The 144,179-nt window shown below is 45.5% G+C and overlaps 2 protein-coding genes and 1 pseudogene across 5 annotated transcripts; 2 read left to right on the forward strand and 1 right to left on the reverse strand.

The window, feature by feature from the left end:
• Positions 1–41,061: 41,061 nt before the first annotated feature.
• On the reverse strand, positions 41,062–88,271 carry LOC110532081 (annotated as a pseudogene).
• A 307-nt stretch (positions 88,272–88,578) lies between these two features.
• LOC110508215 (follistatin-related protein 3) lies at positions 88,579–102,174 on the forward strand. Of its 3 annotated transcripts, none has more exons than XM_036969584.1 (5): positions 88,579–89,500; positions 96,162–96,347; positions 99,918–100,133; positions 100,300–100,527; positions 100,674–100,951. In XM_036969584.1, exons 2-5 carry the CDS (start codon positions 96,167–96,169, stop codon positions 100,724–100,726), a joined length of 678 nt encoding a protein of 225 aa, XP_036825479.1. In that variant the 5' UTR covers positions 88,579–89,500; positions 96,162–96,166; the 3' UTR covers positions 100,727–100,951. The 3 variants fall into 3 exon arrangements, with proteins under 3 accessions (XP_036825479.1, XP_021444414.2, XP_036825421.1); XM_021588739.2 differs by lacking the exon at positions 88,579–89,500 and adding an exon at positions 94,975–95,386 and having other exon boundaries at positions 100,300–100,570; positions 100,674–102,174; XM_036969526.1 differs by lacking the exon at positions 88,579–89,500 and adding an exon at positions 94,983–95,386 and having other exon boundaries at positions 100,674–102,174.
• Positions 102,175–134,725: 32,551 nt separating this feature from the next.
• On the forward strand, positions 134,726–140,229 carry LOC110508358 (E3 ubiquitin-protein ligase RNF126). 2 transcript variants are annotated; one of them, XM_021588935.2, is made up of 10 exons: positions 134,726–134,848; positions 135,042–135,128; positions 136,894–136,952; positions 137,162–137,222; positions 137,441–137,754; positions 137,938–138,006; positions 138,134–138,203; positions 138,365–138,458; positions 138,639–138,754; positions 139,000–140,229. In XM_021588935.2, the coding sequence occupies exons 2-10, from the start codon at positions 135,054–135,056 to the stop codon at positions 139,147–139,149; spliced, it is 1,008 nt and encodes a 335-aa protein (XP_021444610.1). In that variant the 5' UTR covers positions 134,726–134,848; positions 135,042–135,053; the 3' UTR covers positions 139,150–140,229. The 2 variants fall into 2 exon arrangements, with proteins under 2 accessions (XP_021444610.1, XP_021444687.1); XM_021589012.2 differs by lacking the exon at positions 134,726–134,848 and having other exon boundaries at positions 134,898–135,128; positions 137,489–137,754.
• The last annotated feature ends 3,950 nt before the right edge of the window (positions 140,230–144,179 follow it).

Raw genomic sequence — 144,179 nt, forward strand, 5'->3', positions numbered from 1 at the left:
GCTGTTACAGCTGGACTTTCTGTCAGACAGCAGGCTGTTAGAGCTGGAATCTGCTGGACAATATGTCAGACAGCAGGCTGTTACTGCTGGAATCTGCTGGACATTCTGTCAGGCAGCAGGCTGTTACTGCTGGAATCTGCTGGACTTTCTGTCAGGCAGCAGGCTGTTACAGCTGGACTTTCTGTCAGGCAGCAGGCTGTTACAGCTGGAATCTGCTGGACATTCTGTCAGGGAGCAGGCTGTTACAGCTGGACATTCTGTCAGACAGCAGGCTGTTAGAGCTGGAATCTGCTGGACAATATGTCAGACAGCAGGCTGTTACAGCTGGAATCTGCTGGACATTCTATCAGGCAGCAGGCTGTTACTGCTGGAATCTGCTGGACTTTCTGTCAGGCAGCAGGCTGTTACAGCTGGACTTTCTGTCAGACAGCAGGCTGTTACAGCTGGGATCTGCTGGACATGTTTTCAGACAGCAGGCTGTTACAGCTGGAATCTGCTGGACATTCTGTCAGACAGCAGGCTGTTACTGCTGGACTTTCTGTCAGACAGCAGGCTGTTACAGCTGGAATCTGCTAGACATTCTGTCAGACAGCAGGCTGTTACAGCTGGAATCTGCTGGACATTCTGTCAGACAGCAGGCTGTTACAGCTGGATTTCTGTCAGACAGCAGGCTGTTACAGCTGGATTTCTGTCAGACAGCAGGCTGTTACAGCTGGAATCTGCTGGACATTCTGTCAGACAGCAGGCTGTTACAGCTGGAATCTGCTGGACTGTCAGGCAGCAGGCTGTTAAAGCTGGACATTCTGTCAGGCAGCAGGCAGTTACTGTTGGAATCTGCTGGACTTCCTGTCAGACAGCAGGCTGTTACAGCTGGACTTTCTGTCAGGCAGCAGGCAGTTACTGCTGGAATCTGCTGGACTTTCTGTCAGACAGCAGGCTGTTACTGCTGGACATTCTGTCAGACAGCAGGCTGTTACAGCTGGAATCTGCTGGACATTCTGTCAGACAGCAGGATGTTACTGCTGGACATTCTGTCAGAGAGCAGGCTGTTACAGCTGGAATCTGCTGGACATTCTGTCAGAAAGCAGGCTGTTACAGCTGGAATCTGCTGGACATTCTGTCAGACAGCAGGCTATTACAGCTGGAATCTGCTGGACATTCTGTCAGACAGCAGGCTGTTACAGCTGGTATTTCTGTCAGACAGCAGGCTGTTAGAGCTGGAATCTACTGGACATTCTGTCAGGCAGCAGGCTGTTACAGCTGAACTTTCTGTCAGACAACAGGCTTTTACAGCTGGAATCTACTGGACATTCTGTCAGGCAGCAGGCTGTTACAGCTGGACTTTCTGTCAGACAGCAGGCTGTTACAGCTGGGATCTGCTGGACATGTTTTCAGACAGCAGGCTGTTACAGCTGGAATCTGCTGGACATTCTGTCAGACAGCAGGCTGTTACTGCTGGACTTTCTGTCAGACAGCAGGCTGTTACAGCTGGAATCTGCTAGACATTCTGTCAGACAGCAGGCTGTTACAGCTGGAATCTGCTGGACATTCTGTCAGACAGCAGGCTGTTACAGCTGGATTTCTGTCAGACAGCAGGCTGTTACAGCTGGATTTCTGTCAGACAGCAGGCTGTTACAGCTGGAATCTGCTGGACATTCTGTCAGACAGCAGGCTGTTACAGCTGGAATCTGCTGGACTGTCAGGCAGCAGGCTGTTAAAGCTGGACATTCTGTCAGGCAGCAGGCAGTTACTGTTGGAATCTGCTGGACTTCCTGTCAGACAGCAGGCTGTTACAGCTGGACTTTCTGTCAGGCAGCAGGCAGTTACTGCTGGAATCTGCTGGACTTTCTGTCAGACAGCAGGCTGTTACTGCTGGACATTCTGTCAGACAGCAGGCTGTTACAGCTGGAATCTGCTGGACATTCTGTCAGACAGCAGGATGTTACTGCTGGACATTCTGTCAGAGAGCAGGCTGTTACAGCTGGAATCTGCTGGACATTCTGTCAGAAAGCAGGCTGTTACAGCTGGAATCTGCTGGACATTCTGTCAGACAGCAGGCTATTACAGCTGGAATCTGCTGGACATTCTGTCAGACAGCAGGCTGTTACAGCTGGTATTTCTGTCAGACAGCAGGCTGTTAGAGCTGGAATCTACTGGACATTCTGTCAGGCAGCAGGCTGTTACAGCTGAACTTTCTGTCAGACAACAGGCTTTTACAGCTGGAATCTGCTGGACATTCTGTCAGACAGCAGGCAGTTACTGCTGGAATCTGCTGGACTTTCTGTCAGGCAGCAGGCTGTTACAGCTGGTATTTCTGTCAGACAGCAGGCTGTTACAGCTGGAATCTACTGGACATTCTGTCAGGCAGCAGGCTGTTACAGCTGAACTTTCTGTCAGACAACAGGCTTTTACAGCTGGAATCTGCTGGACATTATGTCAGACAGCAGGCAGTTACTGCTGGAATCTGCTGGACTTTCTGTCAGGCAGCAGGAGGTTACTGCTGGAATCTCCTGGACTTTCTGTCAGGCAGCAGGCTGTTACAGCTGGACATTCTGTCAGAGAGCAGGCTGTTACTGCTGGACTTTGTCAGGCAGCAGGCTGTTACTGCTGGAATCTGCTGGACTTTCTGTCAGGCAATAGGCTGTTACAGCTGGACATTCTGTCAGACAGCAGGCTGTTACTGCTGGACTTTGTCAGACAGCAGGCTGTTACTGCTGGACTTTGTCAGGCAGCAGGCTGTTACTGCTGGAATCTGATGGACTTTCTATCAGGCAGCAGGCTGTTACAGCTGGAATCTGCTGGACATTCTGTCAGACAGCAGGCTGTTACAGCTGGACTTTCTGTCAGACAGCAGGCTGTTACAGCTGGGATCTGCTGGACATGTTTTCAGACAGCAGGCTGTTACAGCTGGAATCTGCTGGACATTCTGTCAGACAGCAGGCAGTTACTGCTGGAATCTGCTGGACTTTCTGTCAGGCAGCAGGAGGTTACTGCTGGAATCTCCTGGACTTTCTGTCAGGCAGCAGGCTGTTACAGCTGGACATTCTGTCAGAGAGCAGGCTGTTACTGCTGGACTTTGTCAGGCAGCAGGCTGTTACTGCTGGAATCTGCTGGACTTTCTGTCAGGCAATAGGCTGTTACAGCTGGACATTCTGTCAGACAGCAGGCTGTTACTGCTGGACTTTGTCAGACAGCAGGCTGTTACTGCTGGACTTTGTCAGGCAGCAGGCTGTTACAGCTGGTATTTCTGTCAGACAGCAGGCTGTTACAGCTGGAATCTACTGGACATTCTGTCAGGCAGCAGGCTGTTACAGCTGAACTTTCTGTCAGACAACAGGCTTTTACAGCTGGAATCTGCTGGACATTATGTCAGACAGCAGGCAGTTACTGCTGGAATCTGCTGGACTTTCTGTCAGGCAGCAGGAGGTTACTGCTGGAATCTCCTGGACTTTCTGTCAGGCAGCAGGCTGTTACAGCTGGACATTCTGTCAGAGAGCAGGCTGTTACTGCTGGACTTTGTCAGGCAGCAGGCTGTTACTGCTGGAATCTGCTGGACTTTCTGTCAGGCAATAGGCTGTTACAGCTGGACATTCTGTCAGACAGCAGGCTGTTACTGCTGGACTTTGTCAGACAGCAGGCTGTTACTGCTGGACTTTGTCAGGCAGCAGGCTGTTACTGCTGGAATCTGATGGACTTTCTATCAGGCAGCAGGCTGTTACAGCTGGAATCTGCTGGACATTCTGTCAGACAGCAGGCTGTTACAGCTGGACTTTCTGTCAGACAGCAGGCTGTTACAGCTGGGATCTGCTGGACATGTTTTCAGACAGCAGGCTGTTACAGCTGGAATCTGCTGGACATTCTGTCAGACAGCAGGCAGTTACTGCTGGAATCTGCTGGACTTTCTGTCAGGCAGCAGGAGGTTACTGCTGGAATCTCCTGGACTTTCTGTCAGGCAGCAGGCTGTTACAGCTGGACATTCTGTCAGAGAGCAGGCTGTTACTGCTGGACTTTGTCAGGCAGCAGGCTGTTACTGCTGGAATCTGCTGGACTTTCTGTCAGGCAATAGGCTGTTACAGCTGGACATTCTGTCAGACAGCAGGCTGTTACTGCTGGACTTTGTCAGACAGCAGGCTGTTACTGCTGGACTTTGTCAGGCAGCAGGCTGTTACTGCTGGAATCTGCTGGACTTTCTATCAGGCAGCAGGCTGTTATAGCTGGAATCTGCTGGACATTCTGTCAGACAGCAGGCTGTTACAGCTGGACTTTCTGTCAGACAGCAGGCTGTTACAGCTGGGATCTGCTGGACATGTTTTCAGACAGCAGGCTGTTACAGCTGGAATCTGCTGGACATTCTGTCAGACAGCAGGCTGTTACAGCTGGAATCTGCTGGACATTCTGTCAGACAGCAGGCAGTTACTGCTGAAATCTGCTGGACTTTCTGTCAGGCAGCAGGCTGTTGAAGCTGGACATTCTGTCAGGCAGCAGGCAGTTACTGCTGGAATCTGCTGGACTTTCTGTCATGCAGCAGGCTGTTACTGCTGGAATCTGCTGGACTTTCTGTCAGGCAGCAGGCTGTTACAGCTGGAATCTGCTGGACATTCTGTCAGGGAGCAGGCTGTTACTACTGGAATATGCTGGACTTTCTGTCAGGCAGCAGGCTGTTACAGCTGGATACTGCTGGACTTTCTGTCAGGCAGCAGGCTGTTACAGCTGGAATTTCTGTCAGACAGCAGGCTGTTACAGCTGGAATCTGCTGGACATTATGTCAGACAGCAGGCTGTTACAGCTGGAATCTGCTGGACATTCTATCAGGCAGCAGGCTGTTACTGCTGGAATCTGCTGGACTTTCTGTCAGGCAGCAGGCTGTTACAGCTGGACTTTCTGTCAGACAGCAGGCTGTTACAGCTGGGATCTGCTGGACATGTTTTCAGACAGCAGCCTGTTACAGCTGGAATCTGCTGGACTTTCTGTCAGACAGCAGGCTGTTACAGCTTGACTTTCTGTCAGACAGCAGGCTGTTACAGCTGGAATCTGCTGGACATTATGTCAGACAGCAGGCTGTTAAAGCTGGACATTCTGTCAGACAGCAGGCAGTTACTGCTGGAATCTGCTGGACTTTCTGTCAGGCAGCAGGCTGTTAAAGCTGGACATTCTGTCAGGCAGCAGGCAGTTACTGCTGGAATCTGCTGGACTTTCTGTCAGGCAGCAGGCTGTTACAGCTGGACATTCTGTCAGGCAGCAGGCTGTTACTGCTGGAATCTGCTGGACTTTCTGTCAGACAGCAGGCTGTTACTGCTGGACATTCTGTCAGACAGCAGGCTGTTACAGCTGGAATCTGCTGGACATTCTGTCAGACAGCAGGATGTTACTGCTGGACATTCTGTCAGACAGCAGGCTGTTACAGCTGGAATCTGCTGGACATTCTGTCAGAAAGCAGGCTATTACTGCTGGAATCTGCTGGACATTCTGTCAGACAGCAGGCTGTTACAGCTGGAATCTGCTGGACATTCTGTCAGACAGCAGGCTGTTACAGCTGGTATTTCTGTCAGACAGCAGGCTGTTAGAGCTGGAATCTACTGGACATTCTGTCAGGCAGCAGGCTGTTACAGCTGAACTTTCTGTCAGACAACAGGCTTTTACAGCTGGAATCTGCTGGACATTCTGTCAGACAGCAGGCAGTTACTGCTGGAATCTGCTGGACTTTCTGTCAGGCAGCAGGCTGTTACAGCTGGTATTTCTGTCAGACAGCAGGCTGTTACAGCTGGAATCTACTGGACATTCTGTCAGGCAGCAGGCTGTTACAGCTGAACTTTCTGTCAGACAACAGGCTTTTACAGCTGGAATCTGCTGGACATTCTGTCAGACAGCAGGCAGTTACTGCTGGAATCTGCTGGACTTTCTGTCAGGCAGCAGGAGGTTACTGCTGGAATCTCCTGGACTTTCTGTCAGGCAGCAGGCTGTTACAGCTGGACATTCTGTCAGAGAGCAGGCTGTTACTGCTGGACTTTGTCAGGCTGCAGGCTGTTACTGCTGGAATCTGCTGGACTTTCTGTCAGGCAATAGGCTGTTACAGCTGGACATTCTGTCAGACAGCAGGCTGTTACTGCTGGACTTTGTCAGACAGCAGGCTGTTACTGCTGGAATCTGCTGGACTTTCTGTCAGGCAGCAGGCTGTTACAGCTGGAATCTGCTGGACATTCTGTCAGACAGCAGGCTGTTACAGCTGGACTTTCTGTCAGACAGCAGGCTGTTACAGCTGGAATCTGCTGGACATTCTGTCAGACAGCAGGCTGTTACAGCTGGAATCTGCTGGACATTCTGTCAGACAGCAGGCAGTTACAGCTGAAATCTACTGGACTTTCTGTCAGGCAGCAGGCTGTTAAAGCTGGACATTCTGTCAGGCAGCAGGCAGTTACTGCTGGAATCTGCTGGACTTTCTGTCAGGCAGCAGGCTGTTACAGCTGGACATTCTGTCAGAGAGCAGGCTGTTACTGCTGGACTTTGTCAGGCAGCAGGCTGTTACTGCTGGAATCTGCTGGACTTTCTGTCAGGCAATAGGCTGTTACAGCTGGACATTCTGTCAGACAGCAGGCTGTTACTGCTGGACTTTGTCAGACAGCAGGCTGTTACTGCTGGACTTTGTCAGGCAGCAGGCTGTTACTGCTGGAATCTGCTGGACTTTCTATCAGGCAGCAGGCTGTTACAGCTGGAATCTGCTGGACATTCTGTCAGACAGCAGGCTGTTACAGCTGGACTTTCTGTCAGACAGCAGGCTGTTACAGCTGGGATCTGCTGGACATGTTTTCAGACAGCAGGCTGTTACAGCTGGAATCGGCTGGACATTCTGTCAGACAGCAGGCTGTTACAGCTGGAATCTGCTGGACATTCTGTCAGACAGCAGGCAGTTACTGCTGAAATCTGCTGGACTTTCTGTCAGGCAGCAGGCTGTTGAAGCTGGACATTCTGTCAGGCAGCAGGCAGTTACTGCTGGAATCTGCTGGACTTTCTGTCAGGCAGCAGGCTGTTACTGCTGGAATCTGCTGGACTTTCTGTCAGGCAGCAGGCTGTTACAGCTGGAATCTGCTGGACATTCTGTCAGGGAGCAGGCTGTTACTACTGGAATATGCTGGACTTTCTGTCAGGCAGCAGGCTGTTACAGCTGGATACTGCTGGACTTTCTGTCAGGCAGCAGCCTGTTACTGCTGGAATTTCTGTCAGACAGCAGGCTGTTACAGCTGGAATCTGCTGGACATTATGTCAGACAGCAGGCTGTTACAGCTGGAATCTGCTGGACATTCTATCAGGCAGCAGGCTGTTACTGCTGGAATCTGCTGGACTTTCTGTCAGGCAGCAGGCTGTTACAGCTGGACTTTCTGTCAGACAGCAGGCTGTTACAGCTGGGATCTGCTGGACATGTTTTCAGACAGCAGCCTGTTAGAGCTGGAATCTGCTGGACTTTCTGTCAGACAGCAGGCTGTTACAGCTGGACTTTCTGTCAGACAGCAGGCTGTTACAGCTGGAATCTGCTGGACATTACTTAAAGCTGGACATTCTGTCAGACAGCAGGCAGTTACTGCTGGAATCTGCTGGACTTTCTGTCAGGCAGCAGGCTGTTAAAGCTGGACATTCTGTCAGGCAGCAGGCAGTTACTGCTGGAATCTGCTGGACTTTCTGTCAGGCAGCAGGCTGTTACAGCTGGACATTCTGTCAGGCAGCAGGCTGTTACTGCTGGAATCTGCTGGACTTTCTGTCAGACAGCAGGCTGTTACTGATGGACATTCTGTCAGACAGCAGGCTGTTACAGCTGGAATCTGCTGGACATTCTGTCAGACAGCAGGATGTTACTGCTGGACATTCTGTCAGACAGCAGGCTGTTACAGCTGGAATCTGCTGGACATTCTGTCAGAAAGCAGGCTGTTACTGCTGGAATCTGCTGGACATTCTGTCAGACAGCAGGCTGTTACAGCTGGAATCTGCTGGACATTCTGTCAGACAGCAGGCTGTTACAGCTGGTATTTCTGTCAGACAGCAGGCTGTTAGAGCTGGAATCTACTGGACATTCTGTCAGGCAGCAGGCTGTTACAGCTGAACTTTCTGTCAGACAACAGGCTTTTACAGCTGGAATCTGCTGGACATTCTGTCAGACAGCAGGCAGTTACTGCTGGAATCTGCTGGACTTTCTGTCAGGCAGCAGGCTGTTACAGCTGGTATTTCTGTCAGACAGCAGGCTGTTACAGCTGGAATCTACTGGACATTCTGTCAGGCAGCAGGCTGTTACAGCTGAACTTTCTGTCAGACAACAGGCTTTTAAAGCTGGAATCTGCTGGACATTCTGTCAGACAGCAGGCAGTTACTGCTGGAATCTGCTGGACTTTCTGTCAGGCAGCAGGAGGTTACTGCTGGAATCTCCTGGACTTTCTGTCAGGCAGCAGGCTGTTACAGCTGGACATTCTGTCAGAAAGCAGGCTGTTACTGCTGGACTTTGTCAGGCAGCAGGCTGTTACTGCTGGAATCTGCTGGACAATATGTCAGGCAATAGGCTGTTACAGCTGGACATTCTGTCAGACAGCAGGCTGTTACTGCTGGACTTTGTCAGACAGCAGGCTGTTACTGCTGGAATCTGCTGGACTTTCTGTCAGGCAGCAGGCTGTTACAGCTGGAATCTGCTGGACATTCTGTCAGACAGCAGGCTGTTACAGCTGGACTTTCTGTCAGACAGCAGGCTGTTACAGCTGGAATCTGCTGGACATTCTGTCAGACAGCAGGCTGTTACAGCTGGAATCTGCTGGACATTCTGTCAGACAGCAGGCAGTTACTGCTGAAATCTGCTGGACTTTCTGTCAGGCAGCAGGTTGTTAAAGCTGGACATTCTGTCAGGCAGCAGGCAGTTACTGCTGGAATCTGCTGGACTTTCTGTCAGGCAGCAGGCTGTTACTGCTGGAATCTGCTGGACATTCTGTCAGACAGCAGGCAGTTACTGCTGGAATCTGCTGGACTTTCTGTCAGGCAGCAGGCTGTTAAAGCTGGACATTCTGTTAGGCAGCAGGCAGTTACTGTTGGAATCTGCTGGACTTTCTGTCAGGCAGCAGGCTGTTACAGCTGGACATTCTGTCAGGCAGCAGGCAGTTACTGTTGGAATCTGCTGGACTTTCTGTCAGGCAGCAGGCTGTTACAGCTGGAATCTGCTGGACTTTCTGTCAGGGAGCAGGCTGTTACAGCTGGACTTTCTGTCAGACAGCAGGCTGTTAGAGCTGGAATCTGCTGGACAATATGTCAGACAGCAGGCTGTTACTGCTGGAATCTGCTGGACTTTCTGTCAGGCAGCAGGCTGTTACAGCTGGACTTTCTGTCAGACAGCAGGCTGTTACAGCTGGGATCTGCTGGACATGTTTTCAGACAGCAGGCTGTTACAGCTGGAATCTGCTGGACATTCTGTCAGACAGCAGGCTGTTACTGCTGGACTTTCTGTCAGACAGCAGGCTGTTACAGCTGGAATCTGCTAGACATTCTGTCAGACAGCAGGCTGTTACAGCTGGAATCTGCTGGACATTCTGTCAGACAGCAGGCTGTTACAGCTGGATTTCTGTCAGACAGCAGGTTGTTACAGCTGGAATCTGCTGGACATTCTGTCAGACAGCAGGCTGTTACAGCTGGAATCTGCTGGACTGTCAGACAGCAGGCAGTTACTGCTGGAATCTGCTGGAATTTCTGTCAGGCAGCAGGCTGTTAAAGCTGGACATTCTGTCAGGCAGCAGGCAGTTACTGTTGGAATCTGCTGGACTTTCTGTCAGACAGCAGGCTGTTACAGCTGGACTTTCTGTCAGGCAGCAGGCAGTTACTGCTGGAATCTGCTGGACTTTCTGTCAGGCAGCAGGCTGTTACAGCTGGACATTCTGTCAGGCAGCAGGCTGTTACTGCTGGAATCTGCTGGACTTTCTGTCAGACAGCAGGCTGTTACTGCTGGACATTCTGTCAGACAGCAGGCTGTTACAGCTGGAATCTGCTGGACATTCTGTCAGACAGCAGGATGTTACTGCTGGACATTCTGTCAGAGAGCAGGCTGTTACAGCTGGAATCTGCTGGACATTCTGTCAGAAAGCAGGCTGTTACAGCTGGAATCTGCTGGACATTCTGTCAGATAGCAGGCTGTTACAGCTGGTATTTCTGTCAGAAAGCAGGCTGTTACAGCTGGAATCTGCTGGACATTCTGTCAGATAGCAGGCTGTTACAGCTGGTATTTCTGTCAGACAGCAGGCTGTTAGAGCTGGAATCTACTGGACATTCTGTCAGGCAGCAGGCTGTTACAGCTGAACTTTCTGTCAGACAACAGGCTTTTACAGCTGGAATCTGCTGGACATTCTGTCAGACAGCAGGCAGTTACTGCTGGAATCTGCTGGACTTTCTGTCAGGCAGCAGGCTGTTACAGCTGGTATTTATGTCAGACAGCAGGCTGTTACAGCTGGAATCTACTGGACATTCTGTCAGGCAGCAGGCTGTTACAGCTGAACTTTCTGTCAGACAACAGGCTTTTACAGCTGGAATCTGCTGGACATTCTGTCAGACAGCAGGCAGTTACTGCTGGAATCTGCTGGACTTTCTGTCAGGCAGCAGGAGGTTACTGCTGGAATCTCCTGGACTTTCTGTCAGGCAGCAGGCTGTTACAGCTGGACATTCTGTCAGAGAGCAGGCTGTTACTGCTGGACTTTGTCAGGCAGCAGGCTGTTACTGCTGGAATCTGCTGGACTTTCTGTCAGGCAATAGGCTGTTACAGCTGGACATTCTGTCAGACAGCAGGCTGTTACTGCTGGACTTTGTCAGACAGCAGGCTGTTACTGCTGGAATCTGCTGGACTTTCTATCAGGCAGCAGGCTGTTACAGCTGGAATCTGCTGGACATTCTGTCAGACAGCAGGCTGTTACAGCTGGACTTTCTGTCAGACAGCAGGCTGTTACAGCTGGAATCTGCTGGACATTCTGTCAGACAGCAGGCAGTTACTGCTGAAATCTGCTGGACTTTCTGTCAGGCAGCAGGCTGTTAAAGCTGGACATTCTGTCAGGCAGCAGGCAGTTACTGCTGGAATCTGCTGGACTTTCTGTCAGGCAGCAGGCTGTTACAGCTGGAATCTGCTAGACATTCTGTCAGACAGCAGGCTGTTACAGCTGGAATCTGCTGGACATTCTGTCAGGCAGCAGGCTGTTACAGCTGGATTTCTGTCAGACAGCAGGTTGTTACAGCTGGAATCTGCTGGACATTCTGTCAGACAGCAGGCTGTTACAGCTGGAATCTGCTGGACTGTCAGACAGCAGGCAGTTACTGCTGGAATCTGCTGGACTTTCTGTCAGGCAGCAGGCTGTTAAAGCTGGACATTCTGTCAGGCAGCAGGCAGTTACTGTTGGAATCTGCTGGACTTTCTGTCAGACAGCAGGCTGTTACAGCTGGACTTTCTGTCAGGCAGCAGGCAGTTACTGCTGGAATCTGCTGGACTTTCTGTCAGGCAGCAGGCTGTTACAGCTGGACATTCTGTCAGGCAGCAGGCTGTTACTGCTGGAATCTGCTGGACTTTCTCTCAGACAGCAGGCTGTTACTGCTGGACATTCTGTCAGACAGCAGGCTGTTACAGCTGGAATCTGCTGGACATTCTGTCAGACAGCAGGATGTTACTGCTGGACATTCTGTCAGAGAGCAGGCTGTTACAGCTGGAATCTGCTGGACATTCTGTCAGAAAGCAGGCTGTTACAGCTGGAATCTGCTGGACATTCTGTCAGACAGCAGGCTGTTACAGCTGGAATCTGCTGGACATTCTGTCAGATAGCAGGCTGTTACAGCTGGTATTTCTGTCAGACAGCAGGCTGTTAGAGCTGGAATCTACTGGACATTCTGTCAGGCAGCAGGCTGTTACAGCTGAACTTTCTGTCAGACAACAGGCTTTTACAGCTGGAATCTGCTGGACATTCTGTCAGACAGCAGGCAGTTACTGCTGGAATCTGCTGGACTTTCTGTCAGGCAGCAGGCTGTTACAGCTGGTATTTATGTCAGACAGCAGGCTGTTACAGCTGGAATCTACTGGACATTCTGTCAGGCAGCAGGCTGTTACAGCTGAACTTTCTGTCAGACAACAGGCTTTTACAGCTGGAATCTGCTGGACATTCTGTCAGACAGCAGGCAGTTACTGCTGGAATCTGCTGGACTTTCTGTCAGGCAGCAGGAGGTTACTGCTGGAATCTCCTGGACTTTCTGTCAGGCAGCAGGCTGTTACAGCTGGACATTCTGTCAGAGAGCAGGCTGTTACTGCTGGACTTTGTCAGGCAGCAGGCTGTTACTGCTGGAATCTGCTGGACTTTCTGTCAGGCAATAGGCTGTTACAGCTGGACATTCTGTCAGACAGCAGGCTGTTACTGCTGGACTTTGTCAGACAGCAGGCTGTTACTGCTGGAATCTGCTGGACTTTCTATCAGGCAGCAGGCTGTTACAGCTGGAATCTGCTGGACATTCTGTCAGACAGCAGGCTGTTACAGCTGGACTTTCTGTCAGACAGCAGGCTGTTACAGCTGGAATCTGCTGGACATTCTGTCAGACAGCAGGCAGTTACTGCTGAAATCTGCTGGACTTTCTGTCAGGCAGCAGGCTGTTAAAGCTGGACATTCTGTCAGGCAGCAGGCAGTTACTGCTGGAATCTGCTGGACTTTCTGTCAGGCAGCAGGCTGTTACAGCTGGAATATGCTGGACTTTCTGTCAGGCAGCAGGCTGTTACAGCTGGAATCTGCTGGACATTCTGTCAGATAGCAGGCTGTTACAGCTGGAATCTGCTGGACATTCTATCAGGCAGCAGGCTGTTACTGCTGGAATCTGCTGGACTTTCTGTCAGACAGCAGGCTGTTACAGCTGGAATCTGCTGGACATTCTGTCAGACAGCAGGCTGTTAAAGCTGGACATTCTGTCAGACAGCAGGCAGTTACTGCTGGAATCTGCTGGACTTTCTGTCAGGCAGCAGGCTGTTAAAGCTGGACATTCTGTCTGGCAGCAGGCAGTTACTGTTGGAATCTGCTGGACTTTCTGTCAAGCAGCAGGCTGTTACAGCTGGACATTCTGTCAGGCAACAGGCAGTTACTGTTGGAATCTGCTGGACTTTCTGTCAGGCAGCAGGCTGTTACAGCTGGAATCTGCTGGACATTCTGTCAGGGAGCAGGCTGTTACAGCTGGACTTTATGTCAGAAAGCAGGCTGTTAGAGCTGGAATCTGCTGGACAATATGTCAGACAGCAGGCTGTTACTGCTGGAATCTGCTGGACTTTCTGTCAGACAGCAGGCTGTTACAGCTGGAATCTGCTGGACATTCTATCAGGCAGCAGGCTGTTACTGCTGGAATCTGCTGGACTTTCTGTCAGGCAGCAGGCTGTTACAGCTGGACTTTCTGTCAGACAGCAGGCTGTTACAGCTGGGATCTGCTGGACATGTTTTCAGACAGCAGGCTGTTACAGCTGGAATCTGCTGGACATTCTGTCAGACAGCAGGCTGTTACTGCTGGACTTTCTGTCAGACAGCAGGCTGTTACAGCTGGAATCTGCTAGACATTCTGTCAGACAGCAGACTGTTACAGCTGGAATCTGCTGAACTTTCTGTCAGGCAGCAGGCTGTTACTGCTGGACGTTGTCAGGCAGCAGGCTGTTACTGCTGGAATCTGCTGGACTTTCTGTCAGGCAGCAGGCTGTTACTGCTGGAATCTGCTGGACTTTCTGTCAGGCAGCAGGCTGTTACAGCTGGAATCTGCTGGACTGTCAGGCAGCAGGCTGTTAAAGCTGGACATTCTGTCAGGCAGCAGGCAGTTACTGTTGGAATCTGCTGGACATTCTGTCAGACAGCAGGCTGTTACAGCTGGACTTTCTGTCAGGCAGCAGGCAGTTACTGCTGGAATCTGCTGGACATTCTGTCAGACAGCAGGCTGTTACTGCTGGAATCTGCTGGACATTCTGTCAGACAGCAGGCTGTTACTGCTGGAATCTGCTGGACTTTCTGTCAGGCAGCAGGCTGTTACAGCTGGAATCTGCTGGACATTCTGTCAGACAGCAGGCAGTTACTGCTGAAATCTGCTGGACTTTCTGTCAGGCAGCAGGCTGTTAAAGCTGGACTTTCTGTCAGGCAGCAGGCTGTTACTGCTGGAATCTGCTGGACTTTCTGTCAGGCAGCAGGCTGTTACAGCTGGAATCTGCTGGACATTCTGTCACGGAGCAGGCTGTTACAGCTGGAATATGCTGGACTTTCTGTCAGGCAGCAGGCTGTTACAGCTGGATACTGCTGAACTTTCTGTCAGGCAGCAGGCTGTTAAAGCTGGACATACTGTCAGACAGCAGGCTGTTACAGCTGGAATCTGCTGGACATTATGTCAGACAGCAGGCTGTTACAGCTGGAATCTTCTGGACATTCTGTCAGACAGCAGGCTGTTACTGCTGGAATCTGCCGGACTTTCTGTCAGGCAGCAGGCTGTTACAGCTGGACTTTCTGTCAGACAGCAGGCTGTTACAGCTGGAATCTTCTGGACATTCTGTCAGACAGCAGGCTGTTACTGCTGGAATCTGCCGGACATTCTGTCAGACAGCAGGCTGTTAAAGCTGGACATTCTGTCAGACAGCAGGCAGTTACTGCTGGAATCTGCTGGACTTTCTGTCAGGCAGCAGGCTGTTACAGCTGGACATTCTGTCAGGCAGCAGGCAGTTACAGCTGGAATCTGCTGGACTTTCTGTCAGGCAGCAGGCTGTTACAGCTGGAATCTGCTGGACATTCTGTCAGGGAGCAGGCTGTTACAGCTGGACTTTCTGTCAGACAGCAGGCTGTTAGAGCTGGAATCTGCTGGACAATATGTCAGACGGCAGGCTGTTACTGCTGGAATCTGCTGGACATTCTGTCAGGCAGCAGGCTGTTACTGCTGGAATCTGCTGGACTTTCTGTCAGGCAGCAGGCTGTTACAGCTGGACTTTCTGTCAGGCAGCAGGCTGTTACAGCTGGAATCTGCTGGACATTCTGTCAGGGAGCAGGCTGTTACAGCTGGACTTTCTGTCAGACAGCAGGCTGTTAGAGCTGGAATCTGCTGGACAATATGTCAGACAGCAGGCTGTTACAGCTGGAATCTGCTGGACATTCTATCAGGCAGCAGGCTGTTACTGCTGGAATCTGCTGGACTTTCTGTCAGGCAGCAGGCTGTTACAGCTGGACTTTCTGTCAGACAGCAGGCTGTTACAGCTGGGATCTGCTGGACATGTTTTCAGACAGCAGGCTGTTACAGCTGGTATCTGCTGGACATTCTGTCAGACAGCAGGCTGTTACTGCTGGACTTTCTGTCAGACAGCAGGCTGTTACAGCTGGAATCTGCTAGACATTCTGTCAGACAGCAGGCTGTTACAGCTGGAATCTGCTGGACATTCTGTCAGACAGCAGGCTGTTACAGCTGGATTTCTGTCAGACAGCAGGCTGTTACAGCTGGATTTCTGTCAGACAGCAGGCTGTTACAGCTGGAATCTGCTGGACATTCTGTCAGACAGCAGGCTGTTACAGCTGGAATCTGCTGGACTGTCAGGCAGCAGGCTGTTAAAGCTGGACATTCTGTCAGGCAGCAGGCAGTTACTGTTGGAATCTGCTGGACTTCCTGTCAGACAGCAGGCTGTTACAGCTGGACTTTCTGTCAGGCAGCAGGCAGTTACTGCTGGAATCTGCTGGACTTTCTGTCAGACAGCAGGCTGTTACTGCTGGACATTCTGTCAGACAGCAGGCTGTTACAGCTGGAATCTGCTGGACATTCTGTCAGACAGCAGGATGTTACTGCTGGACATTCTGTCAGAGAGCAGGCTGTTACAGCTGGAATCTGCTGGACATTCTGTCAGAAAGCAGGCTGTTACAGCTGGAATCTGCTGGACATTCTGTCAGACAGCAGGCTATTACAGCTGGAATCTGCTGGACATTCTGTCAGACAGCAGGCTGTTACAGCTGGAATCTGCTGGACTGTCAGGCAGCAGGCTGTTAAAGCTGGACATTCTGTCAGGCAGCAGGCAGTTACTGTTGGAATCTGCTGGACTTCCTGTCAGACAGCAGGCTGTTACAGCTGGACTTTCTGTCAGGCAGCAGGCAGTTACTGCTGGAATCTGCTGGACTTTCTGTCAGACAGCAGGCTGTTACTGCTGGACATTCTGTCAGACAGCAGGCTGTTACAGCTGGAATCTGCTGGACATTCTGTCAGACAGCAGGATGTTACTGCTGGACATTCTGTCAGAGAGCAGGCTGTTACAGCTGGAATCTGCTGGACATTCTGTCAGAAAGCAGGCTGTTACAGCTGGAATCTGCTGGACATTCTGTCAGACAGCAGGCTATTACAGCTGGAATCTGCTGGACATTCTGTCAGACAGCAGGCTGTTACAGCTGGTATTTCTGTCAGACAGCAGGCTGTTAGAGCTGGAATCTACTGGACATTCTGTCAGGCAGCAGGCTGTTACAGCTGAACTTTCTGTCAGACAACAGGCTTTTACAGCTGGAATCTGCTGGACATTCTGTCAGACAGCAGGCAGTTACTGCTGGAATCTGCTGGACTTTCTGTCAGGCAGCAGGCTGTTACAGCTGGTATTTCTGTCAGACAGCAGGCTGTTACAGCTGGAATCTACTGGACATTCTGTCAGGCAGCAGGCTGTTACAGCTGAACTTTCTGTCAGACAACAGGCTTTTACAGCTGGAATCTGCTGGACATTATGTCAGACAGCAGGCAGTTACTGCTGGAATCTGCTGGACTTTCTGTCAGGCAGCAGGAGGTTACTGCTGGAATCTCCTGGACTTTCTGTCAGGCAGCAGGCTGTTACAGCTGGACATTCTGTCAGAGAGCAGGCTGTTACTGCTGGACTTTGTCAGGCAGCAGGCTGTTACTGCTGGAATCTGCTGGACTTTCTGTCAGGCAATAGGCTGTTACAGCTGGACATTCTGTCAGACAGCAGGCTGTTACTGCTGGACTTTGTCAGACAGCAGGCTGTTACTGCTGGACTTTGTCAGGCAGCAGGCTGTTACTGCTGGAATCTGATGGACTTTCTATCAGGCAGCAGGCTGTTACAGCTGGAATCTGCTGGACTTTCTGTCAGACAGCAGGCTGTTACAGCTGGACTTTCTGTCAGACAGCAGGCTGTTACAGCTGGGATCTGCTGGACATGTTTTCAGACAGCAGGCTGTTACAGCTGGAATCTGCTGGACATTCTGTCAGGCAGCAGGAGGTTACTGCTGGAATCTCCTGGACTTTCTGTCAGGCAGCAGGCTGTTACAGCTGGACATTCTGTCAGAGAGCAGGCTGTTACTGCTGGACTTTGTCAGGCAGCAGGCTGTTACTGCTGGAATCTGCTGGACTTTCTGTCAGGCAATAGGCTGTTACAGCTGGACATTCTGTCAGACAGCAGGCTGTTACTGCTGGACTTTGTCAGACAGCAGGCTGTTACTGCTGGACTTTGTCAGGCAGCAGGCTGTTACTGCTGGAATCTGCTGGACTTTCTATCAGGCAGCAGGCTGTTACAGCTGGAATCTGCTGGACATTCTGTCAGACAGCAGGCTGTTACAGCTGGACTTTCTGTCAGACAGCAGGCTGTTACAGCTGGGATCTGCTGGACATGTTTTCAGACAGCAGGCTGTTACAGCTGGAATCTGCTGGACATTCTGTCAGACAGCAGGCTGTTACAGCTGGAATCTGCTGGACATTCTGTCAGACAGCAGGCAGTTACTGCTGAAATCTGCTGGACTTTCTGTCAGGCAGCAGGCTGTTGAAGCTGGACATTCTGTCAGGCAGCAGGCAGTTACTGCTGGAATCTGCTGGACTTTCTGTCATGCAGCAGGCTGTTACTGCTGGAATCTGCTGGACTTTCTGTCAGGCAGCAGGCTGTTACAGCTGGAATCTGCTGGACATTCTGTCAGGGAGCAGGCTGTTACTACTGGAATATGCTGGACTTTCTGTCAGGCAGCAGGCTGTTACAGCTGGATACTGCTGGACTTTCTGTCAGGCAGCAGGCTGTTACAGCTGGAATTTCTGTCAGACAGCAGGCTGTTACAGCTGGAATCTGCTGGACATTATGTCAGACAGCAGGCTGTTACAGCTGGATTCTGCTGGACATTCTATCAGGCAGCAGGCTGTTACTGCTGGAATCTGCTGGACTTTCTGTCAGGCAGCAGGCTGTTACAGCTGGACTTTCTGTCAGACAGCAGGCTGTTACAGCTGGGATCTGCTGGACATGTTTTCAGACAGCAGCCTGTTACAGCTGGAATCTGCTGGACTTTCTGTCAGACAGCAGGCTGTTACAGCTTGACTTTCTGTCAGACAGCAGGCTGTTACAGCTGGAATCTGCTGGACATTATGTCAGACAGCAGGCTGTTAAAGCTGGACATTCTGTCAGACAGCAGGCAGTTACTGCTGGAATCTGCTGGACTTTCTGTCAGGCAGCAGGCTGTTAAAGCTGGACATTCTGTCAGGCAGCAGGCAGTTACTGCTGGAATCTGCTGGACTTTCTGTCAGGCAGCAGGCTGTTACAGCTGGACATTCTGTCAGGCAGCAGGCTGTTACTGCAGGGAATCTGCTGGACTTTCTGTCAGACAGCAGGCTGTTACTGCTGGACATTCTGTCAGACAGCAGGCTGTTACAGCTGGAATCTGCTGGACATTCTGTCAGACAGCAGGATGTTACTGCTGGACATTCTGTCAGACAGCAGGCTGTTACAGCTGGAATCTGCTGGACATTCTGTCAGAAAGCAGGCTGTTACTGCTGGAATCTGCTGGACATTCTGTCAGACAGCAGGCTGTTACAGCTGGAATCTGCTGGACATTCTGTCAGACAGCAGGCTGTTACAGCTGGTATTTCTGTCAGACAGCAGGCTGTTAGAGCTGGAATCTACTGGACATTCTGTCAGGCAGCAGGCTGTTACAGCTGAACTTTCTGTCAGACAACAGGCTTTTACAGCTGGAATCTGCTGGACATTCTGTCAGACAGCAGGCAGTTACTGCTGGAATCTGCTGGACTTTCTGTCAGGCAGCAGGCTGTTACAGCTGGTATTTCTGTCAGACAGCAGGCTGTTACAGCTGGAATCTACTGGACATTCTGTCAGGCAGCAGGCTGTTACAGCTGAACTTTCTGTCAGACAACAGGCTTTTACAGCTGGAATCTGCTGGACATTCTGTCAGACAGCAGGCAGTTACTGCTGGAATCTGCTGGACTTTCTGTCAGGCAGCAGGAGGTTACAGCTGGACATTCTGTCAGAGAGCAGGCTGTTACTGCTGGACTTTGTCAGGCTGCAGGCTGTTAAAGCTGGACATTCTGTCAGGCAGCAGGCAGTTACTGTTGGAATCTGCTGGACTTCCTGTCAGACAGCAGGCTGTTACAGCTGGACTTTCTGTCAGGCAGCAGGCAGTTACTGCTGGAATCTGCTGGACTTTCTGTCAGACAGCAGGCTGTTACTGCTGGACATTCTGTCAGACAGCAGGCTGTTACAGCTGGAATCTGCTGGACATTCTGTCAGACAGCAGGATGTTACTGCTGGACATTCTGTCAGAGAGCAGGCTGTTACAGCTGGAATCTGCTGGACATTCTGTCAGAAAGCAGGCTGTTACAGCTGGAATCTGCTGGACATTCTGTCAGACAGCAGGCTATTACAGCTGGAATCTGCTGGACATTCTGTCAGACAGCAGGCTGTTACAGCTGGTATTTCTGTCAGACAGCAGGCTGTTAGAGCTGGAATCTACTGGACATTCTGTCAGGCAGCAGGCTGTTACAGCTGAACTTTCTGTCAGACAACAGGCTTTTACAGCTGGAATCTGCTGGACATTCTGTCAGACAGCAGGCAGTTACTGCTGGAATCTGCTGGACTTTCTGTCAGGCAGCAGGCTGTTACAGCTGGTATTTCTGTCAGACAGCAGGCTGTTACAGCTGGAATCTACTGGACATTCTGTCAGGCAGCAGGCTGTTACAGCTGAACTTTCTGTCAGACAACAGGCTTTTACAGCTGGAATCTGCTGGACATTATGTCAGACAGCAGGCAGTTACTGCTGGAATCTGCTGGACTTTCTGTCAGGCAGCAGGAGGTTACTGCTGGAATCTCCTGGACTTTCTGTCAGGCAGCAGGCTGTTACAGCTGGACATTCTGTCAGAGAGCAGGCTGTTACTGCTGGACTTTGTCAGGCAGCAGGCTGTTACTGCTGGAATCTGCTGGACTTTCTGTCAGGCAATAGGCTGTTACAGCTGGACATTCTGTCAGACAGCAGGCTGTTACTGCTGGACTTTGTCAGACAGCAGGCTGTTACTGCTGGACTTTGTCAGGCAGCAGGCTGTTACTGCTGGAATCTGATGGACTTTCTATCAGGCAGCAGGCTGTTACAGCTGGAATCTGCTGGACTTTCTGTCAGACAGCAGGCTGTTACAGCTGGACTTTCTGTCAGACAGCAGGCTGTTACAGCTGGGATCTGCTGGACATGTTTTCAGACAGCAGGCTGTTACAGCTGGAATCTGCTGGACATTCTGTCAGGCAGCAGGAGGTTACTGCTGGAATCTCCTGGACTTTCTGTCAGGCAGCAGGCTGTTACAGCTGGACATTCTGTCAGAGAGCAGGCTGTTACTGCTGGACTTTGTCAGGCAGCAGGCTGTTACTGCTGGAATCTGCTGGACTTTCTGTCAGGCAATAGGCTGTTACAGCTGGACATTCTGTCAGACAGCAGGCTGTTACTGCTGGACTTTGTCAGACAGCAGGCTGTTACTGCTGGACTTTGTCAGGCAGCAGGCTGTTACTGCTGGAATCTGCTGGACTTTCTATCAGGCAGCAGGCTGTTACAGCTGGAATCTGCTGGACATTCTGTCAGACAGCAGGCTGTTACAGCTGGACTTTCTGTCAGACAGCAGGCTGTTACAGCTGGGATCTGCTGGACATGTTTTCAGACAGCAGGCTGTTACAGCTGGAATCTGCTGGACATTCTGTCAGACAGCAGGCTGTTACAGCTGGAATCTGCTGGACATTCTGTCAGACAGCAGGCAGTTACTGCTGAAATCTGCTGGACTTTCTGTCAGGCAGCAGGCTGTTGAAGCTGGACATTCTGTCAGGCAGCAGGCAGTTACTGCTGGAATCTGCTGGACTTTCTGTCATGCAGCAGGCTGTTACTGCTGGAATCTGCTGGACTTTCTGTCAGGCAGCAGGCTGTTACAGCTGGAATCTGCTGGACATTCTGTCAGGGAGCAGGCTGTTACTACTGGAATATGCTGGACTTTCTGTCAGGCAGCAGGCTGTTACAGCTGGATACTGCTGGACTTTCTGTCAGGCAGCAGGCTGTTACAGCTGGAATTTCTGTCAGACAGCAGGCTGTTACAGCTGGAATCTGCTGGACATTATGTCAGACAGCAGGCTGTTACAGCTGGATTCTGCTGGACATTCTATCAGGCAGCAGGCTGTTACTGCTGGAATCTGCTGGACTTTCTGTCAGGCAGCAGGCTGTTACAGCTGGACTTTCTGTCAGACAGCAGGCTGTTACAGCTGGGATCTGCTGGACATGTTTTCAGACAGCAGCCTGTTACAGCTGGAATCTGCTGGACTTTCTGTCAGACAGCAGGCTGTTACAGCTTGACTTTCTGTCAGACAGCAGGCTGTTACAGCTGGAATCTGCTGGACATTATGTCAGACAGCAGGCTGTTAAAGCTGGACATTCTGTCAGACAGCAGGCAGTTACTGCTGGAATCTGCTGGACTTTCTGTCAGGCAGCAGGCTGTTAAAGCTGGACATTCTGTCAGGCAGCAGGCAGTTACTGCTGGAATCTGCTGGACTTTCTGTCAGGCAGCAGGCTGTTACAGCTGGACATTCTGTCAGGCAGCAGGCTGTTACTGCAGGGAATCTGCTGGACTTTCTGTCAGACAGCAGGCTGTTACTGCTGGACATTCTGTCAGACAGCAGGCTGTTACAGCTGGAATCTGCTGGACATTCTGTCAGACAGCAGGATGTTACTGCTGGACATTCTGTCAGACAGCAGGCTGTTACAGCTGGAATCTGCTGGACATTCTGTCAGAAAGCAGGCTGTTACTGCTGGAATCTGCTGGACATTCTGTCAGACAGCAGGCTGTTACAGCTGGAATCTGCTGGACATTCTGTCAGACAGCAGGCTGTTACAGCTGGTATTTCTGTCAGACAGCAGGCTGTTAGAGCTGGAATCTACTGGACATTCTGTCAGGCAGCAGGCTGTTACAGCTGAACTTTCTGTCAGACAACAGGCTTTTACAGCTGGAATCTGCTGGACATTCTGTCAGACAGCAGGCAGTTACTGCTGGAATCTGCTGGACTTTCTGTCAGGCAGCAGGCTGTTACAGCTGGTATTTCTGTCAGACAGCAGGCTGTTACAGCTGGAATCTACTGGACATTCTGTCAGGCAGCAGGCTGTTACAGCTGAACTTTCTGTCAGACAACAGGCTTTTACAGCTGGAATCTGCTGGACATTCTGTCAGACAGCAGGCAGTTACTGCTGGAATCTGCTGGACTTTCTGTCAGGCAGCAGGAGGTTACAGCTGGACATTCTGTCAGAGAGCAGGCTGTTACTGCTGGACTTTGTCAGGCTGCAGGCTGTTACTGCTGGAATCTGCTGGACTTTCTGTCAGGCAATAGGCTGTTACAGCTGGACATTCTGTCAGACAGCAGGCTGTTACTGCTGGACTTTGTCAGACAGCAGGCTGTTACTGCTGGAATCTGCTGGACTTTCTGTCAGGCAGCAGGCTGTTACAGCTGGAATCTGCTGGACATTCTGTCAGACAGCAGGCTGTTACAGCTGGACTTTCTGTCAGACAGCAGGCTGGTTACAGCTGGAATCTGCTGGACATTCTGTCAGACAGCAGGCTGTTACAGCTGGAATCTGCTGGACATTCTGTCAGACAGCAGGCAGTTACTGCTGAAATCTGCTGGACTTTCTGTCAGGCAGCAGGCTGTTAAAGCTGGACATTCTGTCAGGCAGCAGGCAGTTACTGCTGGAATCTGCTGGACTTTCTGTCAGGCAGCAGGCTGTTACAGCTGGACATTCTGTCAGAGAGCAGGCTGTTACTGCTGGACTTTGTCAGGCAGCAGGCTGTTACTGCTAGAATCTGCTGGACTTTCTGTCAGGCAATAGGCTGTTACAGCTGGACATTCTGTCAGACAGCAGGCTGTTACTGCTGGACTTTGTCAGACAGCAGGCTGTTACTGCTGGACTTTGTCAGGCAGCAGGCTGTTACAGCTGAACTTTCTGTCAGACAACAGGCTTTTACAGCTGGAATCTGCTGGACATTCTGTCAGACAGCAGGCAGTTACTGCTGGAATCTGCTGGACTTTCTGTCAGGCAGCAGGCTGTTACAGCTGGTATTTCTGTCAGACAGCAGGCTGTTACAGCTGGAATCTACTGGACATTCTGTCAGGCAGCAGGCTGTTACAGCTGAACTTTCTGTCAGACAACAGGCTTTTACAGCTGGAATCTGCTGGACATTCTGTCAGACAGCAGGCAGTTACTGCTGGAATCTGCTGGACTTTCTGTCAGGCAGCAGGAGGTTACTGCTGGAATCTCCTGGACTTTCTGTCAGGCAGCAGGCTGTTACAGCTGGACATTCTGTCAGAGAGCAGGCTGTTACTGCTGGACTTTGTCAGGCTGCAGGCTGTTACTGCTGGAATCTGCTGGACTTTCTGTCAGGCAATAGGCTGTTACAGCTGGACATTCTGTCAGACAGCAGGCTGTTACTGCTGGACTTTGTCAGACAGCAGGCTGTTACTGCTGGAATCTGCTGGACTTTCTGTCAGGCAGCAGGCTGTTACAGCTGGAATCTGCTGGACATTCTGTCAGACAGCAGGCTGTTACAGCTGGACTTTCTGTCAGACAGCAGGCTGTTACAGCTGGAATCTGCTGGACATTCTGTCAGACAGCAGGCTGTTACAGCTGGAATCTGCTGGACATTCTGTCAGACAGCAGGCAGTTACTGCTGAAATCTGCTGGACTTTCTGTCAGGCAGCAGGCTGTTAAAGCTGGACATTCTGTCAGGCAGCAGGCAGTTACTGCTGGAATCTGCTGGACTTTCTGTCAGGCAGCAGGCTGTTACAGCTGGACTTTGTCAGGCAGCAGGCTGTTACTGCTGGAATCTGCTGGACTTTCTGTCAGGCAATAGGCTGTTACAGCTGGACATTCTGTCAGACAGCAGGCTGTTACTGCTGGACTTTGTCAGACAGCAGGCTGTTACTGCTGGACTTTGTCAGGCAGCAGGCTGTTACAGCTGGAATCTGCTGGACATTCTGTCAGACAGCAGGCTGTTACAGCTGGACTTTCTGTCAGACAGCAGGCTGTTACAGCTGGGATCTGCTGGACATGTTTTCAGACAGCAGGCTGTTACAGCTGGAATCTGCTGGACATTCTGTCAGACAGCAGGCTGTTACAGCTGGAATCTGCTGGACATTCTGTCAGACAGCAGGCAGTTACTGCTGAAATCTGCTGGACTTTCTGTCAGGCAGCAGGCTGTTGAAGCTGGACATTCTGTCAGGCAGCAGGCAGTTACTGCTGGAATCTGCTGGACTTTCTGTCAGGCAGCAGGCTGTTACTGCTGGAATCTGCTGGACTTTCTGTCAGGCAGCAGGCTGTTACAGCTGGAATCTGCTGGACATTCTGTCAGGGAGCAGGCTGTTACTACTGGAATATGCTGGACTTTCTGTCAGGCAGCAGGCTGTTACAGCTGGATACTGCTGGACTTTCTGTCAGGCAGCAGGCTGTTACTGCTGGAATTTCTGTCAGACAGCAGGCTGTTACAGCTGGAATCTGCTGGACATTATGTCAGACAGCAGGCTGTTACAGCTGGAATCTGCTGGACATTCTATCAGGCAGCAGGCTGTTACTGCTGGAATCTGCTGGACTTTCTGTCAGGCAGCAGGCTGTTACAGCTGGACTTTCTGTCAGACAGCACGCTGTTACAGCTGGGATCTGCTGGACATGTTTTCAGACAGCAGCCTGTTAAAGCTGGAATCTGCTGGACTTTCTGTCAGACAGCAGGCTGTTACAGCTGGACTTTCTGTCAGACAGCAGGCTGTTACAGCTGGAATCTGCTGGACATTATGTCAGACAGCAGGCTGTTAAAGCTGGACATTCTGTCAGACAGCAGGCAGTTACTGCTGGAATCTGCTGGACTTTCTGTCAGGCAGCAGGCTGTTAAAGCTGGACATTCTGTCAGGCAGCAGGCAGTTACTGCTGGAATCTGCTGGACTTTCTGTCAGGCAGCAGGCTGTTACAGCTGGACATTCTGTCAGGCAGCAGGCTGTTACTGCTGGAATCTGCTGGACTTTCTGTCAGACAGCAGGCTGTTACTGATGGACATTCTGTCAGACAGCAGGCTGTTACAGCTGGAATCTGCTGGACATTCTGTCAGACAGCAGGATGTTACTGCTGGACATTCTGTCAGACAGCAGGCTGTTACAGCTGGAATCTGCTGGACATTCTGTCAGAAAGCAGGCTGTTACTGCTGGAATCTGCTGGACATTCTGTCAGACAGCAGGCTGTTACAGCTGGAATCTGCTGGACATTCTGTCAGACAGCAGGCTGTTACAGCTGGTATTTCTGTCAGACAGCAGGCTGTTAGAGCTGGAATCTACTGGACATTCTGTCAGGCAGCAGGCTGTTACAGCTGAACTTTCTGTCAGACAACAGGCTTTTACAGCTGGAATCTGCTGGACATTCTGTCAGACAGCAGGCAGTTACTGCTGGAATCTGCTGGACTTTCTGTCAGGCAGCAGGCTGTTACAGCTGGTATTTCTGTCAGACAGCAGGCTGTTACAGCTGGAATCTACTGGACATTCTGTCAGGCAGCAGGCTGTTACAGCTGAACTTTCTGTCAGACAACAGGCTTTTACAGCTGGAATCTGCTGGACATTCTGTCAGACAGTAGGCAGTTACTGCTGGAATCTGCTGGACTTTCTGTCAGGCAGCAGGAGGTTACTGCTGGAATCTCCTGGACTTTCTGTCAGGCAGCAGGCTGTTACAGCTGGACATTCTGTCAGAAAGCAGGCTGTTACTGCTGGACTTTGTCAGGCAGCAGGCTGTTACTGCTGGAATCTGCTGGACTTTCTGTCAGGCAATAGGCTGTTACAGCTGGACATTCTGTCAGACAGCAGGCTGTTACTGCTGGACTTTGTCAGACAGCAGGCTGTTACTGCTGGAATCTGCTGGACTTTCTGTCAGGCAGCAGGCTGTTACAGCTGGAATCTGCTGGACATTCTGTCAGACAGCAGGCTGTTACAGCTGGACTTTCTGTCAGACAGCAGGCTGTTACAGCTGGAATCTGCTGGACATTCTGTCAGACAGCAGGCTGTTACAGCTGGAATCTGCTGGACATTCTGTCAGACAGCAGGCAGTTACTGCTGAAATCTGCTGGACTTTCTGTCAGGCAGCAGGCTGTTAAAGCTGGACATTCTGTCAGGCAGCAGGCAGTTACTGCTGGAATCTGCTGGACTTTCTGTCAGGCAGCAGGCTGTTACTGCTGGAATCTGCTGGACATTCTGTCAGACAGCAGGCAGTTACTGCTGGAATCTGCTGGACTTTCTGTCAGGCAGCAGGCTGTTAAAGCTGGACATTCTGTTAGGCAGCAGGCAGTTACTGTTGGAATCTGCTGGACTTTCTGTCAGGCAGCAGGCTGTTACAGCTGGACATTCTGTCAGGCAGCAGGCAGTTACTGTTGGAATCTGCTGGACTTTCTGTCAGGCAGCAGGCTGTTACAGCTGGAATCTGCTGGACTTTCTGTCAGGCAGCAGGAGGTTACTGCTGGAATCTCCTGGACTTTCTGTCAGGCAGCAGGCTGTTACAGCTGGACATTCTGTCAGAAAGCAGGCTGTTACTGCTGGACTTTGTCAGGCAGCAGGCTGTTACTGCTGGAATCTGCTGGACTTTCTGTCAGGCAATAGGCTGTTACAGCTGGACATTCTGTCAGACAGCAGGCTGTTACTGCTGGACTTTGTCAGACAGCAGGCTGTTACTGCTGGAATCTGCTGGAGTTTCTGTCAGGCAGCAGGCTGTTACAGCTGGAATCTGCTGGACATTCTGTCAGACAGCAAGCTGTTACAGCTGGACTTTCTGTCAGACAGCAGGCTGTTACAGCTGGAATCTGCTGGACATTCTGTCAGACAGCAGGCTGTTACAGCTGGAATCTGCTGGACATTCTGTCAGACAGCAGGCAGTTACTGCTGAAATCTGCTGGACTTTCTGTCAGGCAGCAGGCTGTTAAAGCTGGACATTCTGTCAGGCAGCAGGCAGTTACTGCTGGAATCTGCTGGACTTTCTGTCAGGCAGCAGGCTGTTACTGCTGGAATCTGCTGGACATTCTGTCAGACAGCAGGCAGTTACTGCTGGAATCTGCTGGACTTTCTGTCAGGCAGCAGGCTGTTAAAGCTGGACATTCTGTTAGGCAGCAGGCAGTTACTGTTGGAATCTGCTGGACTTTCTGTCAGGCAGCAGGCTGTTACAGCTGGAATCTGCTGGACATTCTGTCAGACAGCAGGCAGTTACTGCTGAAATCTGCTGGACTTTCTGTCAGGCAGCAGGCTGTTAAAGCTGGACATTCTGTCAGGCAGCAGGCAGTTACTGCTGGAATCTGCTGGACTTTCTGTCAGGCAGCAGGCTGTTACTGCTGGAATCTGCTGGACATTCTGTCAGACAGCAGGCAGTTACTGCTGGAATCTGCTGGACTTTCTGTCAGGCAGCAGGCTGTTAAAGCTGGACATTATGTTAGGCAGCAGGCAGTTACTGTTGGAATCTGCTGGACTTTCTGTCAGGCAGCAGGCTGTTACAGCTGGACATTCTGTCAGGCAGCAGGCAGTTACTGTTGGAATCTGCTGGACTTTCTGTCAGGCAGCAGGCTGTTACAGCTGGAATCTGCTGGACTTTCTGTCAGGCAGCAGGAGGTTACTGCTGGAATCTCCTGGACTTTCTGTCAGGCAGCAGGCTGTTACAGCTGGACATTCTGTCAGAAAGCAGGCTGTTACTGCTGGACTTTGTCAGGCAGCAGGCTGTTACTGCTGGAATCTGCTGGACTTTCTGTCAGGCAATAGGCTGTTACAGCTGGACATTCTGTCAGACAGCAGGCTGTTACTGCTGGACTTTGTCAGACAGCAGGCTGTTACTGCTGGAATCTGCTGGAGTTTCTGTCAGGCAGCAGGCTGTTACAGCTGGAATCTGCTGGACATTCTGTCAGACAGCAGGCTGTTACAGCTGGACTTTCTGTCAGACAGCAGGCTGTTACAGCTGGAATCTGCTGGACATTCTGTCAGACAGCAGGCTGTTACTGCTGGACTTTGTCAGACAGCAGGCTGTTACTGCTGGAATCTGCTGGAGTTTCTGTCAGGCAGCAGGCTGTTACAGCTGGAATCTGCTGGACATTCTGTCAGACAGCAGGCTGTTACAGCTGGACTTTCTGTCAGACAGCAGGCTGTTACAGCTGGAATCTGCTGGACATTCTGTCAGACAGCAGGCTGTTACAGCTGGAATCTGCTGGACATTCTGTCAGACAGCAGGCAGTTACTGCTGAAATCTGCTGGACTTTCTGTCAGGCAGCAGGCTGTTAAAGCTGGACATTCTGTCAGGCAGCAGGCAGTTACTGCTGGAATCTGCTGGACTTTCTGTCAGGCAGCAGGCTGTTACTGCTGGAATCTGCTGGACATTCTGTCAGACAGCAGGCAGTTACTGCTGGAATCTGCTGGACTTTCTGTCAGGCAGCAGGCTGTTAAAGCTGGACATTCTGTTAGGCAGCAGGCAGTTACTGTTGGAATCTGCTGGACTTTCTGTCAGGCAGCAGGCTGTTACAGCTGGACATTCTGTCAGGCAGCAGGCAGTTACTGTTGGAATCTGCTGGACTTTCTGTCAGGCAGCAGGCTGTTAAAGCTGGACATTCTGTCAGGCAGCAGGCAGTTACTGCTGGAATCTGCTGGACTTTCTGTCAGGCAGCAGGCTGTTACTGCTGGAATCTGCTGGACATTCTGTCAGACAGCAGGCAGTTACTGCTGGAATCTGCTGGACTTTCTGTCAGGCAGCAGGCTGTTAAAGCTGGACATTCTGTTAGGCAGCAGGCAGTTACTGTTGGAATCTGCTGGACTTTCTGTCAGGCAGCAGGCTGTTACAGCTGGACATTCTGTCAGGCAGCAGGCAGTTACTGTTGGAATCTGCTGGACTTTCTGTCAGGCAGCAGGCTGTTACAGCTGGAATCTGCTGGACTTTCTGTCAGGCAGCAGGAGGTTACTGCTGGAATCTCCTGGACTTTCTGTCAGGCAGCAGGCTGTTACAGCTGGACATTCTGTCAGAAAGCAGGCTGTTACTGCTGGACTTTGTCAGGCAGCAGGCTGTTACTGCTGGAATCTGCTGGACTTTCTGTCAGGCAATAGGCTGTTACAGCTGGACATTCTGTCAGACAGCAGGCTGTTACTGCTGGACTTTGTCAGACAGCAGGCTGTTACTGCTGGAATCTGCTGGAGTTTCTGTCAGGCAGCAGGCTGTTACAGCTGGAATCTGCTGGACATTCTGTCAGACAGCAGGCTGTTACAGCTGGACTTTCTGTCAGACAGCAGGCTGTTACAGCTGGAATCTGCTGGACATTCTGTCAGACAGCAGGCTGTTACAGCTGGAATCTGCTGGACATTCTGTCAGACAGCAGGCAGTTACTGCTGAAATCTGCTGGACTTTCTGTCAGGCAGCAGGCTGTTAAAGCTGGACATTCTGTCAGGCAACAGGCAGTTACTGCTGGAATCTGCTGGACTTTCTGTCAGGCAGCAGGCTGTTACTGCTGGAATCTGCTGGACATTCTGTCAGACAGCAGGCAGTTACTGCTGGAATCTGCTGGACTTTCTGTCAGGCAGCAGGCTGTTAAAGCTGGACATTCTGTTAGGCAGCAGGCAGTTACTGTTGGAATCTGCTGGACTTTCTGTCAGGCAGCAGGCTGTTACAGCTGGACATTCTGTCAGGCAGCAGGCAGTTACTGTTGGAATCTGCTGGACTTTCTGTCAGGCAGCAGGCTGTTAGAGCTGGAATCTGCTGGACAATATGTCAGACAGCAGGCTGTTACTGCTGGAATCTGCTGGACTTTCTGTCAGGCAGCAGGCTGTTACAGCTGGACTTTCTGTCAGACAGCAGGCTGTTACAGCTGGGATCTGCTGGACATGTTTTCAGACAGCAGGCTGTTACAGCTGGAATCTGCTGGACATTCTGTCAGACAGCAGGCTGTTACTGCTGGACTTTCTGTCAGACAGCAGGCTGTTACAGCTGGAATCTGCTAGACATTCTGTCAGACAGCAGGCTGTTACAGCTGGAATCTGCTGGACATTCTGTCAGACAGCAGGCTGTTACAGCTGGATTTCTGTCAGACAGCAGGTTGTTACAGCTGGAATCTGCTGGACATTCTGTCAGACAGCAGGCTGTTACAGCTGGAATCTGCTGGACTGTCAGACAGCAGGCAGTTACTGCTGGAATCTGCTGGACTTTCTGTCAGGCAGCAGGCTGTTAAAGCTGGACATTCTGTCAGGCAGCAGGCAGTTACTGTTGGAATCTGCTGGACTTTCTGTCAGACAGCAGGCTGTTACAGCTGGACTTTCTGTCAGGCAGCAGGCAGTTACTGCTGGAATCTGCCGGACTTTCTGTCAGGCAGCAGGCTGTTACAGCTGGACATTCTGTCAGGCAGCAGGCTGTTACTGCTGGAATCTGCTGGACTTTCTGTCAGACAGCAGGCTGTTACTGCTGGACATTCTGTCAGACAGCAGGCTGTTACAGCTGGAATCTGCTGGACATTCTGTCAGACAGCAGGATGTTACTGCTGGACATTCTGTCAGAGAGCAGGCTGTTACAGCTGGAATCTGCTGGACATTCTGTCAGAAAGCAGGCTGTTACAGCTGGAATCTGCTGGACATTCTGTCAGACAGCAGGCTGTTACAGCTGGAATCTGCTGGACATTCTGTCAGATAGCAGGCTGTTACAGCTGGTATTTCTGTCAGACAGCAGGCTGTTAGAGCTGGAATCTACTGGACATTCTGTCAGGCAGCAGGCTGTTACAGCTGAACTTTCTGTCAGACAACAGGCTTTTACAGCTGGAATCTGCTGGACATTCTGTCAGACAGCAGGCAGTTACTGCTGGAATCTGCTGGACTTTCTGTCAGGCAGCAGGCTGTTACAGCTGGTATTTATGTCAGACAGCAGGCTGTTACAGCTGGAATCTACTGGACATTCTGTCAGGCAGCAGGCTGTTACAGCTGAACTTTCTGTCAGACAACAGGCTTGTACAGCTGGAATCTGCTGGACATTCTGTCAGACAGCAGGCAGTTACTGCTGGAATCTGCTGGACTTTCTGTCAGGCAGCAGGAGGTTACTGCTGGAATCTCCTGGACTTTCTGTCAGGCAGCAGGCTGTTACAGCTGGACATTCTGTCAGAGAGCAGGCTGTTACTGCTGGACTTTGTCAGGCAGCAGGCTGTTACTGCTGGAATCTGCTGGACTTTCTGTCAGGCAATAGGCTGTTACAGCTGGACATTCTGTCAGACAGCAGGCTGTTACTGCTGGACTTTGTCAGACAGCAGGCTGTTACTGCTGGAATCTGCTGGACTTTCTATCAGGCAGCAGGCTGTTACAGCTGGAATCTGCTGGACATTCTGTCAGACAGCAGGCTGTTACAGCTGGACTTTCTGTCAGACAGCAGGCTGTTACAGCTGGACTTTCTGTCAGGCAGCAGGCAGTTACTGCTGGAATCTGCCGGACTTTCTGTCAGGCAGCAGGCTGTTACAGCTGGACATTCTGTCAGGCAGCAGGCTGTTACTGCTGGAATCTGCTGGACTTTCTGTCAGACAGCAGGCTGTTACTGCTGGACATTCTGTCAGACAGCAGGCTGTTACAGCTGGAATCTGCTGGACATTCTGTCAGACAGCAGGATGTTACTGCTGGACATTCTGTCAGAGAGCAGGCTGTTACAGCTGGAATCTGCTGGACATTCTGTCAGAAAGCAGGCTGTTACAGCTGGAATCTGCTGGACATTCTGTCAGACAGCAGGCTGTTACAGCTGGAATCTGCTGGACATTCTGTCAGATAGCAGGCTGTTACAGCTGGTATTTCTGTCAGACAGCAGGCTGTTAGAGCTGGAATCTACTGGACATTCTGTCAGGCAGCAGGCTGTTACAGCTGAACTTTCTGTCAGACAACAGGCTTTTACAGCTGGAATCTGCTGGACATTCTGTCAGACAGCAGGCAGTTACTGCTGGAATCTGCTGGACTTTCTGTCAGGCAGCAGGCTGTTACAGCTGGTATTTATGTCAGACAGCAGGCTGTTACAGCTGGAATCTACTGGACATTCTGTCAGGCAGCAGGCTGTTACAGCTGAACTTTCTGTCAGACAACAGGCTTGTACAGCTGGAATCTGCTGGACATTCTGTCAGACAGCAGGCAGTTACTGCTGGAATCTGCTGGACTTTCTGTCAGGCAGCAGGAGGTTACTGCTGGAATCTCCTGGACTTTCTGTCAGGCAGCAGGCTGTTACAGCTGGACATTCTGTCAGAGAGCAGGCTGTTACTGCTGGACTTTGTCAGGCAGCAGGCTGTTACTGCTGGAATCTGCTGGACTTTCTGTCAGGCAATAGGCTGTTACAGCTGGACATTCTGTCAGACAGCAGGCTGTTACTGCTGGACTTTGTCAGACAGCAGGCTGTTACTGCTGGAATCTGCTGGACTTTCTATCAGGCAGCAGGCTGTTACAGCTGGAATCTGCTGGACATTCTGTCAGACAGCAGGCTGTTACTGCTGAAATCTGCTGGACTTTCTGTCAGGCAGCAGGCTGTTAAAGCTGGACATTCTGTCAGGCAGCAGGCAGTTACTGCTGGAATCTGCTGGACTTTCTGTCAGGCAGCAGGCTGTTACAGCTGGAATCTGCTAGACATTCTGTCAGACAGCAGGCTGTTACAGCTGGAATCTGCTGGACATTCTGTCAGACAGCAGGCTGTTACAGCTGGATTTCTGTCAGACAGCAGGTTGTTACAGCTGGAATCTGCTGGACATTCTGTCAGACAGCAGGCTGTTACAGCTGGAATCTGCTGGACTGTCAGACAGCAGGCAGTTACTGCTGGAATCTGCTGGACTTTCTGTCAGGCAGCAGGCTGTTAAAGCTGGACATTCTGTCAGGCAGCAGGCAGTTACTGTTGGAATCTGCTGGACTTTCTGTCAGACAGCAGGCTGTTACAGCTGGACTTTCTGTCAGGCAGCAGGCAGTTACTGCTGGAATCTGCTGGACTTTCTGTCAGGCAGCAGGCTGTTACAGCTGGACATTCTGTCAGGCAGCAGGCTGTTACTGCTGGAATCTGCTGGACTTTCTGTCAGACAGCAGGCTGTTACTGCTGGACATTCTGTCAGACAGCAGGCTGTTACAGCTGGAATCTGCTGGACATTCTGTCAGACAGCAGGATGTTACTGCTGGACATTCTGTCAGAGAGCAGGCTGTTACAGCTGGAATCTGCTGGACATTCTGTCAGAAAGCAGGCTGTTACAGCTGGAATCTGCTGGACATTCTGTCAGACAGCAGGTTGTTACAGCTGGAATCTGCTGGACATTCTGTCAGACAGCAGGCTGTTACAGCTGGAATCTGCTGGACTGTCAGACAGCAGGCAGTTACTGCTGGAATCTGCTGGACTTTCTGTCAGGCAGCAGGCTGTTAAAGCTGGACATTCTGTCAGGCAGCAGGCAGTTACTGTTGGAATCTGCTGGACTTTCTGTCAGACAGCAGGCTGTTACAGCTGGACTTTCTGTCAGGCAGCAGGCAGTTACTGCTGGAATCTGCCGGACTTTCTGTCAGGCAGCAGGCTGTTACAGCTGGACATTCTGTCAGGCAGCAGGCTGTTACTGCTGGAATCTGCTGGACTTTCTGTCAGACAGCAGGCTGTTACTGCTGGACATTCTGTCAGACAGCAGGCTGTTACAGCTGGAATCTGCTGGACATTCTGTCAGACAGCAGGATGTTACTGCTGGACATTCTGTCAGAGAGCAGGCTGTTACAGCTGGAATCTGCTGGACATTCTGTCAGAAAGCAGGCTGTTACAGCTGGAATCTGCTGGACATTCTGTCAGACAGCAGGCTGTTACAGCTGGAATCTGCTGGACATTCTGTCAGATAGCAGGCTGTTACAGCTGGTATTTCTGTCAGACAGCAGGCTGTTAGAGCTGGAATCTACTGGACATTCTGTCAGGCAGCAGGCTGTTACAGCTGAACTTTCTGTCAGACAACAGGCTTTTACAGCTGGAATCTGCTGGACATTCTGTCAGACAGCAGGCAGTTACTGCTGGAATCTGCTGGACTTTCTGTCAGGCAGCAGGCTGTTACAGCTGGTATTTATGTCAGACAGCAGGCTGTTACAGCTGGAATCTACTGGACATTCTGTCAGGCAGCAGGCTGTTACAGCTGAACTTTCTGTCAGACAACAGGCTTGTACAGCTGGAATCTGCTGGACATTCTGTCAGACAGCAGCCAGTTACTGCTGGAATCTGCTGGACTTTCTGTCAGGCAGCAGGAGGTTACTGCTGGAATCTCCTGGACTTTCTGTCAGGCAGCAGGCTGTTACAGCTGGACATTCTGTCAGAGAGCAGGCTGTTACTGCTGGACTTTGTCAGGCAGCAGGCTGTTACTGCTGGAATCTGCTGGACTTTCTGTCAGGCAATAGGCTGTTACAGCTGGACATTCTGTCAGACAGCAGGCTGTTACTGCTGGACTTTGTCAGACAGCAGGCTGTTACTGCTGGAATCTGCTGGACTTTCTATCAGGCAGCAGGCTGTTACAGCTGGAATCTGCTGGACATTCTGTCAGACAGCAGGCTGTTACAGCTGGACTTTCTGTCAGACAGCAGGCTGTTACAGCTGGACTTTCTGTCAGGCAGCAGGCAGTTACTGCTGGAATCTGCCGGACTTTCTGTCAGGCAGCAGGCTGTTACAGCTGGACATTCTGTCAGGCAGCAGGCTGTTACTGCTGGAATCTGCTGGACTTTCTGTCAGACAGCAGGCTGTTACTGCTGGACATTCTGTCAGACAGCAGGCTGTTACAGCTGGAATCTGCTGGACATTCTGTCAGACAGCAGGATGTTACTGCTGGACATTCTGTCAGAGAGCAGGCTGTTACAGCTGGAATCTGCTGGACATTCTGTCAGAAAGCAGGCTGTTACAGCTGGAATCTGCTGGACATTCTGTCAGACAGCAGGCTGTTACAGCTGGAATCTGCTGGACATTCTGTCAGATAGCAGGCTGTTACAGCTGGTATTTCTGTCAGACAGCAGGCTGTTAGAGCTGGAATCTACTGGACATTCTGTCAGGCAGCAGGCTGTTACAGCTGAACTTTCTGTCAGACAACAGGCTTTTACAGCTGGAATCTGCTGGACATTCTGTCAGACAGCAGGCAGTTACTGCTGGAATCTGCTGGACTTTCTGTCAGGCAGCAGGCTGTTACAGCTGGTATTTATGTCAGACAGCAGGCTGTTACAGCTGGAATCTACTGGAAATTCTGTCAGGCAGCAGGCTGTTACAGCTGAACTTTCTGTCAGACAACAGGCTTGTACAGCTGGAATCTGCTGGACATTCTGTCAGACAGCAGGCAGTTACTGCTGGAATCTGCTGGACTTTCTGTCAGGCAGCAGGAGGTTACTGCTGGAATCTCCTGGACTTTCTGTCAGGCAGCAGGCTGTTACAGCTGGACATTCTGTCAGAGAGCAGGCTGTTACTGCTGGACTTTGTCAGGCAGCAGGCTGTTACTGCTGGAATCTGCTGGACTTTCTGTCAGGCAATAGGCTGTTACAGCTGGACATTCTGTCAGACAGCAGGCTGTTACTGCTGGACTTTGTCAGACAGCAGGCTGTTACTGCTGGAATCTGCTGGACTTTCTATCAGGCAGCAGGCTGTTACAGCTGGAATCTGCTGGACATTCTGTCAGACAGCAGGCTGTTACAGCTGGACTTTCTGTCAGACAGCAGGCTGTTACAGCTGGAATCTGCTGGACATTCTGTCAGACAGCAGGCAGTTACTGCTGAAATCTGCTGGACTTTCTGTCAGGCAGCAGGCTGTTAAAGCTGGACATTCTGTCAGGCAGCAGGCAGTTACTGCTGGAATCTGCTGGACTTTCTGTCAGGCAGCAGGCTGTTACAGCTGGAATCTGCTAGACATTCTGTCAGACAGCAGGCTGTTACAGCTGGAATCTGCTGGACATTCTGTCAGACAGCAGGCTGTTACAGCTGGATTTCTGTCAGACAGCAGGTTGTTACAGCTGGAATCTGCTGGACATTCTGTCAGACAGCAGGCTGTTACAGCTGGAATCTGCTGGACTGTCAGACAGCAGGCAGTTACTGCTGGAATCTGCTGGACTTTCTGTCAGGCAGCAGGCTGTTAAAGCTGGACATTCTGTCAGGCAGCAGGCAGTTACTGTTGGAATCTGCTGGACTTTCTGTCAGACAGCAGGCTGTTACAGCTGGACTTTCTGTCAGGCAGCAGGCAGTTACTGCTGGAATCTGCTGGACTTTCTGTCAGGCAGCAGGCTGTTACAGCTGGACATTCTGTCAGGCAGCAGGCTGTTACTGCTGGAATCTGCTGGACTTTCTGTCAGACAGCAGGCTGTTACTGCTGGACATTCTGTCAGACAGCAGGCTGTTACAGCTGGAATCTGCTGGACATTCTGTCAGACAGCAGGATGTTACTGCTGGACATTCTGTCAGAGAGCAGGCTGTTACAGCTGGAATCTGCTGGACATTCTGTCAGAAAGCAGGCTGTTACAGCTGGAATCTGCTGGACATTCTGTCAGACAGCAGGCTGTTACAGCTGGAATCTGCTGGACATTCTGTCAGATAGCAGGCTGTTACAGCTGGTATTTCTGTCAGACAGCAGGCTGTTAGAGCTGGAATCTACTGGACATTCTGTCAGGCAGCAGGCTGTTACAGCTGAACTTTCTGTCAGACAACAGGCTTTTACAGCTGGAATCTGCTGGACATTCTGTCAGACAGCAGGCAGTTACTGCTGGAATCTGCTGGACTTTCTGTCAGGCAGCAGGCTGTTACAGCTGGTATTTATGTCAGACAGCAGGCTGTTACAGCTGGAATCTACTGGACATTCTGTCAGGCAGCAGGCTGTTACAGCTGAACTTTCTGTCAGACAACAGGCTTTTACAGCTGGAATCTGCTGGACATTCTGTCAGACAGCAGGCAGTTACTGCTGGAATCTGCTGGACTTTCTGTCAGGCAGCAGGAGGTTACTGCTGGAATCTCCTGGACTTTCTGTCAGGCAGCAGGCTGTTACTGCTGGACTTTGTCAGGCAGCAGGCTGTTACTGCTGGAATCTGCTGGACTTTCTGTCAGGCAATAGGCTGTTACAGCTGGACATTCTGTCAGACAGCAGGCTGTTACTGCTGGACTTTGTCAGACAGCAGGCTGTTACTGCTGGAATCTGCTGGACTTTCTATCAGGCAGCAGGCTGTTACAGCTGGAATCTGCTGGACATTCTGTCAGACAGCAGGCTGTTACAGCTGGACTTTCTGTCAGACAGCAGGCTGTTACAGCTGGAATCTGCTGGACATTCTGTCAGACAGCAGGCAGTTACTGCTGAAATCTGCTGGACTTTCTGTCAGGCAGCAGGCTGTTAAAGCTGGACATTCTGTCAGGCAGCAGGCAGTTACTGCTGGAATCTGCTGGACTTTCTGTCAGGCAGCAGGCTGTTACAGCTGGAATATGCTGGACTTTCTGTCAGGCAGCAGGCTGTTACAGCTGGAATCTGCTGGACATTCTGTCAGATAGCAGGCTGTTACAGCTGGAATCTGCTGGACATTCTATCAGGCAGCAGGCTGTTACTGCTGGAATCTGCTGGACTTTCTGTCAGACAGCAGGCTGTTACAGCTGGAATCTGCTGGACATTCTGTCAGACAGCAGGCTGTTAAAGCTGGACATTCTGTCAGACAGCAGGCAGTTACTGCTGGAATCTGCTGGACTTTCTGTCAGGCAGCAGGCTGTTAAAGCTGGACATTCTGTCAGGCAGCAGGCAGTTACTGTTGGAATCTGCTGGACTTTCTGTCAAGCAGCAGGCTGTTACAGCTGGACATTCTGTCAGGCAACAGGCAGTTACTGTTGGAATCTGCTGGACTTTCTGTCAGGCAGCAGGCTGTTACAGCTGGAATCTGCTGGACATTCTGTCAGGGAGCAGGCTGTTACAGCTGGACTTTATGTCAGAAAGCAGGCTGTTAGAGCTGGAATCTGCTGGACAATATGTCAGACAGCAGGCTGTTACTGCTGGAATCTGCTGGACTTTCTGTCAGACAGCAGGCTGTTACAGCTGGAATCTGCTGGACATTCTATCAGGCAGCAGGCTGTTACTGCTGGAATCTGCTGGACTTTCTGTCAGGCAGCAGGCTGTTACAGCTGGACTTTCTGTCAGACAGCAGGCTGTTACAGCTGGGATCTGCTGGACATGTTTTCAGACAGCAGGCTGTTACAGCTGGAATCTGCTGGACATTCTGTCAGACAGCAGGCTGTTACTGCTGGACTTTCTGTCAGACAGCAGGCTGTTACAGCTGGAATCTGCTAGACATTCTGTCAGACAGCAGACTGTTACAGCTGGAATCTGCTGGACTTTCTGTCAGGCAGCAGGCTGTTACTGCTGGACGTTGTCAGGCAGCAGGCTGTTACTGCTGGAATCTGCTGGACTTTCTGTCAGGCAGCAGGCTGTTACTGCTGGAATCTGCTGGACTTTCTGTCAGGCAGCAGGCTGTTACAGCTGGAATCTGCTGGACATTCTGTCAGGGAGCAGGCTGTTACAGCTAGAATATGCTGGACATTCTGTCAGGCAGCAGGCTGTTACAGCTGGGATCTGCTGGACTTTCTGTCAGGCAGCAGGCTGTTACAGCTGGACATTCTGTCAGGCAGCAGGCTGTTAAAGCTGGACATTCTGTCAGACAGCAGGCTGTTACTGCTGGACTTTGTCAGTCAGCAGGCTGTTACAGCTGGAATCTGCTGGACAATCTGTCAGACAGCAGGCTGTTACAGCTGGAATCTGCTGGACATTCTGTCAGACAGCAGGCTGTTACAGCTGGACTTTCTGTCAGGCAGCAGGCAGTTACTGCTGGAATCTGCTGGACATTCTGTCAGACAGCAGGCTGTTACTGCTGGAATCTGCTGGACATTCTGTCAGACAGCAGGCTGTTACTGCTGGAATCTGCTGGACTTTCTGTCAGACAGCAGGCTGTTACAGCTGGAATCTGCTGGACATTTTTGCAGACAGCAGGCTATTACAGCTGGAATCTGCTGGACATTATGTCAGACAGCAGGCTCCAGACTGCAGCCAGGACCTCGATCAGTCCGACTTTTACCAAACACAATATCCAGTCCAGTCCATTACGCCCAGTCTCAGCCGGGCTGTGAGTCATTCATTGCACAAACTAATATAGATTGGATGGTGTCCCCCTCCTCTCCCACCACCACGTCCTCCATTCCACCCTTCTCTCCCTTATTGTGAAAAGGCTTCTCAGTATTCACGGATGTCTCTGGGATGATGCTGTGGAGGAGTGATCACCCTCTCCCCCTCGGCAGACTGCGTGGGAGATGCCTGCATGCCGATGACTCAGAAAGGATGCCGCTTGGCTCGTTGCTGCTATTGGACAGCTATTCCATTTCTCACTGATTAGCTGTGGTCCCAGATCCATCCATGTGACTGACGGCATAAAAACAAGTTGGAGATGATGTCATCTTATCAGTCACACTCAATTACATACAGTACTGTAGATGATGTGGCATTTCAAATATGACAATACAATTAGTTCTCCGGACTATTTTATTTTAACTCATTATTTCGAACAAATAGTCAGACAAATAGTTTTTTTCATATAGCACCATCACAATGTTGTAAACTATGATAAAATGGCATAACATGTGGGTTAGGAAGGAATATTGTTAGTATCAGAAGTATTCTTCAATCAGCATCAGAATCCCCTATTGGCTCGGGAGGTGGTGTGAGGGTATTTGTGTTGGAACACAAAGCATTTGTACGATCCTGTTAACCGGGCAGGAGTACAGCAGCACATTTGATGGGATCCTTAATTTCTCCTTCGGAAAGAGGAATGTGAGGCGTGAGGCAGGGGGAGCTTGTTAAAGAGTCAGAGTGCGTACTCAGGAATGACTCACAGAAAGAGACTGAGGGAGAGAAAGAAAGGAGTGAGAGAGGAAGAAAGAGAGGAACCCACATGAATAAGCAGGTGCCACAGGGGGAGCGCGGAGAGAGGGAAAGAGAAGAACAAAAAGGGCCGACAGAGAGAAAAATATATAGAAAAAGAGGGAGAAGAGAAAACACTCAAAAAAGCTGATTATGCTGCATCTCCCTTCCACGCAGTCTGCCCACACACTCCTCCTCTCCTCCTCTCCATCCATACAGAGCATCAGCGTCAGTAAGGGCTCTTCCTGCCTCCCCCACCCCTCTCAGCACCCTAAACTGCGTCATCCAGCCCCCATCCAGGCTCTCCACCAAACCAGCCTGCCTCTCCTCTTCTCTCTCTCCCTGGAGACACCCAGGCAGCACCACTCCACTGTTCTATTTGGCTCCATAATTACACTCAGACTCTTCTGGCCTGTTGTTTACATAGAGAGTGTCTCAGAAGAAAGAAATCAAGGCACTGATGAATAATTACTCCAGGTAGACAAAATCAGAATCTTATTTCCCTGATATGTTGGGTGGGGGCATACATTTTCAATTAGCTGTATGTTTCAGTAGGGGATCAAGGGATCAGTTCATCCTTGTATTTGTATTTATTAAGGATCTCAGAGAAGAGAACATCTCAGATAAGACAACATCTTAGTTGGATTAAGTAGCATTATCATCTCAAGGTCATAGGATCAGCCCCAAAGGGTGTCTCCATACACTTAAGTTATAAGGCACAAGGGGGTGTGGTATATGGCCAATATACCACGGCTAAGGGCTGTTCTTATTCACAACACAGAGTGAGTGGATATATTGGCCATATACCACAAACCCCCAAGGTGCCTTATTGCTATTATAAACTGGTTACCAATGTAATTAGAGCAGTAACAAGAAATGTTTTGTCACACGTTCTGATATACCACGGTTGTCAACCAATCAGCATTCAGGGCTCGAACCACCCAATTTATAATTAGATGTAGACCACAACATTGTACAGGTGTCCTGTATGACTACTCCTTCTCCTCACCTTTCCAGTGTGTGTTCAGGGCTGGGGGACTCGGGGGCTGTTCCCACTGCTGCTTACAGTTGGACAGCTTGCGGATGCAGCTGTAGGTGGACACTCCTTTGCGTGAGGGGTTGGAGGAGGAGCTGGAGAGGCGTTCTGATCGGGACCTGGTTCTGCTGGTGGTTGGGTAGTGGTCCTGGTCTGTCTCTGTGTCGTTCACACACAGGGTCCTGAGCCCCAGCCCCACACACCCCCCCTGGTACCCGTTCTGCTCCAGCCCGTCCTCATGCACCCGTCCTGGGGAGAAGACACCGAAAGGCAGGGGTTAGAGGTCAGCGGTCTGAGATGGCTCACTAGAGAAACATACAGTATGCTGTCAGCCATCTTGTTAGACTCCGGGTAGAAATCGGCTTTATGCACAAATCTAGGATCAGCTTACCATTAGGAGGAAATGACAAATTGACATTAGATCTGTGTCAGACACTGTAAGTGTCTAGTAGGATGAACTTTTTCCTTCTCAACTCCACACACTGTTAGAAACAGGTCAAAGTAATCAAGATAATGAGGGAGGTGAGCACAGAGCAGCTTTGAACAACAGTTTGTAGACAGACAGAAAGTGCTGGGAGACTTGCTAAATGTAAGCTTATTTTTACTGTGTGCTTTTACAAAATGTAGGCTTATTTTTACTGTGTGCTTTTACAAAATGTAGGCTTATTTTTACTGTGTGCTTTTACAAAATGTAGGCTTATTTTTACTGTGTGCTTTTACAAAATGTAGGCTTATTTTTACTGTGTGCTTTTACAAAATGTAGGCTTATTTTTTAACTTGTGCCTCTGTGGTTTGCATTTTTACAGAGATGGTTGATGACAGGCGCTTTTGACTGAGTGGCAAATTTCTAAGATTCTTTTATTAGGACATTTTGCATAGAAATCAAACGCTGCAATTCACAAACACAAGAAAAAGCACATTCACACATTAACTGCTGATGAAAATTAAAATGTCTCGCCTACAGAGAATATATTTAATTTCAAAGTGTTTCATGCTATTTTTGTTCTCTTCCCTGTGTGAAAGCACAACCCAAAACAGCCTGCTTCATTTACAGCTGATATAGTTCTTCTGGAGTTAAAATAAAAACCCACTTGCCAAATAAAACCCTCCAGTAGCAAACAGTATTCCCACTAGCACAGAGCACAGCTATCTACATATAGCAAACAGTATTCCCACTAGCACAGAGCACAGCTATCTACATATAGCAAACCGTATTCCCACTAGCACAGAGCACAGCTATCTACATATAGCAAACCGTATTCCCACTAGCACAGAGCACAGCTATCTACATATAGCAAACCGTATTCCCACTAGCACAGAGCACAGCTATCTACATATAGCAAACCGTATTCCCACTAGCATAGAGCACAGCTATCTACATTTAGCAAACCGTATTCCCACTAACACAGAGCACAGCTATCTACATATAGCAAACCGTATTCCCACTAGCACAGAGCACAGCTATCTACATATAGCAAACCGTATTCCCACTAGCACAGAGCACAGCTATCTACATATAGCAAACCGTATTCCCACTAGCACAGAGCACAGCTATCTACATATAGCAAACAGTATTCCCACTAGCACAGAACACAGCTATCTACATATAGCAAATAGTATTCCCACTAGCACAGAACACAGCTATCTACATATAGCAAACAGTATTCCCACTAGCACAGAGCTCAGCTATCTACATATAGGGCCAGTTTCCCCAAACACAGATTGACACTAGTCGTAAACTAAAAATCATGTTCAATTGAGATTCTTAATTGAAAATGTGTTTTTTTGTCCAAGACTAGACTTCTGTCCCAGTAAACCGTCCCCTAGTGTAGAGTAGCTGATCCAAACTGAAGTTGTTCAACCACAGAACTTCAGACAGGAAACCCACGTATTAGATGACAACACATGTGGTCTTGGCATTAGGCTCTGCTCCTTCAGGGGAGCTCAATCAATTATTACCATTATTAGTGATTGAGTGATTGAGATATATACCAATTCCCCTCTGAGAAGAAAAGCAGCCAAACAGGAGCAGGCTGGGGTGCAGGTGAGCTAACAGAAAACAGAATAGTATAGAGAGTAGCAGCAGTAGTTACAGCAGCAGCAATATGCAGCTGGTTTCACTTCATTATAGAGACCAGAACATGTTACATCTGACAGTCATCTGTTGCTTGAGGAACCAAGATTACAAAGTGTCTAACAGGTAAGTAAAATATGCCAAGTTGAAATAGGAAAATAAAACTCAAACTACATGACATTAATAATAATGAAGAGTCATGATTTTTCATGAATTGGGCAATGAGTTGGCCCTGATGAGTACACAGGTTCACAAAGCACCAGATGACTAAAGCCACACTCATAACGACAATCATCCCCACAATTAACCAAAATGTACATCCGCACATTATTAGACTTGTTCAATCAGAAATCCAAGCGCTCTGGGCATTCTCAGCAAATGAAGACCAACTAAATGAAGTCTGTCTGGGCGCACTCTCTCTTCCTTTATCCCCCCTGTGAAGCTGTCGACATTGGGCTTACTGATTAGCCTGGGCCATAAATAAGTAATCAAAGGCAGCACAGCGACACTTGGGTTGCCCTCATCAAACTCCCCGTCACAGCGCCTCTCTACCATCCTTGACTCACGACTCTAACAGCGGCTGACCTGTAAAGACCTGCATCTGCCACCCCCTCTGATGACAGCAAAGGTGACAAAAGAAAAGGTAGAATTATACGGTGTCAGAGCAGAGCGAGAGGGAGGAAAGGAGGGAGAGAAGGAAGAGGGAGGGATATACAGTGCAAGTGTGACTAAACTGACCGCAGAGGGATGACTCACCCAGTTGCCATGGCAACTTAAACACTTGCTACTCTCTAATCGGCAATTTCAAACTGCTGCTTCTGGAGCCGGCGAGCGGAGGGAGGAGGGGGAATGTATGTTTGCGGAAATCATTGAAATAAGTGGTGGTGGTGTTGTGTGTGGGCACAAACTGAGCAAGAAAGGCTGATACGGGGGTCACAAACCAGGACGTTTGACGTCAAATACACCACAGGCCATATGCACACCCCCCTCTCTTTCTCAAAAACACCTCACCGCTTTAATGTAGTCAAGCTATGGCTCCCTCTATAGTGGGATGCATTGTTGCACAGTAAGAGTTGGTGCTGCAGGGGTGGTTTCTAGTCTCTAGATAAGCAGTGGTGGTATACTGAGCTTCCCTACACACATATAAACCCCTTAGGAATTCTAAAACCCCTTAATGCTTCAGCCTTCAGCGGAATGACAACGAGAGAGCGAGAGATACAGAGATAGAAAGATATGGATTAATGGAGGAATGATGAAGAATACAGGACTGGGAGGCTCAGGCTGGGGAGGAGTTGGGCTGGAAAATAGATTACTATATGAACAAATTTAACTCAATTGAATTTGCAAATTTCTATCACACTTCTACATACTAACTGTAGTTCTTCTTTCTCACAAATCAGCCTCCCAACAGGCATTGCCCTACAAAGCCACGCTACTACAAATGATTGTGATTCCAGTTATTTGTAAGCTCTATTCTACATGTTTTAACAGCCACAGCATGGCACAGAGAGCAAACACACAACAGACCTAAATGACTAATGATGATAAATACAATCCACCTGTGTGTAATCAAGTCTCCGTATAAATGCACCTGCACTGTGATAGTCTCAGAGGTCTGTTAAAAGCGCAGAGAGCATCATGAAGAACAAGGAACACACCAGGCAGGTCCGAGATACTGTTGTGAAGAAGTTTAAAGCCAGATTTGGATACAAAAATATTTCCCAAGCTTTAAACATCCCAAGGAGCACTGTGCAAGCGATAATATTGAAATGGAAGGAGTATCAGACCACTGCAAATCTACCAAGACCTGGCCATCCCTCTAAACTTTCAGCTCATACAAGGAGAAGACTGATCAGAGATGCAGCCAAGAGGCCCATGATCACTCTGGATGAACTGCAGAGATCTACAGCTGAGGTGGGAGACTCTGTCTATAGGACAACAATCAGTCGTATATTGCACAAATCTGGCCTTTATGGAAGAGTGGCAAGAAGAAAGCCATTTCTTAAAGATATCCATAAAAAGTGTCGTTTAAAGTTTGCCACAAGCCACCTGGGGCACACCAAACATGTGGAAGAAGGTGCTCTGGTCAGATGAAACCAAAATTGAACTTTTTGGCAACAATGCAAAACGTTATGTTTTGCGTAAAAGCAACACAGCTGAGCACACCATCCCCACTGTCAAACATGGTGGTGGCAGCATCATGGTTTGGGCCTGCTTTTCTTCAGCAGGGACAGGGAAGATGGTTAAAATGGATGGGAAGATGGATGGAGCCAAATACAGGACCATTCTGGAAGAAAACCTGATGGAGTCTGCAAAAGACCTGAGACTGGGACGGAGATTTGTCTTCCAACAAGACAATGATCCAAAACATAAAGCAAAATCTACAATGGAATGGTTCAAAAATAAACATATCCAGGTGTTAGAATGGCCAAGTCAAAGTCCAGACCTGAATCCAATCGAGAATCTGTGGAAAGAACTGAAAACTGCTGTTCACAAATGCTCTCCATCCAACCTCACTGAGCTCGAGCTGTTTTGCAAGGAGGAATGGGAAAAAATGTCAGTCTCTCGATGTGCAAAACTGATAGAGACATACCCCAAGCGACTTAAAGCTGTAATCGCAGCAAAAGGTGGCGCTACAAAGTATTAACTTAAGGGGGCTGAATAATTTTGCACGCCCAATTGTTCAGTTTTTGATTTGTTAAAAAAGTTTGAAATAGCCAATAAATGTTGTTCCACTTCATGATTGTGTCCCACTTGTTGTTGATTCTTCACAAAAAAATACAGTTTTATATCTTTATGTTTGAAGCCTGAAATGTGGCAAAAGGTCACAAAGTTCAAGGGGGCCGAATACTTTCGCAAGGCACTGTATAGTGGGTATAATTTCACAAATACCTTCCACAAGCCGCCCAACAGCGGAAGCAGCGGTGAATCAAATCGAAAATACAAAATCATCTTTTTGTGCTTCCCTTTGAAGAGGAGAGGTGGAAATGACATTTTCCCCCAACATAAACAAGATTCAGGTTTAAATGGGCTTAACGTTGATTAATTGGCAACACATAATGCACAAGAAACCCCAGCAGACAAATGACAAAATAAAAGACTGCTGTTTAGGGGAGGAAAGGTAATTGAGGGAAAGGAGAAATACGTGATGGATAGTCTCTCTCCATGTTGTCCTCATGTAATTGGGTAAGGCCAGATTGGACACCTTATCACAGTTCAAGCAAGCTCATAAAACTCTATTGTGGAAAGATGAATAAAGTAATTTACTTGAAAGCTAATATAATAAAACAATTTACATCACTTCTTATCTCTAATATAAGACAAGAAAGAAAAACTAGGAATGATTGAATGAGTGTTGATTTTGAACTTCACTGTGTTATCAGAGAGGAGGGAGTTTGGGCAGTCTTTTATATGATGACTCAGGTAGGCTAATCACTGCAGTCAATAGGAAAAATTAGCAAATGAACCCAAAACTAACCCACTAAAATGAGTCATTAAAACAGGCAAGTAGCTGTATGGTCTTATGGCACGTATCAAATGTACTGCTATTAGTGAAACATCTGAAGATTACAGGGACAAAGGAAGAATCAGACTTCAGATTGTATGGCATCTAGGAATCTAATCTAATCTTTTGATGTCAAATGCCCGATGTGCTTTTTGTATTCATTCAATACTGGATCCCTCCCGTTTTGAGGTTCTGAAATGTATAGTAGGCTATAGCCTTGAGATACATTGTTTTCTGTGTAGTGTGCCCTACATCACAGCCAGTGACTAGGGCTTTAGTAGTGTACTGTGTCTCTAACCAGAGCCATGACACCAACAACATGCAGTAATTAGCCAAGGCAGGCGAGGACATATTGAGTGCTTCTAGCACCTTATGTTACAAAACAAGTACAAGACAGCAACATAAGTCCACCTTCAGGCCACAGCTACTGCTATACCAGCCTGTCACATTCAACAATGTTAGTGCCAATGTCATCCAATATAATGAATCAGATATCATGTGAAAGTCCAGGCGAGCACATCACAGCATCGGCCTTGTGTTACTAAGAGAGAAGTTGACTGAGTGATTAGAGAAAGAAATTAGTTCTTCCATGGGAAAGTGGAAATGAACCCCGTGACCAAGTCCATGGACATTCTCTGAGCCTGACGTAGTCAGCTTCACCTGCTCTGCTCCCTCCTCCATGGACATTCTCTGAGCCTGACGTAGTCAGCTTCACCTGCTCTGCTCCCTCCTCCATGGACATTCTCTGAGCCTGACGTAGTCAGCTTCACCTGCTCTGCTCCCTCCTCCATGGACATTCTCTGAGCCTGACGTAGTCAGCTTCACCTGCTCTGCTCCCTCCTCCATGGACATTCTCTGAGCCTGACGTAGTCAACTTCACCTGCTCTGCTCCCTCCTCCTCCAGACTCCTCTCCTATCAGCTCTGACCTTGTTCAAACACTAGTCTCAGCCTGGGCAAAGTGACTCACTGGTCCATAGTGGCTACCAGCCCACATACGCACTGACACAATCACAGACAGACTGACAGACAGCAGCTTGATCAGATCCTCTGCAGTGATGGACACACCAGAACACACACACACAGAGAGATAACAATACAATCCATACGAAGGAAAAACTTTCAGTGAGAAGCGAGTAAAACTTTGATTTGAGGATGTGGGTTCTGACGCATGACATAACTGCCGTGTTAATGACACCACTACAGAAGGCTAACTGACAAAGGATTGTGCATCCATGCCAAACAGTGTTTTTGTCATTCAAAAAAAAAAAATATCCAAAAGAAAACGCATAACATTGACATTTGTCTTAGTGTGGTTCCCCAAGTAGGTCCTAGAGCTGCACAATATCAGCAGCATCTGGTTGGCTCCATCAGGCCTGGCTGTCTCCTCTCCTGCACTAGATAAGGCTCCGGCTATTGGCAACATCACATTATTATGACAGAGACAAAGAGGAGAGGGGAGGAAAAGAGAGGGGGTGGAGGGACTTCATTAACTCCATTAAGGTGAAATATTTTGGGAAACTAATAGGTCTAGCAGGTCTACACAGAAGTAAGAACCGGCTGACGCAACACTGCTGTTTGATGTGTTGCTCATATTTTAAACATCCTTCAAATAAAAAATGTGCTTTGATGTGAATATGGCATTTTAACAATCATATCCTAAAAACAGGACAGGTCAAAGTAAAATGGACAACACGTAATGAAGTTTGTATCCGTACATTTTGGACAAGGTGATCATAGGGAAAAACACAATACTTCTGCATTACCCACTGTGTAAACACACTGATTCTCATTGAAAACAAGCTCAGGATAACTTTTGATACAGTTGGACAGCTGACATTCAAAGCTTAAAGCTGCAATATGTAACTTTTTGGGTGATTCACATAGAAAATATGAGTTACAGATCTGCCATTCTCATTGAAAGCAAGCCTAAGAAGCAGTAGATCTGTTCCATGTGCTCGATTTTATTGCTGCCCGTTCTTACATTTTGTTTTGGAGTCTTTTACTTTCTGGTTTTGTACACCAGTTTCAAACAGCTAAAATACAATATTTTCATTTATGGAAAATATATTTCACAGCGGTTTAGACGTTACAATGATTCTCCACACAATGACTGCTTGTTTTGTCACATAGAGTAAACTGAAATTAGGAGCACTACTGGAATTTTAGAAACCAGGAAATGGTGGAGAGATTTCTGTATATTGTATCTTTAAATAGCCAAATTGATTAGTCACAGGAATCAGGACTAATAAAGCCAATGCAACTAACCATTTCACAAACGTTAGGCCTACCACATGGATGGCCATTCATAAAATTGAATTGTGGGTCGACACTGTAGGCTACACCACAGTAAGCACGGACCAACGCCAATGTACATTTTTTAAATAAATGATGCGGTCTAGACCTTCCTTGATTTCAACAGACAGACCGGACCAAATCTGTTACGGTGAGTGAATGAGGACCCAAAAGCGAACTAACTTAAACAGAGCTTCTTTAATAACCAAACATAGGTAGGCTCAGATAGACCGGCAGATTCCGACAGGACAGGACAAGGTTACAGCAAACATGACGATAGTCTGGCTCAGGCATGAAACACAACAAACAAGAATCCGACAAGGACAGGAACAAAAACAGAGAGAGATATAGGGACCTAATCAGAGGGAAAAGGGAACAGGTGGGAAACGGGGTGAATGGGTAGTTAGGAGGAGACAAGGAACAGCTGGGGGAAAGCGGGGGAGAAAAGGTAACCTAATACGACCAGCAGAGGGAGACAGGGTGAAAGGAAAGGACAGAAAGACACAACATGACAATACATGACAGTACCCCCCCACTCACCGAGCGCCTCCTGGCGCACTCGAGGAGGAAACCTGGCGGCAACGGAGGAAATCCTCGATCAGCGCACGGTCCAGCACGTCCCGAGAGGGAACCCAACTCCTCTCCTCAGGACCGTACCCCTCCCAATCAACGAGGTACTGGTGACCACGGCCCCGAGGACGCATGTCTAAAATCCTGCGGACCCTGTAGATGGGTGCGCCCTCGACAAGGATGGGGGGGGGGGGGGGGAAGACGAGCGGGGGCGCGAAGAACGGGCTTAATACAGGAGACATGGAAGACCGGGTGGACGCGACGAAGGTATCGCGGAAGAAGAAGTCGAACTGCGACAGGATTAATGACCCGAGAAATACGGAACGGACCAATGAACCGCGGGGTCAACTTGCGAGAAGCCGTCTTAAGGGGAAGGTTCTGAGTGGAGAGCCAAACTCTCTGACCGCGACAATATCTAGGACTCTTAGTTCTACGCTTATTAGCAGCCCTCACAGTCTGCGTCCTATAACGGCAAAGTGCAGACCTGACCCTCTTCCAGGTGCGCTCGCAACGTTGGACAAAAGCCTGAGCGGAGGGGACGCTGGACTCGGCGAACTGAGATGAGAACAGCGGAGGCTGGTACCCGAGGCTACTCTGAAAAGGAGATAGCCCGGTCGCAGACGAAGGAAGCGAGTTGTGGGCGTATTCTGCCCAGGGGAGCTGTTCTGACCAAGACGCAGGGTTGCGAAAAGAAAGACTGCGTAAGATGCGACCAATAGTCTGATTGGCCCGTTCTGCTTGACCGTTAGACTGGGGGTGAAAGCCGGAAGAGAGACTGACGGAAGCCCCAATCAAACGGCAAAACTCCCTCCAAAATTGAGACGTGAATTGCGGACCTCTGTCCGAAACGACGTCTGACGGAAGGCCATGAATTCTGAAAACATTCTCGATGATGATTTGTGCCGTCTCTTTAGCAGAAGGAAGCTTAGCAAGGGGAATGAAATGAGCCGCCTTAGAGAACCTATCGACAACCGTAAGAATAACAGTCTTCCCCGCTGACGAAGGCAGTCCGGTGACAAAATCTAAGGCGATGTGAGACCACGGTCGAGAGGGAATGGGAAGCGGCCTGAGACGGCCGGCAGGAGGGGAGTTACCGGACTTAGTCTGCGCGCAGACCGAACAAGCAGCCACGAAACGACGCGTGTCATGCTCCCGGGTGGGCCACCAAAAACGCTGGCGAATGGAAGCAAGCGTACCCCGAACGCCAGGGTGGCCGGCTAACTTGGCAGAGTGAGCCCACTGAAGAACGGCCAGACGAGTAGGAACGGGAACGAAAAGAAGGTTCCTAGGACAAGCGCGCGGCGACGGAGTGTGAGTGAGCGCTTGCTTTACCTGCCTCTCAATTCCCCAGACAGTCAACCCGACAACACGCCCCTCAGGGAGAATCCCCTCGGGGTCAGTGGAGGCTACTGAAGAACTGAAGAGACGAGATAAAGCATCAGGCTTGGTGTTCTTAGAGCCCGGACGATAAGAAATCACGAACTCGAAACGAGCGAAAAACAGCGCCCAACGCGCCTGACGCGCATTAAGTCGTTTGGCAGAACGGATGTACTCAAGGTTCCTATGGTCAGTCCAAACGACAAAAGGAACGGTCGCCCCCTCCAACCACTGTCGCCATTCGCCTAGGGCTAACCGGATGGCGAGCAGTTCGCGGTTTCCCACATCATAGTTACGTTCCGACGGGGACAGGCGATGAGAAAAATACGCGCATGGGTGGACCTTGTCGTCAGAGAGGGAGCGCTGAGAAAGAATGGCTCCCACGCCCACCTCTGACGCGTCAACCTCGACAACGAACTGTCTAGAGACGTCAGGTGTAACAAGGATAGGAGCGGATGTAAAACGATTCTTGAGGAGATCAAAAGCTCCCTGGGCGGAAACGGACCACTTAAAGCACGTCTTGACAGAAGTAAGGGCTGTGAGAGGAGCTGCCACCTGACCGAAATTACGGATGAAACGACGATAGAAGTTCGCGAAGCCGAGAAAGCGCTGCAGCTCGACGCGTGACTTAGGGGCGGGCCAATCAATGACAGCTTGGACCTTAGCGGGATCCATCTTAATGCCTTCAGCGGAAATAACAGAACCGAGAAATGTGACGGAGGAGGCATGAAAAGTGCACTTCTCAGCCTTCACAAAAAGACAATTCTCTAAAAGGCGCTGGAGGACACGTCGAACGTGCTGAAGATGAATCTGGAGTGACGGTGAAAAAATCAGGATATCGTCAAGGTAAACGAAAACAAAGATGTTCAGCATGTCTCTCAGGACATCATTGACTAATGCCTGAAAGACAGCTGGAGCGTTAGCGAGGCCGAAAGGAAGAACCCGGTATTCAAAGTGCCCTAACGGAGTGTTAAACGCCGTCTTCCACTCGTCCCCCTCCCTGATGCGCACGAGATGGTAAGCGTTACGAAGGTCCAACTTAGTGAAAAACCTGGCTCCCTGCAGGATCTCGAAGGCTGAAGACATAAGAGGAAGCGGATAACGATTCTTAACTGTTATGTCATTCAGCCCTCGATAATCTATGCAGGGGCGCAGAGACCCGTCCTTCTTCTTGACAAAAAAAAACCCCGCTCCGGCGGGAGAGGAGGAGGGGACTATGGTACCGGCGTCAAGAGCTACAGACAAATAATCCTCGAGAGCCTTACGTTCGGGAGCCGACAGAGAGTATAGTCTACCCCGGGGGGGAGTGGTTCCCGGAAGGAGATCAATACTACAATCATACGACCGGTGTGGAGGAAGAGAGGTGGCCCTGGACCGACTGAACACCGTGCGCAGATCGTGATATTCCTCCGGCACCCCTGTCAAATCACCAGGCTCCTCCTGTGAAGAAGAGACAGAGGAAACAGGAGGGATAGCAGACATTAAACATTTCACATGACAAGAGACGTTCCAGGAGAGGATAGAATTACTAGACCAATTAATGGAAGGATTATGACAAACTAGCCAGGGATGGCCCAAAACAACAGGTGTAAAAGGTGAACGAAAAATCAAAAAAGAAATGGTTTCGCTATGATTACCAGAAACAGTGAGGGTTAAAGGTAGCGTCTCACGCTGAATCCTGGGGAGAGGACTACCATCCAGGGCGAACAAGGCCGTGGACTCCCTTAACTGTCTGAGAGGAATGTCATGTTCCCGAGCCCAGGTCTCGTCCATAAAACAGCCCTCCGCCCCAGAGTCTATTAAGGCACTGCAGGAAGCTGACGAACCGGTCCAGCGTAGATGGACCGACAAGGTAGTGCAGGATCTTGAAGGAGAGACAGGAGTAGTAGCGCTCACCAGTAGCCCTCCGCTTACTGATGAGCTCTGGCTTTTACTGGACATGAAGTGACAAAATGACCAGCAGAACCGCAATAGAGACAGAGGCGGTTGGTGATTCTCCGTTCCCTCTCCTTAGTCGAGATGCGGATACCTCCCAGCTGCATAGGCTCAGCTCCCGAGCCGGCAGAGGAAGATGGTAGTGATGCGGAGAGGGGGGCAACGGAGAACGCGAGCTCCTTTCCACGAGCTCGGTGACGAAGATCAACCCGTCGCTCAATGCGAATAGCGAGTTCAATCAAGGAATCCACGCTGGAAGGAACCTCCCGGGAGAGAATCTCATCCTTTACCTCTGCGCGGAGACCCTCCAGAAGACGAGCGAGCAAAGCCGGCTCGTTCCAGCCACTGGCGGCAGCAAGAGTGCGAAACTCAATAGAGTAGTCTGTTATGGATCGATTGCCTTGACATAGGGAAGACAGGGCCCTGGAAGCCTCCTCCCCAAAAACAGATCGATCAAAAACCCGTATCATCTCCTCCTTAAAGTCCTGATACTGGTTAGTACACTCAGCCCTTGCCTCCCAGATTGCCGTGCCCCACTCACGAGCCCGTCCAGTAAGGAGAGATATGACGTAGGCGACACGAGCAGTGCTCCTGGCGTAAGTGTTGGGCTGGAGAGAAAACACAATATCACACTGGGTGAGGAACGAGCGGCATTCAGTGGGCTCCCCAGAGTAACACGGCGGGTTATTGATTCTGGGCTCCGGAGATTCGAAAGCCCTGGAAGTGGCCGGTGGATCGAGGCGGAGATGGTGAACCTGTTCTGTGAGGTTGGAGACTTGGGTGGCCAGGGTCTCAACGGCATGTCGAGCAGCAGACAATTCCTGCTCGTGTCTGCCTAGCATCGCTCCCTGGATCTCGACGGCTGAGTGGAGAGGATCCGAAGTCGCTGGGTCCATTCTTGGTCGGATTCTTCTATTACGGTGAGTGAATGAGGACCCAAAAGCGAACTAACTTAAACAGAGCTTCTTTAATAACCAAACATAGGTAGGCTCAGATAGACCGGCAGATTCCGACAGGACAGGACAAGGTTACAGCAAACATGACGATAGTCTGGCTCAGGCATGAAACACAACAAACAAGAATCCGACAAGGACAGGAACAAAAACAGAGAGAGATATAGGGACCTAATCAGAGGGAAAAGGGAACAGGTGGGAAACGGGGTGAATGGGTAGTTAGGAGGAGACAAGGAACAGCTGGGGGAAAGCGGGGGAGAAAAGGTAACCTAATACGACCAGCAGAGGGAGACAGGGTGAAAGGAAAGGACAGAAAGACACAACATGACAATACATGACAAAATCTGAACCAATCATAGACATCCACATTGACTGAACTGGCCAGATAATTAAAATGAATTATTTAGGCTATATTATTATCCTATTATTTCAAGGCTATAATCTACAAATAAATAAAATGAAGTATTTGCGAGTGCGACACACTAGGCTGGCAGGAACATTATAGTGCTCAGCATTTAAACATTGTGTTAAATCATTATAGTCCATAAATTGCACATATAGGCTGTGACTTAAATAAAAATGAAACAAAAAACGCCTTATTAGGCATGAGTTTGGTCACAGTCTGTGGCTTCAGACTCATGTGATGGTGCCTGGAGAATACCCTCTCCGCACTTGCAAAGCCACTGGGGATGCTAAATAGCCTTCGGGCCACTCTTGCCAGACTGGGCAGGGATGTGGAGTTGTATTTTCTTTTTCTATAGTTAGGCCTAAAAAAGGTATTTAGGTCAAATAACCCTAATAAAACAGAAAGCTTGAAAGAGGTAATATTTCAGGCCTACAGGGGCAAAATCAATGACAGCGTATTATATATACTGAAAAATATATATAACGCAACAATTTCAAAGATTTTACTGAGTTACTGTTCATATAAGGAAATCAGTCAATTGAAATAAATAAATTAGGCCCTAATCTATGGATTTCACATGACTGGGCAGGGGCACAGCCATGGATGGGCCTGGGAAGGCATAGGCCCACCCACTTGGGAGCCGGGTCCACCCACTTGGGAGCCAGGCCCAGCCAATCAGAATGATTTTTTCCCCACAAAAGGGCTTTATTACAGACAGAAATAGTCCTCAGCATCCCCCTCCACCTCAGATGATCCCGCAGGTGAAGAAGCCGGATGTGGAGGTCCTGGGCTGGCATGGTTACACGTGGTCTGCGGTTGTGAGGCCGGTTGGACGTACTGACAAATTATCTAAAATGACATTGGAGGGGGCTTATGGAAGATAAATTAACATTTAATTCTCTGGAAACAGCTCTGTTGGACATTCCTGCAGTCAGCATGCCAATTGCATGTAACTGCATGTAATTCCCTCAAAACTTGAGACATCTGTGGCATTGTGTTGTGTAACAAAACTGCACATTATAAAGTGGCCTTTTTTTTCCCCAGCACAAGTTGCACCTGTTTAATGATCATGCTGTTAAATCAGCTTCTTGATATGCCATACCCGTCAGGTGGATGGATTATCTTGGCAAAGGAGAAATGCTCACTAACAAGGAAGTAAACAAATTTGTGCACAAAATTTGAGAGAAACATTTTTGTGCATATGGAACATTTCTGGGATCTTATTTCAGCTCATGAAAAATGGGTTTACATGTTGCGTTTATAGTTTTATTCAGTATATATATAACAGAACGAAAATTAACACTTTTAAGAGATGTGATTTTTAGTTTAGAAATACTTTGCTACAATGACACACTTAGCTAGCTAGCCACCTCCTTCCTTTCTGTTAGCATGTACACATAGTAAGTATGTAACGGCTTTCGTCGTCAGATGAGGAAGAGTAGTCGGACCAAAGCGTAGCGTGGTAAGTGTTCACGTTGTTTATTGAACTGAACACTAATACAAAATAACAAGAGAATAAATTAAACCGAAACAGTCCCGTAAGGTGCAAACACTAAACAGAAAATAACTACCCACAAAACCCATGTGGGAAAAAGCTACCTAAGTATGGTTCCCAATCAGAGACAACGGTAGACAGCTGTCCCTGATTGAGAACCATACCCGGCCAAAACAAAGAAATGCAAAACATAGAAAAAGGACAGAATGCCCACCCAAATCACACCCTGACCAAACCAAAATAGAGACATAAAAAGCTCTCTACGGTCAGGGCGTGACAAAGTACCCATCATGCTTGCAGGATATGTGTCTTTTCAGATCTCACAATGATTATTTAGTCGTAGACACTACATCATTGCACTCCCTCTCTTGCTCTTGGTCCTCCTCATCTTGGTAAGTCACCTTGATTTTTAACCTGTTTGTTTTATCAGTTTCTTTATGAAAATATTTAGCGAACGCCATGACAGTAGCTAAAGCAAGGGGCTATAGCAGCACACAAGTAGCCTACAAATGCATGCTGGGCTGGGTATGCCCAGAGCTCGTGAAGTGAGCACTACTGGAGTGTGCAAGAAGGTCGACGGTCCAGTCTTTGTCAAACTCGCTCTGCACTCCAGTCAAATTGGGCACACTCCACACCTTGATCTACTCCAGCTCCGCTCACATGCTCTGTCCAGGACCTCTACAACAAGCAGTGTCAGGGGAAAGCTCAAAAAATGGTCAAAGACTCCAGTCACCCAAGCTATAGACTGTTCTCTCTGCTATCACATGGCAAGCGGTACCAATGCACCAAGTCTGGAAGCAAACAGGACCCTGAACAGCTTCTACCCCGAAGCCATAAGACTTTTAAACAAGACTGATAAATAGCTAATCAAATGGCTACCCGGACAACCTGCATTGACACTTTTTGGACTAACTTTCTTGCACACACACTGGACACGCACACTGGACACGCACACTGGACACACAGCTGCTACTGTCTATTATCTATCCTGTTGCCTAGTCACTTTACCCCTACTTACAGTACCAGCCGCAAGTTTGGACACACATACTTATTCTAGGGATTTTCTTTATTTTTACATTGTAGAATAATAGTGAAGGCATCAAAACTATGAAATAACACATGAAATCATGTAGTAACCAAAAAAGTGTTAAACAAATCAAAATATATTTTATATTTGAAATTCTTCAAATTAGCCACCCTTTGCCTTGATGACAGCTTTGCGGACTCTTGGCATTCTCTCAACCAGATTCATGAGTTAGTCACCTGTAATGCATTTCAATTAACAGGTGTCCCTTGTTAAAAGTCAATTTGTGAAATGTCTTTCCTTCTTAATGCGTTTGAGCCAATTCGTTGTGTTGGTAGGGATGGTATACAGAAGATAGCCCTGTTTGGTAAAAGACCAAGTCCATATTATGGCAATAACAGCTCTAATAAGCAAAGAGAAACAACAGTCCATCTTTACTTTAAGACATGAAGGTCAATCAATCTGGACAATGTCTAGAACTTTAAAAGTTTCTTCAAGTGCAGTTGCAAAAACCATCAAGCGCTATGATGAAACAGGCTCTCATGAGGACCGCCACAGGAAGACCCAGAGATACCTCTGTTGCAAAGGATAAGTTCATTAGCCTCAGAAATTGCAGCCCAAATAAATGCTAGAGTTCAAGTAACAGACACATTTCAACATCAACTGTTCAGAGGAGACTGCGTGAATCAGGCCTTCATGGTCGAATTGCCGCAAAGAAACCACTACTAAAGGACACCAATAATAAGAAGAGACTTGCTTGGGCCAAGAAACACGAGCAATGGACATTAGACCAGTGGAAATGTTTACTTTGGTCTGGAGTCCAAATTTTTTATTTTTTATTCCAACCGCCGTGTCTATGTGAGACGCAGAGTAGATGAACAGATGATCTCTGCATGTGTGGTTCCCACCATGAAGCATGGAGGAGTTGTGATGGTTTCCTTTGCTGGTGACACTGTCATGATTTATTTAGAATTCAAGGCACACTTAACCAGCATTGCTACCACAGCATTCTGCAGCGACACACCAACCCATCTGGTTTGTGCTTTGTGGGATTCTCATTTGTTTTTCAACAGGACAATGACCCAAAACACACCTCCAGGCTGTGTAAGGGCTATTTGACCAAGGAGGAGAGTGATGGAGTGTTGCATCAGATGACATGGCCTCCACAATACCCGACCTCAACCCAATTGAGATGGTTTGCGAGCGGCCAACAGTGCTCAGCATATGTGTGGAACATTAAATAATGGCACTTTAATAATGTTTACATATCTTACATTACTCATATCATATGTATATACTGTATTTTATACCATCTATCGCACCTTGCCTATGCCGCTCGGCCATTGCTCATCCATATATTTATATGTACATATTCTCATTCACCCCTTTCAGATTTGTGTGTATTAGGTAGTTGTTGGGGAGGTGTTAGATTACTTGTTAGCTGTTACTGCACCATCGGAACCAGAAGCACAAGCATTTTGCTACACAACAATAAAATTTGATTTGAAACTCCGTTGGAAAAGCATTCCAGGTAAAGCTGGTTGAGAGAATGTCAAGAGTGTGCAAAGCTGTCATCAAGGCAAAGGGTGGCATCTTTGAAGAATCTAAAATAGACTATTTTGATTTGTTTAACACTTTTTGTTACTACATGATCTTTTACATTTGATTTAACTAGGCATTTAATGTGTTATTTCATAGTTTTGATGTTTTCACTGTTACTCAATAATGTTGAAATGAGTAAAATAAAGAAAAACCCTTGAATGAGTAGGTGTGTCCAAACGTTGACTGATACTCTAAATGTACATAGCTACCTCAATTACCTCGTACCCCTGCACATCGACTCGGTACTGGTAATCCCTGTATAGAGCCATGTTATTTTTACTCGTTATTGTTATTTGTTATTCACTGTGTATTTATTCCTGATGGCACTATTTAAATAGTTTATCTTTAACTCTGCATTGTTGGAAAAGGACCCGTACAGTAAGTAAGAATTTCACTGTTAGTCTACACCTGTTGTTTGCAAAGAATGTGACAAAGAAATGTTATTTATCACTCAAATTCTCTCTCCCAATAACCCTCACTCTCCACCTCAACATCTCTCCACCTCCCTCTCCCTCCATCCCATGTCTCTCACCTTGCATAGCAAAACCCTGGTTGGAAATGTGGTTTTCTCCTAGTCCTTATAAAATCACTCTATTAAGTCATATCTCCCTCATTCTCTCCCTCCATATCTCTGTATCTCACCTGGCATAGTGAAACCCTGAGAGTAGATGTCTCCAGCTCCGTCGAAGAGTTCATCATCATCCTGGTCGGTGTAGCCGTGCAGGTGCTCCAGGTAAGGCAGTACAGTCATGCTACACCACGCATCCCTCCCGTCAGCACTGGGGGGCATTGACACCAGAGGTTCCATGGCAGGGTGTTTCTTCCTCACCCAGCTGTAACCACTCAAAGATTGGTTTCAAGGTTATACAGTTGAAGTCGGAAGTTTACATAAACCTTAGCCAAATACATAAAAACTCAGTTTTTCACTATTCCTGATATTTAATCCTAGTAAAAATTCCTTGTCTTAGGTCAGTTAAGATCACCACTTTATTTTAAGAATGTGAAATGTTAGAATAATAGTAGAGAATGACTTTGTGACAACGTGCGTCCAGGTGGTAGGTGTAGGAGTCAGGCGCAGGAGAGCAGGGATGTCTGAGAAGCCTGTTTAATAAGAAAGTCCACCAACACAGGAATGGCACAATCAAAAGGACAACCCCCTCGACAACAGAAAACCCGTACAAAGGTACGAGGAACAAACAAAGTTCCGACACTCATACTACAGAACCCGTGAAAACAAATAACGGTAATACTTAACCGAGCACCTCACAATCAACGACTAATCCCGCACAAATTTAGGCAGGCAACAGGTTACAATTATACACACAGAAATTAACGCAAATGAAACCAGGTGGAAAAAGAACAAAAGACAAAACCATCAGAAAAGGAAAATGGGCTCGTTATGGCTAGTAGACCAGCGACGCCGACCGTCGAGCGCAGCCGAACAGGGAGAGGAGGTACCTTCGGTAGAAGTCGTGACAGACTTCTGAAAATGATTATTTATTTCAGCTTTTATTTCTTTCATCACATTCCCAGTGGGACAGAAGTTACCATACACTCAATTAGTATATTTGGTAGCATTGCCTTTAAATTGTTAAACTTCGGTCAAACGTTTCAGGTAGCCTTCCGCAAGTTTCCCACAATAAGTTGGGTGAATATTGGCCCATTCCTCCTGACAGAGTTGGTGTAACTGAGTCAGGTTTGTAGGCCTCCTTGCTCGCACACGCTTTTTCAGTTCTGCCCACAAATGTTCTATGGGATTGAGGTCAGGGCTTTGTTGTGGCCAATCCAATACCTTGACGTTGTTGTCCTTAAGCCATTTTGCCACAACTTGCTTGGGGTATGCTTGGGGTCATTGTCCATTTGGAAAACCCATTTGCGACCAAGCTTTAACTTCCTGACTGATGTCTTGAGATGTTGCTTTAATATATCCACATCATTTTCCTCCCTCATGATGCAATCTATAGACCAGTCCCTCCTGCAGCAAAGCACCCCCACAACATGATGCTACCACCCCCGTGCTTCACAGTTGGAATGGTGTTCCTTGGCTTGCAAGCCTCCCCTTTTTTCCACCATAACGATGGTCATTATGGCCAAACAGTTATATTTTTGTTTCATCAGACCAGAGGACATTTCTCCAAAAAGTACAATCTTTGTCCCCATGTGCAGTTGCAAACCGTAGTCTGGCTTTTTTATGGTGGTTTTGGAGCAGTGGCTTCTTCCTTGCTGAGCGGCCTTTCAGCTTATGTCGACATAGGACTCGTTTTACTGTGGATATAGATACTTTTGTACCATTTTCCTCAAGCATCTTCACAAGGTTCTTTGCTGTTATTCTGGGCTTGATTTGCACTTTTTCTCACCTCAGTACGTTCATCTCTAGGAGACAGAACGCGTCTCCTTCTTGAGCAGTATGATGGCTGCGTGGTCCCATGGCATTTATACTTGCGTACTATTGATGGTACAGATGAACGTGGTACCTTCAGGCATTTGTAAATTGCTCCCAAGGATGGACCAGACTTGTGGAGGTGTACAATTGTTTGTCTGAGGTCTTGATGTCAAGCAAAGAGGTACTGAGTTTGAAGGTAGGCCTTCAATTAGCCTATCAGAAGCTTCTAAGGCCATTACATAATTTTCTGGAATTTTCCAAGCTGTTTAAAGGCAGAGTCAACTTAGTGAACGTAAACTTCTGACCGACTGGAATTGTGATTCAGTGAATTACAAGTGAAATAATCCATGTGTAAACAATTGTTGGAAAAATTACTTGTTTCATGCACAAAGATGATGTCCTAACCGACTTGCCAAAACTATACTTTGTTAATTAACAATAAATTTGTTGAGTGGTTGAAAAACAAGTTTTAATGACTCCAACCTAAGTGTATGTAAACTTCCGACTTCAACTGTATATGTTGTATATACACTACCATTCAGAAGTTTGGGGTCACTTAGAAATGTCCTTGTTCTTGAAAGAAATGCAAATTTTTTGTCCATTAAAATAACATCAAATTGATCAGAAATACAGTGTAGACATTGTTAATGTTGTAAATGATGATTGTAGCTGGAAACGGCTGATTTTTAATGGATTACCTACATAGGCGTACAAAGGCCCATTTTCAGCAACCATCACTCCTGTGTTCCAATGGCACGTTGTGTTAGCTAATCCAAGTTTATCATTTTAAAAGGCTAATTAATCACTAGAAAACAGTGAAGAGGCGACTCCGGGATACTGGCCTTCTGGGCAGGGTTCCTCTGTCCATTGTGTGTTCTTTTGCCCATCTTAATCTTTTATTTTTATTGGCCAGTCTGAGATATGGCTTTTTCTTTACAACTCTGCCTAGAAGGCCAGCCTTCCGGAGTCACCTCATCACTGTTGACGTTGAGACTGGTGTTTTGCGGGTACTATTTAATGAAGCTGCCAGTTGAGGACTTTTTTTTCTCAAACTAGACACTAATGTACTTGTCCTCTTGCTCAGTTGTGCACCGGGGCCTCCCACTCCTCTTTCTATTCTGGTTAGAGCCAGTTGCGCTGTACTTCTCAGTACACAGCGTTGTACGAGATCTTCAGTTTCTTAGCAATTTCTCGCCTTCATTTCTCAGAACAAGAATAGACTGACGAGTTTCAGAAGAAAGTTTTATTTCTAGCCATTTTGAGCCTGTAATCGAACCCACAAATGCTGATGCTACAGATACTCAATTAGTCTAAAGAAGGCCAGTTGTAATTGCTTCTAATCAGCACAACAGTTTTCAGCTGTGCTAACATAATTTAAAAAGGGGTTTTCTAATGATCAATTAGCCTTTTTTAAATTATAAACTTGGATTAGCTAACAAATACGTGCCATTGAAACACATGAGTGATGGTTGCTGATAATGAGCCTCTGTATGCCTATGTAGATATTCCATTAAAAATCATCCGTTTCCAGCTACAATATTCATTTACAACATTAACAATGTCTACACTGTATTTCTGATCAATATTATGTTATTTGAATGGATTTTTTGTTGTTGTTGATTTTCTTTCAATAACAAGGACATTTATAAGTGACCCCAAATTTTTTGAACGGTAGTGTGTTTGATGTATTTATGCAGGGCTCATCTGAAAAAGAGTGTGTCGGTATGATTTCCCTGTCAAAATAATGGTTAAAATGTATATACAATTTTTTTTTAAATAATAAAACAGCTGGTCTCCCTCAATAGCGCAGGCCTTTTAAATATTGCATAATAAGGAGACACCCGGTCCTCCATTACAGTCATAATAATTTTACATGGAAATACTCAAGTACTATTCTGATGTACAATACCGAGATTGTTCAGTCTAATAAGCCTACTCTTCAAGCCAGCTTTGAAGCCAAAACCTCCTTTCTTCTCGCATTGGTCTAAATACAGGACAACCAACTGACAGAGTTGACAAAGTCTTTGCAGCTAGGCAGGGTTTGCTCTGAAGTGGGCAGACTATAAGAGTGTGGATTGAGGGCAACAAAAGAAGAGCTGCAACGCACAGCAATTGAGAGATGTGTCATGACAATTTTTATTTTATTTAACTAGGCAAGTCAGTTAAGAACAAATTCTTATTTACAATGACAGCCTAGGAACAGCCTGCCTTGTTCAGGGTCAGAAAGACAGATTTTTACCTTGTCAGCTCGGGGATCAAATCTACTGTAGCAACCTTTTGGTTACTGGCCCAACGCTCTAACCACTAGGCTACCTGCCACCCCAAATTGATCAAATATTTAATCATTGTCATCCTCAGTGCAGTATATGTCATCATTACATCTCCTGCAGCTCAGTGTTCAACACCATAGTGCTCTCCAAGTTCATCGCTAAGGTAAGGACCCTGGCACTCTGCAACTGGATTTCCTGATGGGCCGCCCCCAGGTGGTGAGAGTAGGCAACCACTCATTCTCCACGCTGACCCTCAACACAAGGGCCCCCTCAGTGGTGCGTGCTTAGTGCCCTCCTGTACTCCCTGTTCACCCATGACTGCCTGGCTGCGCACGACTACAACACCATCATTAAGTTTGCCAACGAAGCAACATTATCTTCCCCAGAGATCACTTTTTCCTTTATTATGACAGGACATACTCCTACTCACTCCTATTCTCTGATCAAGTGCTAACAGCCATTCTCCTCCACTTCCAACTCTGCTTGCTAGTTAGTTATAAACTGAACAAAAATATAAAACGCAAAAAAGACTTCACTAAGTTACAGTTCATAAAGGAAATCAGTCAATTGAAAAAAATACATTTGGCCCTAATCTATGGATTTCACAGAGATACCTTAAAAAAGGTAGGGGTGTCGATCAGAAAACCAGTCAGTATCTGGTGTGACCACCATTTGCCTCACGCAGCGTGACACATCTCCTTCGCATAGAGTTGATCTGATTGTCGATTGTAGCCTGTGAAATGTTGTCCCACTCCTCTTATATGGCTGTGCGAAGTCGCTGGATATTGGCAGAAACTGGAACATGCTGTTGTACACATCGATCCAGAGAATCCCAAACATGCTCAATGGGTGACGTGTTTGGTGAGAATGCAGGCCATGGAAGAACTGGGACATTTTCAACTTCCAGGAATTGTTTACAGATCCTTGCGACATTGGTCCTTGTATTATCATGCTGAAACATGAGGTGATACTGATGAGTGGCACGACAATGGGTCTCAGGATCTGGTCACGGTATCTCTGTGCATTCAAATTGCCATTGATAAAATGCAATTGTGCTCGTTGTCCGTAGCTTTGACTGCCCAGACCATAACCCCACCGCCACCATAGGGCACTCTGTTCACAACGTTGACATCAGCAAACCGCTCGCCCACATGACGCCATACACGTGGTCTGCAGTTTTGAGGCTGGTTGGACCCACTGCCAAATTCTCTAAAACAATGTTGGAGGTGGTTTATATCAGCGAAATTAACATTAAAATTATCTGGCAACAGCTCTGGTGGACATTCCTGCAGTCAGCATGCCAATTGCACGCTCTCTCAAAACTTGAGACATCTGTGGCATTGTGTTGTGTGACAAAACTGCACATTTTAAGCGGCCTTTTATTGTCCCCAGCACAAGGTGCACATGTGTAATGATCATGCTGTTTAATCAGCTTCTTGATATGCCATTGGTGGATGGATTATCTTGGAAAAGGAGAAATTCTCACTAACAGGGATGTAAACAAATTTGTGCACAAAATTTGAGAGAAACATTTTTGTAAGTATGAAATATTTCTGGAATCTTTTATTTTAGCTCATAAAACATGGGACCACTTTACATGTTCCGTTGTATTTGTGTTCAGTGTATAAAGAAGGCTAACCAATGGACTAAGCAGTTACTTAAAACAACTGATATGTATAATTGTGGTGTGCAGTTAAGAGATGGCCGGTAAAATGTGGGTGTAGAATAAGAAGCTGTGTGTAGGGTATGATAGTAAGTGGGTGTGTGTGTGTTTGATTGGACTGTCATTTCTCTTTGCTTATTTGAGCTCTTCTTGCCCTAATATGGACTTGTTTTTTTTATCAAATAGGGCTACCTTGTCAGAACACAACCGAAGAATCTCAAATATAAAATATTTTTTGATTTGTTTAACACATTTTCGGTTACTACATGATTCCATGTGTCATTTCATAGGTTTAATGTCTTCACTATTATTCTAGTGTAGAAAATAGTAGAAATAAAGAAAAACCATTGAATGAGTAGGTGTGTCCAAACTTTTGACTGGTACTGTAGATAGTTTTTGTCATTGGGGTTTTTGAACCCACAAGTCGTCGTGACATCGTCTGCCCTGTACGGAGATTGCGGACGCCCAGTATCCAAACATGCAAACATGCATGGCTTGAGATGCCAACGGTCGAGTGTGTGTAGCTAGCTACCTAGTTTCAATATCAACAGTACTGCCAAAGAAGCATAACGTTTGAGTAGTATTTAAAAACACCTGATTTAAATCATCATCATCATCATCAATATTCGATCTGGTTGGCTGATATGCGCCGCAGAGAAAGGTGCAGCTGCATCAACGAGCCTCCGACCCAACTCCATCCCTCCTTCAGTCGGGAGTTGCACGTGTGTGTCAGGGCAGTAGCAACACAGCTAGTCTAGACACTAGCTAACCACCATACACTAAAATATCCACACAAACCACTAGCCGACCAGCCAGCGATATATCATGAGTTAGAAGATTATTAATAATATGAAGTTATGTAAGAATTTTAAGAGCATTGAAGATAAATCACAAAAAAAAAAAAATCTGCGATCAGCTGATAGCCCACTCTCTTTCCCCAATGTCAGTCATGTCTTTAGGAGGCAATGTAACTAGCTTGCTTACAATTTGTGATGTGTGTTGTTGCAGAAATAAATAGGCCTATGTGCCAAATGTTTACTTGCTACAGAGGCAGTTGGTAAATTAGGAATTTAGACATACAGTATGAATTATGACAGTAATTGTTTTTCAAGCGCCGAGTGCGCCCTGTTTTTGTTTTGAGCACTTGATACCGGTCTGTGCAAGGCCTTGTGTGTGTGTGTGTGTGTGTGTGTGGGATAATAAGTGATCAAGCCTCCATAATGCAGCCTAGTGAAGCTGCTACACCTTAAGAATAGGGTGCACCTCAGGAGCCGGGACATTACAGTTGCATTGACTCAGCATGGCTACTCTACCCATTGTAATTCCCCTTAATGTTAATATTTGCAGAGCTTGGAAATTAATGTTAAAGACCCATCTGCCCTTTTGCCAGGTGAAATATTTATACAGCTCTACATACAGCTCAAGTGCCTGGATTAGAACCTTTGCCGCTTCCTGTGTGAGGTTGAGTCGTACTCTACGGATGTTGTAGAGCATGCTTTGATGTTTGCAGAGAATGAGAGGGTGTTGTCCAGGGTCACGCCAAGGTTCTTCGCACTCTGGGAGGGCGACACTGTTGAGTTACCAACTGTGATGGAGAGGTCTTTGAGCAGACAGGCCTTCCCCGGGAAGAAAAGCAACTCTGTCTTGTCGAGGTTGAGCTTGAGGAGATGGGCTGACATCCAAGCTGAGGTATGCCAGGCATGCAGAGATGCGTGTCGCCACCTGGGTGTCAGGTGGAAAGTAGTTGAGTGTTTTCCACATAGCAATGATAGGAGAGACCATGTGAGGATATGACGCAGCCATGTGACTTGGTATATAGAGAGAAAAGGGGAGGGCCTAAAACAGAGCTGGGGGACACCAGTAATGAGAATACGTGGTGCAGACCCAGATCCTCGCCACATCACCTGGTAGGAGCGACCTGCCAGGTAAGCTGCAATCCAAGAGTGTGCAGAGCCTGAGACACCCAGTCCTGAGAGAGTGGAGAGGAGGATCTGATGGTTCACGGGGTCGAAGGCAGCGGATAGATCTAGGAGGATGAGAACAGAGGAGCGAGAGTCAGCTTTGGCAGTGCAGAGCCTCCGTGACACAGAAGACCCGTCCTGGTTAGGGTCAAGAAGATCGTTCTGAGAGAGATAACAAGAGTTTATCAGAGACAGAACGCTTAAGTGTTTTGGAAATAAAAGAAAGGTATACAGGGCTACAGTTTGAGGTCAGATGAGTCACATTTGCTACCATGTTAAAAATCCATGAATAACCTATTTTAATTACTGAATATTCAAAAAGCATATATTAGACATATCTAAACCATGAGAAACTTCCAATGTAAAAAGTAACTACAAATGTTTCTATAACTAGGCTATAACTCTTCAACATTCACTACCATTCAAGTTTGGGGTCACTTGGAATTGTCCTTGTTTTTGAAAGAAAAGCAATTTTTTTGTCCATTAAAATGACATCAAATTGATCATAAATACAGTGTTTATATTGTAAATTACTATTGTAGCTGGAAACAGCAGATTTTTTATGGAATATCTACATCTACATAAAATCTACACTGAACTACAAGATGGCGTAGCAGTAGGATGTGTGTGTTTGACTTTGTCTAATACCATGTCTTATCCAGTGTAATTATCCAGTATTTTTCGTATACATCTTAATCTCACATTCTATCTACGAACTAAATATACTTTCCTGCAACCCGCCTCACCCAATGTGGTACAGATCTGCTTCCATCAGGAGCTAGCCAGCTAACTAGCTACTAGTCGTTGTTAGCAAAGGCTAGTGGTCTTCACCTTTTTCTCGGTCACCAGCCAGCCTTAGCTCGGATAACACCTGCCAGACTGCACAGCGCGACATAAACCCAGAGCATATTGGACTGCTTCTCTGTACACCATCACCGGATTCCTGCCGCTCTGGATCATTACACCGGATCATCGCAGCTAGCTAGCTGTTGCTGTTAGCTAAAGCCTGTGTCCCGAAGAAAGCACCAGCTAGCCTTGAGCTAGTCTCGAGCTAGGCCCATATACCAGCTAATTCTAGGGCTACAATACCTCCTTTGCCAATTGGCCTGGACCCTTTATTGTCGACACGGAGCCCCGCCAATCCATCACGACTGGACTGCTGATGTGATTGCCCGATGTGGTCTCAACAGGCTATTCTGTTACGATGTCGCCGAAGAACCATCTACTAGCCCTGGCCCGCTAGCTTTTCTGAACTAGCTTTTCTGCGTAGTAGCGACTATCAAACGGCACCCTGACTCACCTATTGCTGCTCTTTTGACCCTATGATCACTCGGCTACACAGCTGATGCCCCCTGGACTGTTTCAATAACACGGTACCTCATTTTGTTTACCTGTCGGCCCCAGCCTCAAACTCAGGTCCTGTATGTACCTAACTGACCTGCTCTGCCCATTCATCGCCATTTACCCATTGTTGTCTTAGCTCTCCTGATCAACACCTGTGATGGCTTTATGCTTCTCTCTAATGTCAATATGCCTTGTCTACTGCTGTCTTGGCTAGTTCCTATTGTTTTATTTCACAGTAGAGGCCTCAGGACTCCGCTCCAAATGCCTTAGATAGCTGTTTTGTCCCAACCCACACACATGCGGAGACCTCACCGGACTTAACTACTGCCTCCAGAAACGAAACCTCTCTCATTGTCACTCAACGTCTAGGTTTACCTCCACTGTACTCACATCCCACCATACCATTGCTGAACATTATGCCCTGAATCTATTCTACCACGCCCAGAAAACTGCTCCTTTTATTCTCTGTCCCCAACGCACTAGACAACCAGTTCTTATAGCCTTTAGCAGAACCCTTATCCTACTACTCCTCTGGTGATGTAGAGGTTAACCCAGGCCCTGTAGCCCCCAGTTCCACTCCTATTCCCCAGGTGCTTTCATTTGTTGACTTCTGAAACCGTAAAAGCCTTGGTTTCATGCATGTTAACATCAGAAGCCTCCTCCCTAAGTTTTTTTATTCACTGCTTTAGCACACTCCGCCAACCCTGATGTCCTAGCCGTGTCTGAATCCTGGCTTAGGAAGGTCACCAAAAATTCTGAAATTTCCATCCCCAACTACAACATTTTCTGCCAAGATAGAACTGCCAAAGGGGGTGGAGTTGCAATCTACTGCAGAGATAGCCTGCAGACTTCTGTCATGCTAACCAGGTCTGTGCCCAAACAGTTCGAGCTTCTACTTTAAAAAATCCACCTTCCCAGAAATAAGTCTCTCACTGTTGCCGCTTGTTATGGACCCCCATCAGCCCCTAGCTGTACCCTGGACACCATATGTTAATTAATTGTCCCCCATTTATCTTAAGAGTTTGTACTGTTAGGTGACCTAAACTGGGACATGCTTAACACACCGGTCATTCTATAATCTAAGCTAGATGCCCTCAACCTCACACAAGTTATCAAGGAACCTACCAGGATGGCCTCCCGGGTGGCCCAGTCGTTAAGGGCGCTGTACGGCAGCGCCAGCTGTGCCACCAGAGACTCTGGGTTCGCGCCCAGGCTCCGTCGTAACCGGCTGCGACCGGGAGGTCCGTAGTGCGATGCACAATTGGCAAAGGGCTCGGGTTAGGGAGAGCTTGGCCGATAGGGATATCCTTGTCTCATCGCGCACCAGCGACTCCTGTGGCAGGCCGGGCGCAGTGCACGCTCACCAAGGTTGCCAGGTGCACGGTGTTTCCTCCGACACATTGGTGCGGCTGGCTTCCGGGTTGGATGCGCGCTGTGTTAAGAAGCAGAGCGGTTTGATTGGGTTATGTATCGGAGCACGCATGACTTTCAACCTTCGTCTCTCCCGAGCCTGTACGTGAGTTGTAGCGATGAGACAAGATAGTAGCTACTAACAATTGGATACCACGAAATTGGGGAGAAAAAGGGGAGAAAAAAAAAAGAAAAAAAAAGGAACCTACCAGGTATAACCCTAAATCCGTAAAACATGGGCTCCTTCATAGATATCATCCTGACCAACCTGCCCTCTAAATACACCTCTGCTGTCTTCAACCAGGATCTCAGTGATCACTGCCTCATTGCCAATGGGTCCGCGGTCAAATGACCACCCCTCATCAATGTCAAACGCTCCCTAAAACACTTCAGCGAGCAAGTCTTTCTAATCGACCTGGCCAGGGTATCCTGGAAGGATATTGATCTCATTCCGTCAGTAGAGGATGCCTGGTTATTCTTTAAAAGTTAAAAAAAAAAAATAATAATAATAATAATAAATAATAAATAAATAAAGTAAAAGTAAGCATGCCCCATTCAAAAAACATAGAACTAAGAACAGATATAGCCCTTGGTTAACTCCAGACTTGACTGCTCTCGACCAGCACAAAAACATCCTGTGGTGTACTGCATTAGCATCGAATAGCCCCCGCAATATGCAACTTTTCAGGGAAGTTAGGAAACAATATACACAGGCAGTTAGGAAATCAAAGGCTAGCTATTTCAAACAGAAATTTGCATCCTGAAGCACAAACTCCAAAAAGTTCTGGGACACTGTAAAGTCCATGGAGAATAAGAGCCTCTCCTCCCAGCTGCACAATGCACTGAAGCTAGGAAATACTGTCACCATCGATAAATCTACGATAATCTAGAATTTCAATAAGCATTTTTCTACGGCTGGCCAGGCTTTCCACCTGGCTACCCCTACCCCGGTCAACAACTCTGCATTCCCCACAGCAACTTGCCCAATCCCCCCCATTTCTCCTTCACCCAAATCCAGATAGCTGATGTTCTGAAAGAGCTGCAAATCCTGGACCCCTACAAATCAGCCCGGGCTAGACAATCTGGTCTCTCTCTTTCTAAAAATTATCCACCGCTATTGTTACAGCCCCTGTTACTAGCCTGTTCAACCTCTCTTTCGTGTCGTCTGAGATTCCTAAAGATTGGAAAGCTGTCGCAGTGATCCCCCTCTTCAAAGGGGAGACACTCTAGACCCAAACTGCTACAGACCAATATCTATCCTACCCTGCCTTTCTAAAGTCTTCAAAAGCCAAGTTAACAAACAGATCACTATCCATTTCGAATCTCACCGTACCTTCTCTGCTATGCAATCTGGTTTCCAAGCTGGTCATGGATGCTTATCAGCCAGGCTCAAGGTCCTAAACGAGATCATAACCGCCATCGCTAAAAGACAATACTGTGCAGCCATCTTCATCGACCTGGCCAAGGCTTTCGACTCTGTCAATCACCGCATTCTTATCGGCAGACTCAATAGCCTTGGTTTCTCTAATGACTCCCTTGCCTGGTTCACCAACTACTTCTCAGATAGAGTTCAGTATGTCAAATCAGAGGGCCTGTTGTACGGACCTCTGGCAGTCTCTATGGGGTGCCACAGGGTTCAATTCTCGGGCCGACTCTTTTCCCTGTATACATCAATGATGTCGCTCTTGCTGCTGGTGATTCTCTGATCCACCTCTACGCAGACAACACCATTCTGTATACTTCTGGCTCTTCTTTGTACACTGTGTTAACAAACCTCCAAACAAGTTTCAATGTCATACAACACTCCATCTGTGGCCTCCAAATGCAAGTAAAACTAAATGCATGCTCTTCAACCGATGGCTGCCCGCACCCGCCCGCCCGCCTAGCATCACTACTCTGGATGGTTCTGACTTAAAATATGTGGACAACTACAAATACCTAGGTGTCTGGTTAGACTGTAAACTCTCCTTCCAAACTCATATTAAGCATCTCCAATCCAAAATTAAATCTAAAATTGCTTCCTATTTCGCAACAAAGCATCCTTCACTCATGCTGCCAAACATACCCTCGTAAAACTGACCATCCTACCAATCCTTGACTAGGCGACAGCCTCCAACACTCTACTCAGCAAATTGGATGTAGTCGATCACAGTGCCATCCGTTTTGTCACCAAAGCCCCATATACTACCCACCACTGCGACTTGTATGCTCTCATTGGCTGGCCCTCGCTTCATATTCGTCGCCAAACCCACTGGCTCAAGGTCATCTATAAGTCTTTGCTAGGTAAAGCCCCGCCTTATCTCAGCTCACTGGTCACCATAGCAGCACCCACCTGTAGCACGCACTCCAGCAGGTATATTTCACAGGCCATCCCCAAAGCCAACTCCTCCTTTGGCCGCCTTTCCTTACAGTTCTCTGCTGCTAATGACTGGAAAAAAATATCACTGAAGCTGGAGTCTTATATCTCCCTCATTAACTTTAAGCACCAGATGTCTTAGCAGCTTACCGATCATTGCACCTGTACACAGCCCATCTGTAAATAGCCCACCCAACTACCTCATCCCCATATTGTTATTTTTTTGCTCCTTTGCACCCCAGTATCTCTACTTGAACATTCCTCTTCCGCACATCTATCACTCCAGTGTTTAATTGCTAAATTGTAAATATTGTGCCACTATGGCCAATTTATTGCCTTACCTCCCTAATCTTACTACATTTGCACACACTGTATATAGATTTTTCTATTATGTTATTGACTGTACGTTTGTTTATCCCATGTGTAACTCTGTTGTTTGTGGCGCACCGCTTTGCATTATCTTGGCCTGGTCGCAGTTCTAAATGAGAACTTGTTCTCAACTGGCCTACCTGGTTAAATAAAGGTGAAAGAAAATAAAAATAGGCATACAGAGGCCCATTATCAGCAACCATCACTCCTTTGTTCCATTGGCATGTTGTGTTAGCTAATCCAAGTTTGTCATTTTAAAAGGCTAATTGATAATTAGAAAACAGTTGAAGAGGCGACTCCGGGATGCCGGCCTTCTTGGCAGAGTTGCAAAGAAAAAGCCATATCTCAGACTGGCCAATAAAAATAAAAGACTAAGATGGGCAAAAGAACACAGACACTGGATAGAGGAATTCTGCCTAGAAGGCCATCATCCAGGAGTCGCCTTTTCATTGTTGACATTGAGACTGGTGTTTTGTAGGTACTATTTATTGAAGCTGAGGCCTTGTGAGGCATCTGTTTCTCAAACTAGACACTCTAATGTACTTGTCCTCTTGCTCAGTTGTGCACCGGGGCCTCCCACTCTTTCTATTCTGGTTAGAGCCAGTTTGCGCTGTTCTGTGACGGGAGTAGTATACAGCGCTGTACCAGATCTTCACTTTCTTGGCAATTTCTCACATGGAATAGCCTTCATTTCTCAGAACAAGAATAGACTGAGAGGTTTCAGATAAACCTGAGAGGTTTATTTGTTTCTGGCCATTTTGAGCCTGTAATCAAATCACAAATGCAGATAGGCCAGATACTCAACTAGTCTAAAGAAGGCCAGTTGTATTGCTTCTTTAAAATCAGCACAATATCATGTATCCCTCTGGAACTTTCATTGCGCGCACCTGGCCCCTATTTTCACTGATTGTATTTGTATATATACAGTGGGGAGAACAAGTATTTGATACACTGCTAATTTTGCAGGTTTTCCTACTTAAGACCCAGCCACGACCCATCTTCAATGCTCTTACTGAGGGAAGGAGGTTGTTGGCCAAGATCTCGCGATACATGGCCCCATCCATCCTCCCATCAATACGGTGCAGTCGTCCTGTCCCATTTGCAGAAAAGCATCCCCAAAGAATGATGTTTCCACCTCCATGCTTCACGGTTGGGATGGTGTTCTTGGGGTTGTACTCATCCTTCTTCTTCCTCCAAACACGGCGAGTGGAGTTTAGACCAAAAAGCTCTATTTTTGTCTCATCAGACCACATGACCTTCTCCCATTCCTCCTCTGGATCATCCAGATGGTCATTGGCAAACTTCAGACGGGCCTGGACATGCGCTGGCTTGAGCAAGTGGACCTTGCGTGCGCTGCAGGATTTTAATCCATGACGGCGTAGTGTGTTACTAATGGGTTTCTTTGAGACTGTGGTCCCAGCTCTCTTCAGGTCATTGACCAGGTCCTGCCGTGTAGTTCTGAGCTGATCCCTTACCTTCCTCATGATAATTGATGCCCCACGAGGTGAGATCTTGCATGGAGCCCCGGACCGAGGGTGATTAACCGTCATCTTGAACTTCTTCCATTTTCTAATAATTGCGCCAACAGTTGTTGCCTTCTCACCAAGCTGCTTGCCTATTGTCCTGTAGCCCATCCCAGCCTTGTGCAGGTCTAGAATTTAATCCCTGATGTCCTTACACGGCTCCCTGGTCTTGGCCATTGAGGAGAGGTTGGAGTCTGTTTGATTGAGTGTGTGGACAGGTGTATTTTATACAGGTAACTAGTTCAAACAGGTGCAGTTAATACAGGTAATGAGTGGAGAACAGGAGGGATTCTTAAAGAAAAACTAAACTAATTCTGTGAGAGCCGGAATTTTTACTGGTTGGTAGGTGATCAAATACTTATGTCATGCAATAAAATTTAAATTAATTACGTAAAAATCATACAATGTGATTTTCGGGATTTTTGTTTTAGATTCCGTCTCTCACAGTTGAAGTGTACCTATGATAAAAAATTACAGACCTCTAAATGCTTTGTAAGTAGGAAAACCTGTAAAATCGGCAGTGTATCAAATACTTGTTCTCCCCACTGTATGTGCCCTTTGTTCACCATGGTGCTGTCGATTATTGTTACAATGTCCGTTTGTACGTGTGAGTACCTGTCCTGTGAGCTTTCGTGCCCTTGTGGATTGCGCAGATGATTACGGCTCTCATCCCGTGTGTTAATCATCGTGTGCATGTGTTATTTATTCGAGGTACTCCTCGCTCTTTTGTTTAGGTTTCAACCCTGTATTTTGTGAACATGTTTGTTTGGTCTTCGTCCCCGTGCCTTTAAACGGCACACCGTCATTTTGGGTGACACACAACAGTTTTCGGCTGCGCTAACATAATTGCGAAATGGTTTTCTAATGATCAATTAGCCTTTTAAAATGATAAACTTGGATAATCTAACACAACGTGCCACAGGAGTGATGGTTGCTGATAATGGGCCCCTGTACTCCTATATAGATATTCCATTAAAAAGAAGAAGAAAATGCAGTTTTCAGCAACAATAGTAATTTACAACATTAATGTCTACACTGCATTTCTGATCAATTTGATGTTATTTTAATGGACACATTTTTTTTTTTTTTTAAAACAAGGACATTTCTAAGTGACCACAAACTTTTGAACGCTAGTGTAGTTCATTACAAGTGTGTGTGTGCTTGTCTACACTCTACAAGAATCTGCCGGTTTTCATCATTTTTTTCTCATTCCTTTTAGCACCCAATACAGTGAAATAAAATGAAATATGATTTTAAAGCAGTTTCGAGACGCCCACGGCCCCTCCCTCTCTATTCTCTCTCAGTGGTCTAACATCACACCAGCACACAGATATGCTTCAGTCATTTGTTGCCATGGTAACTGCAGCCGACATTCGCCAAAGCAACAGCTCGTGTAGTCAAGAGTCTTTAAGGGCTGTAAAAAAAAGACTGGAAAGTTAGGAGAGAGAGAGGCAGCGATAAATAGGCAAAAATTATATTTCTCTCTACACCATTTGTATTTCATATACCTTTGACTATTGGATGTTCTTATAGGCACTTTAGTATTGCCAGTGTAACAGTATAGTTTCCGTCCTTCTCCTCGCTCCTAACTGGGCTCGAACCAGGAACACATCGACAACAGCCACCCTCGAAGCAGCGTTACTGTCACGACTCCAACAGAAGGTGGCTCCCCTGCCTGTTCGGGCGGCTCTCGGCAGTCGTCGTCGCCGGTCTACTAGCTGCCACCAATCCACTTTTCCTTTTCTGTTTGTTTTGTCTTATTGGTTGCACCTGTCTCTTATTTTGTTTTTGATTCAGGACTATTTAAGCCTGTTAGGCCCGCCTGTTTTTGTGAGGGCTTGTTTTCTGTTAGTCAGGTTGTGCGTGTAGTGTTCCTGTCCGTTTGTGCCCTGTGTTGGGTTGGACATTTTTGTGATTATATCGCCTGTTGGTTTGGGCGTTAGCATTGGAAACCGAAATAAAGTCCGGTTTCCCCAGTTTCCTCTGCTCTCTGCGTTTGACTCCGCACCCACCACTCCAGGCATTGTTTCAGAAGCCCGCACCATACTATGGAGTCAGCAGGAGCAGCTGCACCTCCTCTCCCATCCATGGAGGAGCGAGTCCTCCATCATACGGCCAATCTCCACCGTATCGGGTCGGCAATGGACCAAATGATGGAGAGGATGGACCGATGGGAGAGGAGTGGCCTCCCTACCTCACCCCCAGCTCCTCCTCCGCCAGCACCACCTACCCCTCCTACAGCGTCCGGATCCGGTGCTCTGCGTCTGGCGCTCCCCAGGGAGTACGATGGCACGGCAGCTGGGTGCCAGGGGTTCTTACTACAGCTTGAGCTGTACCTGGCTACCGTTCGTCCGACTCCCTCGGGGGAGGAGAGCACGGCTCGGGCCATTCCGGCGAGGGACGGCGAGGGACCACTACCCCGAGTTCACCCGCCGGTTCCGGGCCGTGTTCGACCACCCACCTGAAAGCTGAGCGGCTGGTGAACGGCTGTTTCAACTGCGAACGGAGACGAGGAGCGTGCAGGACTTTGCGCTGGAGTTCCGGACCTTGGCTGCTGGGGCGGGGTGGCACGAGAGAGCTCTGATGGACCACTATTGTTGTAGCCTCCGGGAGGACATCCGCAGGGAGCTAGCTTGTCAGGACGCCACCCTCTCCCTTGACAAACTCATTGACATGTTGATCCGACTAGACAACCTGCTGGCTGCCCGCGGGCATCCAGAACGGGCCCTGTTGGTTCCACCTCTCGGCCCTCCCGCTCCAATCCCCATGGAGTTAGGCGGGGCCGCATCGAGGGGGACCGGAGGAGGAGGAGCTCGTCTGGGAGTCGGGAGGGCAGGCAGAGCACTCCTCGTTCACCCCAGGTGAGTCAGCACCAGACTCACCCAGAGCTCCCAGTTGGTCATATGTTCCTACTAATTTCTTTCTCTGAGTTTTCTCCCTCTCTACAGCATAAGGTGCTATTCGATTCAGGCGCAGCAAGGAACTTTATGGATCGTGGGCTCGCGTTAAGGCTAGGGATTCCCCTGGTGCCGCTAGACCAACCTTTCCCCGTGCACTCCTTAGATAGCTGACCATTAAGGTCAGGGCTGGTCAGGGTTGTTCAGGGAGGCCACGGTTCCACTGGACATGGTAACGCAGGAGGATCATAAGGAGCGGATTAGTCTATTCTTTATTGATTCATCTGCGTTTCCAGTGGTGCTGGGGATTCCCTGGTTGGCTAATCACAATCCTGAGATTTCATGGAAACAGGGGGCTCTCTCCGAGGGTGGTCAGAGGAGATTTCAGGTAGGTGCAGAGGAGTTTCCATCGGTGCGATGATGGTGGAGAGCCCAGACCAGGTTTTCACTGTGCGCATTCCCTCTGAATATGCCGATTTGGCCCAATTACCACCTCATCGACGAGGGGATTGCGCGATAAACCTCCTGGTAAACGCTGCACTTCCCAGGAGTCACGTGTACCCGTTGTCCCAGGAGGAGACAGTGGCTATGGAGACATATGTCACTGAATCTCTGGGACAGGGGTACATTTGGCCCTCCACGTCACCCGTCTCCTCTAGCTTCTTTTTTTGTGAAGAAAAAGGAGGGAGGGGTCTGCGTCCGCTCATTGATTATAGAGGTCTAAATTCCATCACAGTGGGGTTTAGTTACCCGCTGGGGTTTAGGAGACCTCTCATCGCCACGGCGGTGGAATCATTTCACGGGGCGCGTTTTTTCACAAAACTGGGCCTTAGGAGTGCGTATAATTTGGTGCGTATCCGGGAGGGAGATGAGTGGGAAGACAGCGTTTAGTACCACATCTGGTCATTATGAGTACCTCGTCATGCCGTATGGGTTGGAGAATGCTCCAGCCGTTTTCCAATCTTTCGTAGACGAGATACTCAGAGACCTGCACGGGCAGGGTGTGGTGGTGTATATCGACGATATACTGATCTCGCATGTGTCTCTGGTGCGTAGGGTACTTGGGCGACTGCTGGAGCATGACCTGTACGTCAAGGCTGAGAAATGTGTGTTCTCCAAACAAGCCATTTCCTTCCTGGGTTATCGCATTTCCACCTCTGGGGTGGTGATGAAGTGTACCCGCGTTACAGCCGTGTGTAATTGGCCGACTCAGTGTCCAGCGGGTGTTCAGTACGTGCTGCTTGGTGTCTGTGATCGTTGGATTTGATGGGCCCATACACTACCCTCTTTGGGTCATCCTGGTATTGAGAGGACAGTGCGGAGTCTTAGGGTGAGGTAATGGTGGCCCACTTTGGCCAAGGACGTGAGGTTTTATGTCTCCTCCTGCTCGGTGTGCGCTCAGAGCAAGGCTCCTCGACACTTGCCTAGAGGGACAGCCCCTCCCCGTTCCACAACGGCCGTGGACACATTTGTCGGTGGATTTTCTCACCGAATTTCCCCCGTCTCAGGGAAACACCACGATCCTGGTTGTTGTGGATCGGTTTTCTAACTCCTGTCGCCTCATCCCGTTGCCCGGTCTCCCTACGGCTCTACAGATTGCGGAGGCCCTGTTTACCCACGTCTTCTGGCACTACGGGGTGCCTGAGGACATCGTTTCTGATCGAGGTCCCCAGTTCACGTTTGGAGGGCGTTCATGGAACGTCTGGGTGTCTCAATCAGCTTTCACCCGGAGAGTAATGGGCAGGTGGAGAGAGTGAACCAGGATGTGGGTAGGTTTCTGCGGTCGTATTGCCAGGACCGGCCTGGTGAATGGGCGAGGTACGTCCCATGGGCGGAGGTGGTTCAGAATTCCCTCCTGCGTGTTGGGCTACCAGCCGGTCCTGGCCCCATGGCATCAGAGCCAGACCGAAGCTCCTGAATGAATGCTTATGAGCCTGCTGGTGCCCACCATCGCTCAGTCAGACTGCTCTATCAAATCATAGACTTAATTATAACATAATAACACACAGAAATACGAGCCTTAGGTCATTAATATGGTAAAATCCGGAAACTATCATCTCTAAAAACAAAACATTTATTCTTTCAGTGAAATACGGAACCGTTCCGTATTTTATCTAACGGGTGGCATCCATCAGTCTAAATATTCCTGTTACATTGCACAACCTTCAATGTTATGTCATAATTACGTAAAATTCTGGCAAATTAGTTCGCAATGAGCCAGGCGGCCCAAACTGCGTGCAATGAACGCAAGAGAAGTGACACAATTTCACCTGGTAAATATTGCCTGCTAACCTGGATTTATTTTAGCTAAATATGCATGTTTAAAAATATATACTTCTGTGTATTGATTTTAAGAAAGGCATTGATTTTTATGGTTAGGTACATGTTGGAGCAACGACAGTCCTTTTTTTGCGAATGCGCACTGCATCGATTATATGCAACGCAGGACATGCTAGATAAACTAGTAATATCATCAACCAGTGATTATGATTGATTAAGTTTAATGCTAGCTAGCAACTTACCTTGGCTTCTTACTGCATTCGCGTAACTGGCGGGCTCCTAATGAGGCAGGTGGTTAGAGTGTTGGACTAGTTAACCGTAAGGTTGCAAGATTGAATCCCTGAGCTGACAAGGTAAAAATCTGTCGTTCTGCCCCTGAACAAGGCAGTTAACCCACCGTTCCTAGGACGTCATTGAAAATAAGAATGTGTTCTTAACTGACTTGCCTGTAAAAAAATATATAAATAAAAAATAAAAATCGGCGTCCAAAATTACCTAATTAATCGGCCATTCCGATTAATCGGTCGACCTGTATCTCACACACACACACACACACACACACACACACACACACACACACACAGTCAAAAGTTTGGACACACCTACTCATTCAAGGGTTTTTATTTTTACTTTTTTCAGCATTGTAGAATGATAGTGAAGACATCAAAACTATGAAATTACACATGGAATAATGTAGTAACTCCAAAAAAGTGTTCAACAAATCAAAATTCATTTTATATTTGAGATTCTTCAAATTAGCCACTTTTGCACACTCTTGGCATTCTCTCAACCAGCTTCACCTGGAATGCGTTCCCACATATGCTGAGCACTTGCTGGCTGCTTTTCCTTCACTCTGCGGTCCAACTCATCCCAAACCATCTCAATTGGGTTGAGGTCGGGTGATTGTGCAAAGCACCCCATGCCATTACACCTCCCCCTCCATGCTTCACGGTAGGAACCACACATGCGGAGCTCCGTTCACCTACTCTGCATCTCACAAAGACATGGCGGTTGCAACCAAAAATCTCAAATTTAGACTCAACAGACCAGATGTACACCGGTCTAATGTCTATTGCTCGTGTTTCTTGGCCCAAGCAAGTCTCGTCTTCTTATTGGTGTCCTTTAGTAGTGGTGTCTTTGCAGCAATCCGACCATGAAGGCGTGATTCACACAATTTCCTCTGAACAGTTGATGTTGAGATGTGTCTGTTACTTGAACTCTGTGAAGCATTTATTTTGGTTGCAATTAACTTTAATGAACTTATCCTCTGCAGCAGATGTAACTCTTGGTCTTCCTTTCCTGTGGCAGTCCTCATGAGAGCCTGTTTCATCATAGCTCTTGATGGTTTTTGCGACTGCACTTGAAGAAACTTTCAGAGTTCTTGACATTTTCCAGATTGATTGACCTTCATGTCTTTAAGTGTAATTTTTCTTTGCTTATTTGAGCTGTTCTTGCCATAATATAGACTTGGTATTTTACCAAATAGGGCTATCTTCCAGCTATCTTCCACCTGCATTCCAGGTGACTACCTCATGAATCTGGATGAGAGAATGCCAAGAGTGTGCAAAGCTGTCATCAAGGCAAAGGGTGGCTACTTTGAAGAATATCAAATATATTTAGATTTGTTTAACACTTTTTGGGTTACTACATGACTCCATATATGTTATTTCATAGTTTTGATGTCTTCACTATTATTCTACAATGTAGAAAATAGTAAAAATAAAGAAAAAAACTGGTATGAGTAGGTGTATCCAAACTTTTGACTGGTACTGTGTGTGTGTGTGTGTGTGTGTGTGTGTGTGTGTGTAGATATAGATATAGATGTATTTTTTTTAACACAGGAAATCCTGTTTTTACTGCACTGTGCCTTTAACTACTGCTCATCAGAGGCCCTCACATCCCAACAAATGCTACCAGATGAGTTCTCTGATGTTAGATAGAGGCGTACAAAAGATTGGAAGATGAATTGGCTATAACAAACTACAGCGTTTGTGCTAACTAGCAAATGTGAATATTTCCTTTTTGGTGTGTAAATTAACACCACGTCATTCCCCATTTGTCCCCACAACATCACAGTATAGCCTAATGAAATTTGCCAAACTATTGTCTACTTGGTGTTCCAGACTAGAAAGTGCATTCCTTGGGCAAGGCCAAATAAAAGTAAGGTCAACATCATGAAAAGAGATGAATATGTGAATCTGTAAGCAGCAGCATGTCGTGACTGAGATTCAGAGAGGGGAAGGTTGTTGACCTTCTGTAGCTCCTATTTACTACTGGACACTGAGCTGAGGGCTTGGTCAAGCGCACACACACATGCAGATAAAAGAGACAGAAAACAAACAGATATGCGCTAAATGATCATAAAAGCCTGTTCCAACACAATGGGCCTCCCATAAGAGCTGCAAATGATAGAGTGAGGAGGTGCATTTTCTTTTTTCTCCTCCAGTCCCCTGTTACCCACCATTATCAAAATTAGACAAATTGGCATTCAGCGGAGCTCAGATGCAAATGACAACAAATCTATCAAAGAAGAGATGCATATTACATTCATCCTCGTGTGTTGAAAATAGATTGGACACCGCTCATCACCGGACTGCTGTTTTCCCCAATTCATCTCCTTTTCAATTTGTACTTCTAGCACTCTCTTCAGCACATATTCTGCTTCAAAGACAAAGGGAGTACGATGACTTACTTGTGTAGTCTAATGTGTTGTATTGAGAACCTCTTCTCAGGGTCATACTCAAGCATTCCTGGAAGAAAAATACAAAATAAATTATTGATGGCTTTATAACCATTTGATGAGATGCATTTATTCCTTTCATTATTTCCTTATTTTTGTGCTGTGTTCAAATCAGGGCTTCTTGAAAACAATGAAACAGACAATTGTGCATAATGACCATTTCCATCAAGGAAAAAAGGGTGTCAATTAAACCCATCTTTACCTTAGAAATGCATTTTCTATCAACTGCATATTCATGATACATCAAAATGATAATTGTTGTGCTAATGTAAAATCACCACAGTGCCATCTACAGCTCCTAAAGAAAAACCTCCAAGATTGAATCACCGCTACTTACTATAAAGTACATCTGAGTGGACGAATTAAGTCCAATAAAGAGGAAAATCTATAATTCTGTGGTCATACCCTTCTTGTAATACTCTTACTACTGCAACTAATGCTTTCATCTCTAATAAGGTTTAATACCATGAAATAGAATATCGGGAGTGCCAGCAGTAGTGTTAGTCAGTCTAGACTCTTACCTCTTAGCAGGCCAGAGAGCAGAGGGCCACACTCCTCTGGAACACTGTAGTGTCCCTTTCCAATGTTCTCAAACAGCTTATATATGTTATCCCCTTCAAAAGGGTACAGGCTGGTTGTTATGTTATATCTGAAAGGAAAAATTCAATATATTCAAAAAATAAAAATAAAAATAAAATCAGGCATGAAATAAATATGCCATCTGAAACCATTAATCTGCGAGTGGCCACTCACAGTGTGACACCAGCAGACCAGATGTCCACTTTGAACCCCGAGAAGGTGTCCAGGCCATTGGCAATCTCTGGGGGATGGAAGGCAGGAGAGCCCTGTCCTCCGCAAACAGGTGCAGCGCCTGAGAGGGAGAACACCAGGGGGACACAGACATCATCAGAAGGGCCCAGAGCTTTTCTTGGGCAAGTCTCTTGTTTTGGGGTTTGCAAATGTAGCCCACGGATGTTGAACTATGCCCAAATTGAAATGCAATAAAGTTGACATCAAAAACTATTAGAGAATATAATTACCTCCGCTACACCCAGGTCAGAGATCTTTAGTGCACCGTCCGTCGTCAGCAGTAGATTCCCTGGTTTAATATCTTTGTAAACTGTTCCCTGGCTGTGCAAATATTCCAAGCCATCTAGCAGCTGACAAAAGTACCTGGGTAAAAAGAGAAATGTACACAGTTGAAGTTGGAAGTTCACATACACCTTAGCCAAATACATTTAACCTCAGTTTTCACAATTCCTGACATTTAATTAAAGTAAAAATCCTGTTTTAGGTTAGTTAGGATCACCACTTTATTTTAAGAATGTGAAATGTCAGAATAATAGTAGAGAGAATGATTCATTTCAGCTTTTATTTCTTTCATCATATTCCCAGTGGGTCAGAAGTTTACATACACTCAATTAGTATTTGGTAGCAATGCCTTTAAATTGTTTAACTTGGGTCAAACTTTTTGGGTAGCCTTCCACAAGCTTCCCACAATAAATTGGGTGAATTTTGGCCTATTCCTCCTGACAGAGCTGGTGTAACTGAGTCAGGTTTGTAGGCCTCCTTGCTCGCACACACTTTTTCAGTTCTGCCCACACATGTTCTATAGGATTGAGGTCAGGGCTTTGTGATGGCCACTCCAATAACTTGACTTATTTGTCCTTAAGCCATTTTGCCACAACTTTGGAAGTATGCTTGCGGCCCCTGAACAGGCAGTTAACCCACTGTTCCTAGGCCGTCATTGAAAATAAGAATTTGTTCTTAACTGACTTGCCTAGTTAAATAAAGGTAAAATAAATAAAATAAAAAATAATAAAATTGTCCATTTGGAAGACCCATTTGCGACCAAGCTTTAACTGATGTCTTGAGATGTTGCTTCAATATATCCACATAATTTATCCTCCTCATGATGCCATCAATTTTGTGAAGTGCACCAGTCCCTCCTGCAGAAAAGCACCCCCACAACATGATGCTGCCACCCCCGTGCTTCACTGTTGGGACGGTGTTCTTCTTGCAAGCCTTCCCCTTTTTCCTCCGAACTTAACAATGGTCATTATGGCCCAAAAGATTTTGTTTCATCAGGCAAGAGGACATTTCTCTAAAAAGTACAATCTTTGTCCCCATGTGCAGTTGCAAACTGTAGTCTGGCTTTTTTATGGTGGTTTTGGAGAAGCGGCTTCTTCCTTGCTGAGTGACCTTTCAGGTTAGACCTTTCAGGTTTTACTGTGGATATAGATACTTCTGTACCCGTTTCCTCCAGCATCTTCACAAGGTCCTCTGCTGTTGTTATGGGATTGATTTGCACTTTTTGCACTAAAGTACGTTCATCTCTAGGAGACAGAAGGCGTCTCCTTCTTGAGCGGTATGATGGCTGCATGGTCCCATGGTGTTTATACTTGCGTGCTATTCCTTGTACAGATGATCGTGGTACCTTCAGGCATTTGGAAATTGCTCCCAAGGACTTGTGGTCTACAATTTTATTTTCTGAGGTCTTGGCTGATTTCCCCATGATGTCAGCAAAGAAGCACTGAGTTTGAAGGTAGGCCTTGAAATACATCCAAAGGTACACCTCCAATTGACTCAAATTATGTCAATTAGCCTATCAGAAGCTTCTAAAGCCATGACATTATTTTCTGGAATTTTCAAAGCTGTTTAAATGCACAGTCAAGTTAGCGTATGTAAACTTCTGACCCACTGGAATTGTAATACAGTGAATTATAAGTGAAATAATCTGTCTGTAAACAATTGTTGGAAAAATTACTTGTGTCATACACAAAGTAGATGTCCTAACCGACTTGTTAGCAACAAATTTGTGGAGTTTTAATGACTCCAACCTAAGTGTATGTAAACTTCTGTCTTCAACTGTGTCTTTATTAACTTTGTTGTTTGGTCAGATATCTTCAAGCCTCATATCTACAATTATTGAATTGAGATGAAAGATAAACATACCCATGAGCTTGAAAAACTGGAAACCTTTTCTCATCAACACTGTCCAACATCTCCTGCATTCCACATACACAATATTCTATCACCATATACGTAGGCAGAGTCAAGGAAAAGAGACATGGTGGCAATTGTTTCATACTGGTAACCTAGCAAGGTATCAAAACGAAAGTGCTATATCTTCATCACCAAAGGATTTGTATTAATTCAACACAAATGACCTTGAATCCTGTCTACATTACTGATCAATATGTGGTTGACTGACTAGTTACTAATCCATCAAACTAGCTAGACACACAAAATATCGTCAATCCAAGATAACTCTGGAAAAATACAATTTGTCCCTGAGAATAAATTGATCTTCCTGAATGGACCGAAGATGAGACAATGAAAGTGTACAAATGGATTGTGAAATTGAATGTCAAAACAGTACTAAATTCTGTATTCACAGTTCTCAGGGTCACTTATAGAAGGCACTTATCTAACCAGCAGCTCCAGCCAGAGAGGAAGAAGAGCAGGGAGGAGAGAGACATGAAAGGTGGGGATATTTCCATCCTGTTGGATTGGGGAGGGCTGGTTGGTTGGGTAAACAGGCAGGTCTATGACAGTAGGAGCCAGTTAGTCACGACTGCGTCAGTGTTCCTCTCTCCCAAGGAGGGGGGGGGCAGTCAGCCCACAGTATGCGCTTCACACCCATATTAGAACCCCCATTAACTAACCGCTGGAGGGACTTCACATGACCGGTGAGAAAGGCACAGGAAGGAGCGGGAGAGAGGAAAAGGGAAGGGAGAGGGGGGCTGCCCTCATTGCCGGTTCAATCAGTAACACACATTAGGAGTAAATTGAGTGAATAGATGATGCAGCTGGGCTGCAGTCAGACGGGGCTGAAGGAGCACTCACCACTGCTGGGCCCATCTGACGTAGGAGCCGTGGTCTTTCAGACAGGGGTGGCCAGGCGGGCGGAAAGAACATTTTTGAGAGGCAAATGATTTATGTTTTTAAAGGTAGAATTCTACGTATTCACACTTCTGGCTCTGTGCAAAAAGACAGGTAACAAAAACATATGGTTCCGTGTTGCTTTTAGAAACTTTTTTGCAACTATTCTCAGAGTTTTTTTAGAAGCAGAAGCCAGAGCTCTCACGCCCTTAACATATTTGTGTTCCGCACAAATAACTCAGTCACGTTTTTCATCACTGCTCTTTTACAGCCGCAATGCAAAGTGACCTGTGAGCCACAATGTTCCAACAGAGCATGCCGCGGATGAAAAGAATAGACCCCTTGACACTAAATTATAAACACAAACACGTGTCGCTAGACAAAGCGGAGACATTACATTAAGTCAATCTAGCTAGTATGACTCAGCAACTAAAATGAAAACCATGCCATAACTTCCTATAATATGTTCTCACCTCAACAATTACGTGGTCTAAAATGTAAATTGGGATTTTTTTTTTGTTACCTGACTGAACATTGGCTGAATCATTCATGGTCTAAACTGTACTAAATACATTGGGGAGACCCTTTTAATGTCCGACACAAAGGGTAATGAGTGTTTTATGTGGTGTAGAGCGGCAGACTTCGAAGGACAAGCCAGAGATTATTAGAATCAAAGAGTGAGTGAGTTGGGGGGAGGAAGAGAGCAGAAGGTAAAGGCCTTGTGAAGTTAGTTAGTCCATCTAATACTGAGCGTTATGTTGCCGTATTCCCCCAACAGGACAACAGAGCCCCCGTGTGGTCATACCACTGAATTACAGCAACATGACATTTCCGGTGAAAGTGACTATTGGTGCATTGAAACTCATTTGAAGGACAGTGCACACTTGTCTTTACAGTTGATCTGCATAGCTTACTCTACTGTTCCATGGGAAAACAATAATTCCCTAACTGTGAGAAAAGTAGCCGCAAAATAGACTAGCTTATCCCACTATCCACACATTATAATGCTTGGACAAATCTTATGCAGTGCTTTGAAGTCTTCGTTAGTACGATTTGTACAACTAATGAGACATCTCTATAGTTTAGATAGACTCCTGCTAAAGAATAAAAACACATTCATCATTTTTAAAGGATATATCTTTTGCTTCTCCTCATTATACAAAACCTCGACCAATTGGATAATATTATTGTGCCTCAATCTTCTTAACAGCTGAATCTCTCAGTAAGGAAAATGTTTTTTTAAACTGTTTAGATATATGGCATTGGGAAAACTGAAATAATTTCACTACGAAATAATTATGCAGTTTCATCAGCACAGATAACAACAAAAAACACAGAGGGCCAAAGTAATTTGAACAACCTCCACGTTGTTTTATCTTCTGACCTTCTAAAGGCAGGATTTAGTGAGAAAACCATAATTACTCATAAAAAGCTACATTTAATCACTTCAACTAATAGTGGTTAATATTACTCTCAGTGATTCTTAAAAGGCACAGTAACGCCTGAGGTACATCCACTGATTAGAAGCACATTCACACACCAAAAAAAACACGACTGGTCTATTACTCATCTATCAACAGTAAAATTACTGTGAAGACCATTGCAAAGCGTCTCACATACTTTTTGCCATGTTGCTCCCCGTTTGGGATGCGTCTCAGTTTCTTCTTCTTAAGGATCTTGACAGCCCTCCTACAGAGTGTCTCAGAGTCCAGCATCTCCTTCACCTTCCCATAGGAGCCCTCCCCCAGCAGGTCTCCCATCAGGTACTTCCCAATCAGCTTGGCCCTCTTCCTCCGCGGCTCGTAGATGACTTCTGTGGAGTCGATGCGGTGGATGAAGGTGTCCATGGTCAGGCGATTCTCCAAATAGTCCATGAGTTCATGGAAGTCCCCGTCACTCATGGTTTCCCCTTTCAGCCATGTGACTGTTTTTAATACTTATGTATTGTATGTTTCTGGATATCCTGGGTCGGACAATACTCCAACAATGAATACAAATGCAGATTCATGTTTTGAAATGTGGGATGCTGCAACTGCAGAAATGCAACAGAAGGTTCTCCTTAACCTGCTGACAATGTAGCACTGCTTGAGTATGACCAGAGAGGTGAGTGGACCTGGTGTCCAATATTACAGGTCTACAGAGTTTGGCTCTGATAAGAGGGAATGTTTGGTTCTCTGTCTATGTGCTCAGATGATACAGGCTTATTCCATCCTTCTTAGCCATGTCCTTGTGACACCTGGAAACTGCTGTGATGAGTGCTTTGGTTGTTGGTTACAAACCATGTAATTACGTTCTGTTTGCATAATTGCTATTATTCAAGTGTAATAATGAATTGTGAATGTGGTGTATGGTGATAGATTTTCAACGAGGTCTTTTACAAAGCTTGGGTAATCGAATGTTCTGCTTCCATCCATGTTCTGAATAAATCCTGGGTACTTGCCAAGCCTGCACAACTGTCCATCCAGTTTCAATGAATCATTGTAGGGATCCTCAGATCTGCAATACAAATGCACAATCACATGCATATGCATTTTGATGAAATTCACGAGACTGAAATGCATGGAAAGTGCAAATGCATTTGTTCACTACCATGTCTATACACACTACGATACTACCATGTCAATACACACGACCAATGATGCGGATGTGCTATCATAACGGTATACATTTAAATACTAGTTAACTAGCTCCTATCATTACAACAAACAATGCTGAATATTTTTATGAGCATCACGTCCACTCAACAACATAGCAGGCCCATGGGCGGAAATCCCAGGGGGGACGGGGGACGCGACACCCCCATCCTGGGAAAAATATGATTTGTCCCCCCCAATATATCACTGTAAACATAACTATGTAATTTCAATAATATTAATAATACGCAATGAAAGCACTTGTGCTGATTATAGACACCTAATAGCGCGTTTTTAAGTTTCAAAAGATTGCGACCCCCCGCCCTTTGCCTCACAATGGTTTGATCCACTGCCAGTTCCTTATCTGGCAGGTAACAGAGGGTTCGTATCTACTGTCTGAAAGGCACTCAATGCACGTAATTGAAGTGAGGTTAATCCAGTCAATCGCGCCATAGCAATGTTTTTTTTTATGTTGGCAGGGTTTACACACACACTAGCTGAATTTGCAGAGCCAGCGGGCAAACATCAACTATTAAGCTAGCTAGTACCTATTCCATTTAAGTGGCGTCGTCAAAGATGGAATCTGCGCTATCGTCAGTTTATTCCAAGATCAGCATACAGCTGTATTGCTTCAAAGTCCTTGTGATAAGGTTAGCGATAAACTGAACTCCCAACTGAACAGAACTGCACTCTCTTCTACCATTGTCTTAAATATCTTTAATGGTCTCGATGCAAAAGCTAAAATGTCGCTATGGGACTTTGAAGCACATATGTGCCGATCTTGGAGTAAACTGACGATAGCAAAGATTATTGCAAACACCACAGAAACGGAATTGGTGCTCGCTAGCTTTGCAAATTCAGCTATTGTTGGAAGCCAGCCAATATGAAACAAACTATATTCAAATTACAAAAGGTTGCAGCATATGTTGTGTAAATGGTGAACTCATACAGCTGTCAACTCTTGTCACTGCAATCCGTTTCACATTTGCTAGCTACCTTTTAGATCGAAGCCCATATAGAATGATAGAAGATAAGATGATAGAAGCCCATATCCTAATGTAAATAACCTACACACTGTGTGTGTGTGCAGCTAGCCAGCCTGCCAGGTAGAAAAATGTCAGAAAAACTATAAAAAAATATATTTTTTTCAGTACACCAAAACGCAAAGCAAGAACCCTAGTAGCCTAAGACTAGTTGATAAAATGTTCATTAGAAAGAAGTGAAATGCTAATGGAAACGTTTCACAATGATGTCATTAGGCAGATCAGGCAACAGAGGGCACACAGACAGCAGAGCTGGGGACAGACTGGCAGAGACAGGGAGTCTCAGGTAAGTTTGTTGAGTCTTTGTTTGGCAGCATTATGAAAGGTTCTCAATTTTTTTGACTTGTAAAATAGGGACATAATTGGAAAATGCCATGGATAACCCCACTCTCAACTTTAACTGGTGACTGAACTAAGATTTGTTTAAGGCAATGGTATTGCTGTTGTGATTAATTATGTAGTTTTGGGTACCGGTAGTTAGGAGTATGGCAAACACCTTATTTATTTTCTAGGAGACAGACTGTGAGTCAGTGAGGGTGGTGAAAGGGAAAGAGCCAAGGAGAGAGAGTTCAGAGGACAGTGTCACAGCCATGGCAGGACCAGCTGTCAACCTTGTTGCCAGCAGCACCAGTATAGGGGACAGTGTCACAGCCACAGCAGGACCAGTATAGGGGACAGTGTCACAGCCACGGCAGGACCAGTATAGGGGACAGTGTCACAGCCACGGCAGGACCAGGTGTCAACCTTGTTGCCAGCTGCACCAGTATAGGGGACAGTGGCACAGCCACGGCAGGACCAGGTGTCAACCTTGTTGCCAGCAGCACCAATATAGGGGACAGTGTCACAGCCACGGCAGGACCAGGTGGCAACCTTGTTGCCAGCAGCACCAGTATAGGGAACAGTGGCACAGCCACGGCAGGACCAGGTGGCAACCTTGTTGCCAGCAGCACCAGTATAGGGGACAGTGGCACAGCCACGGCAGGACCAGGTGTCAACCTTGTTGCCAGCTGCACCAGTATAGGGGACAGTGGCACAGCTACGGCAGGACCAGGTGTGAACCTTATTGCCAGCTGCACCAGTATAGGGGACAGTGGCACAGCCACGGCAGGACCAGGTGTCAACCTTGTTGCCAGCAGCACCAATATAGGGGACAGTGGCACAGCCACGGCAGGACCAGGTGTCAACCTTGTTGCCAGCAGCACCAGTATAGGGAACAGTGGCACAGCCACGGCAGGACCAGGTGGCAACCTTGTTGCCAGCAGCACCAGTATAGGGAACAGTGGCACAGCCACGGCAGGACCAGGTGTCAACCTTGTTGCCAGCTGCACCAGTATAGGGGACAGTGGCACAGCCACGGCAGGACCAGGTGTCAACCTTGTTGCCAGCTGCACCAGAATAGGGGACAGTGGCACAGCCACGGCAGGACCAGGTGTCAACCTTGTTGCCAGCTGCACCAGTATAGGGGACAGTGGCACAGCCACGGCAGGACCAGGTGTCAACCTTGTTGCCAGCGGCACCAGTATAGGGGACAGTGGCACAGCATTGTCCAGTTACCTCAGTGATGGCACAAAACCATGTCAGCCACACCCACAATTTATAGAACCCCAAACTCTTGCCAACAGTGTTGACGTTTCAAGAGGGATGGTTTGGCGATTTCCCCTGGCTACATTATAATCCATCAATAAAAAGAGTTTTGTGTTTTCACTGTAGCCAAGGGTTTTCAAGCCAGCCATCTTTTGGCCAAAGAGCAGATGCTGCCTTCATTAGTGCAGGATTTAGGAACTGGAGAAAAGCCATTGTAAAATTCACAGCACATTAAAACTGCCAAACCCACCGCCACTGTGTAACTGTAACAGCACACCAGCTAAATCCAATCAGTGTCCAGTTATCCAGCGCGTGGGGTAAACAGCAGAAATGAAGAAAGCTACCTTGCACTGTATGAGAAAGCAACAACATTGATTGAATCCATTGAGACAAACTCAAGACGATTTGCTGGCAAAACAGTGGATCACTATAGGGCAGAATTTAAAAAAATGTTGGATGGTGTGGAGGTTCAGTTTGGCGACCGTTTTGACCAGGACAGTCTAAACATTCTGCAAAAGTTGTAAAGAGTGCTTCTCATGGGGGAGTTGGATGAGTCTCTAGATCAGTACCCTGAGCTGAACATAGATTCTCTTTCAGTGCAGTTGCCTCTCTTTCGCAACAAATACCCCTGTAGCAGCAGTTGAGAGGTCCCCAGGAGGCTTCCAGTGGAGGTGCGGGGTTGGTTGACCAAGTTGAGGTGCTGATCAGAATTTTGTCTGTAATGTACATAAAGACAGGCTGGACAGTATTGAGGGAAAATATCTGCTAGCAATTTGTTGGATCCATTGAAACCCTCAAACATATGTTCGGTTCTTTTGTTCAGTAGTGTGTATAGCAATGGTTCTCAACCTTTTTCGAGTACCGGAACCCCTGCATATTTTGAGGAAAGGCAGGCAAGGTTTTGAGTGGTCCTCTGGGACCTCCACCCCCTCTATATTATATATAAAGTTAGTGGAATCCCTGTGCTGCTGAATACGTTCATTACACTTTTTTATTTCATGGACCCCTTGCCATTACACCAGGGACCCCTAGGGGTCCACCTACCCTGTTTGAGAACCCCTGGTGTATAGTATGTTATTTGTTATTTTGTTTAGTCGTTTTTAGTACACGACAGTACACTTACTAATTGTTTATTTTATTTAAAATTGCATACTTTGTGTGACATACTTGTCCATAGCTGTTGTTTGAAGAGTTGTGACACTGACTGAACAATAACTAAGTTTTTCTGAAGGATATTTTGGTTGATTTGTTTGGGTTTTTCATTGAAGTAGTTATCTTGCTTTTAGAACTGTACTTATTCTGAGCGTTTTGTTCTTGTAAAGATGTTGTAATAGACTCAAACCAGTGTCACATATTTAATTACTATATAAATGAATCAGAAAATGTTCAATAAAAAGTTCAGTGCGGAGACCAACTTTGTGATGGTTCTCAATGGAGATTCTTTGAGATGAGATCGCACCATGTTCATTGTATTAATGAAAACTGCACCCATACAGTGTACAGTACCATTACCACCTACTGGCCTTGCTTGGTATTGCTGGTTGTAAATACAAACACTTGCATACATACTGGACTGATAAGGAACACTGCTATAACTATTATTATTAGTAGTATTATAATGATTTAAACGTTTTAACAAGTTGGGACAACCCTTCAGTTAACTACTGTACCTATCAATTATCCAGTAGTAGTAATTATGGTTCCTCAATATACATTTGACATATTATAACGTAGGCTATGTGTTACAGCACTACTTTTGGTGTCCGGGAATTGCTCTTGAGAAGATTTCATGTAATTGTCCCTCCAAAGTTGATATCAGATTTTCGCCCCTGAGCAGGCCATGAATAGCATAATCAGTGTCAGTGAGTGAGGTCAGTAAGTGCAAACCAGCGGTCTCTGTCTGTCGTGACTAGCTACAATATAGCTGAATAAACTCAATTTCACGATTTGAGCGGCGACAACAGTTAAGACTGGAGTTCCCGCGTCCCAAACAATCTAGTTTTTATCCCAAACTAGTGATTTCAGCACCCAAAGATTAGCCCGCAATTACACACGACATTGTTCTGTGTAATTGCTGGCTATTATTTGGGTGTTTAAATCAATAGTTTGGAATAAAACCTTCATCGTAGATGTGACGTCGGAGCACCAGTCCGCCCACACTAGTTGCCGCTCAACTCCATCGTAAATCGGTGAGTTTAGTCGGCTAGAGTTACAACACAAAGCATATTGAAACAGCAAGGCTAGCAAACGTTAGCTAGATAACGTTCATTGTTTTGCTATAAGGGCACACATATAAAGGAACAATAACAATTCCGAGAAGACTCATTGTAGCAGCCGACTCTTGTGCAATAAACATCTCCCCAACGAGCCTGCTTGCCAGCTAACTAACTATCTTATCTACTGTAGTTACATCCACAAACCAAGCAATGTTATAGATTTAGTATTTAGCTGTCTCTTAGTAAGCTATTAAGTTAACTAACTTAAAAAAAACAAGATTTAAAAACTGTATTTTTACAAAATGTGTAGTTTCTTGTAGAAACAGGGCGGTTTCAGTGAGTTGACCTCAATGCAAACTTCTGTCTACAGGACCATTGGGGTTAAAATTTCACTCTGTGATTAAAGTCAGTGTCTCAAAGCCACAAAAGGGTAGAACATATTTCAAACGTTGTTTATTAGGGGGAGATGGGCCCTATCATGTCACTATCACAGGTGATTATTGTTTCTGAGGCTGTGTGAACAAATTATTGGATTATGCTAATAGTTATAAAAACATATTTTATTCAGCTTTCCCTTATGTGGATGTGATGTTAACACTCACCAGTTGATGGCAGCACTGGTAAATTATATTTTTCTGGACCAAATGCATAGTCACAGCAATGATACAGTGGCACATTAAACAGAGAAAGACAGACAAATACAAACAGAATTATGATTGATAGAATATATCCTTAAACTATAGTCATATAACTTTTAGAAAACCCTAGATTCTACACATGCTTCATAGTCATGTCGTTTTACAACATTTCTTCAACTTTGAATGTCACACCAGCATTGCATTGCCATAGATACATAAATAATAGCGATAAGAAGTGGTTAGTCTGGGTTGCCAAACCGTAGCCTATTCATCTGTGTGGCCCAATGATCCAAACCATGTGAGCTGCTGCAGTGACCCAGTTCTCCAGCCCACCCACTGCACCACTCTGCAGGGTCAGCATTCCAGCTGTGCCCTGGGGATCTCTGTACAGCAACGGAAGGCAACATCATTCACCACGACTTACAGAAACAGCATATGCTACTTTCATTTTCTCCACCACCAAAGGGACTACAAGCCGGAGACAGACAGATGGGAAGATTGGCACAATTTTGGCTCCCAAGCAATATCATACGCCACAGAAGAGAGGCAGTGATAGGGGACAAGAGAAAGAAAGGGGATGGAAGATAGATCCACATGTGGATGAAATAACACTCAGGCTCTATCAGTGAAATGAGTGCCTCCTAACCATCACAATCACCTGCCATCGCTCTCACTGATGCTTTGCATCTGCTTCTGCTTCTTCTGTGTTGGTGTCCCTGCTGCTGTTGAAGACTGACTTGGGGCCACAAATGTATTTTATCACTTATTAGCTTTAATGTGTCCTCTCATAAAAATTGACATCTCTAACATGTTGGTATTTATCTAACCACATCTAACTTAGTGGTATTGAGACTGTCTATAGGCTGGATGTATCTTACTTCATATCTTAGTTGATGATATGGATTAATGATATGGATTAATTTTGCATATTGTTAATGTTCATCTACATTGCAACAATAGTGTGTATAGTTGAGGAAATTAGGCATGTCACTACAGATTTAAAACAATCTAGACCATATCAAAGCTGCAAGTCATACTGTATATCCTGTTATCAGTAAAAAAAATAATATAACAAATAAAACAGAATTGTGATATTGTTGTAATTGATTATAGCCAACATTGTCGACAGATAATTATTTCCTTGTAATACAATTGAAAGCTATATGATATGGACTGAAACGTTCTGAAGTTTTTCTACATTATTTTAAATATTTGAATGAAAAAATTATCTATTCGCATATAATACTTTAAAAATATGTAAAACCTATTCGAAATATGCTAGGCCTACTCTACGTTCACAACACCACCGTAATCAGAAGACGCATGGTCCAGTTGCGTCTGATGCACTCTGGTGAGGGGACGTCTCTTGTCTGGAAATTGAGTCAACACGTAGAGAACACTGTCCGTTCCAGCCTTGTTCCAGCATTATAACTGGCTGAGAGCATCGCCCATCCCAGCAGCATAATTCGTCTGGGCTAACTATTTATATAGAGGGGAACGACCTTCATTTACAACACATTCATTCACGTGAGAGAACTCTGCGAACTTCTCCATTGCCAAGTTAACATTATTTGAAAAGGTTTGGAAAAGAACAAACAGACATTTTGAAAGTTTTGCCCAAAGTTTTATTTTACAATTATTATAATATTTTTTTTATCACCATGGGCTTTTTGATTGCTCTTTTCGGTGTGACAGTTGCTTTGAGTCAAATGTTTGGAAGATATACTGTAAATGGTGAGTAAAGTATTATTTTATTTTATTTATCAAAAAATTACGTTTGATATGTAGACTAATTATGAAATAATTCTGGAACAATTTTTGCTTAAAGAAGTCTAGCTTTGATATCTTAATTTAAAACGCTTAAAACATTCGAAAGTACTTTGACATGATTTGTGAATAATGACCATTAAACCAAGTTAAACCATAGTTTTGCTTGCTTGATACTGAGATTTACAGAGTGCAGGTGCGCATTGTGTTACTACGGTGTAACGTGCAAACAGTTACTTACCGTAATCACTGGTTTGCATTAGTATGCAGAACTGCATGTTTATTCCAAAGTAACTTTATTCTCTCATTTAGGGACGTTGGAATACCTTATATATTACAAAGTAATATACGTGAGAGTTTATGGGTTGTGGCAGTGATGAGTCCTAAAACCTTTAAACAAAACTCCACGATTGTGCAAAAGGTCTCTATTCTCCTGTATGAATTGGTGGATTAGATGCTGCTAAAGTGTATTGCGTGTGGACAGTGAGGTCAGCCAGGTCTGGCTACGGACTGGTCTGGTCCATTCAGCCCAGTTTGATGTAAAGTAATCAGAGTCCTGGCTATTGTACAAGTGGGCCAGAGCCATAAATCTATATTATGGCTCTGAAGTGGGCTATTTGTATTTCCAGTAGGCCATTGTATACATCAAAGTATATCTACTTTAAATATGTCAATCATGTCTATAAATTATGTAGAAAAACTCCAACTAGATGCATTGTTGTGTTTGTTGTGGTGTGTTCAGCGGGGATGTGTTGGCTGCAGCAGAGCCAAGAGCAGCGCTGTGACATGGTGCTGATGCGTGGGGTCAGCAGGGAGGAATGCTGCTCCGGGGGCCGTCTGGACACGGCCTGGTCCAACACTAGTCTGCCTATCAATGAGGTCAGCCTGCTGGGCTTCCTGGGAATCGTGTCCTGCAAACCCTGCAAAGGTAACAACGCAGTAGAACTTGCAGAATTACTTGCTGTGAACCAACTAACAAAATTACACTATCATATCCCTATCATTAATAAGGGTGTTTTGCTATTTCTCAAACCATTTGACTAACAGAAGTCGATGCTGATTTCTTGACTCTTGTTATGGCAAACCACCATCGCTGGTAGTGTACTAAAGGTGCCTCAGACAAGTTAGATGGTTTTAGGTTGTCCACTTGGTCCCCTCGTAACTGGCAATGAATGAAGCAAAGACGTTAAGGGGTCACATTTTGATCATAGTTCCAAATGGCAGGTCATTTGGCTATAACTAGACCACCTGTCTTCTTCTTGGGATAACTTTGACCCATATGGAATTTCCAAGTCAAGTTAGTTTCCAGAGGTTTCTAAATTTTGTGAAATGTGGATCTCGGCCAGTCATTCCATCTAACTCTGTCCAGCTGTTTTGAGTGGCTTCCACTATTGGAAGCCTTCACCATGGGTATTCAGGTTCACTCAAGGATATATTCATTTTTTATAAACTAAGGTTGCGGTGGCACTTTAACAAGTCCTTGTGATCTCTTGCCAGGGTAGTTGATTATTTTAAACCATGTGAGGATGATTAGTCTCAGCAAGGCTGAAGCCAGCATGTACCAAATATCAATATAATCCTAGTTTCAAAATGTAGTAGCATTCCTGCTAACTACTGTATGATCGATCATTTTTTCACTTCTATGGAGCATTCTTATTTTAAGGGATATAAAGGCTATTCCAGCATGCTGTTGATTACAACAAGGTATAAACCAACTAGTTGAATTAACAAGCATAATTATATGATAGCAGCAAAAGTAAATAATTAAATGTTCTCGTCAATTATGTGCTTAATTGATAAGTGGATAACCTCAAGTGATCTAGAATGACAAAAGTAACAAGACAAGTTGTAAAAGACAAGCTATAAACGTCAATGATTTAGCTACAGTGCCTTCGGAAAGCATTCAGACCCCTAGACTTTTTCCACTTTTTGTTATGTTACAGCCGTATTCTAAAATGTACTAAATAAATAAACATCTCAGTAATCTACACACAATACCCCATAATTACAAAGCAAGAACAGGTTTGTAGAAATTTTAGCACATTTATAAAACAAAAAAAACAAAAACAGAAATACCTTATTTACATTAGTATTCAGACTCTTTGCTATGAGACACAAAATTTCACTCAAGTGCATCCTGTTTCCATTGATCATCCTTGAGATGTTTCTACAACTTGATTGGAGTCCACCTGTGGTAAATTCAATTGATTAGACATGATTTGGAAAGGCACACACCTGTCTATATAAGGTCCACAGTTTACAGTGCATGTCAGCGCAAAAACCATGAGGTCGAAGGAATTGTCCGTAGAGCTCCGAGACAGGATTGTGTCGAGGCACAGATCTGGGGAAGGGTACCAAAAAATATCTGCAGCATTTAAGGTCCCCAAGAACACAGTGGCCTCCATCATTCTTAAATGGAAGAAGTTTGGAACCACCAAGACTCTTCCTAGAGCTGGCCGACCCGGCCAAATTGAGCAATCGGGGGAGAAGGGCCTTGGTCAGGGAGGTGACTGAGAACCCAATGGTCACTCTGACAGAGCTCTAGAGTTCCTCTGTGGAGATGGGAGAACCTTCCAGAAGGACAACCATCCCTGCAGCACCACCAATCAGACATTTATGGTAGAGTGGCCAAACAGAAGCCACTCCTCAGTAAAAGGCAAAAGGCAGGAAACTTGGCACCATCCCTACGGTGAAGCATGGTGGTGGCAGCATCATGCTGTGGGGATGTATTTCAGCGGCAGAGACTGGGAGACTAGTCAGGTTTGAGGGAAAGATGAACCAGAGCAGGTTCACCTTTCAACAGGACAATGACCCTAAGCACACAGCCAAGACAACGCAGTCTCTGAATGTCCTTGAGTAACCCAGCCAGAGTCCGGACTTGAACCCAATCGAAAATCTCTGGAGAGACCTGAAAATAGCATCTACCTGACAGAGCTTGAGAAGATCTGCAGAGAAGAATGGGAGAATCATCCCAAATACAGGTGTGCCAAACTTGTAGCGTCATACTCAAGAAGACTCAATGCTGTAATCGCTGCCAAAGGTGCTTCAATAAAGTACTGAGTAAAGGGTCTGAATACTTGTGTAAATGTGATATTTCAGTTTTTTATTTTTAATAAATTAACAAAAATGTTGCTTTGTCATTATGGGGTATTGTCTGTAGATTGGTGAGGGGGGAAAAATGATTTAATCAATTTTAGAATAAGGCTGTAAAGTAAAAAAAATGTGAAAAATGTCAAGGGGTCTGAATACATTCTGAAGACACTATATGCCTATTGAGAGGTGTGTCCATCCCCCCTTGGAACTGGTCCACAAAAAGTTGCAGTGCAATCAAATAAATGGACAATAACCCTCCTTCTCCTCCTCCCTCTTCTTTTTCACTCTGCATTAATTATTTCCCAATGCTGGCTGAGACACAGGCCTGGCTGCCTCCCCTCAGAGAATAAAAAAATGAATTTCTGTTTACCACAGGAGAAATGTTTGCCACATGCCCAGACATCTGTTTTTCATAATGTGGAGCAATATCTGGATCATTAAGCAGACTGAAAGAACAAAACTACAGCATCAATGTACATGTGATACTGCGGGGAAGTGCTGGTCTATTATCATAGTACTGCCTGTCAGAGTCAGACTGGGCCCAACAGTTGATCCTCCCCATTGGGGCTACTGATTTCCAGTGCTTCAAAGCATTCCTGGGTGTTGACTAGTGCTCCATGTCTGACCTATATTTAAATCTGCATTGATTTGTGAAAACGTATATGAATTGCAACGAGCTGCCAGTTAACCGGAGCAAAACATAACAGAAAAGGGGATTTTTTGGGATTTCCCTGGGAGGAATGGGGATGAATCTGATACTCGTGTGAGAAATCCAGAGGTATCAGAGTTGGCCTCTTTGGAGATGGAGAATAGCAGGATATTAAAGCAAGCGCTCGCAGAGAAAGGCAAGTGCTGCTTTTTACAGGATCAGGTCTGAATATCACTCTATATTAGGATCAAACAGGTCCTGAGAAGCCTGTTGAAAGGTGGCGATGGTATGTCTGTGTTGTTTTAGGGTTACAGTACTGGGTGACTTCCTATTGACCAGGCTGGGCCTTGGAGAGTCAACGGTTCCTCCTGCAACATCTCTCAGCCTGTAATACCCAGTGACAGGACTTTGAACTGGTTGGTCTGCTCAAACACCCTTCCATCCATCTAAGACTTAGCCCTGCTTTCATCATTACAGGGATCCTACAGTCATGGAAACAGGCACAACCTCAGACACATTCTTACAGACTTAACATCCTTGTGTGTCATACATAAACATAAACAAATCATGCGTTTATTGTAAATGTTTTGCTGGATAAATCATGCTGCGGTTAAAGACAAAAGTTTTCAGAAATTTGTTCTGTTTTGCTGAGAATGAATCTTAAGCAGCAGTGGATATGGATCACTTAACGACAGACCATTTAAGATGAGCAAATGCTTCGACAGTAATACTGACTTTTTACTCTATGTTTTGCAGAGACCTGTGATGGTGTGAACTGCGGCCCAGGGAAGGTGTGTACGTTGAAGGCTGGACGCCCTCAGTGTGCGTGCTCTCCCGACTGCACTAACATCTCCAAAAAGCATGCTGTGTGTGGCAGCGATGGGAACTCCTATCGTGACGAGTGTGTCCTCCTGATGGCCCGCTGTAAGGGACACCCTGATCTGGAGGTCATGTACCAGGGAGAATGCAAAAGTGAGGACACGCCTGTACTTCAAGAGTTATCTTGCATGTCAGCAGTTTGGTTATTTCAAATACTAATTGTGCTACTGCAGCAATATTACACACATTCTTGGATTCAACTCAGTATTCCTTTTAGCGATACTATATTCCTAATGCTCTATGTTCATGTTCTGTCCAGAGTCTTGCTCCAATGTGGTGTGCCCAGGTACCCACACCTGTGTGACAGATCAGACTAACAGTGCCCACTGTGTCATGTGCCGCACAACCCCCTGCCCAATACCGCTGAAGTCCGAGATGCCTATCTGTGGCAACGACAACATCACCTACCCCAGCGCCTGCCACCTCCGTAGAGCCACCTGCTTCCTGGGGCGCTCCATAGGAGTGCGTCACTATGGCAACTGCACTAGTAAATCCCCTTCACCGTTCCTGATCTGTAACACATAGCCTAAGTATAATCAATAAATTAATAAACAACCTAAATTGAATGGATTTTCTAACTTTAGATATTTTGGCATGTGTTGGATGTGTTTTGTCTTGTGTCCTCTCTCTCAGGTGTTCCAAGAAACACTCTGGCTTTGGAGGGCAGTGAGGAGAATTCACTCTAACGGGACAGTTCTTGTGTGGTCCAACTGGTACTTCAGTCCACCTGGCACTAGACTTAGCTTAGTCCACCCGGTACGAAGATTTCCAAGAGATCACCTTCGATACGTGAACCAACATTGTCCCGATGTTCACTCACCAAGTTCTGATTTATGTTGACTACTTTTTTTACAATCACTTATCCCCTCCATCCCTACCCCCTGTACATAGAACAATGATACATTTGATGTGGGGGAACCCGTTGGAAGTAGCAGTTTGTTCTTCCAAAAGGAAACCAATACTGTATTTGTTGATGCATGCAATGTATGTTAAATAGGAGGATGTGCTCATGAAACTGTGGAGAAATATGTAGGGGGCTTTAAGTATTGGAAAATATGTGTATATTGTAAGTAAATACTGCTACTATTTATTGAAGAAGGTATCAAATCTGTTCTATTTATGTTTTGACCCTGTATACAAATCCATATATCAATAGGTCAGCCCTATTTATTGTATTTTGTTTTAAGGTACATGTATTTTGTTTTAAGGTACATGTATTTGAATGGCCACTGGCATTCTTTTATTTTGGCAAGTTATTTTTATTTTTGTGTATTTTTCATATCCCTAAATAAAGTGCTTTGTCCCCTTAAAAGCAGCATGAAAAAAAACTCAATTTGTTTGGATACTGGATACCACATTTAGAGGATAACAATATATTTTGTGTCAATTCACTCTAAGAAAAACAGGGTAACTGCTGTCTGTATTTCAGTGTTTGTTTGGAGGTGATGAGAGACTTAGCCAAAACAAAAGTGAACAGTATGTCTCCTCTAACTCTGCTTGCACAGAGTATGAAACTGTTTATGCTGGAGCCCAATAAAATGTATAAGCCTCCCACTGATCACTCAAATGAACAGTTTAGTTCAGTGTGCAGCAATTTTATTAGACTGTTGATTCAACCCCAAGCCTTTACAATACCTCCTCTGTTGAAGTCTTGGCTTTGTTTATTTTGTATGTTTGTGGGTAATATGAGACCAATATAATGCCATTCAGGTTGTTGAATACACTGTAATATAGTGTAACTGCAAAATCTGACAAATGTTGTTAGCCTTATCAAATTGAAAACATGATAATGCCAAATTACATTAATTTACTCAAAGTTAACTCACAGCCGAATGTATCTGTTCAACGTTTAAGTACTAGTGGCTATTTGAACCAAATGGGCAGATAGCTATTTGCAAATAGCTATTGGCTATTGTGATATGAATGAATAGTGCTGCCCACCATTTATTCTAGATGATATAATAGATTTTTAATTAAAACAAATACTTTTTTTGAACAATTTACACTAGTTTCTTGTAAATATAACTCAATTTCATGTACCTGTGTTCCTACTGTGAAATTTGAATGACAAATGTATCTACTTATTTTTGTATTTTTGTACTGCCATTTTATCTCAACATAAACTATAGTATTTGTCATGATGCCTCTTTCATTTCTGGTGCAACTTCGACAGTCATTAAATTCATGTTATACGAGTCAGAATAATCTCTCTAGTCTAGTGCATAATTCCAGATAGGCTTTGTCCTACCCTCTGTTATTAATTCTCTATCATACAAAATATCACTTACAGTACAAACATACTGTATGCACACTAATTGCCATTCTAGATTCTAGACTTTTGTCAGTCTAAAAATACACACAATAGTAAAGGCATTTATCAATGGAGTCCTTTCAAGCCTCGTGGGGCGGTTGTGACAAGCTTATATGCACATTGTCTATCCCTTACTGCCTACAGAAGATCATGGCTATGGTTATGAACCTTAGTGAACCGTCTACCTTAACTACCCACATAGAGGAGTAGCAGGTGGGCTAGAGTGTTGGACGGCTTTTACTATGCGGCAACCTCTGTGCGTGCAATGGCCCTGGCAACTGACATCCCACTGACAAACCTCAGAGGATGGGAGAGGAGACCAGTGAAAAGGGGCGGTGGAGCATTAAAGCAAGGGCACAGGCACCCCATCTCCTGTTCCTGAGGAGCCCCCTCTGGAGGAGAGGAGGTGGGTGAGGTAAGCGACAGAGGGCCACTGACTGACTCACTTTCCTACAGTGCCTTGCGAAAGTATTCGGCCCCCTTGAACTTTGCGACCTTTTGCCACATTTCAGGCTTCAAACATAAAGATATAAAACTGTATTTTTTTGTGAAGAATCAACAACAAGTGGGACACAATCATGAAGTGGAACGATATTTATTGGATATTTCAAACTTTTTTAACAAACCAAAAACTGAAAAATTGGGCGTGCAAAATGATTCAGCCCCTTTACTTTCAGTGCAGCAAACTCTCTCCAGAAGTTCAGTGAGGATCTCTGAATGATCCAATGTTGATCTAAATGACTAATGATGATAAATACAATCCACCTGTGTGTAATCAAGTCTCCGTATAAATGCACCTGCACTGTGATAGTCTCAGAGGTCCGTTAAAAGCGCAGTGAGCATCATGAAGAACAAGGAACACACCAGGCAGGTTATAGAGATACTGTTGTGAAGAAGTTTAAAGCCGGATTTGGATACAAAAAGATTTCCCAAGCTTTAAACATCCCAAGGAGCACTGTGCAAGCGGTAATATTGAAATGGAAGGAGTATCAGACCACTGCATCAGACCACTGCAAATCTACCAAGACCTGGCCGTCCCTCTAAACTTTCAGCTCATACAAGGAGAAGACTGATCAGAGATGCAGCCAAGAGGCCCATGATCACTCTGGATGAACTGCAGAGATCTACAGCTGAGGTGGGAGACTCTGTCCATAGGACAACAATCAGTCGTATATTGCACAAATCTGGCCTTTATGGAAGAGTGGCAAGAAGAAAGCCATTTCTTAAAGATATTCATAAAAAAGTGTTGTTTAAAGGTTGCCACAAGCCACCTGGGAGACACACCAAACATGTGGAAGAAGGTGCTCTGGTCAGATGAAACCAAAATTGAACTTTTTGGCAACAATGCAAAACGTTATGTTTGGCGTAAAAGCAACACAGCTCATCACCTGAACACACCATCCCCACTGTCAAACATGGTGGTGGCAGCATCATGGTTTGGGCCTGCTTTTCTTCAGCAGGGACAGGGAAGATGGTTAAAATTGATGGGAAGATGGATGGAGCCAAATACAGGACCATTCTGGAAGAAAACCTGATGGAGTCTGCAAAAGACCTGAGACTGGGACGGAGATTTGTCTTCCAACAAGACAATGATCCAAAACATAAAGCAAAATCTACAATGGAATGGTTCAAAAATAAACATATCCAGGTGTTAGAATGGCCAAGTCAAAGTCCAGACCTGAATCCAATCGAGAATCTGTGGAAAGAACTGAAAACTGCTGTTCACAAATGCTCTCCATCCAACCTCACTGAGCTCGAGCTGTTTTGCAAGGAGGAATGGGAAAAAATGTCAGTCTCTCGATGTGCAAAACTGATAGAGACATACCCCAAGCGACTTACAGCTGTAATCGCAGCAAAAGGTGGCGCTACAAAGTATTAACTTAAGGGGGCTGAATCATTTTGCACGCCCAATTTTTCAGTTTTTGATATGTTAAAAAAGTTTGAAATATCCAATAAATGTCGTTCCACTTCATGATTGTGTCCCACTTGTTGTTGATTCTTCACAAAAAAATACAGTTTTATATCTTTATGTTTGAAGCCTGAAATGTGGCAAAAGGTCGCAAAGTTCAAGGGGGCCGAATACTTTAGCAAGGCACTGAAATATGAAATATTGTCCTTGTTTTCTCTGCTCCTACTGAGAACCACTCCTAGACTGACTGGGCCAACATCTGGCCTGACTGGGCCAGCATCTGGTTTAACTTTGCGATATGTTATATTGTGATCCAAGCACCCTTTTAATACATTGATAATGGAATTAAAGGTTTGCTCGAACAGGCAATAACAATTTTATGGAAAAGTGGTTGTTTTTCTGATTTGCATGCATCTTATTTCTGTTTTTTTATTCTACCGTTTCTCTATTGTAAATGCTGTTCTTTTGTTTTCTGTTTTGTAATTAAATGCAGCATTATCAGATGGCATAGAGGGAACCCACCCATTCCCTAGTTTATAGAGTTCTGGTACAAACTGTAATGGTCTGATGATCTCGTCAGACCTGACCTCAATGTGGTCCAATGGCATGCACTACTCTTTTTTTGTATCTAAACGCTCCAATTCTTAGGAAGAAGGAGCTCTCATGCCAGCTGAGTTTTTCATATAGTGATAATCAGCATATAAAAGTAGAGTATATGAAAGATCCTCCCTAAAATGTAAGGAATTTCAATTAAAGTTTCATTATGGAGAATGCCTGAGAAAATTAAATGTTTAAGGCATGGTTCCCAGACCATTTTTGGGATATGAGTAACCCATGTAAACCCATTTCAATTGTCTTGTGACCCACCCAATAAACAAAACCAATGTTTAACCATTCTAGACTAAACTGTGACCCAAAGGAGTATCTGTGACCCAATAGTAGTATAGAATACAACTTCATTGTAACTTGGTTAGAACTTAAATGTTAATTCTGCCTTCCTTTCTCAACACCCCTAGATACAAACAAACACATACACACACATTGAGAGGCACAGGGTCAGCAGCAGTACAGCACCCCCTGGATGGAGAGCAATTGTGGGGGGGGGTTGAGTGCCTTGCTCAAGGTCACAAAGGCAGGAAATGTTACATGGGATCAGAGATCAGCAGCCTTCCAAATGCCAGTTCATGTCCATTCCCATTTTTGTGTTGCCCAGCCCGGGACTTGAACCATGGTCTGGCTCTCTAACCTCTAGTCTACTGCCATCCCTGGTCCCCCAGGAATAGCTTTAAAGGGATAGTTTGAGATTTTGGCAATGAAGCTCTTTATCGGGTTCATGTGTAAGTCTTCATAAACCAACGTGGGCCACCATAACAGCCATCCCTGTTTTGTAATATACATACAGGAAGAACAACCTAATCCCAAACACAGTGTATTATTACAGCTAATGTCTTCTGAGTCACAACGGAAATGATGCTCCCCAATCCCAAAGTGGAGGTATAACTTCAGGGTGCACAGACCATATGAGGCATTTCAAAGCAATTGTAATTAGGTTTAGCGTGAGACCTCTGAGATTCGTAGCACACCATGATCAGGAGGTCCACAGTGTCATCTGTTTTCTACATGTAAGGGGGCAGTTCTGAAGGCCATTAAGTATTCCCTTCACTTCCTGAATGGAAGGAGTCTGCAATCCTGCTGTAGATTGTGTCATGCACTGCCGTGGATTTTACAAGAACACACTGATGTGTTGCTCTGAATCCAACAGATGCACACCGCACAAACCTCTCTGTCATGACTCATGAGCTCCAAGTAAGATGTTTAGACTTTCAAACAAACACTTGAAGCAACTCAAACACACAAGTTTGAGAGATGTTGGGTCCATCTATTTTGATCAGAAAAAGTCTTCATTGCTCACTCTCCATGCCTCTTTTTGTCCATTTCTTGTCGTCTTGGTGCTGCAGTTGACTGACAACTTCCAGTAAGTTACGCCCAACAGTTTGATCGGCGAAGACGTCCTGACGAAAACATGCTGGGGTGCTCCCAGAGACCACCCACTCTCCACATCACGCCTTGATTTAAACAGTCCCAACCCCACATCTGAAACTGATCAATGTGACTTCCTTCCAATTTATTTCCTTTCCATATAGGTCTCCAAAGTTTATAGATATTATATGCAAAAATCTCCTTCGAAAAATGATGTATGGATCCAAATAAATTAGCCTAATATAATTTGTGGCCCAATACATTTAGAATATTACCTTTTTTTGCATTAGTAGCATAGCAGATAGCTATTTTATATAATGAGGAGTATGCATCTATCTTTGAGTCTGTTTGCAATTGACTTCAAGTACAGCAAGGGATGTATCCCTTTGATTCCATCAACAAGCCCATCTCTTTGCAAACTGGAAACCATTTATCCGGAGGCTGCATTCATTGTAGCTGGGGATTTTAACAAGGCTAATCTGAAAACAAGACTCCCTAAATTTTATCAGCATATCAATTGCGCAACCAGGGGTGGAAAGACCTTGGATCATTGTTACTCTAACTTCCGCGATGCATATAAGACCCTGCCCCGCCCCCCTTTTGGAAAAGCTGACCACGACTCCATTTTGTTGATCCCTGCCTACGGACAGAAACTAAAACAAGAGGCTCCCACGCTGAGGTCTGTCCAACGCTGGTCCGACCAAGCTGACTCCACACTCCAAGACTGCTTCCATCACGTGGACTGGGACATGTTTCGTATTGCGTCAGACAACAACATTGACGAATACGCTGATTCGGTGTGCGAGTTCATTAGAACGTGCGTTGAAGATGTCGTTCCCATAGCAACGATTAAAACATTCCCTAACCAGAAACCGTGGATTGATGGCAGCATTCGCGTGAAACTGAAAGCGCGAACCACTGCTTTTAATCAGGGCAAGGTGTCTGGTAACATGACCGAATACAAACAGTGCAGCTATTCCCTCCGCAAGGCTATCAAACAAGCTAAGCGTCAGTACAGAGACAAAGTAGAATCTCAATTCAACGGCTCAGACACAAGAGGCATGTGGCAGGGTCTACAGTCAATCACGGACTACAGGAAGAAATCCAGCCCAGTCACGGACCAGGATGTCCTGCTCCCAGTCAGACTAAATAACCTTTTTGCCCGCTTTGAGGACAATACAGTGCCACTGACACGGCCTGCAACGAAAACATGCGGTCTCTCCTTCACTGCAGCCGAGGTGAGTAAGACATTTAAACGTGTTAACCCTCGCAAGGCTGCAGGCCCAGACGGCATCCCCAGCCGCGCCCTCAGAGCATGCGCAGACCAGCTGGCCGGTGTGTTTACGGACATATTCAATCAATCCCTATACCAGTCTGCTGTTCCCACATGCTTCAAGAGGGCCACCATTGTTCCTGTTCCCAAGAAAGCTAAGGTAACTGAGCTAAACGACTACCGCCCCGTAGCACTCACTTCCGTCATCATGAAGTGCTTTGAGAGACTAGTCAAGGACCATATCACCTCCACCCTACCTGACACCCTAGACCCACTCCAATTTGCTTACCGCCCAAATAGGTCCACAGACGATGCAATCTCAACCACACTGCACACTGCCCTAACCCATCTGGACAAGAGGAATACCTATGTGAGAATGCTGTTCATTGACTACAGCTTGGCATTCAACACCATAGTACCCTCCAAGCTCGTCATCAAGCTTGAGACCCTGGGTCTTGACCCCGCCCTGTGCAACTGGGTACTGGACTTCCTGACGGGCCGCCCCCAGGTGGTGAGGGTAGGCAACAACATCTCCTCCCCGCTGACCCTCAACACTGGGGCCCCACAAGGGTGCGTTCTGAGCCCTCTCCTGTACTCCCTGTTCACCCACGACTGCGTGGCCACGCACGCCTCCAACTCAATCATCAAGTTTGCGGACGACACAACAGTGGTAGGCTTGATTACCAACAACGACGAGACGGCCTACAGGGAGGAGGTGAGGGCCCTCGGAGTGTGGTGTCAGGAAAATAACCTCACACTCAACGTCAACAAAACTAAGGAGATGATTGTGGACTTCAGGAAACAGCAGAGGGAACACCCCCCTATCCACATCGATGGAACAGTAGTGGAGAGGGTAGCAAGTTTTAAGTTCCTCGGCATACACATCACAGACAAACTGAATTGGTCCACTCACACAGACAGCATTGTGAAGAATGCGCAGCAGCGCCTCTTCAACCTCAGGAGGCTGAAGAAATTCGGCATGTCACCAAAAGCACTCACAAACTTCTACAGATGCGCAATCGAGAGCATCCTGGCGGGCTGTATCACCGCCTGGTACGGCAACTGCTCCGCCCTCAACCGTAAGGCTCTCCAGAGGGTAGTGAGGTCTGCACAACGCATCACCGGGGGCAAACTACCTGCCCTCCAGGACACCTACACCACCCGATGTCACAGGAAGGCCATAAAGATCATCAAGGACATCAACCACCCGAGCCACTGCCTGTTCACCCCGCTATCATCCAGAAGGCGAGGTCAGTACAGGTGCATCAAAGCTGGGACCGAGAGACTGAAAAACAGCTTCTATCTCAAGGCCATCAGACTGTTAAACTGCCACCACTAACACTGAGTGGCTGCTGCCAACACACTGACACTGACTCAACTCCAGCCACTTTAATAATGGGAATTGATGGGAAATGATGTAAATATATCACTAGCCACTTTAAACAATGCTACCTTATATAATGTTACTTACCCTACATTATTCATCTCATATGCATACGTATATACTGCACTCTATATCATCGACTGTATCCTTATGTAATACATGTATCACTAGCCACTTTAACTATGCCACTTTGTTTACATACTCATCTCATATGTATATACTGTACTCAATACCATCTACTGTATTTTGCCTATGCTGCTCTGTACCATCACTCATTCATATATCCTTATGTACATATTCTTTATCCCCTTACATTGTGTACAAGACAGTAGTTTTGGAATTGTTAGTTAGATTACTTGTTATTACTGCATTGTTGGAACTAGAAGCACAAGCATTTCGCTACACTCGCATTAACATCTGCTAACCATGTGTATGTGACAAATAAAATTTGATTTGATTTGATTTGATTTGTATATCACCCATCCAATCTACCTACCTCATCCCCATATTGTTTTTATTTACTTTTCTGCTCTTTTTGCTCACCAGTATTTCTACTTGCACATCATCATCTGCACATCTATCACTCCAGTGTTAATCTGCTAAATTGTAATTACTTCGCTACTATGGCCTATTTATTGCCTTACCTCATCATGCCATTTGCACACACTGTATATAGACTTTATTTTTTTCTATTGTGTTATTGACTGTAATCTTGTTTATTCCATGTGTAACTCTGTGGTGTTGTTTGTGTCGCAGTGCTTTGCTTTATCTTGGCCAATTCGCAGTTGTAAATGAGAACTTGTTCTCAACTAGCCTACCCGGTTAAATAAATAAATAAAGGTGAAATAAAAAAATAAAAAAATATATAGATCACTGGGCCTTGAGATCTCTCAATAAGTGGTCAACATAAACTTGTCATCCACAGCGACAAAAAAATAACATGTTAGCAATTGAGGGCCATGCTTTCGATTTTGAGGGGAAAATCAGACCATCAAGACAAGAGAGCAAAAGATTTAGGAAGTTGCGCAAAATAAAATTGTCCCCAATTATGCAACTTGTTTTTTCCTGGATGCGTCTACTGGGACAGCCTGACCCCTGGCTGTGTCTGTGTGTGGCTTTATGGAGTCAGGGAAGACGGTAGCTGGAGTGTGATATAGTGTGTGATATAATGTACACAGATTCTTAGCAATACATTACAGCTGCGACAGAAAACCATTTGTTTGGTCTAGGAATGGCATAGGATTACTGTTGACCTCTGCACCCTGTGATGACAAGGTCACTGATTGAACCAATGTGTGGGCACAGGTTGAATGGGTCATTGGGGGAAGTACAGTATGTTAACTGAATGTTCCCAGTCTTACCCAAAGTCAACTTACGTAACTGAGTAGATCTGTACATACCTGGCAAGGTTGTTGCTCACACCATCAGCAACATCACTGCCCTACTTTCAGGTGGGCCAACTAAGACACATGCAGTAACTATTTTATAAGCAAGAAATGGCCAAAATGCCATAATGGGATCCATTACGTCTGACTACTCAAAAATCAAAGACGCCGTAGCAGTCGGACGTCTGTTTTGTCTTGTCATGTCCTGTCCCATGTATATGCAGTATTGTTTTCTTCGTATATATTTAATATATATTTTTAATATTTCTAATCTCAATTTTCATCTACGGACTGAACATACTCAGGCCCTGTAGCCCCCAGCACCACTGCCAATCCCCTGGCGCTTTAATTAGTTGACTTCTGTAACCGTGAAAGCCTTGGTTTCATGCATGTAAACATTAGAAGCCTCCTCCCTAAGTTTGTTTTATTCACTGCTTTAGCACACTCCACCAACTCGGATGTCCTAGCCATGTTTGAATCCTGGCTTAGGAAGGCCACCAACCCTGAAATTTCCATCCCAACTACAACATTTTCCAACAAGATAGAACTGCCAAAGGGGGTGGAGTTGCAATCTACTGCAGAGATAGCCTGCAGAGTTCTGTCATGCTAACCAGGTCTGTGCCCAAACAATTTGAACTTCTCCTTTTAAAAATCTACCTTTCCAGAAACAAGTCTCTCACCGTTGCCTCTTGTTATAGACCCGCTTCAGCCCCCAGCTGTGCCCTGGACACAATATGTGAATTGATTGCCCCCCATCTATCTTCAGAGTTCATACTGTTAGGTGACCTAAATTGGGACATGCTTAACACCCTGGCCGTCCTACAATCTAAACTAGATGCCCTCAATCTCACACAAATTATCAAGGAACCTACCAGGTACAACCCAAAATCCGTAACCATGGGCACCCTCTTAGATATCCTCCTGACCAACTTGGCCTCTAAATATACCTCTGCTGTCTTCAACCAGGATCTCAGCGATCACTGCCTCATTGCCTGCGTGCATAATGGATCTGCAGTCAAACGACCACCCCTCATCACTGTCAAGCGCTCCCTAAAACACTTCAGCGAGCAGGCCTTTCTAATCGACCTGGCCCGGGTATCCTGGAAGGATATTGACCTCATCCCGTCAGTAGAGGATGCCTGTTTCCTCTTTAAAAGTGCTTTCCTCACAATCTTAAATAAGCATGCCCCATTCAAAAAATGTAGAACTATGAACAGATATAGCCCTTGGTTCACCCCAGACTTGACTGCCCTTGACCAGCACAAAAACATCCTGTGGCACTCTGCATTAGCATCAAATAACCCCCGCGATATGCAACGTTTCAGGGAAGTCAGGAATGAATATACTCAGTCTGGAGGGCCTGTTGTCTGGACCTCTGGCAGTCTCTATGGGGGTGCCACAGGGTTCAATTCTCAGCCGACTTTCTTCTCTGTATATATCAATGATGTTGCTCTTGCTGCGTGCGATTCCCTGATCCACCTCTACTCAGACAACACCATTCTGTATACTTCTGGCCCTTCCTTGGACACTGTGCTATCTAACCTCCAAACGAGCTTCAATGCCATACAACACTCCTTCCGTGGCCTCCAACTGCTCTTAAACGCTAGTAAAACCAAATGCATGCTTTTCAACCGTTCGCTGCCTGCACCCGCAAGCCGACTAGCATCACCACCCTGGATGGTTCCGACCTAGAATATGTGGACATCTATAAGTACCTAGGTGTCTGGCTAGACTGTAAACTCTCATTCCAGACTCATATCCAACATCTCCAATCCAAAATAAAATCTAGAATCGGCTTTCTATTTCGCAACAAAGCCTCCTTCACTCACGCCGCCAAACTTACCCTAGTAAAACTGACTATCCTACCGATCCTTGACTTTGGCGATGTCATCTACAAAATGGCTTCCAATACTCTACTCAGCAAACTGGATGCAGTTTATCACAGTGCCATCCGTTTTGTCACCAAAGCCCCATATACTACCTACCACTGCGACCTGTTTGCTCTCGTTGGCTGGCCCTCGCTTCATATTCGTCGCCAAACCCACTGGCTCCAGGTCATCTATAAATTTATGCCAGGTAAAGCCCCGCCTTATCTCAGCTCACTGGTCACCATAGCAACACCCATCTGTAGCACGCGCACCAGCAGGTATATTTCAATGGTCATCCCCAAGCCAACACTGATTTTGGCCGCTTTTCCTTCCAGTTCTCTGCTGCCAATGACTGAAACAAATTGCAAAAATCACTGAAGCTGGAGTCTTATATCTCCCTCTCTAACTTTAAACATCAGATGTCAGAACAGCTTACCGATCACTGTACCTGTGCACAGCCAATCTGTAAATTGTACACCCAACTACCTCATCCCCATATTGTTACTTATCCTCTTGTTCTTTTGCACCCCAGTATCTCTCATCATCATCTGCACATCTATCACTCCCGGGTTAATGCTAAATTGTAATTATTTTTGCCTCTATGGCCTATTTATTGCCTTACCTCCCTACTCTTCTACATTTGCACACACTGTACAATGATTTTTCTATTGTGTTATGGACTGTACGTTTGTTTATGTGTAACTCTGTGTTGTTGTTTGTGTTGCACTGCTTTGCTTTATATTGGCCAGGTCACAGTTATAAATGAGAACTTATTCTCAACTGGCCTGCCTGGTTAAATAAAGGTGAAATAAAATAAAATAAATCAAATTACACACATCTCAGCAACAGACTTATGGTGAGGGAGTTCTCAACTGGAGGACTGCCTGCCTGCCTCTGCCCTGATATCATCTGCCCCGGCTCAGTGCAGGGGCGTGTCGACAACAACAGTCTGACACACTGGCCCCACTCTCTATCTATATTGTTGTTGCTTGTTTTCTCCTCAGCAAAAACGTCAAAATTAAAGACAGATTTTTTGAGTTATCTTAGATTAATTCTGACTATTTTGAGGAAGTACAGTTTATACTGGCTACCCAGCCTTGACAAAATCCATTTGACACATCTGCTGCGTCTAATACCTTCCAGCAGACGATAGGGATCTGAGTCTGTCTGCCATGGCCCTTCACCACCCTTCCTCACCATGGTGACCTGATTCTGGGATAAGGGACGGAGGCACACTTTGAGTTCACGCTCATGTCTGACACATGTAATAATGTGAAGCAATGGGTCATAAATTCACTACCAAACTATCATTATATCAAGATCTCTTGGGTATTGCAAGAGCATAGAGAGAGTGACTAAGAAGCCTTCACTATGACAGAGGAGATTGGATTGTTGCTGCTAATTGTGCACACATGTTATTGCCGACTACACTGGTATCTATATTTCCGTGGCTTCGTAGTGATGTAATCGGCAAAGCTAATAGACTATTGCAGTGCGGCCAGTGTCTGTGACACATAGCCTAGTCACACAATCACAAATGGAAAAACACTGTGGATGAGCTGACCAAAGAGAAGATCTCATGACCTGGAATTGATTTGGCAGACAATCCACACTGCCTAATGTGTGTTTAATTGATGTGTTGAAAAGTTTTATGTTTGTCTTGACTTCTTGGGCAGACATATTTTCCATTACTACTGAAATCTTTACAACTCTGGCACTCACTTCTGGAATTTTACAGTGTGATGATGTATGGCTACAGCCAGCGTGTGTAGGAGAGGGACCTCGTTAAGTGGGAGCAAAAATAAGTGATGCATGATTAAGAGGCCCAGGAAGTTTGTTATTGCTGTGTGTCTGAGTACTCGGGGGCCGAGCGGAACTGTGCAGGCCATTCCCTGCTGGAGTGTCTGGAACAACTCTATGGGGTGACAGCTGTCCTACCAGCATGCCTGGGACAATGCCTGTCTAGTGCCTATACACACGTTTACACACAAAGCATGTGGTGTTCTAGTCTTATGACTGCATCATCAGGAGTTGGCCATGCTGGCCCTAAAGGACCCTTCTGTCTGCCGATTGTAGTTTTACCATCTGTTTTTACACAGATAACTTGCATAGTAACACATATTCAATAATATACATGTACAGTGTTTATTAATCCCATTTACTCTAGGTATACACACATTTTGAGCATTAATTAATTAATACTGTATTTCATATTGAACTGCTGCCTGTCACCATATCTTACTTCTACATGACTGAGGGATAGCCTCAAATACTCCAAAGGTAAGCTCAGTTCTATTTTCAACACTTAATAATTCAATATCTTAACCCCAGATTACTACGGATTACTACGGTGACATGATCAGAGAGCTTGCTCAGTCTTGCATGGTTATTTCCAACAGCTCACATGATCTGTCTCTGACCCTGGTCTGCTCAGGCTTCTCATAGTCACTCCCCAGATTTGAGTGCAACAGTGAACATGGTACTGCAGCTGTCACGTTCTGACCTTAGTTATTTTATTTAGGTCTGTGTTTTAGTATGGTCAGGGCGTGAGTTGGGTGGGTTGTCTATCTTCGTTTTTCTATGTTGGTTTTTGAGTTTGGCTTGGTATGGTTCTCAATCTGAGGCAGGTGTCGTTAGTTGTCTCTGATTGAGAATCATACTTAGGTAGCCTTTTTCCACCTGTGTTTCGTGGGTGTTTGTCTTCCGTGTCAGTGTTTGTTACCACACGGACTGTTTAGTTTATTCACGTTTATTGTTTTGTTCCAGTGTTCTGTTGTGTTTGATTAAACATTATGGACACTTACCACGCTGCGCATTGGTCCTCCGATCCTTCTCGCTACTCCTCCTCAGAAGAGGAGGACGAGATCCGTTACAGCAGCGGTGACCAGAGCCATCATTCACATAGGATGGCACGTGCCCCTCAGATTTGTGCAGTTTATTATTATTTTGTTTGGTTCTCTGTAATACTATTAGCCAGTTAGCAATTTTATGAAGCTGGCTTAGCTAGCCCAAGTAGGTTCCCAACCTCATAACAAGCTATCAAGAAGCCACTTCAGGCTATCAAGTTAGAGTAGCTAGCTTGTCTTGTGTTTTTTATTTGTAATGAACCTGAGGGCTGCATGATACACTGAATCAAGTGCTCTCAGGGTAGTGGTTGAGGCCTGAACATATACTGTATAACATAACTAAAATCTAAAACCGCCAGTAATGTACATTGTACCAGCTCCTTCCTGGCCTCTAAATAAAAGCAAGCCGTGCGCCGGTAATAAAAACCTATTCTCAGCTCAGCTTATCATCAGTGATACTTGTCACTGACAACTGCCAATGTGCTATCGTGAAAATTATTATTGAGAAAGATTCACTGTTGCTATCAAAGTCATTCCAACAATATGTGTTTAAGAGAGCAAGTGAAATGTAATGTAATCAATGTAGTCATATATATCATCAATTATACTATTTTGGCCTGTATAACATTTGCGAAGTCATAAATAGCTATTGTTTTAAATCAACCCTGGTTTCAACCAAAAATAGACAATACATATAGGCCTAGGGTTTCAAGCTTTGGTTGATTTCAAATTGTATCTTCAAGTTAAATATTAATATGTTTGATTCAGGTCTCCAGTTCAACCCAAAGTTAAAGTCAAAGAAAAGGACTAAATCAAATCAAACATGATTTAGTCTGGCGACTTCGATTTTCGGTTGAGATGGATACGTGAATCCAACATATCAATTATTAAACTGGAATTAAAGCCAGACTAAGTCAGTGACACAGAAGATAAAGTTGAAGTCGGAAGTTTACATACACCTTAGCCAAATACATTTAAACTCAGTTTTTCACCATTCCTGACATTTAATCCTAATAAAATTGCCTGTCTTAGCTCAATTAGGATCACCACTTTATTTTAAGAATGTGAAATGTCAGAATAATAGTAGAGAAAATGATTTATTTCAGCTTTTATTTCTTTCATCATATTCCCAGTGGGTCAGATGTTTACATACACTCAATTAGTATTTGGTAGCATTGCCTTTAAATACAATAAGTTGGGTGAATTTTGGCCTATTCCTCCTGACAGAGCTGGTGTAACTGAGTCAGGTTTGTAGGCCTCCTTGCTCGCACGTGCTTTTTCAGTTCTACCCACACATTTTTTTTAGGGTTGGGGACAGGGCTTTGTGATGGCCACTCCAATACCTTGACGTTGTTGTCCTTAAGCCATTTTGCTACAACTTTGGAAGTATGCTTGGGGTCATTGTTCATTTGGAAGACCCATTTGTGACCAAGCTTTAATTTCCTGACTGATGTCTTGAGATGTTGCTTCAATATATCCACATACAGTGCCTTGCGAAAGTATTCGGCCCCCTTGAACTTTGCGACCTTTTGCCACATTTCAGGCTTCAAACATAAAGATATAAAACTGTATTTTTTTGTGAAGAATCAACAACAAGTGGGACACAATCATGAAGTGGAACAACATTTATTGGATATTTCAAACTTTTTTAACAAATCAAAAACTGAAAAATTGGGCGTGCAAAATTATTCAGCCCCCTTAAGTTAATACTTTGTAGCGCCACCTTTTGCTGCGATTACAGCTGTAAGTCGCTTGGGGTATGTCTCTATCAGTTTTGCACATCGAGAGACTGACATTTTTTCCCATTCCTCCTTGCAAAACAGCTCGAGCTCAGTGAGGTTGGATGGAGAGCATTTGTGAACAGCAGTTTTCAGTTCTTTCCACAGATTCTCGATTGGATTCAGGTCTGGACTTTGACTTGGCCATTCTAACACCTGGATATGTTTATTTTTGAACCATTCCATTGTAGATTTTGCTTTATGTTTTGGATCATTGTCTTGTTGGAAGACAAATCTCCGTCCCAGTCTCAGGTCTTTTGCAGACATCAGGTTTTCTTCCAGAATGGTCCTGTATTTGGCTCCATCCATCTTCCCATCAATTTTAACCATCTTCCTTGTCCCTGCTGAATAAAAGCAGGCCCAAACCGTGATGCTGCCACCACCATGTTTGACAGTGGGGATGGTGTGTTCAGCTGTGTTGCTTTTACGCCAAACATAACGTTTTGCATTGTTGTAACGGTTTTCTAGGTGTGAAGGAGAGTCGGACCAAAATGCGGCGTGTAGATTGCGATCCATGTTTATTGTGACTATAGCAACATGAATCTAAATACAAACAGTGCAAAATAATAAACGTAATGAAAACCGAAACAGCCTAAACTGGTGCAAACTAACACTAAGGACAATCACCCACAAACACACAGTGAAACCCAGGCTACCTAAATATGGTTCCCAATCAGAGACAATGACTAACACCTGCCTCTGATTGAGAACCATATCAGGCCGGACATAGAAATAGACAAACAAGACATCCAACATAGAATGCCCACCCAGTTCACGTCCTGACCAACACTAAAACAAGGAAAACACACACGAACGATGGTCAGAACGTGACAGTACCCCCCCTCCAAGGTGCGGACTCCGGACGCACAACTTAAACCTATGGGGGAGGGTGTGGGTGGGCATCTGTCCGCGGTGGCGGCTCTGGCGCTGGACGTGGACCCCACTCCATAACAGTTTTAGTCCACCTCCTTAGCGTCCCTAGATAGGTGACCCTTCTTAATGACAGCTCGGGACAGAGGGTCAGCTCGAGACAGAGGGGCAGCTCGGGACAGAAGTAGCTCGGGACTGATGGGTAGCACAGCACTGAGAGGAAGCTCAGGCAGGTAGTTAGATCCGCCAGATCCTGGCTGGCTGGCGGTTCTGGCAGATCCTGGCCGACTGGCAGATCTGGAAGAGTCTGGCCGACTGGCAGATCTGGAAGAGTCTGGCCGACTGGCAGATCTGGAAGAGTCTGGTCGACTGGCAGATCTGGAAGAGTCTGGTCGACTGGCAGATCTGGAAGAGTCTGGTCGACTGGCAGATCTGGAAGAGTCTGGTCGACTGGCAGATCTGGAAGAGTCTGGTCGACTGGCAGATCTGGAAGAGTCTGGTCGACTGGCAGATCTGGAAGAGTCTGGTCGACTGGCAGATCTGGAAGAGTCTGGTCGACTGGCAGATCTGGAAGAGTCTGGTCGACTGGCAGATCTGGAAGAGTCTGGTCGACTGGCAGATCTGGAAGAGTCTGGTCGACTGGCAGATCTGGAAGAGTCTGGTCGACTGGCAGATCTGGAAGAGTCTGGTCGACTGGCAGAGCTGGAAGAGTCTGGTCGACTGGCAGATCTGGCTGCTCCATGCTGACTGGCTGCTCCATGATGACTGGCAGCTCTGGCTGCTCCATGCTGACTGGCTGCTCCATGCTGACTGGCAGCTCTGGCTGCTCCATGCTGACTGGCTGCTCCATGCTGACTGGCAGCTCTGGCTGCTCCATGCTGACTGGCGGCCCTGGCTGCTCCATGCTGACTGGCGGCCCTGGCTGCTCCATGCTGACTGGCGGCCCTGGCTGCTCCATGCTAACTGGCGGCCCTGGCTGCTCCATGCTAACTGGCAGCTCTGGCGGCTCCTTGCAGACTGGCAGCTCTGGCGGCTCCTTGCAGACTGGCAGCTTTGGCGGCATCCTGCAGACAGGCAGCTCTGGCGGCTCCTTGCAGACTGGCAGCTCCTTGCAGACTGGCAGCTCTATGCAGACTGGCAGCTCCTTGCAGACTGGCAGCTCCTTGCAGACTGGCAGCTCCTTGCAGACTGGCAGCTCCTTGCAGACTGGCAGCTCCTTGCAGACTGGCAGTTCTGAACAGGCGGGAGACTCCGGCAGCGCTGTAGAGGAGGAAGGCTCTAACAGCGCTAGACAGGCGGGAGACTCCGACAGCGCTGGAGAGGAGGAGGGCTCCGACAGCGCTGGACAGGCGAGGCGCACTGTAGGCCTGATGCGTGGTGCTGGCACTGGTGGTACTGGGCCGAGGACACGCACAGGAAGCCTGGTGCGGGGAGCTGCTACCGGAGGGCTGGGGTGTGGAGGTGGTACTGGAAAAACCGGACCGTGCAGGCGCACTGGAGCTCTTGAGCACCGAGCCTGCCCAACCTTACCTGGTTGAATGCTCACGGTCGCCCTGCCAGTGCGACGAGGTGGAATAGCCCGCACTGGGCTATGCAGGCGAACCGGAGACACCGAGCGCAAGGCTGGTGCCATGTAAGCCGGCCCAAGGAGACGCACTGGGGACCAGCTGCGTAGAGCCGGCTTCATGGCATTAGGCTCGACGCTCAATCTAGCCCGGCCAACACGCAGAGCTGGAATATACCGCACCGGGCTATGCACCCGCACTGGAGACACCGTGCGCACCACTGCATAACACGGTGCCTGTCCGGTCTCTCTAGCCCCCCGGTAAGCACAGGGAGTCTGCCCAGGTCTCCTACCTGGCGTAGCCATACTCCCTGTTAGCCCCCCCCCCAAGAAATTTTTGGGGCTGCTTCTCAGGCTTCCATCCGCTACGTCGTGCTGCCTCCTCATATCTGCGCCTCTCCGCTTTCGCCGCCTCCAGTTCTTCTTTGGGGCGGCGATATTCTCCTGGCTGAGCCCAGGGTCCTCTTCCTTCTAATTCGTCCTCCCATGTCCATACCTCCTCTTTGGGCTGCTCCTTTGGGCGGCTACACTCCCCTGGTTTAGCCCAGGGTCCTCTCCCGTCGAGGATTTCCTCCCATGTCCAGAAATCCTTATTGCGCGTCTCCTCGCGCTGCTCCTGCCTGTTGACACGCTGCTTGGTCCTTTTGTGGTGGGTGATTCTGTAACGGTTTTCTAGGTGTGAAGGAGAGTCGGACCAAAATGCGGCGTGTAGATTGCGATCCATGTTTATTGTGACTATAGCAACATGAATCTAAATACAAACAGTGCAAAATAATAAACGTAATGAAAACCGAAACAGCCTAAACTGGTGCAAACTAACACTAAGGACAATCACCCACAAACACACAGTGAAACCCAGGCTACCTAAATATGGTTCCCAATCAGAGACAATGACTAACACCTGCCTCTGATTGAGAACCATATCAGGCCGGACATAGAAATAGACAAACAAGACATCCAACATAGAATGCCCACCCAGTTCACGTCCTGACCAACACTAAAACAAGGAAAACACACACGAACGATGGTCAGAACGTGACAATTGTTGCCAAAAAGTTCAATTTTGGTTTCATCTGACCAGAGCACCTTCTTCCACATGTTTGGTGTGTCTCCCAGGTGGCTTGTGGCAAACTTTAAACAACACTTTTTATGGATATCTTTAAGAAATGGCTTTCTTCTTGCCACTCTTCCATAAAGGCCAGATTTGTGCAATATACGACTGATTGTTGTCCTATGGACAGAGTCTCCCACCTCAGCTGTAGATCTCTGCAGTTCATCCAGAGTGATCATGGGCCTCTTGGCTGCATCTCTGATCAGTCTTCTCCTTGTATGAGCTGAAAGTTTAGAGGGACGGCCAGGTCTTGGTAGATTTGCAGTGGTCTGATACTCCTTCCATTTCAATATTATCGCTTGCACAGTGCTCCTTGGGATGTTTAAAGCTTGGGAAATCTTTTTGTATCCAAATCCGGCTTTAAACTTCTTCACCACAGTATCTCGGACCTGCCTGGTGTGTTCCTTGTTCTTCATGATGCTCTCTGCGCTTTTAACGGACCTCTGAGACTATCACAGTGCAGGTGCATTTATACGGAGACTTGATTACACACAGGTGGATTGTATTTATCATCATTAGTCATTTAGATCAACATTGGATCATTCAGAGATCCTCACTGAACTTCTGGAGAGAGTTTGCTGCACTGAAAGTAAAGGGGCTGAATAATTTTGCACGCCCAATTTTTCAGTTTTGGATTTGTTAAAAAAGTTTGAAATATCCAATAAATGTCGTTCCACTTCATGATTGTGTCCCACTTGTTGTTGATTCTTCACAAAAAAATACAGTTTTATATCTTTATGTTTGAAGCCTGAAATGTGGCAAAAGGTCGCAAAGTTCAAGGGGACCGAATACTTTCGCAAGGCACTGTAATTTATCCTCCTCATGATGCCATCTATTTTGTGAAGTGTACCAGACCCTACTGCAGCAAAGCACCCCCACAACATGATGCTGCCATCCCCGTGCTTCACGGTTGGGATGGTGTTCTTCAGCTTGCAAGCCTCCACTTTCTTCCTCCAAACATAACGATGGTCATTATGGCCAAACAGTTCTCTTTTTGTTTCATCAGACCAGAGGACATTTCTCCAAAAAAGTACGATCTTTGTCCCCATGTGCAGTTGCAAACCATAGTCTGGCTTTTATATGGCGGTTTTGGAGCAGTGGCTTCTTCCTTGCTGAGCGGCCTTTCAGGTTATGTCGATATAGGACACGTTTTACTGTGGATATAGATACTTTGTACCTGTTTCTTCCAGCATCTTCACAAGGTCCTCTGCTGTTGTTCTGGAATTGATTTGCACTTTTCGCACCACAGTACGTTCATCTCTAGGAGACAGAACACATCTTCTTCCTGAGCAGTATGGCGGCTGCGTGGTCCCATGGTGTTTATACTTGTGTACTATTATTTGTACAGATGAACGTGATACCTTCAGGGGTTTGTAAATTGCTCCCAAGAATGAACCAGACTTGTGGAGGTCTACAATTTTCTTTCGGAGGTCTTGGCTGATTTCTTTTGATTTTCCCATTATGTCACGCAAAGAGGCACTGAGTTTGAAGGTATACCTTGAAATACATCCACAGGTGCACCTCCAATTGACTCAAATGATGTCAATTAGCCCATCAAAAGCTTCTAAAGCCATGACATAATTTTCTGGAATTTTCCAAGCTGTTTAAAGGCAACTTAGTGTATGTAAACTTCTGACCCACTGGAATTGTGATGCAGTGAATTCTAAGTGAAATAATCTGTCTGTAAACAATTGTTGGAAAAATGACTTGTGTCATGCACAAAGTAGATGTCCTAACTGACTTGCCAAAACTATAAGAAGAAGACATTTGTGGAGTGGTTGAAAAACGAGTTTTAATGACTTCAACCTAACGTGTGTCACGTTCTGACCTTAGTTCCTTTGTTTTGTCTTTTGTTTTAGTATGGTCAGGGCGTGAGTTGGGTGGGTTGTCTATGTTAGTTTGTCTATGACTCTCTATTTCTGTGTTTGGCCTGGTATGGTTCTCAATCAGAGGCAGCTGTCAATCGTTGTCCCTGATTGAGAACCATATTTAGGTAGCCTGTTTTCCATTGTGTTTTGTGGGTGGTTATTTTCTGTTTAGTGTTGTGTTGCACCTTACAGGACTGTTCGTTGGTTGTTTATTGTTTTGTTTTCAGTGTTCATTAAAATATTTAAATAATATGAACACTTAGCAAGCTGCACCTTGGTCCTCCTCTCCTTCCCCAGACGACAAGCGTTACAAAGTGTATGCAAACTTCCGACTTCAAATGTTGATATTTGGTTGTGTTGACAAGCAAACACAATTTAATATCACTTTTGCAATAAAGTAAAATTAGCCTATTAACTTTTCGACAATTTACAAATAATATGTTTGGATTCACGTCTCCAATTAAACCAAAAATACAAGTTAAAGAATAGGATTAAGCTAGTGGCTCAGATGGAACTATCCAAACATTAGATACTGTGCCTCCAGAAAGTATTCACATCCCTTCACTAGCCTACACACAATACCCCACAATGTCAAAGTGGAGTTATGTTTTACATTTCTTTAAACTAATTAATACAAAATTAAAAGCTGAAATTCAACCCCTTTGTTATGGCAAGCCTAAATAAGTTCAGGAGTAAAACCTTGCTTAACAAATCACTTAATAAGTTGCATGGACGATAATAGACAATAGTGCTTAACAGGATTTTGAATGACTACGTTATCTCTGTACTCCACAAATACAATTATCTGTAAGGTACCTCAGTCGAACAGTGAATTTCAAATACAGATTCCACAAAGACCAGGGAGGTGTTCCAATGCCTCGCAAAGTAGGGCACCTATTGGTAGATGGGTAAAAAATAAAAAGAAGCAGACATTGAATATCCTTTTGAGCATGGTGAAGTTATTAATTACACTTTGAATGGTGTATCAATACACCCAGTCCTTCATCAAATAAAATAAAATGTTATTGGTCACATACACATGGTTAGCAGATGTTATTGTGAGTGTAGCGAAATGCTTGTGCTTACAGATCTGACAGTGCAGCAGTATCTATCTACATGTAATATCTAACAATTCCACAACTAAACCTAATACACGCAATCTAGTAAAGGACTGGGATAAGAAAATAGAACTATAAAATATATGGATGAGCAGTGACAGAGCGGCAAAGATGCAATAGATAATAAAGAATAGATAGTGAAGAATACAGTATACTGTATAGACATATGAGATGAGAAATGTGAAATATGTAAACATTCTTAAAGTGGCATTATTAAAGTGACTAGTGTTCCATATATTAAAGTGGCCAATTATGTAGGTCTGTAGGTCTGTAGGTAGGCAGCCACCTCTGTGCTAGTGGTGGCTGTTTAAAAATCTGATGGCCTTGAGATAGAAGCTGTATTTCAATCTCTCTGTCCAAACTTTGAATCACATGTACTGACCTCACATTCTGGATAGAAGCTGCGTGAACAGGCAGTGGCTCGGGTGGTTATTGTCCTTGATGATCTTTTTGCCTTCCTGTGACATCGGGTGTTGTAGGTGTCCTGGAGGGCAGGTAGTTTGCCCCCGGTGATGCGTTGCGCAGACCACATCACCCTCATACTCATTACTGAGTTGCCAGAGAGGAAGGAAACTGCTCAGGGATTTCACTGTGATGCCAATGATGACTTTAAAACAGTTACAGAGTTTAATGGCTGTGATAGCAGAAAACTGAGGATGGATCAACAACATTGTAGTTACTCCACAATACTAACCTAATTGATAGAGTGAAAAGAAGAAATATTTCAAAATATGCAACCTTTTGGCACAAAGACCCTGAAGTAATACTTCAAAAATGTGTGAAAGCAATTAGCTGTTTGTCCTGAATACAAAGTGTTATGTTTGGGGTAAATCCAATAGAACACATTACTGAGTACCACTATTCATATTTTCAAGCATAGTGGTGGCTGCATCATGCTATCGGTATGCTTGTAATCGTTAAGGACTGGGGAGTTTTTCAGGATAACTTATAGACAGAATGGAGTTAAGCACAGGCAAAATCCTAGAGGAAAACCTGGTTCAGTTTGCTTTCCACTTGGAGATGAATTCACCTTTCGGCAGGACAATAACCTAAAACACAAGGCCAACGCTACACTGGAGTTGCTTACCAAGAAGACAGTGAATGATCCTGAATGGCCGAGTTACAGTTTTGACTTAAATCTACTTGAAAATCTATGGCAAAACCGGAAAATGGTTGTCTAGCAATGATCAACAACCAATTTGACAGAACTTGAAGAATTTTGAAAAGAATAATTGGTACATTTTGTCCAATCCAGGTGTGGAAAGCTCTTAGAGACTTATTACCCAGAAAGACTCACAGCTGTAAATGCTGCCAAAGGTGCATCTACAAAGTATTGACTCACCCATCCATTTCATTTTCAACAAATGTAAAAATAAATATAAAAACATGTTTTAACTTTGTCATTATGGAGTACTGTATGCTGATGGGTGAGATGTTTTTTTTTAAAATCAACTTTGAATAACACAACAAAATGTGAAATAGGTATGAATACTTTCTGAAGGCACTGTGCATCTTCTTTAAAATGTTGATATTCGTTTGCATTGTCAACCAAGTATAATTCAATATTACTTTTGTAATAAGGTTAAAAGCCTAAAGTTAAGGCTATCTGACAAACTATTGTAACAGTGTTTACTCAACCTTAAAATGAGTGACACATCCATGGCCAGATTGAGGTTACTGTAACTATAAATGTCTTTATATGTAATCATAGAAAGCGTGCATGTTCAAGATAGCAGGTCGCAGGTCTGTGGAGATCTTCACAATTGCTATAATAACCTGTGCAGAATCTCGAACAGAATTGATCAATTGCACATGTACTTTCAATGTAATATCAACTGCAATCCAGATCATGTGGTGGTTCTATTAAATGATGCACAGTGATAACACATTAATCTGTTGCATAAATAAACAATATATTTACATAGTATTCCCATTTTATCTTTGCTTGCTTTAGATGGTTGAAAGCATATTGATAACACATTGAGAATTCAACAAACTTCTGTCTGATCTTTTTCGTGGGTGAATAAAGGTTGAAATCTCATTGATCAACGTCTCAACAAGATATTACCTAAATGTCCACGTTAAAATGAAGTGGTGTGCCCAGTGGGACATAATATTATATCACTGTGAAATGTTCTCAGCTGATAAAGAGAAATAGTCCTCATGTTGGACTAGCTAATGTGATGGAAAATATTTTTAAAGGCATAATGACCCACAAGGACATGGTAATTTGTAAATTAGGCGAGGCAATTTGTACATTGTGTTTACTATGCCATTTTTCTAATTAGTTTTAAAGGTATGTTGGCAACAACAGGTTGTATTTAGTCCAAATCAATAAAAAGTACCCTACTTTGGCCTCATTCTATTCTATGCCTGGTATATGGATTCTGTATTTGCTAAAAGTAATGGTTTCGGCATGGCAGGAGTATGAAATATCACATCAAAATCAGCCGAGCAGATTGGAGAGCAGAGATTGGCTGCAGGACAGTCAGGCGGAAACTCCTACTTACTCTTAACACTTGGTGCCAAGTACTGGAAACACTGCGTGTCTCAAGGTAGCACAGCAAACTCAATACCCCTACATGCTGGAGTGATATCTTACAAAGCGACCAGAGCTGACCATAAATCACTTATGTTATGTCTCTCTGGAGATAACATTAAAGATACTTGTGAAAGAGTGAAATATCAAAGGACATGTATTTTTCATATCCAAATAAAAACAGACCTGCATGGTGCACTGGGTCTTATCAATCAAGCTTCCCGCTTTTACATAACTGCAAAACCACCTGGGCAGTACAATATTGCATTACAAATGTGATGCTTGACTATTATGTGCATTTATAACAGATAAATAGATTAATACTATCTGCATATTATTTTGTATATTTAAAATATCTCTGAAACCCACAGCTTGTCAAATCCCCAAAGTATGTAATTATATAACCTTTTTCTGCAGTAGGCTAAATCAGGGTCACACAGAGTGTTTCTTGGTAGTCTTAAACAAATCTACTTTGAAACAAAAGTATACACCTCAAACACATGGTTATAAGCTTAAAAAAAAGATGACACCTGTACCATGTCAGATAACGAGTTGAAATGTATAAAATGTTGAGTTTGCATCCCAATATTACTGTAGTTGGACTTGGTGGACTGTAACGTTCTTTAGGGTTATGTTTTACTTAGCCCTATGTGTTCCATCCCAGGTGCTTGTAAGGGCACAGATGACAGACCGGTAGGATTCCAGTTGAGGTGGTTTAATGACGCTGATTCACATAGAACAGTAACGGAACAGCACAGTGTATGGCTTGACAATTGTGTTAACCAAGAGTGTGTGTGGTTCTGAAAAGGGGGAAATTAAATACAATAGTAAATGGCAGGTATAGGCTTAATACAACCTCCAATTACATAAGCTATAAATAATATGACTACAATAGGTCATCTGCTGCAGAGGGAAATACAACCTAACAACATGGCTGTGACTTCACTAATGAATGACCAGAAGAGTGCAACTACACAACACTACAGAGCAGCACCATCATCCTCACACAACTGCATGAACTTGAATGTGTAATGCATCCACAAGGCTCAATTCTAACAAATACCCACATAATCTGTACAGTATACATCCATATAATAAGACTAGACACTGAAATGCTACATTTCTGAAATTAGAGGACTTACAGTTCCTAGCGCACGGTAAAAACCGCTAATTAGTATAACAACGAGGTGTGTCCACAACACATGAATTGTAAGAAATATGAACAAACATTTCTGAAGCACGCACACTGGCCTTGGCTAAAACAAAGAGTGCTAACTAAAGGTAATCACAGGAGATGGCTGGAACTTATCACGGCGTGTGTACTTTCTCTAGTTACTTCCTTCTCCTCAGAGATCACCCAGCATTCACTGCTCCATATCACCGGTGGGCAGAGCTACATCTCTCCAATGATGAACTAATATTTCCTCTCAATAGTCTTTTGTACAGCTGCCCCCAAATTGCGATATCAATTTGCTCCTGAGAAAGGCTAAGGGCTCTTGGGAGTGGTTACGGAATGCGTACTGTCATTGTCTTCTCTGTCAGGGAGAGCTAGGAAGACTATCAATCGGGCCACAGGACGTGTGCATGTTCTGTCCTTGATCTTGACCTCGGCAGACCTCACATGACCGTCTGCACTTGGGTGAACTTTAATGACACATCCGATGGGCCAGAGGGCTCTCAGAAGCTGGGGGTCAACCAACATAACCACAATATCCTGTTTGAGGTCTGCAGGGATGGCATGCTACTTCTAGCGGGCTTGCAGGCTGGGTAGATAGTGCATGATGTAGCTGGACCAGAAGTGATCTGTCAGGATCTGGCAGTGTCTCCATCGACGTCTGCTGAGGAGCTCAGTCTCTGGGTACACCCCTTGAGGCAGGGATCCATCTGACCGCCCCCTCAACAGGAGGTTAGGGGTCACGGGGTCCAGGTCTGCAATACTGGAGGACACATAGCCCAAGGGCTTCGAATTCAAGATACCTTCCACTTCAATGAGGACAGTTCTGAGCACTTCATCGGTCACTGACTGGGCACCCACTGTAGTGTAAAGGGTAGTCTTAACTGAGTGAATCTCTCTCCCCCAAACTCCTTCGTAGTGCGGTGCTGCAGGGCGGTTGAAGCGGAAGGCAATCTTCTGTTTTGCAAGCTGCACTTGCAGGTTGGGAGACAAATCAGTGAAAGCCTCACACAGCTCCTTCTCGCCTCCCCAGAAGTTCGTTCCTGGTCAGAGAACAATTCAGCAGACGTCACTAGGCAGGCGATGAATCTTCTAAGAGCCATCAGAAAGGAGTCTGCATTGATGTTGGTCAGGAGGTCCAAGTATACACCTCTCGTGGTGAGACACTTGAAGATTATACCCCATTTCTTCTCGATGCGCAGCCCCAGTTTGACCTGGAAGGGCCTGAAACAGTCCATGCCCGTGGAGTGAAAGACTGGCTTGAAGAGGCACAGGCGTGGAGCTAGCAGGTCAGCCATCTTGGGGACAGCAGATCTGAATTTCTCACCTCCGGCATTCCGTGCAGGTGTGCTCGAAGCAACGGATGGCTTCCCACCTGCGGAGGATCCAAAGGGTGTGGCAGATCTCTGCAAACATCCTCTCAGGGCCGGGATGGCACAGACAGTTGTCGTAATCTTGGATCAGGAGTGTAGTGGATGGATGACCAAGGTTGGGATGAACTGTAGCATGTTCTAGATCTTCAGCACGATTTAGTGTCCCACCAACTCGGATGAGCTCTCCGGACTCGTCAAGCTCAGGTGACAATGTAAGTAGGCGACTACTGGATGGGAGAGGCTTACCAGCTTTCAGGAGACAGAGCTCATCTGTGAAACTCTCTCGCTAGCTCTCTTGTAGATAACGGTCTCCGCTTTCTGGTAGTCTTCGGCAGTAGGGTCACCACCCTGATCTGCCGCCCCTTGTAGCATTTGCATTGTGACTTCCAGAAGCTCCTTCCATGTGGTACACTAGCTCACATCTGGGTTTTGGGGACCAGCAACCCGTAGAGACACAGCAGAAGATGGGCTTTCTGAGTTCAGACGTGTCCTCTTCAGGATGAGCATTTAGCTTAGCTGGCCACTCGCCTGGACTTTGAAGGAGAAACGGTGGTCCTTGACTCCATCTGTTGGGCTCCGCAAGGTCTTTCAGAGTCTTGCCTCTTGTGATGTTATCTGCGGGATTCCCCGCCAAATCCACATAATGCCATGCACGGAGGTTTGTAACTTCTTTAATCTCGGCCACCCGGGTGTCTACAAAAACTTTGAAGCGGCAGGATTCTCACTGCAGCCACACCAGCACGGTTGTGGAGTATGTCCACAACATATTGGGGGGGTCTGGCCGATCTTCAAGGTACAGTAGCTTGCGATATTATATACCCCCTTTGCATATTTCCTATTTTTGTTGCCTTACAACCTGGAATTAAAATTGATTTTTGGGGGGGGTGTATCATTTGATTTACACAACATGCCTACCATTTTGAAGATGCAAAATATTTTTTTTTATTGTGAAACAAACAATAAATAAGACAAAAAAAACTGAAAACTTGAGGGTGCATAACTATTCACCCCCTTAAGGTAAATACTATGCAGAGCCACATTTTGCAGCAATTACAGCTGCAAGTGTCTTGGGGTATGTCTCTATAAGCTTGGCACATTTAGCCACTGGGATTTTTGCCCATTCTTCAAAGCAAAACTGCTCCAGCCCCTTCAAGTTGGATGAGTTCCGTTGGTGTACAGCAATCTTAAAGTCATACCACAGATTCTCAATTGGATTGAGGTCTGGGCTTTGACTAGGCCATTCCAAGACATTTAAATGTATCCCCCTTAAATGTATCCCCCCTGTTGCTTTAGCAGTATGCTTAGGGTCATTGTCCTGCTGGAAGGTGAACCTCCGACCCAGTCTCAAATCTCTGGAAGAATGAAACAGGATTCCCTCAAGATTTTCCATTGAGGGAAAATGATTTAGCGCCATCCATCATTCCTTCAATTCTGACCAGTTTCCCGGTACCTGACAATGAAAAACATCCACACAGCATGATGCTGCCACTCCCATGCTTCACTGGGGATAGTGTTCTCGGGGTGATGAGAAGTGTTGGGTTTGCACCAGACATAGCATTAGGTTGACTTTATTTAACTAAATATGTGACTTCTGAAGGTAATTGGTTGCACCAGATCTTATTTAGGGGCTTCACAGCAAATGGGGTGTATGCACGCACCACTTTTCCATTTAAATTTGTATTTTATTTTTTTAAACAAGTTATTTTTTGTATTTCACTTCACCAATTTGGACTATTTTGTGTATGTCCATTACATGAAATCCAAATAAAAATATATTTAAATTACAGGTTGTAATTCAACAAAATAGGAAAAACACCAAGGGGGATGAATACTTTTGCAAGGCACTGTAAACTCTTTCTCTATCAGCTTGGCAAGTTGGGCTCTAGTTTTGGCATGGTAAGTAGTCGCTAAGGAGCAACTCTGGACGTGGCCATCAGGAATGACAGGTAGGTCTTGTTCTGACTATCTCTGTCCTCAGGTATGTGACAGACCCGTAGGCATTCTCTGATGGGTCTCAGAACACATGGACCTCTCTGGTGACACTTGACTGGTAGACATCTGCAGGTACATAGCACCTAGGCAGGGTGATGCATGGCAAGATCTGTACCTCTCCTTCCCAAATGTTCCAAGCCTGAAGAAGATCTTGAGTGAGAAGAGGGTCATTCCAGTCCCAATGTTTATCCCAGAGGCGCTGGACCAACACTTTGGCTCGGGTGGTGTACGGCAGAACGAACCCAAGGGCGTCGTACTGGCTGGCGAGAACCTTGTACACATTCCGAATGATCGGCACTCCGTAGTCCACGGCTCAATGCGTGTACCCCAAGGTGTCTGACATGCAGTGCCAGCTGAGGCCTAGGGTAGACTCAGGTGAATCTTCTTTCTCTTGGGCAAACCAAAGCTCGAGGTTGTCTGATCTGGCCTCCTTTGGTAGGTGATTGATGATGCTTGGCATGTTGCTGGTCCACTGGTGTAGCTCGAACCCTCTAGATGCCAGGAGCCCTCGTTGCTTGTCCACTAGCTGTCTGGCTTCTGCCGGTGTTGGCACGCTCTGGGAGCAGGTGTCAATGTAGAAGCACCTCTACAGAGAACCGAACATCTTCGCTAGGCTCGCTATTTTTCTGTGACATGCCTCTGGAGGGCAAAGATTGAGCATCATGGGCTGCATCTGGTGCCAAAGGGAAGCACCTGCCACTCAAAGACATCAGGGTGCTCTTCTCTCTTCATGTCGCACCACACAATCCGTAGGAAGGGCCTATCTTCAGGCAGGAGGCGGACCTGATGAAACATTGCCTTGATGTCACCACTGATCCCGACGGCATGCTCGCAGAATCGCAACAGTACTCCCAGGGGTGACGCACCCAAGGTATGTCCTGGCAGCAGGGATTCATTCAGGTTGAAACCCTGGAACTGGTAGGAGCAGTTGAATACGGTGCGATTCTTGCCATTGTGACTCAACATGTGGCGGGGGATTTACCACCATTCTCCTTCTTGAGTGAGCATGTCAGAGCTTAACTTCTTAACTGAGCCTGCCTGCACCAGCTTCTGCATCTCAGCACTGTAGGCTGCAGCTCTCTCTGGATCCTTAGCAAGCCGTCTCTCCATTCTTCTAAGGCTTTGCATCACCGCTTCCTTAGGGGCTTGGCATTAGCGGGTTGGCGTAGCGAAACACTTTGTCTACCTCTATGCATGCAGTCTTGGTCTCGAGCAGGTCGACGAATTCCTTGTCCTTCCTCAACCGGGTCATCTCTTTCTCATTCTGGAAAGGTATGGACGGTATGGATGATGGACGTCACTAAATATTGCTGTAGCCGGAGGTGTTGCTCCACCAACCTAGCTGGACTCTGAAGCATTCATCCAAGTCTGGTCCAGACAGCTGCTGGCCCGCACGGAGGACCCAACCTCACTGGTTCAATGGGGGTAATCAAATGAGGATGATCCGCACCAATGAGGGCTAGAGGCTTGCCGTTTATGAACGGCTGTAGGGGGAGACCAACCAAGTGCGTGTACCTCTTCTGAAGGCTGGTCACTGGATAAGAATGGTCTGCTAGCCCAAGGCGAGTCGCAGTAAAGGCCCATTTATCTGGAAACTGGTCTTTCAAGGCAGGAGAGATGTGGAAGGTCACTGACACACCATGATTTATCGGGCGGTGGCCGTGTTTCCTAGCCTCAGTGCAGTGGGCAGCTGGGAGGAGGTGCTCTTAATACCCATGGACTTTACAGTGCCCCAGAACTTTTTGTATATTGGTTCCTAACTTCCCTGAAAAGTTGCAGGGGGCTATTTGATGCTAATGCAGTACGCCACAGGATGTTTTTGTGCTGGTCAAGGTCAGTCAAGTCTGGAGTAAACCAATGGCTATATCTGTTCTTAGTTCTAAATGTATTGAATGGGGCATGCTTATTTAAGATGATGAGAAAAGCACTTTTAAAGAGGCATCCTCTACTGACGGAATGAGGTCAATATCCTTCCAGGATACCTGGGCCAGGTTGATTAGAAAGGCTTGCTTGCTAAAGTGTTTTCGGGAGCGTTTGACAGTGATGAGGGGTGGTCAGACGCAGGCAAATGAGGCAGTAGTCTCTGAGATCCTAGTTGAAGACAACAGAGGTGTATTTAGAGGACAGGTTGGTCAGGATGATATCTATGAGGGTGCCCATGTTTATGGATTTAGGGTTGTACCTGGTAGCTCGATATGCTCTGGGTTGATATCGCGCTGTGCAGACTGGCAGGTGTTGTCCGAGCTAAGACTGGCTGATGACCGGGAAAAAGGTGAAGACCACTAGCCGTGGCTAACAAAGACTAGTAGCTATTTAGCTGACTAGCTCTTGATGGAAGTTCCAGTTATAAGGAATCAAAATAGCAGTTCTGTACCACATTGTATGAGGGTTGAAGGAAAGTATATTTAGTTTGTAGACAGAAGGTGAGATTAAGATATTTCAGAAAAAGTCAGGCTATTTATAAGACACGGGAACAAGACAAAGACAAATACACACATCCTACTGCAACGCCGTCTTGGATTTTTTGGGTGCTATTTGACCAAGAAGCAGAGTGATGGAGTGCTGCATCAGTTTACATGGCCTCCACAATCACCCGTCCTCAACTCAATTGAGATGGTTTGGGATGAGTTGGACCGCAGAGTGAAGGAAAAGCAGCCAACAAGTGCTCAGCTATGTGGGAACTCCTTCAAGACTGTTGGAAAAGCATTCCAGGTGAAGCTAGTTGAGAGAATGCCAAGAGTGTGAAAAGCTGTCATCAAGGCAAAGGGTGGCTACTTTGAAGAATCTCAAATATAAAATATATTTAGATTTGTTTTACAGTTTTTTGGTTTCTACGTGATTCCATACGTGTTATTTCATCGTTTTAATGACTTCACTATTATTCTACAATGTCGAAAATAATAAAAAAGAAAGAAAAACCTTTGAATGAGTAGGTGTGTCCAAACTTTTGACTGGTACTGCATGTAAATATGACAGTTCAGTTTTTTTTAAATGTTCAATACATTTACAAAAATGTCTAAATACCTGTTTTTACTTTGTCATTATGGGGTATTGTGTGTAGATTGATGAGGGAAATCAATTATTTAATCAATTTTAGAATAAGGCTGTAAAGTAACAAAATGTGGAAAAAGTCAAGGGGTCTGAATATTCTCTGAATGCGCTGTACATCACAGAAGACTGAAATATAACAAAACCGTTTGACATAGAAACAACAGATTTTCCTAGTTGTTTTTAAACCACGTTTATTAATAAGGACATTATGGAAAACATTAATAACATTCCATCCATGAGGATACTAGAGGGCGATTTGGTTATTTAGCATCACAAGGATTATTTCCAATAGGTTCTCAACTGGTCACTAAATGTACCACAATCTTGTACATTGATATGAAGAAATTAGGAATAGAATACTTTACCTGCGGAACTGCAATATTGGCTGGAGATCATCTGTAAATATAGGACACAAAAGCACCACCATGTGGCAATAACGCATAGAACTGCCATCAGAAAATGAAATATACATTGGTCATTTTATTTTTTCCCCAAACGTCTTTATAAATGTGTATTTTGCTCATTTTAATTTCTTTAAAAATCACGAGAAAATGATATATGTGGTCGGGTTACAATAGCTCAACTTAGTCCCATGAGTTAAAGAAACATCCAAGTCATATTTTAGCCATAAATCGAGTTCTTTCAGCTTGTAAAATCAGACTGACTAGCTCGCTAGCTAACTATCTGTATCTGATGTACTTCTCTGTCAAAATGAGTGCAACGTTGATAGAATGAGAGAAAATGCTAATTTAGGCCTACTTCAAGAATGCATTTTTTATTTTGCTAGCTTGAATATGTGGAATAATATAAATGTAGAAACAGATTTGAAGAGTTTGAAGTATTTCATTATATGCTTTACGTATATTCTAGTGAGCGAATCATTCTTGTCCCCTTCTTTACTCTGTACTGTCGCCACTGTTGTCAGTAGTTACCACAGCCACAAAGTCAAAATTGGCTATGTCACAGAGTTTCTAAAATGAGAGGCGCAACGTCGCTATACTTCCGGGAACGCTTGCAAAACAGAACAAACAGACCAGGCTGTGGTTTTGGGTTTTAATAAGTAAATGAGATAAGTCAAAATGTCTTCCTTATTTGTTAATTTAATCGAAATCCAAAGTCACAACCTAGATTACACCCAATGTCTTAAGTAGTTGATCTTGTTTTTACTCCAAGGTCGTGAAAGTGATAAACTGACACGTTTTCATTTTTGTCAAAAATAACTTTATATCGAAGGAGTGCCTTTGATTTGACGACTGCACATGCGCAGTTTGTGGCGAGACGACCGTTAAACGCGATTAAGTGTTTCTACGCATGAGTTTAGCTAGCCAACGTCGACATGACATCGTCTACCAGTGTGATTTGGGATTTCTATTGGAGAATCATACTGTACTAACTTTGGCTATATCGTAAACATGTATGAAAACAAACATTTGCTTTTTGGTCTTAATTTAAGATTAGGCTTGGAAATACGTTTAGCAGTGTGGTTAATGTTAGGTTTAAAATCAGATTTTAAGAAGATAATTGTAGAAATAGTCTGGGTTTATCCATAATTACGACTTTGTGGCTGTGGTAACTAGTGACGACCCTCCAACTGAATCCTTCAACAGAGAACCAAAAAAATGGCGGAAGCACCTCCATGGCCCAGCCGGTTTTTCTGTCACAGATGTTCGGAAGAGATCAGCCCTCGTCTCCCCGTAAGTAACATTGACAATAAGCGAAAGACAATTAGTCGAGGAGAGTAGCTAAATTATTGTTGGTCTTGTACGTTTGAACGAGTCCATAAAAATTCTAGCTAGCTGGCTAGCTAAACCCCATCATACAGTCATTGAGCTAAGCTAACCATATTTTCAACTTCTTGCATCTGACTGTTAGCCAGCTAACGAGAACTAGTCTAGTTCGCTCATATTTTAAAATAGAAAGCTTGTAAAATCAGAGACTGATTAGCTCGCTAGCTAACTAACCGCATCTGATGTGCTTATCAGCCAAGCTAGCTATCCTGTATTGTGTTGCGTCGTTTGTAGTTAACGTTAGCTAGCTAGTTATTCTGGTTGTGTGCGCGTGCTAACGTTAACCAGTTTGATTTATAGCTAGGGCATGAAATTATCTTGACAGCAATTATTGTATACTCACGGCTCATTATTAATCTGTGCCAGATATAAATGGGAACAACATAGCTAGCTGCCTAGAAATCTTGACAACACATGGGACAAACAGTCTTAGCCAAGGAATGCATCTGAACTGCCTGTGATATCAGCAATGCTTGGCAATGGCATGTGCATCCAGATTAGTCATAAATGATGTATAAAGGATTCCATTCAGTAACCAAACATCCTGTAGGCTTCAGATCAGCTAAAGCAGAGGGAGATTTGTATTTAGCTAACGTTAGTTATATGATATGTTTATTTTTCTGCATCTTCAAGGAACAATTTATTGTAATATTTCCATGATGATGGCATTTATGTTTTCTGTAGAAAGTAGAGGAGAGAGGTTGTTGGCAGATTCCAATGCCTAACCTAAAATATTATGTTTAGTGTTATATTCTAGTCACAGTGACAATGGCACAGTGCATTCTTTGTGTGTGTGTGTGTGTGTGTGTGTGTGTGTGTGTGTGTACCATTCAGTAAGTTACACCAGCATAGCAGTCAGGTGCTGGAATGATCTGTCATAGAATACTAAAGGTGTCTCTCACAATGAAACATGTTAATCAGTAGGCTTTCCACAGTTTGCTGGCAATGAACACTGAATTAAATACTGAACACAATTCAACTCCTTCCTTCTTGACTGTTCTTAACAGTGTAGTTCAATTGGGTTATCTCCTTTTTGTCCATTTTTTCTCTCGTGTTGGCCACACATATAGTGCCAGTCAAAAGGTTGGACACCTACTCATTCAAGGGTTTTTCTTTATTTTGTATATGTTCTACATTGTAGAATAAGGCAATAAATGTCGTTCCACTTCATGATTGTGTCCCACTTGTTGTTGATTCTTCACAAAAAAATACAGTTTTATATCTTTATGTTTGAAGCCTGAAATGTGGCAAAAGGTCGCAAAGTTCAAGGGGGCCGAATACTTTCGCAAGGCACTGTATGTGGGAACTCATTAAAGACTGTTGGAAAAGCATTCCAGGTGAAGTTGGTTGAGAGAATGCCAAGACTGTGCAAAGCTGTCAAGGCAAACAAACGGTGGCTTCTTTGAGGAATCTAACATATATTTTGATTTAACACTTTTGGTTACCACATGATTCCATGTGTTATTTCATAGTTTTGATTTCTTCACTATTATTCTACAATGTAGAAAATAGTCAAAATAAAGAAGAACCCTTGAATGAGTAGGTGTCCAAACTTTTGACTGATACTATAGTTGAATGTAGTAGTAGTGATTCAATAGCTGATTGCTAGCCTGTTTTGTGGTAGAGTGAATGCGAAAATGACACTTAAAGGCGTTATAATATTTGTTTGCAGGATTACACATGTCCTCGGTGTGAATCTGGCTTTATCGAGGAACTGCTGGAGGAGAGACGGTTTGTTGAATGTGTGACATCAAAGCAAGCATTCTGTTGACATTCTGAATAAAAATGTCAGCAACCTTGTCACTAGGTTTTGTCACTTGGCATCACATAACTTTTTACCTATGATTACAGCACTCTGGTCAAGAGGGTGTGCGCACACATTTAAGTCAAATCCCTCTCCAAAAATGCTAACTGTTTTCTATGTTTCTCTTCCTAAACAGCAGTGAAAATGGGTCCACATCCACCATCTCCAGTGGTGACCAGAACCAACATCCATTTGAGGTTTCTCATCTTATTTACTCTGCGTATTGAGAAACAAAGGCTTTACCATGACATTGTTATCTTAGAAAACAAACAAACACAACTTGTAAAATCGGACCTGGTTTTTGACGTAGGCCTAGTTGGGATTTCTGTTGACTATAAACATTGAATAGTATGTACAGAAAGAACTCCAAGTAATTTATGAATGCATCTGTTTGTGAAATGTCCATTTCTTGTAGAATGTGGACCCTTCAAATATATTTACGTTCCCCTCGGGTTACGGCCAGTTTGCTATGGGTGTCTTTGACGACTCCTTTGACTTCGGAGCGGGGCTGGGAGGAGCTGGGTTGGGAGGAGCAGGGCTAGGAGGAGCTGGGTTGGGAGGAGCAGGGCTAGGAGGAGCTGGGTTGGGAACAGAGGACAACCGCGACGCAGAGAATCGTCGAGAACGGGAGATGGCATCACGGCAGCGATACGGCGCCAGGCAACCTCGCGGTCGCCATGGCGTCAGGAGGCAGGCAGGGAGACCGGAGGGAGTGCCCACTTTAGAGGGGTAAGTTCAGTGACTTGTGGGACCTTTTTTTAAATGTTCCATGATTCACATAGATGTTCCCAGTGATAGGCTTGTCTCTTTTCTTCTGAGCTTTGATAACATGTTCTATGTAGGCAATGATGCAATTAGGTCTTATTTTTGGATGCATGCAGAGCATAACCAAAATGTTTTGTCCTCTTGTAGAATCATTCAGCAGCTAGTGAATGGAATAATCGCCCCTGCGGCAGTGCCAAATATTGGTGTGGGACCCTGGTGAGTTAAACTTAGTACATTCCAGTATTTTGGGACTAGTGACCCATTGTTTTTATGTAAAACTTTGTAGAAGTTTTCCAACTGACTCTTTGTATTACAGCTGACTTTTGTTTATCTTCATTTATAGGGGCGTGCTTCACTCAAACCCCATGGATTACGCCTGGGGTGCCAACGGACTAGATGCAATCATTACACAGGTACGTAATGACTGTTTACCACTCACCTTATTAAACATTTCTAAATTCACTGTCAAACTCAACAACAAAATACCTGCATTTGGATTGTAAAAATATTATTTGTTTGGTTAGCATGATCCACACAGCATCAAATATATTTAAAAAAATTGTGTGTCCCATAGTTATTAAATCAGTTTGAGAACACTGGCCCTCCGCCAGCTGATGGGGACAAAATCATGAGCCTTCCCACAGTCCTAATCACACAGGAGCATGTAGGTAAGTGACCCTGAATATCAACACACACACAGCACAGTCAAGTGCATCACCTCAGGCCCTGTGCGCTGGACTTGTTGTGGTCTTGCTCATTTTCTATGGAAATCAGTAGGTCATAGGTTTTGTGTTTTTAAGTCTTTTGTTGAACACATTTACATCTTGAATTTGTTTTCCTGTTTTAAGGCTCTGGTCTAGAATGTCCAGTGTGTAAAGAAGACTACAGTGCTGGAGAAAACGTTAGGCAACTTCCATGTAATCATTTGTTTCACAATGATTGCATAGTACCCTGGCTTGAACAGGTAAGACCTTCCCACTCATATGGACCTTTCTTTTAGTGCTATCATTGACAAAACCTAGATTACCTTTTCCTGACCCCTCCTGACCTTTTCCTGAACCAGAGTTTCTCCTGTTTAAGTTAAGTTGTCAATTAAAACTGTGGGCTCTACTTACAATCTTGAGTTTTCCGGAAAATAAAATCTTCTTGAAGATTATTGATTATATATAATGATGTCTTCTGTGTTTGTGCTCCTGTGTGTTTCCAAAGCACGACACATGTCCAGTGTGCAGGAAAAGCTTAAGTGGACTGAACACAGCCATGAATCCTCCAGGTCTATCAGGGATGAACTTTGCCTCTTCCTCTGCACCCCCGTCCTCCAGCTCAACCAGCAATGAGAACTCGGCCAACAACTCCTAAAAAAACATTTCCCTTCCCACACAACCCAGTGAACTGCCCCTCCTCAGCCAGTTGGGTACCAGTCTCACCCTGTCAAGGGGAGCTGAGAGCAACCACCCAGTCTCCTCCTCACCTGGATCACTGCCTCACACTGGACCGGAGCCAGCAGGAATCCAATTAAATTAAAGTCAGTATGTTTCTGCCCCAACCGAGGCTCTCCTCAAGCCTTCAGGAATGTTGCTTCTTGCTGCGTGGAAGGATGGATTCGGCCCTCTGCCTGGGGAAGATATGGAGGATAGGAACATTAGGAGGGTCACTCTCTGGATAACCTCAACATGCAACAACAGAACAAGCCAGTTAGTCCTTCATTCTGAGGGGAGACTGGGGGAGAGATCTTTCTGGTCTTCTCTCACCAAGTCGGTTGTTTTTTTTAAATATTTTTTTTGACATGTTTTATGAGCATTCATATTTGTATTGCTAAAGTTCTTAAATGAAAACTTTCAGGAGGAAAGGAGGCTGAGTATAGGATGTATACTTGGTTTGGATTCTGCAGCTATTTTTTCCATGGATTGGAAACATCTATCAAATTTGAAGTGTTTTTCTCAAACAGAAAAGCGTTTACCCTTCATACAATGTACTTTTACATTGAATGAACCAACCCCCAATCATTTTCTTATTGACTGAAGTTGTATGTGCACCATTGTTTTGCCCTTTGAATTAAGAAACAAACTACATTTGGCTATGTGTTTTTTGGAGAACTGACTTGGGTGCTGGATTAAGTCAAAGGTTACTACATTCCTCTTTGTAACGACAGAGGTAAAGATCCAGTAGTTAACCTGCTAGACAGATTCTAACAGCATTTTCTCATCCGATCATACATAATCAGCAAGTTTCAGTGAATTGGTTTTTTTCAATTTTTTATTTTTTTAAAATTCTAAGTGAATTCAATGTTTTTGTACAATTCACAGTAGACCAGTGAAATATATAGATTTGCAGATCATGTAAAACCCTGAACAAGACATGAACTGATGAGAAAATAAAGATGTTTAGGTGCTACCACTGTAATACAAAATGTCTGTTATGTGGTGGGCCGTAGTAAGCTATCTGGTTTAGTTTTTGAGATGATTGAGAGCTCTAAGGAGGCACTTCTGAACAATTTTTTTTTCCAAAATGCCGCCGAGTACTAAACTGTAATCCAGTCTAAACTAATGTACTATCACCTCCATTTTCTAGCTCACAAATGACATTCCTTTGCTTTGATTTATTTATTTGGTTAATTGTCTGTCACTTGTCTCACATGATCTATTTAGCTCTCCTGTGTCCTACATCCAGAGAAAATGAATAATAGAATACGCAAGGTGCAATTTCAGAATGGTTGTGGGTATGCAGACCCACCAGCCACTGTCCCCTCATGATGAGTTCCATTTTTTTTGTGGCTCATGAAGTTGCCCATCCCTGGCATAGATGGTAAAGCTTTCATTTCGGGACTGTAAGATTGTGCCCACAATGGCACTTGATTGGTAGGTTATACTATATATACAGTGGCTTGCGAAAGTATTCACTCCCTTGGCATTTTTCCTATTTTGTTTGCCTTACAACCTGGAATTAACATTTATTTGGGGGGTTTTGTATCATTTGATTTACACAACATGCCTACCATTTTGAAGATGCAAAATATTTTTTGTGAAACAAACAAGAAATAATACAAAAAAACAGAACTTAAGCGTGCATAACTCTTCATCCCCTGAAGTCAATACTTTGTAGAGACACCTTTTGCAGCAATTACAGCTGCATGTCTTTTGGAGTATGTTTCTAAGCTTGGCACATCTAGTCACTGGGATTTTTGCCCATTCTTCAAGGCAAAACTACTCCAGCTCCTTCAAGTTGGTTGGGTTTAGCTGGTGTACAGAAATATTTAAGTCTTACTACAGATTTTCAATTGGATTGAGGTCTGGGATTTGACTAGGCCATTCCAAGACATTTAAATGTTTCCCCTTAAACCACTCAAGTGTTGCTTTAGCAGTACGCTTATGGTCATTGTCCTGCTGGAAAGTGAACCTCCATTGAAGTCTCAAATCTCTGGAAGACTGAAAAAGGTTTCCCTCAAGAATTTCCCTGTATTTTGCTCCATCCATCATTCCTTCAATTCTGACCAGCTTCCCAGTCCCTGCCGATGGTGTTCTTGGGGTGATGGGAGGTGTTGGGTTTGCACCATACATAATGTTTTTCTTGATGGCCAAAAAGCTCAATTTTAGTCTCATCTGACCAGAGTGAGTATCTTCTTCCATATGTTTGGGGAGCCTCCCACATGCCTTTTGGCAAACCATTTTTTTTCTCCTTATTTTCTGACCACTCTTCCGTAAGCCCAACTCTAAGGAGTGTACGGCTTAAAGTAGTCCTATAGACAGATACTCTAATCTCCGCTTTGCAGCTCCTTCAGGGTTATCTTTGGTCTCTGTTGCCTCTCTGATTAATGCCCTCCTTGCCTGGTCTATGAGTTTTGGTGGGCGGCCCTCTCTTGGCAGGTTTGTTGTGGTGCCATATTCTTTCCATTTTTTTTATTTTTATTAATAGATTTAATGGTGCTCCGTGGGAAGTGTCTGATATTTTTTTATAACCCCACCCTGATCTGTACTTCTCCACAACTTTGTTCCTGACCTGTTTCGAAAGCTCATTGGTCTTCATGATGCTGCTTGCTTAGTGGTGTTGCAGACTTTGGGGCCTTTTAGAACAGGTGTGTGTGTATATATACTGAGATCATATGACACTTAGATTGCACACAGGTGGACTTTATTTAACTAACTATGTGACGTCTGAAGGTAATTGGTTGCACCAGATCTTATTTTGGGGCTTCATAGCAAATCATACACATGCATGCACCACTTTTCCGTTTTTTATTATTATTATTATTATTTTTTTAAATAGACTTTCTTGAAACAAGTTCTTTTTTGTATTTCACTTTACCAATTTGGACTATTTTGTGTATGTCCGTTACATGAAATCCAAATAAAAACCCATTTAAATTACAGGTTGTAATGCAACAAAACAGGAAAAATGCCAAGGGGGATGAATACTTTTGCAAGGCACTATAATGTTAGGAAAGTTTCTGTGATTTTATTTACAATTTTGTCATTTTAGTAGAGCAACTTGCTGTGATGCGTGGATTTTTTTTTATCCTATGCTGGTTCCCTGTGGGAATCAAACCCACAACCTTGGAGTTGCAAATGCCATGCTCTACCAACTGAGGCACAGGGGATGGATCCTTTTTGGACGTCTAAGCCTTGACATTTCAAAAATGATTAGGTATGGTTTAGGATAGGGACGTCCCATCGATTCTGGATTGCACTAAGCTTTTACTCATGGATGTTATTCTCATACAATGGCAGACAACCATGTTTTCTTTTTTTGTGGGCGTGCGATGTTCCTTGATTATGGAAGCTGTAGAGGAAAGCTGGTGAATTATTGGCAATGCCCCTATACTACATTGCATTGGAGAAAGTGACAGCTTGAGATTGTTGATGTTATGATCAAAATACAATTGTGGCAAGAAATTAAGGATTTCTGATCCTCGGCGTTGGAAAAAGTACTCAATAGTTTAAAAGTAAAGATACCTTAATAAAAAAGTACTCCAGTGAAAGGCACCCAGTAAAGTACTACTTGAGTAAAAGTGAAAAAGTATTTGGTTTTAAATATACGTAAGTATCAAAAATAAATGGAATTGCTCAAAAGTAAAAATATAAATCATTTCAACTTCCTTATATTAAGCAAACCAGACGGAACAATATTTATATTTTTTTATGGATAGCCAGGGGCACACTCCAACATAATTTATAAATGAAGCATTTGTGTTTAGTGAATCCGCCAAATCAGAGGCAGTAGGGATGACCAGGGATGTTCTCTTGATAAGTGTGTGAATTGGACCATTTTCCTGTCAAAATGTAACGAGTACTTTTGGGTGTCAGGGGAAAAGTATGGAGTAAAAAGTAAATTATTTTCTTTAGGAATGTTGTGAAGTAAAAGTTGTCAAAAAATATGAATAGTAAAGTACAGATACCCCAAAAAACTACTTAAGTAGTACTTTAAAGTATTTTTACTTAATTACTTTACACCACTGCTGATCTTCTACTTACTCTTGCAAATGTACCGATCCTGTGTTTTATACCCAGCCCAATTATACAGACCGTTAAACATTAAAATAGATTAGCTTAAAATGATTTATGGAATTATGTGACCTCGTTCATTATTTTGTAGGTTGCTGCTCACAAAAAAAATAAGTACCACCACTGGATTGATCAAAAGTAGGCATAGCTGGTGACGCTTATCAATTACAAATCAATATGTCTGTATTTGACCCTAACATGCTGCAAGCTTTGGATTTGTAGTTGAATGTTTTTTCCAAGACATGCCCTTCGGTTGACCTCACAAGTAAAAAATATTTAAAAAAAACAATTATTCTCCCGTATTCAAACACCTTGCCAAATTCAGGTGTACAGTTTCCAGTGTTGTTGATCATTAATGAGTTCATTGTATTACCCTCTGGTGAGTTTACAATTTGTCCTCAGGGTAGAAAATTAGATGCCACTGTTCTAAATAGGATAGTATGGGAGACACAAGGATTGTCAATTACATTCCTTTAAAACAATAGTTAATACCATTATGCAACAAGGCTTTGTTTTATATAAGGTGACAACACTGCCCACAATTTGGAACTGTATTGAATTGTTGTCTCGTGGAGTAATATGTTTGTTTTTACATGCAAAAGTGATTGCTTTTGATAAGCCCCCCTCATCTGCCTACATTGTATTATTATGGAAAATAGATGTTTCTGAACGAAACTGTTCTGCGCCTGAGAAAGGCAGTTAACCCACTGTTCCTCGGGCGCTGAAGACGTGAATGTCGATTAAGGCAGCCTCCCATACCTCTCTGATTCAGAGGCAGTGGCGGACTGGCCGTCGGGAGCACCGGGACAGGAATGAGTTGACGGAGAATCCACGCATCAGGCGCGACTCTCACTCTCGCTGCAGTGTCCCGGTGCCAAAAATGACATCAGC

Source organism: Oncorhynchus mykiss, chromosome 1, assembly GCF_013265735.2.
Source record: "Oncorhynchus mykiss isolate Arlee chromosome 1, USDA_OmykA_1.1, whole genome shotgun sequence".
Taxonomy (NCBI): Eukaryota; Metazoa; Chordata; class Actinopteri; order Salmoniformes; family Salmonidae; genus Oncorhynchus; species Oncorhynchus mykiss.

Excerpts from the sequence above, each read along its gene's own strand:
- LOC110508215 (XM_036969526.1), top strand. The coding sequence starts at position 95,314 with ATGGGCTTTTTGATTGCTCTTTTCGGTGTGACAGTTGCTTTGAGTCAA. Across the intron at positions 96,348-99,917 it reads GTCCTGCAAACCCTGCAAAG|AGACCTGTGATGGTGTGAAC; the intron begins GTAACAACGCAG and ends TATGTTTTGCAG. Across the intron at positions 100,134-100,299 it reads GTACCAGGGAGAATGCAAAA|AGTCTTGCTCCAATGTGGTG; the intron begins GTGAGGACACGC and ends TGTTCTGTCCAG.
- LOC110508358 (XM_021588935.2), top strand. The coding sequence starts at position 135,054 with ATGGCGGAAGCACCTCCATGGCCCAGCCGGTTTTTCTGTCACAGATGT. Across the intron at positions 138,007-138,133 it reads AATATTGGTGTGGGACCCTG|GGGCGTGCTTCACTCAAACC; the intron begins GTGAGTTAAACT and ends CTTCATTTATAG. Across the intron at positions 138,459-138,638 it reads AATCACACAGGAGCATGTAG|GCTCTGGTCTAGAATGTCCA; the intron begins GTAAGTGACCCT and ends TCCTGTTTTAAG.